Source organism: Homalodisca vitripennis, chromosome 1 (genome assembly GCF_021130785.1).
Source record: "Homalodisca vitripennis isolate AUS2020 chromosome 1, UT_GWSS_2.1, whole genome shotgun sequence".
NCBI lineage: Eukaryota > Metazoa > Arthropoda > Insecta > Hemiptera > Cicadellidae > Homalodisca > Homalodisca vitripennis.
In genome coordinates this window covers 203,264,789-203,408,967 of record NC_060207.1, presented here as the reverse complement: position 1 = coordinate 203,408,967, position 144,179 = coordinate 203,264,789, and positions in this window count along the sequence as shown.

The following is a 144,179-nucleotide window of genomic DNA, read 5'->3' as shown; positions in this document are numbered from 1 at the left end:
TGAAATTAATGAGACTACCATTTTTCCTTTTTTAGTTGTCTTTGATGTCGAAAAGTTTTAAAACGCTTCGTTTTGAACTTCTTCATCGCCGACTTTCATTGGATCTCTTCGTTCGAATATGACTCCAGATTCCACGAGTCAAGTCTGAGACAGCGTCAGATAGCAGATGCTGCCATAAAAGGAAGGGGAACTGAAGCTAAACTCTCAAAATTAAATTGAATCAACCCTTCCTACCATATCTATGTTATGTGTAAAAATACTATATTAAACATAGAATAAAAAATTGTTTTCATGATTATTATAAAAACATAGGTGCATAAAAATTCGTATAAACATTGCATAGGTAGTAGGCTTGGTAAAACATATTTGTAAGTTTATACAAAATAAATCCAGATTAAATTATATAAGTATATATAAAAGATACAATCAAATATATAAAGAATCCTAATAAATAATATAATTAATTGAAAAAATAGTTAAAAACAATATAATTTTTAGTAAAAATACAGGTACATGCATACTTGAACTGAACGCCTATTACAGTAAAAAAAGCGGCAACGTCCAGCGCTTGTATTCCACCTCGGGTATAAATGTATAAAGTGAAAAATCCTAATTTCCGCCCTGTTTCTTACTCTTCAATAAAGCTCTTATTATTAAACCCCTTCGCTGTTCGTAAAAATGGGTTTGTGATCATGTGTGGAGAAATCTATGCAGACATATAAACAAACACACAATGACATTATCTTTCCAAACCGTCCCGATTACTTATAACATTTACGATTAGTGTAACTTACAAAATTAAATACAACTTTGCACACTCAGTTCACTGCCTCTGTACCCTCTGTATTCGTTTCCAGAATAAAGTATATGTAAAACTGATGCTACATAATATTATCTTACTTCATTATCCCTGCTCAATATATCATACTATTTCGTTGGTTCAGTTTAAGAATTATACCAATATTTGTATACCTAATATGTATCGTAACCCCCTAAAGGTCGAAAAATGGGTGCAAACTCCCATTTAAACTTTTCTACCACACAAATTGAATTAAGTGTTTTGGTGTATTACTTTTTGCGATTCCACTTGTTATGGTCACAGACTTGTTTGATTTATAACATTTTACTCACGGAGCGATACGTTTAAAAGATTTAAATGATTTGAATAAAGAGAGCTATAAACAAGTAGAGAAGAATAATACAAATTAACCCTTTAGACACGCTGTAAATTAGTTTCTGAAACTAAATATACCGATTGTGAAGAATATGAGTAAATATTAAATTAAAGTGATTTACTAGGAAAATTTTACGAAAAGACACGGTTTGCATTTATATAAACAGTAAGTAAATAGTAATTAATATTCTACATAATAAATATAATCTTATTAGTAAAATAAAATTGTGTTAATATAACAAATTTTTAAAATATAATTTGTACTGTATTAAAAATATGATTATTCTGCCATTTTCCTATGCAATCGTGGTTACCCTTAGGAATCAATATAAAGGTATTTCATATTAATTTGATAAATAAAGAATTATTATTATTATTTCGCGTCAAACGAGAAACTAAAAACTAGTACTTTAAATATGTACGATACCGTATGTGGTGTAGATATTTTACATATAGGAGAATAGAGAGCTACCTGGTAAGAGAAGGTTTACCAACTTTTGATTGACTATGAATAATGTATTATATACAGCATACCCTATACTAATTCACTAATGATAAAATAATAATAGATATAATTGCGGAACAACCGGTTCTTTCTCTGCTATTTCTCAACACTGTTTAATCCGCTATATTAAAATAGGGAACATGTAATAATTGTGAAATATAATAAATAAAAAATGGTAAGGAAGTATTTGCTTAGTCAATACTTGCTAAGAGTATGAAATAAATGCAATTATGTAATGGATTATTCTATTGTGTGCTTATTTGATACGTCGTCAATTGACCACAATAAGCAAAAAAGTCTTGACTGCATTGATGGACAATTTGTTATATCTCTGTTGTGGGTACAATGTGTGGGTATTGCGAACCGATATACCGACGAATTTAATATTATAAGCTTATCATACGTGGCGTTGGTTACAATATTAAGGCATACGATTATTTTTGCGGGTTTTTTACTGCCTAAAATTAATAATACAAATTAAATATCCAAAAACGCTGGATAAAAATTATATTTTATAATATTAAAAACTTTAAAACTTATTTTTTCATATAATAAATATCCATGTAAATGTATAATTACCATTCATAGAAAGCTTTAAACTTTTAGAAAATATTTAATTGAGTGAATTACTGTAAATTACAGAAAGTATATATTTTAAAATTTGCTTATTTTATCACACATGAGGTGTTCCACTTAAAGCAAAAAGGTTTTCATATAAAATTTGTACAGGTGAAACACAGTTAGTCATAAAAGGTCTTAGAAACGTAACAAATCAACGCCGGCGATAACTGTGCTGCCACCTCAGCGAGACTGTCTTAAATGCTGATTGAGTTTTGGTTGTCAATAATTGCAGCTTTTCAAGTCTCTGACAAATAGCGCGTTGGTATTTAGTAAATTTTATCGCGTACATTCAAATCTACTATATGAGGTAAGCCTTCTATGACGTAACTAAGTAGATTTATATTATTTAATTTAAATGGTTTTATGTACCTTGATATCAGGGAATATAGCAGTTAAACACAATACATTAGTTCTTATTTTCACGAGAACATCACTGCATGGACGAGTAAGTTCATTTTGCCGCAAAATACTCTATGGACACGAACAAATAATAATGTAATATTAAATACTCAAGAACTACATAGCAAACTTTGTTTGTTGTCCATATAATTAGTTAGAATACAAGGAAAGTTTTCATTAGCCCAATACAATATGACTACTCTTACGGATTTATAGTAATTTAATATGTATATACACTACTGACGTAGATTTACGACTATAAGTTAATTATTCATGAAAATTCCCTGCATATATGAATGCTTCAATGTGGTACAGTAATATGTTTTATTTTTAGTTGATAGCAAGTGGCTAATTATTTAAGCAATACAGCATTGTTATTATTAGAAATCTAATTCAAAGTTTCTGTGTAATACTAAACTATAGTGAACACTGCGAAAACATGTCTTTCATAGCGATGAAGCAATGCAAAATGTATATACAGCTTTCAAATTTTAGGTGCTATGTTTCTGAAAAGATTGGATTTTTAGTTTCACTTGAATTGTGACTAGTAGACTGTAAGTGACTTCCTGCTAATTGAATTAATAGCAGCCATTAATAGTAGTAATCCTACCAATGTATCCATGATTGAGAATAGAACCAAAACATATGTCATTGCGTTTACTTCCTTTCATCTCTGTTATACTCATATATTAACTTAGAAGATGTATCACCTACTATCACATTATACTGATAAAGTACATTATTCACATATTACTACAAGGAATTACTCACATAAAAAGTAGTAAGTATATTGAAATACTTTATTCTCCATATAACGCGAACTAGGGCAAAATTTAGAGTAGTTAGGCAGTTCAACAGGTTTTTAAACAATTTTTTTACCAGAAAATACTAAACCTAACCTTTCTCAACATTTAAAGAAGAAGTTCTTAATTTTCTTGCGTTGACTAATCATAATTATCCGTGGTTTGATTTAGCAATAGCAATAATGTTTTTATAATAATCGTGTTAAAACAGCTTGGTGATCAATATTTTCAGCGATGGATCAACAGTACCAGTTTGAGTGATTAAGGCTAGATATTTTACCTGTAATGTATTTAATTAACATAAGTTTATTAGTGGCTGAAATATATATTTTAGCCACATATCGTGGGGATGTGCAGAAGTACTATCTCTAAAGGAATCAAAGGATTAACATCTCTCATTTAACATTTAATTTTAAATATTTTTTCAACGATACACATTTGTTTTTAGTGCTTTACACTCGTTGGGTTCTCTAAAACAAGAATCTGTTATTCTGTAATACTAAGGACGTCGAGGTAGTTGTTGAACAGCAACATTTTGAGAGAAATATGACTAAAGCTGTTTATAGACATGGTACTATAAGGCAAGACCGAGTGACACAGTCAATTTATATGCTTACAATAATATACTATAACTAGTGTTACATCTCTTTTGACAATATAAAACTAAATATGTCTTAGATCAAATGTTACGTTTTACCTCGCACTAATTATATTGCTTTTGATTAAATATTTCACCATCTTGTATTTTATATGATGTTACAGCCATTTTATGGGGTTACCAATGTGCCTATGGTATTATATTATAATATTACTATTTTAATAAAAATATAAAACCATTACGGACGAAATACTTAATCTTATTTCAATTTAATGATTATAACAAGTCCTGTTTTATGTAAAAAATGATTGAATTTGAAAATTTTTACAACTTGTTTAAATCTTCTATTAAATGTTAAGAACAGTTAAGGATATAAGTGGTGATGAGATGGTTTCATTTTCGGTTAATATAGCTTTAACCATGTAAATAACAAGACTTCATTATGATCCGAAGTGCAATGATATCTAAAACAGACATAATTGATATCATCACAAAATTTTCAGTCAACCACTTAGTTAATACTGCACAGTATACTTTTATAACGTAACTAAATAAGTCCACTTAGTACGTTTAACAACTTCCATAGTTAAAAACACAAACGAACCGCCATCATCGGCCTCGTATTGGCTCAGTAGTTAATTACTACTCTTGCTATAACTACACCTAGCACTATATGGGCTAAGCCCCTACTGTTACCCTCTGATTACACTATAAACTCCTGTCCAATAGGTGGCATGATGTTGTGATGGTGTATTATTGGTGTACTATTATTGATGTATTAATTTGTTAATAAATTAGGGCCTATAATTCAATAGTTAATTACTGCTCTTGCTATAACTACCACAAGCACTATATGGGTTAAGCTCCAACTGTCACCCTCTGATTACATATAAGCTCCTGTCCAGTTGGTGGCATGATGTTGCGATAGTGTATTATTGATTAATGTATCAATATGGTGATAAATTAGGGCTTATAATTCAATAGTTAATTACTGCTCTTGCTGTAAACCAACTAGCACTATATGAGCAGTATGACTTTCACCCTCTGATTACAATAAAATTACCTGTCCAATAAGGTTGCATGATGGTTTTAATTGTATATTATTGATTGGTATATTAATACGGTGATAAATTAAGGCTTATAACTTAATAGTTAATTACTGCTCTTGCTGTAAAACAACTAGCACTATATGAGCAGTATGACTTTCACCCTCTGATTACAATAAAATTACCTGTCCAATAAGGTTGCATGATGGTTTAATTGTATATTATTGATTGGTATATTAATACGGTGATAAATTAAGGCTTATAACTAACAATTAATTACTGCTCTTGCTATAACTACACCTGGCATTATATGAGCTAAGCCTCTACTGTCACCCTCTGATTACATATAAGCTCCTGTCCAGTTGGTGGCATGATGTTGCGATAGTGTATTATTGATTAATGTATCAATATGGTGATAAATTAGGGCTTATAATTCAATAGTTAATTACTGCTCTTGCTGTAAAACCAACTAGCACTATATGAGCAGTATGACTTTCACCCTCTGATTACAATAAAATTACCTGTCCAATAAGGTTTGCATGATGGTTTAATTGTATATTATTGATTGGTATATTAATACGGTGATAAATTAAGGCTTATAACTTAATAGTTAATTACTGCTCTTGCTGTAAAACAACTAGCACTATATGAGCAGTATGACTTTCACCCTCTGATTACAATAAAATTACCTGTCCAATAAGGTTGCATGATGGTTTAATTGTATATTATTGATTGGTATATTAATACGGTGATAAATTAGGGCTTATAATTTCAATAGTTAATTACTGCTCTTGCTGTAAACCAACTAGCACTATATGAGCAGTATGACTTTCACCCTCTGATTACAATAAAATTACCTGTCCAATAAGGTTGCATGATGGTTTAATTGTATATTATTGATTGGTATATTAATACGGTGATAAATTAAGGCTTATAACTTAATAGTTAATTACTGCTCTTGCTGTAAAACAACTAGCACTATATGAGTAGTACGACTTTCACCCTCTGATTACAATACAATTACCTGTCCAATAAGGTTGCATGATGGTTTAATTGTATATTATTGATTGGTATATTAATACGGTGATAAATTAAGGCTTATAACTAACAATTAATTACTGCTCTTGCTATAACTACACCTGGCATTATATGAGCTAAGCCTCTACTGTCACCCTCTGATTACATATAAGCTCCTGTCCAGTTGGTGGCATGATGTTGCGATAGTGTATTATTGATTAATGTATCAATATGGTGATAAATTAGGGCTTATAATTCAATAGTTAATTACTGCTCTTGCTGTAAACCAACTAGCACTATATGAGCAGTATGACTTTCACCCTCTGATTACAATTAAAATTACCTGTCCAATAAGGTTGCATGATGGTTTAATTGTATATTATTGATTGGTATATTAATACGGTGATAAATTAAGGCTTATAACTTAATAGTTAATTACTGCTCTTGCTGTAAAACAACTAGCACTATATGAGCAGTATGACTTTCACCCTCTGATTACAATAAAATTACCTGTCCAATAAGGTTGCATGATGGTTTAATTGTATATTATTGATTGGTATATTAATACGGTGATAAATTAGGGCTTATAATTCAATAGTTAATTACTGCTCTTGCTGTAAACCAACTAGCACTATATGAGCAGTATGACTTTCACCCTCTGATTACAATAAAATTACCTGTCCAATAAGGTTGCATGATGGTTTAATTGTATATTATTGATTGGTATATTAATACGGTGATAAATTAAGGCTTATAACTTAATAGTTAATTACTGCTCTTGCTGTAAAACAACTAGCACTATATGAGTAGTACGACTTTCACCCTCTGATTACAATAAAATTACCTGTCCAATAAGGTTGCATGATGGTTTAATTGTATATTATTGATTGGTATATTAATATGATGATAAATTAAGGCTTATCACTAACAATTAATTACTGCTCTTGCTATAACTACACCTGGCACTATATGAGCTAAGCCTCTACTGTCACCCGCTGAATACATAAAAGCTCCTTGTCCAATAGTTGGTATGATGTTGTAATGGTGTATTATTGATTTTATTCATTAATATGGTGATAACATAAGTCATTTTTAGCTTGAATTAAATTTATATAAAACCTTTTCTAAAAAAAGAACATTTTTACGGCATAAACCTGATGGCTCGAGATGACAACCTTGTCGGAAAACTAGAGCCTTTTTTAATGCAAACGAAGTATGAAAGTGATATACCTATAAAGTATTATTATACGATATTCCAAATAAAAATACTTATATGTGGAGAAAGTATTTAGCCGACTATCTGAAATTCATTACTTTTCTACCACAATAGTTACTATTTTATTTTTATTACACGCTTATTAATAAAATGTAATTAATATAAATTTCATTAATATATAATAGCTTATATATTTAGTTAACCTACGTTTGTACTATTTCTAAATATGTATTTTGGATACAAGGCGGAACTTCGTGTAATACCTCCATGTGATAGAAAGCTCTTTTTTAAAATACAATAATGCAAAAGAAAAATAATATTGAAGGGGTAATTTCAGATTATTGAGCTAATATTTTATAGCTATTTACTTATGAATTGTACATTTACTGTCGTTTTCTATATTTGATATCTTAAACTGTTTTGTGTTCAAAATTTATTTTTAAACTCAATATATTCTTTTTGTGAAAAATTTTTAACCCATGGAAGAAGAAACATGACCACTTAAAAAGTACAATATAATTTTATACAGTGATTAATCAACCGAAATTGGAAATATGAATTTCGCCATCTTTTTAAAACACCTAATATAAATTATTTTTAAGTGCCATAGTTGAATGTGTCATCATTGTCCCGTACAGAGCACCCGTCTCTAAACTCTGTTATATTTATTTACTACTCGACCTAAATTACTCATAAAATGCCTAAAACGTTTATTTACATGATATTTTATGTTAAGTTTGATCAAATTAATGATCTCTGACACTGTCCTATTACGGTTCACATAATCCTGTTAAAAAGTGTTATGGATATATTAGTTCCAGAATAAGAAAGTATATTTATGTACAAACTGGGATGGAAACCATTACAAATAGGGTGCACTCGACGTGACTGTTTGTACAAAGTACGTGCTTGTGTGTAAATTTCACAGCGGACTACATAAAACACAAACATTCCCTGAGATAATATTATCGTTCTTCAGTTGTTATCCAAAGTTTTCAAGATATAATGCACTTTTAGAATTTTTTATCAATAATGATTAACTGCTGTACACAACTTTGCATTCTGATCTCCTTGAAAGCACCATGAATTTTTTAATTGCTTAATTGCTGCACATTTTAAATTACAATTTCATTGTCCTTAGATCATAAATCATGAATATCCTGTCAAAGTTTCATATCGTTTGCTATATTATTTTTTCATTTTTGAAATCGGAGTGAACTGTTTTTTATAGAAATATTAATAAAACAAGAATTTTACTGCTAAGCAATATCTCACATTTTAATAGTTTATTTCACAAGTTAAAGGCCAAAGATACGGTGTAAAATAAGGAAAGAAGCAATTGACCTGCGAATAATTGCAATACAATATCGAGACGTATGCAAAGTATCTTGAAGAGTTTGGTTGAGAATTTTCTTATGTTTTAGCCAAATTTCTATTGAGAATGTTACAACGACCAGCTGTACTCAGCCCCATATTTGGTACTACGAAACTCGCTACACTTTATGCTCACTAGAATAAGTAGGATAAATACCTCTGACAGGAAATATTCCACAAAGTTCATTGCAATAACTCATGAAAACTTGTAAAAATACGATTATATAAAACCCAGAGTATGATACCAGTGTAGATGTAAAAGGATAGAAGTGCGTATTGTGGTTCAAAGATACCCTAAGTTATAATTTCCATCTACAGCGCTCAATATTGACAAGTTCTAGTGTCAAGAATTATCGTGTACCTGGAACTGTCGAGGAAAAAACTGTTACAGGTCTAGACATAAATTACTGGGGAGGAAAATTTTTATCTGTCCTGGTATATGTACACCAATACCTTGTAACATGAGACCGTAGGAATATAGAGGTTATGTTATCCCAGCATTTATTTACTACCAGTGTCTCTTAGAGCTGAATTGGTTTGGGAGGTGTAGGTTCCAAAAGGTCTACTAAGACGAGGATCTACAATTAAAACAAATATTCGAAAGGATTTTGTGTGTAGTTTGGAAAACACTTCTCTCCCATCTGCTTCCAATTACAGCTAGGTTATACTTTAGATAATTCTTTTCAGTGACAATGAGTACTGAAGCAAAATAATATGTTAAGTAAACATTGGCCTAATAAGGGAAGCAAAGACTAAAACAAAGGGAGAAATTACACACTTAAATGTTAAAAACGAACAAACAAGGAAATAAACGCAAGAATTAATCGGCAAAGTTAGATAGGAAGTCACTAATAAACGTTTAAGTTAAAGAAACAACTTTGCTCTTTGGGTACATTTTAGTGATAAGCTTCCACATTGTTCACTAGGAGAGATCCAAGTTTGTCGAAGAGTTTCGTGACATTCTGAAAATCTCGGTATACTTTCAATAAAAACTAAATAAGAAAAATATAAATTTGCTGCTAAGTATAAACTAATTAAAAACATAATCCACTAACCGAGATTGAAACTCTTTACACAAAACAAAGAGTTTCCTTGTACTCTGTCATCCAGTTACAAACAATGATTTGAATTCTTATAACAATTAACTTTAAACTGGTTACATTTCACTGCATTTAAATGATAAAATGGTTGCTAAATTTGTTCTCTTTTAATTACTGAAGACAACTAATATATTATAGTAATTTTATGGTATTAAAGTTACACATGGAGTGATAATGTTAGTTTTATGCAAAGAATATTAATCTAATCTGTTGAAAAAGTCTTCGTACGATATAGGTAGGGAGAAAGAGATACACAAATAAAAATAATAATCCCTGTTAACCAGATTTATCTCAAATTTATACCTTGCTGAATATAATAAATGTTTTGCTTTTAAAAAGAGACTATAATTGAGTTAAATTTGTTTGCATAGTCTAAATTACGTAAATTACTACAAGATCCAGGTTTACTACTAATTATACAAATCTTGATTCTAATAACAATTAATTATAGAAAAATTTTGTCTCCTAGCTTTATAAATCATCCAGATGGCACAAAGCTAAGTTCAGCTCACTAGTGTCACTATGATTGGGGGCTTATTGTATTGTTTGTTAAACTTGCAAATTAACATTTTAGCCTGTAAAAAAGAGTCACAATTAAAGCTAGAATAGAACACAAATCGTTCGACTTATGTTACAACAGGAATTATTTTACGGGGTTTATAATCTTTTATAAAATTATATGTAATGATAATCCAAACTTTATCTATATCCATAAGAAAATTTTATATACGATGTAATGGCTCAGTTTGGATTATTTTAAATTTTACTGTTAGAAATCTAGATAATTGTACGTGCTTTATTAAATATAAATCATGAGACTTTATTTAAATTCTTTATTTGTACAAAAACATAGTAGTGAAATTTTCATTAATATCAAACAATACCAAAATTAAAATGTTATAGCAATCCATAACATAGTCCCAGATAGTAGCCATTTTCCATTAAATACTATAAATATATTTTTTGCTATCTTAGCTAAATAAACTCACGAATAGTTTCCTAACTAATAAAACAAAATAAATAATGAGAATTTGAAATCTCTCATACCAGTAACTATGCGATTAGTGTGAACTTGCAGGATTTTTAATCGACATTATTTTGTTCCTAAGAAAATTTTTGAAAATATTATTTTTAGTTGCAGAATAGCTTATACTATATTTTATTTTTGTGCTGTTTATCACATTTCCAATAATAGAAGACAACTGAAATCATGGCGAAAAATAATTTAGAAGAAAAAAACTATTGTATGTAGTATAGGTTATTGTGGATGCCACGGTAATCACTAGCCATGATACTGCAAGCAAGCTAGATTAATATCAAAACTCATGATGAACCCCGAGCATTGAGATATCAAGATACAGCTTAAATTGAACATGTAAGAGGGAAAGGAGATCTATGTTATTTTCCGAGGACTTTTGAGACAAAACAGTCACACAAGGTTATCTCTGCATGTTATCTTTGAATGTGGTGACCTCTCTACAATGTGTGCAAACTAAACAAAGCATGCACGCCTATCACCACTTTATTATAAATGAATTATCTCATTTCGATGTCCAGACTTTGCAAACCACACTTTTATCAGTGTGTAACAGATTCTCTGTCACTGTCTGAGAGTCGTTCAGTAATACCGGATTTAACTTATTGATCCGATTATCTTCAACCTTGATTTTTATCAATTTTTAATCACATGAGCTGCATTCCCAACACGTGGCAAACAATAACATTAATCGAATAGAAAATTTATTGAATAGGTCTTATTTAAAGTAAATAAAAGAACATTGATTGTGTTTCTGATTGAAGAGCATTCGTGAATTTAGACAGAATTAACTCCCGTCATTTAAGTGTTCCAGCCCTTATTGCCGTACGTAATTTTGAAAGAATTGTATATGTTTTGGAATTATCAGTAGCATACGAGTTTCGGTAGTTTGTATTTATTAATAGTATTGTATTAAAAGTGAGATCCGCTCATTCTGGATTTCCTTAAGGTTCAAACTTTAGATCCATCATCTTTGCTGTTGGCCATTAACGACAACTGTCCTACATTGTGATATACGACATCATCTATTGTTTAAGACTTGCATAGTATAAAATCGGTATAGTAAAGTACTTCTCTTTACAAAGATACTTTGATTATACCATGATGATAACTTACACCTTCCGAGTAAGGGTACTTCTAGCCTAAACGGGAAGAACACAGCTGGTTTTGAAATAAATTGTTCTTTGATATTACTGTCTGTGCATTGAAAATAAATAAGGAGAAATGTTATTTCTCCAGTAAATAAAGGTTTATTTGGGCTAAACTCTGGATTTAGGAATTATCCGTTCTCCAATGTTAATCGAATCGGGCCAGTAAACATTTCCAGTTCTAAGAAATACAATCAAACTTTAAACAAATGTTAAGATTAAACAATTGAGTAATTAAGGCAAAGTAATAGTCAATATGTGATTTTCGTTACCATGAACTAAAGAAGAAAATTTGGTTAAACAGATTTAACGTATTAAGAATGATAGTTACACCAATAGGTCAAAATAGTGAGTTCCAAACAAATAACCAGGGACTGCCTCTGGGACTGGAACATCTCTCACGTATAAATGGAAATTTTGAAAATCTGAGATTTTATATTTGTTTTTGCTTTTTGTTGTTTTACTTCATTTTACTTGATAAAAATTCATAGAATAAAAATTAGGCTTTAATACGGTGATATAAAATAGAAGAAAGATAAACACAACCAGTTCGGAAAACTTCTTAGCTATGCACGAAGTGATTTCTCCCGCAAAACCTATTGTTTTCTGTCCATAGATAGCAATTCTTAAAACCCTTTTTTATATTATCACAGCAGAAAAGCATAAACATATGTAATTTTTTTTTACATGACAAGACCGAGTAGTCAAAAAAGGTCCACAAACATAACAACTCAACACCGGTGGTTACAGTTCTGCCACCACTGCGTGTCTGAAATGCGAATTGAGTTTTTGTTGTCAATAATTGCAGCTTTTCAAATCTGCGACAAAGAGTGCGTTTATATTGATTAAATGTAATCACGTACATTCGCGTCCGTTGTGAGAGGTAAGTCTTTTATGCCATAAATCATTTGAGTTACGTTATCAAAATTTATATATTATTAAGTACTTTGATATCAGAGAATATAAATATTTACACAAATTTTATGCATAATTTATGCATTATTACCATAGAAGCATAATCCTAGGTATTAATTAAATACGTAGACTATGTTATTTTTCCGTTGTAAACCGAATATATTCATTAAATAATAACGTAATAGCAAACACGCATAATATCCTAATTAATATTATAAATCCGAAAGTGACTTTGATTGTTCTTTGTGTTTGTTTTTAAGCGTAAACTATTCAACCAATTATTAAGTGAGCATTCATTGGGTCCGTGGTATAAATATAGGCCTATTTTTATTTCAAACATTCCTTACGGCTACGCCCCGCTGTTATATGAAGAAGCTAAAAATTGAATATTGATTACTAAATTTACAAAATATAAATTGAAAGACCATGTTAAATGTAATCTAATATAATGTGTAAACATTTGTTTGATAAAAACATAACCGTTTAATTAATGTTTAATTAATTTAACTACTATTTCATTGATAATATTTATGTTCCATAATCCGAATTTAACTTGAACTATACAGCTGTTGACATTTTAAAACTTTCTTTGATGTTTCAAATGATGGCACGACAAAAAAGGCTGAAAAATGTGTTTACATATTTATTTTGTAACATAAGTACTTGATTATTAATGTAATGCAGATTTCAAAGATAAAGTTACCTTATAAATTTCATGCCAGATTGAACCATTGATGAATTAAAAAATCCAAGCATTGGAAATTATTGGTTTAAAGTTTATTTTTGGAAATCCTATAAAAAAACTTTTTGTAAGTCCCACAAAATGAGTAAGACTGCTAATATGTTTGTTCAAAAATGTCTAGATACCCAAGACTAGTTGGATTTCTTGACGTTGTGATGTGGCAATTCCACATTAACATGTTCAACAAGCCATTCTTTCTCAGACTACAGCCCGATTAACAAGACATCTACAGCTAAAAACCTATCTTGCATGATAATTTTAATGTTGCATAAACTTTCTAAAGTTTCCCCCTGATACCGAAATTAGACATTTTTGTGTAAGTACGTGTATATACTACATTAAATATACTATATAAATATTCTTGATCTAGTCAATGAAGCAAACTCAGCTGTGGCACAGTAAATACGTTAAACTAGAATTAAATTTAAAAGCCCGGAAGTGGAGACTTTTTGACCAAATTAGGCTTCCCAGCCCTAATTAGGTAAATATACTTCCTTCATCGGGACGAGGCGACTCTCATATTACACTGCAAAATATGGCTACGGAAATACCTAAATAACATAGACGAAAATCTTGTACAAGAGCTGGAAATAAGTGGTTTACTAACCAAAGTAAGTGTTTCATGATCGGGAAAAACTAGGTAAAATTAATTGTGGCATCGACAATATAATTTATTTAAACCAGAAATGTTGATATCCATTGTAAAACTCCAACTTCAGAGCACAAAAACATGACTTTAAAGTCCAATCCATTAAAAAAGGATGTAGATCCGCCATACATTTGTTTTCAATGAGAATCAGGTGCAAAACTGGGAATAGTTGCTAGCTACATATATGCTTTACCTTTTCTTTCATTGTTAAGAATATTGAAAGAATTAAGTAGTACTGACTTGTTTGCAATCTTGGTTGATAAAAATACAACATGAGTTATTTTCAATGGAAGTTTAATATCATCTAAAACGGACTTAACTGGTATCATCACAGAAAATTATGCACCTAGCACTTGATTAATCCTGTAAAATAAAGTTTAATTACATATCTCATTAAAGCTACTAAATTTCTTTAAAAAACTTCCATCATTACGAACACAATAAATGAACCATCATCGGCCACGTATTGGCACAGTAGTTAATTACTGATCTTACTATAACTACACCTACCACTATATGAGCTAAGCCCTACTGTCACCCTCTGATTACACTATAAGCTCCTGTCCAATAGGCGGCATGATGCTGTGATAGATTATTATTGATTGATGTATTAATACTATGTTAAGGCTTGTAATTGCCAACTATTATTAATGACGTATTCAATTATCAGTGAATATGAATACAGAATATACATGATGGCTCGAGGTGGCAACCCTGTTGGCAACCCCGAAATATTTTGAATATCAGTGAATTACATGACTATAGAGAATTAAAATATGTTACTTTATTTGTGGATTAGGCTAATTACTCAACATCCATTAGTATGCTATAGTTATAGCGTTGTGATTTTACTATGTGGCACTCGTATTAATAAAAATACAGTTAAAATAAAAAGTTTTTAGAAAGTAAAAGCATATATGTTTTGTTTCCCTAAATATTTATGAAAATATTGTTAATACTATTATTTTTATTTGGTTTCTTTTAAATTATTATTATTGCTATGTTATTATTTTAGTTATTTTGGTACTGTAATCATCACTTTTTCAACTGCTTTGCTGTTTGTTATTCTAATCTGCTTTTTTATCAATTTTTGTAATCTTTGTACTGGTTTTACTGTGAATATGTACGGAAGAAGAAAAGATTGCACTTTAACGAGGCCTTATAATTTAAACAGTGTTTATTCAGGAAACGTGAACAAGATATTAATATTTTCAGAGTGCAGGAACACCTGATATAAATGTTTGAAAAGGGTCATAGTTGAATGTGACGTCACATTACGTCATCGTCAAGTGCAGAACTGTACTTCTGTTTGTGACACGTGTCGCCATTTTGACTCAAAACAACCTGTTCTAAAAAGTCAGTGTTAAATTAGTGCTATGTACAAAATTGTGCTACAAATATGAAGTTCTACCCAGAAAGCCACTAATAAGTTGTGTTATATGTTTTATACCTGGTATTAAAGCTGTGATATAGAATTAAAATTTTTTTCACAAAAAACACATGCATGTTGTTGTTGTTTCATGTTGTTTTTTTCTCCAACATTTAAAAAGGGAACCCTTGTAACAAAATAATATGATAACTGAGTGGAATTGATATGTTTAATTAGAAAATACTTGAACCATTTCCTTAAAATTATACCTTAAAATAATTGACTATGTTTCTGTAAAATTGTTACATAAGAAATTTTTTATCCGACGTGTTTCATTATTAAACATTTTTCCCTTTTATTAAATCTGGTTTATACATTGAATTTGTATAAATGTTAATATTTCATCATTTCCAAAGATTTTATATGATCTCCTCCGCAATAGTGTTATTACAATAATTTTAAAATTACTTGAAAGGAAAGTCGTTAAAAAACTGCAATACGAATATTAAGTTTCAGCCAATAAATTTCTCTTTTGTATAAAAACTAAGAGAATATAGAATACCATGTCTTCGCAAAGCTGTGACTGTGCTCGTGATTGATTTATTGGAACATTAATATGTTTCTGATGCCCTATAAATTGGCAATTTTGAACATTATGGCCACAAAATCGTATGTTTCTGAGCAATTATATAACAAATAACATCTACATAACAAAATCTACTAGTTGCTAAAGGTGCAATTGTATTTTACTATATTAATTATACATTTTGATTGATATTATTAAAAAAAATTTAAACTGGGGACTGGCAAATTTGTAGTTGATTTAATAACATACAATTCGAAAACAGCTGATTAAGAAACTATAAACTGGTATCCCAGATATTATTGTATTAAACATGATAGTATTAATATAGAAAAATCGAAAACGAACTTGAACAATTCATAAATAGTTATTTCCAATTATTTTTCTAATATACTTACAGAGTGTCTTAAACTATTATAATCATCCGAATAATATATGTATAAAATTAACACATTTTCTGAGTTGAAACTTTCTGTATAATGCAGACATAAATTTCTAAATAGGTTATTTTTAAGTAATAGGATCAACTCTCAGTTTGAAGGTTATTTTTTACGATGGAAGGATTGTGAAGGAAAGAGGATTTTTCCAGACATTTGCCATATTTTTCCAACATTTGATTTCTTGTTTCACTGAACGATGGTAAATGTCCTGTTTCCTTCATTACCTCTCAAAGATGTAAAACTGTATATAGTATAGTACTTTACCTAGAATGAATGTATTAGGTGGGAAGAGTTAATTCAATTTGAATGTTGAGTGTCCAAGGTCTAGCCCTAACACGGTCTTGTCTCCTACAATATGGAGTCAGAAAAATCTCTGGATAACAGAGAACGTCAGTGACGGTGATGTTTAAAATTATATGCATCGTTTCAAAATTAGAAACACCTAGACCACAAGATAAAATGAAATCTATGTAAAGAGGTGTTCTCCATGTCCCATCAAATGGTCAGTTCAGGGCACTACGATACGATAAAAAAAACTTCGGAACACCGCAGTACTCTACCAATAACGCGGCTGTAGTGAGAATGATTTATTCATGTTAAATATTGATTTTAGTTCCAATTCACCTTTGACCTATATCAGCACCGTCTGAAGGGTAATGCTGTCACAGACTTGACTCCTGGAATTTGGAGTCTTGTACCTCTGAAGAAATCCAAAAAAATTGGATTGTCTATTATCTCATCAGATGCAGATGAAATTTAGATCTAGTGCAATGAGAAGTGTTATTAATTGTATATATTCAATTATAACAGTTAATAGAATTGTTCTGCTTATTAGTAAACATTTTGACAGTAACAAAAATAAACGCTCTATTTGTTAATATTTTCACAGACATTTTATATAAATGAGAAGATAATACTGTATTATTGATTAATATAAGAATATAGGAGTAATATAAGAAATATTAGGAAAAAACTCACGTGTGCATTGAAAATTTTCTCGGAACAAGAACTGTTTGATTTAAAATATATGAAACCAGCCTCAAGGTCTGGATATCGATCACGTTCTTGGACTGAGATACGTTATTGAATATTTATTCATTCCCGTGTCTCGGAGTATACAATCACATTGTGTATTTACATTTGTATGCGCTCAGCTCTATAGACCACTACTCTTACGTATATCTTCCATTAACTGTTGAAATCCCTTCTAGTTCTTCAAATGGGGAAATATATTAGCCCGATGTAATGTACCTTATAGAATAGAATGTTTTGTAGGAGACACTAAATATAACTTGATATAAATGAAATAACAATTTTAAATTCATCCGGAAGAATACGCCACATCACAAAAATTCATCAATAGACGATATCAGTCATATATCCTCCGGATAAAAAGATACAGAAGAGAAATATGCCATTCTTATGATTAGTGGTTTAAAACATTCAGCCAAATTCCTGGAAAGACATGTACACCACCATCAAACTCAATTTTGTCTAAGTTTCATTAAATATTCATGCACAATTAAAAGTCAACAGATGATATCGTTCTCGAAATATGTTGTGCAACTTACGGAAGTTACGCTATCGCAGAGGTAAATCTTACAGAGTAATTCGCTAATTACTCTGTAATCAAATTTAATGTTGCCTATATTGAAATGAAGTTTCATGTAAAATTGCAAGGTTAGTTTCATGCGCAGATACAGACAAAAGTTTGCTAGCTCCCTCATTTATAGGCTTTTCAAACGCTCATTTAATTAATGCAATACATGAAAGATGATTAAATCTGGTCTATATTTAAGTTCACTAAATAAGTATAACATTGTGGTAAAGTTTCATTAAAAGTTATCGATAGTACACGGATATAATTAAATCAGAATAGCGTTTACCTTATCGTGTTGGTTAGGGAAGGAACAGAACTGAGCCTGAGGGAATTTAAAACCTATCGGGTAAATTGGGATCACCGTGAGTGCTCTCCCTGGCCGGCTGTCGGATACTATTTTATAGATAAGTGTCTTAAATGAATCAAGAAATACTCCTTTATTGAGGCGAAAATTTGAAACTTATAAGTTGTCCATTCTTACATTTAACTTCACAATGTAAAATACAGTATAGCAAAAGTTATTTTAGAAAATATATCTGTTAGCCACACTAAAACTTTAAAAATCCTTATAAAAAATAATGGCTTTTTCTATTTATCACTGAACTTAACTTTAGTTACATTATCCAGTGATAAAAAGGAAATATTTACATGTTTTATAGGAATATATACAAAAAATTACAATTTTACTTATATATTGCAATACATAAAAATAAAATGAAGTATACACATACGTACACACACACACACACACACACACACATCACTCAAAATCACGATTGTCGCCCCCCTAGCACCTCCTCCCACGGTCATCCCTTCTAGTCAATGCTTTTTAATCGTTATCTCAATATCTTAACGACTCTATTGGGTTAATGGAATCAGGAAGGAAATTCCAGGTTCGATAAGCTGTGACAGTACAAGATTTGTTGATAACCGTCGTTCTATTATGAGGAATTCATAGAGTAGAATAGCCAGAGAGAGTATTTCTTGAGGATCTAACAGTTACATATTTAAAGTCACGTGCAAGGTACGGAGGTAAACATTTCAATATATCCTACGTTAAAGTGATGTAATTGGCATCTGTTTTTGGTGTGATAGTTTTCTAGTTAGTTATGTATAGTAAGGGGACACGTGTATGTCCCACCGTACAGAAATATTAAACGTATGCAATAGTTCTGTTTTCTTTGTAATTTGCTACTTGGTGGTACAGTCAAGTCATTGATTACAGCGCTAAAATAGTTAAAATGTGGAAATATAAGTGAATTAGTTAGTAAAATTATTAGTGACACGGGAAACACAATACATCGACATCGTGACTGAAAGTGAGCCCTTCACATACGCACAAACACTAGGAATAACATTCAATATAGAACTCGTTAATATTATAAATAAAATATCTTTAAAAATACAATCTAAAGGAACTCAAAACAAAATACACTTGCCGACTATCTTATACGTTCATATATATAGTCGGAATAGAATATATATATATATATATATATATATATATATATATATATTCTAACATATATATTTTTACACATATACATACATACGAATATACATATGAATACACATTCTCACACGCATACTTGAAAAAATAAATTATGCTGGTATAATATCACTGATAAATAAATATTAGAAAGTTTGTATTTATTTACCATTGATGGTAAAACATTTTTCCAGTGCTCCAAGATTCTTCATGCGGGTATATAATAATGTCGGGTATTACACTAATTCAGGTATTACGTTGATTTAAAATTATGTAATACTTTTTTTAGTATTCCAAAACAAGTAAGGTAGACATTTTTCCATAAACCACCATTATTATTTCTTCAATAACTTGTGAAAAAACCATTTTGTAAAAGAAAATAACGTACAAAATACTATAATATTTTTATTTTTTATTCTTATTTTCTTAATTTATATCTGTTTATGTCAATAAACCGTTTTACATTATAAGTGGTGGGATATATAATTAAAATGTTCTTAAAAGTGATTGAACATTGAAATTAAAATGATATTATAGCAGATCACTTCAAAGTAATAAAAAATAATCTAATTAACAATAACGATGTATACAATCGAACCAGTCTTTCTTGTAAAGCAGCAGTACATATAAATATTTTAAAGCAAAATGTAATACTAGAAGTAAATATTGAAACTAAGGAGTATACAATATAAATATATATACATATTTATTTATTTTTGACCGTCTGTGCCGATCCACATGACCCTGCCGTCAACTGTCCACGTGCTTCTCGGACCAAAGACTGACTTCACACGTTGAAGCGCCTCTTCACTAGCTACGGTCAGGTACTCCCTGATGGTAATTTTAGTTCCCTTAAACTTTTTTTCTCATTAATGACATTTATGTGATCCCTGTAGCTTTCAAAACACAATCATATGTTGGTGTCTCAGGGAGATATCAGGCTGAGGCCGCCTCTGTGAGATGGCTGATGGCAATAACCGGCATCTTGACACAAAACTTACTACGAAAGACTACGAAGTAGCGTCTCGCACAATTCTTTTTTATTGACCTGATAGCTTGTTGATAATTTACTCAAATACACTATTCTTCGATAGGACACTGTTGACGCAATCCTCGATTATCTTGTTGTCAGTCTTTTCAGCCAGCAGGCATCGCGGGCTTATCGAAAAGTCCAGAGGTCAGTGACTGGGAACGTTCGACCTTCTTATATGCAAGCTCAGCTCTGGTCCTGTATGCAGGTAGTTAACGGAACATTAAATATTATCAGTCGCACACACTTTATCCGATGTAAAAACTATTATTAATAATAAAAATACATCTCCGGCTTGTTAAATGAAACAGTTCAACATAAAATATTTTCGGGTCTTTTTCGTTTAAGGGCCAGCACCTTACAAACATACTATACCTTACTGACAGTGCATTTAATCGTTTTTTTGGTGTTATTAGTTCGTAGGGCAGTAGTCCAGGTACTACTTCTAGTATAAACTCGTCTTATATTATCAGTGATAAACGCGCGCCGCTTATCTTTTGCCTGTAATGAAGCCTGCGTGAGTTATACTTAGTTTTTCTTGTTCAATAAAGCGTGGTGAGTTGATCTGGGCTTGGACTTTGCAAGCTCGAGTTAATTTTTTTTCTAAAAGAGCATCGCGTGATCTGAGTTTTGAATAGGCAGCAAGCTAGGTTCTTTTATGCTGGCCCTTAAACGAAAAAGTCCCATTATTGATTTAATACGGAGCCATGTGCACTCACTCTGATATCATATCCTGATAGTATTTGAATTTATTTATACCTAAATAATTTATAAATAAACAATAATCCAGAGTTAAAAAATCATTTTTATTTCAATGCTCATAATAATAATTTGAATGCTGTTTAAATAAAAACGTGTTGACGCGGATCAAGAACATGTCCTAATGACGTCTCTGTTGAGGTCACCTGCTTCTTTCTCTTATAATTTGAGATGTCATAAAATATAATGATTTTTGTACTAATGACTATTATCCTCTACATAATATTAATATTATCTATTTTTAGGGGCCACATGCTTTCTTGCCGTTCTACAAGGACAGGATGCGATGTAGGGATAGGTGGTGCATGCATCTCTAATCATCTATTAAGGTGTGATTTAATGGATGTGTTTTCATGCGAGTTTTAAGTTTAGTTCCATTTTATCCTCCACTTAGTGCAGCGTCCCTAAGATTCAATTCAGTGAGTATCAGATCTTAGAAGATGCACCAAGCGGAGGGTGAAGTGGAACTGAAGTCAATATTCGCATTAATTCGCACGATATCAGCTTTTCCTCGCAAGAGCTGTGTTATTGGTATAAAACCCATATGTGTCTAAAATACAGTAATCTACTCAATTGTGCACCTGATGAGAGATAATGAGAACACTTATTCATTTTGATTACACAGGATTTCTACTAGGTAAGTCTTACAGAACTCATTGATAGCTTGGGTATCTGTGATATCAAACGATACTGAAACAGAAAGATAACACAGAAGACCTCGTGTTTCCGACAGTACATTTTGAGTACACACAGAAATTACTGCAAGTACTAAGTAGTATTGCTAAGGTACTGTGCTGTTTCGGTTTTGCTGGATCCATTCAGAGGGAAATGCATACCAGATTTATGAGTTAAGTTTTGACATTGTCAGATCTCAAATCCTGCACTGAACGGAAGATGAAACAAAGATTAAACAATCGTATAGAATTAATCCTTTCTCACCACACCTGTGTTATGTGTACAGTGTGTTTTAATGATACACAGTTATTGGTGGTTAATTACCATCACTGATTCCAAATTGACCCATTCGTGATATTTAACTTTTGATTTTAGTATTTCGGATGAAGTATATTCTTAACACACAATATTTTCAAATAATTTGGCAATTTAAAATAATGAGGCTATGGGTTTCTTAAAACTAACTTGATCAACTCCCGATGCTGAAAATTGAGTTGGTCATACCACTGTGTTGTTCCTTTTAAAAATGTGTAGGAAATTTTAATTAGTTCTTTATGGCACCCTTTCTGAGCCATTTGAATTTGTTTTAGAACCTGTGGAATCAGTAAGAGACGAAGATTAGGATTGTTCGAAAGTACGATTACCTAATTTGGTGACCCTAGAGGACCTAGAGGCGTGTAACAGGTTTAGAAGTAAAAACCGTTGTGAATCAATCAGACAGACTATTTTGGATTTACATCATACCTTTAAAGGAAAACAGTATTTATAATTTTGGAGATAACTTTTCATGTCCCTTACAGGATCCATTTGAAAATCGAACTCATAGTACGTTCAGAATAAAATACGTGTTTGATATCAATGAGAAATTTAAACAACAATATCCTTTCCTTGGATTACGGGATCTCAATTTTGATAATTTTTGACCAGACAGCGTGAGAATTATACATTTTAACAATAAATTATAGACTCCAGAATCCATTATAGTAACCATCTTCGTAATTACAAAAAGACAACATGGACCGTTACAAAGAGAATGTATTAATTTCATAAATAACATCTTCCATGTTTCATCAAGTTAGATTACTTTTCCTGATATATCTCTTTTATAATGAGAGAATTATTATTCTCTCATTCATCGCGTTGTTACAAAAGAATGTTTTATAAAGCACTTGAGAGCATTAAAATTTATATTTTCCCCAATCATCTGATTAGTTTAAAGTAATATAAAGTATACAATATTTAAATGTTTAATAAAATAGATTTCATCATGTACGAGTATGTAATAAAGAGTTTATTTTAATACGTAGTATCCAATTAAAACTAAATATAATTTGCAGCAATACGTTTAATTCTCTAAATTTGACACATTTATTTGAATAATGTAAATTTTAGACCATTACACTTCATTATTTACTAGAGAGAAGTGAAGATAATTTTTATTTTACTATTATATGATTTATACTTTTAAGGATTCAATTTTGTAGATTCATAAAAACCAAATACTTTTACAACATATACTTAGGTACTTTGTTAAAAGAATCGTTTCCAGTACCGATGCAAGGTCAAAAATAAGTTCCACTTATTTGGTATTGCTAATAATCTTGTAACTATTTATTATTTTAAATTAATAAGTTTGAATACCAAATCCAACTTATGAAACAATATTTTTAAATCGGAAATAAGGCAGGTAATTGAACTAAGAAATAATTTTTCATTATTTAATTTTATAGTGTTTGTAAAATTTACTGGGAGGTTAATACAATTAAAACACAAATATGTGACATGATTTGAATTTTATACAACATAATTAAGGTTATTATAACTTGTTCATTCCATAAATACTATATTCTTTCAATTTATCTATTTGCCGTTCTTTAATAAAACTAGTCATAAGGTATAATTGATTTTACTTTCTTAAATCATCGTATATGAATAAATTTCATATTAATATATTTATACAGAATAATAATTACATATAATTTTCCAAAATACTTCTAATTTTTCCTGGTACAACAGATTATTTTAGACTTCATTGGTTATATGTCATTTATTTAAATATATGCATTTGTTTTGTCTATTAAGCGTATCATACATAAAAAATATAAACACGGGATTGAGATTTTATTGTTAATGAATTTATAACATTATTGCGATTGCTAAATTGACAAAGGATAATTTGAAGGGATAGTAAGATTTCGCATATTTGGAATGTCGGAAGTCCCACTATCCTTTTATATGATAATGTATTATGAATGTAAGGGATCCATACCCAAACAAAACACTTCTGTATTTGGTGAACATTTTCTTGTAACAGGAACTGTTTGATTTAAAATATATGAAACGTAGCCTCAAGGTTGGGACCTCAATCACGTTCCCGGACTGAGGTACGTTCTTGAATATTTATTCATTCCCGTGTCTCGGAATATACAATCACATGCGTATTTACATTTGTATGCGCTCCGCTCTATACCCCCACTACCTTTATGTACATGTTCCATTAACTGTTCAAGTTCTTGTTATTCTTTAATAAGACAGGTTTCTCAGCCAGCTGCAGCGTTCGTTGTTGAATTAATATTAATGATATGTTTCGTATAAGAAATAATGCTAAACATGTTCTAGTGCCACACACAATGCACTGGTGTGAGAGTTCTGTAAAGATTCTTATTGTCGCCCTCTTTCGGCAGCCCCAAGCTTCGGGATCACCAAGGTGGGACACAAAGAGCGTTTATTGAATCATTTTAAGTAAAATATCCACATTGTGTATCACGTGCAACACAGTTGTGAAGAACGTAATCAATAAATACATTAAACCAGGGCGTTTATTAAATCCTTTGAAGTAAAATATCCACATTGTGTATCACGTGCTACTCAATTGTGTAGGAAGTAATCAATAAATACATTAAACCAGGGCGTTTATTGAATCCTTTGAAGTTTAATATCCACATTTTGTATCACGTGCAACACAGTTGTGAAGAACGTAATCAATAAATACATTAAACCAGGGCGTTTATTGAATCCTTTGGAGTTAAATACCCATATTTTGTATCACGTGCAACACAATTGTCAAGAAAGTACTCAGTAAATACATTACTACGTTAAAAGGCGTTTATTGAATCCTTTGAAGTTAAATATCAACATTGTGTATTACGTGCTACACAATTGTCAAGAAAGTAATCATTTTTAAAGTTAACTTTGTTAACAGAAAATATACAGAATTTATAAATAAATATAATATAGAATGATAAATAGAAATTTGTTAATCACAATATAAACACGAACAAACAATGTGAAACATCTCATGAAAATAATCTCGTGTTGAGGATTCAGCTCTACATTTAAAGAGCTTAAAACGAACAGGCGCTGCCTTTTAACGTTGAATTACTTATGCTGACGAAATTCTGTCGTCACGGTAACTAGGTGACGTAGTTTCAAGTAATGTAATTTTATCTGTTGAAAACATGTGTCTGGAAGCTGTAAATCAGGTCAGCTGACCTTTAGTAGGTTTTATTACGTACTTAAGTACGTTCACTTGCCCTGTTAATAGTTGAGTACTGGAAGCTGATATATATATCAGGAAATGTAGTGACCGTAATACATTTTTATATTATATGTACAATCTATGAGGGTAACAAAAAAAATCTTTGTAATTCAGGTACTATATTTTTAAACCTCAGAATTAATTTTGTACTCCTAATATTGTACAGATTTTTATATTATATTTTATAGTATTTTATATATATATAATATATATATATACATAAATTATATATGTATATATTTATTACAACTGGAAATTTATGTGATTATATTTTTGTATATATTTTATATGAACAATCTATATGGGTAACACAAAATAATCTTTGTAATTCAGCTACTATATTTTTAAACCTCAGAATAAATCTTGTACTCCTAATATCGTAAACACTTTTCAGACATACTTTATTGTTATGCAGTCTAGTCAATCTAGACAATATTAGAGAACAAATTATTATAAAGCTAATTTATTCCCCAATACCTATAAATCCTCATCATTTCCACTCTGGTTTTAACCGTCAATAACCATACCGGCACTTGCAAGTTCAGTTATATATAAATTTCTACGTACTCTTTTACATCCCACGTATTTCACACTTGCCCTGTCAATAGTTCAAAACGGGAGTACTCGTAATTAAGTAGTAAAACCGAGTAAAGTATATTTATTTATAAAACCATACTGGAACTTGCAAGTTGAGTTTGAAATTTTTCAATTTACAGTACATATTCATTGGAGATTATATATTGGAGTATAATTTCAAGATTTTATGTGATTAGCACTTTTTATTCTGTAAAATTTGAAATTTTGATGAATATTACTATACTTTGATGCAGTGTTGAGTTTAAAAATCGGCTTGAGAATAAATATAGTAGGTGCTGGGCCAAGGCAGCCTCACACCCCTCCCCTGATAAAACTTTCCATATCCTAGGAAGTCAATTGTTGCAGTAAATAAATTTATTCAACTCCTAATACTAAGAATTATATTATTAAAATTAAATAATTTGTATATCGTAAATAAGTGGCGATATTTACATAACATTATTAATTATTATAACATACAGTGTCGGATTTCAGACGCTGTAGTATGCACTAGGCACAAGATGAAATGGAGGTGACCCCAATGTTTCATATAAATCTATAATCTTATTTTGGTATCCTGTTTTATTTTAAATTAATGGTTTAGAACCACCAAAAAACTTTAATCCTCTCAGGTTAAAACAACAAACGATTTATACAGCTTGTAGCACTGGTTGCTCTCTATGAAATACGACTTTAAGTCACCGAACTTCATGAATTACTTAGTTTTTTGGAAATTAAGAAAACTATTTTCATATCAAGACGAGTACTAGAACTGACAACAATAATATTATAAATTGCGTAATTCTATTACATCTGCAAGGTTTTAATTTATGGCATTTTAAATAATAAACTTAGCCAGAAAAAAATATTTTTAATTTGCAGGTAAACCTCTTACAGCAAAACTGATCAGAAGAATATACTAATGTAAGGCATTAAAACGAAGAGGCGCTGCCATTGAACGTTGCCTTGCTTATGCTGAGGAAATGCTTGTATACTTGTACAACAGCAAACATTTAACTACAGTAATGGAACTTCACTTCGGTTATCCACACAATTATTTTAATTTTAATCCCAGACCCACTTACCTCTGTCGTTAAAGTTGTTACTTCCCTAGTGCTTATGATAACACTACTGTAGTTCCGAAAACGTGTACAACCACATTCCAATGTGCTCTCTAATTATTTTTAATTTATCCACCTAAACTTACTTTTCTACCTTGCCCTAACTTGATTCTCATTAATTTATTGCCATTTGATTTTGAGTCCCATCTACCTCATTAGTTAGATTAGTTTATATCGCGGCCTATAAAAACAACTACTATAAAAAAGGTCCAAACTTGAAACTTGGTAATAAATTTATCCCATAAGTATCTCTGCTAATTTAGTTATACAGCTTGTTACGCAATTTAGTTTCAATACGCGGCTGTATAAACTTTAAAAATTCCAAACTCCGTTATTTATAAAAGCAGAGAAAAATAGTGCGTTCTGAATTACTTATGAGATTTAACAAAATGTTTGTATTTAACAAAATTTTGGTATCCCGAACGGTTTTGGGATATTGTTTTTTCTTTGCTTTATTGCATATTCTTAATGAATATTAAGTGTGTCAGTACATAATTTATACAAGTAAATTATCGTATGTTAGCTGTTAGTACCTTCTTTAAGGTATTCGTTGAGGGTGTAAAGAGTTTGTTCAGTCTCTCAACCGCTGTCCAAACCGTTGTAGTTCTGTTTCTGCACCTCTTCTGGGAGGGCATTCTACAGTTTTGCTCCTGTATATGCCGGCTTCCTCTCTGAAGATGAACGATGAGTTATTGGAAGACAGCAGTTCAGAGCGTGTGACGTGTGTTGTAGTTGTGATAGCGGTCACCTGTTGGGATTGGCTCAGGGAATTTGAGATGTACATGCTTCACAGTTTCCGGTATGTAGAGGTAGGCAATGGTGAGAATCTTTAGTTCCCGAAAGGCCTTCCTGTATGATTATCTTGTTTGGCAGTTTACATTTGCAGGTAGTTTACCTTACATATAACTATAAATCTGCTCTATTATACTTAAAAAATTTTAAAAACTTGTTTATATCTCAAACTGTTTTCGGTTTTGAGTACATGTAAACCCCATGAGAATAAATAAATTATTTTCAGTCGTTTTACACATGTTGAATCCTTTCGTGATCTCAACTTATACATAAATAATATTTATGGTTTAGAAATACCATGTTTTGCCATTTACATATTTATTTGTGGAAAACCTCCCCCATTTTTATTGCAGCTAGTATAATCATGGTATATTGGCACAGTGTCACTGACTGAAACATGCCCAATATAACGCGCCAGTGTCGGACTGCTAGGGGGTGAGTGATGGGACAGTTTATCCCACCTGTGACTGTCGAATATCACGCAATTTGTCCAGTTAATCCCCATCGAATGTTGCTCTGTGATAACCACGTTTTGGTGTTTCGTAAAGACTTATCGCTTTTCATATACTATTGTTGAGCTCTTATCTTGTAATACCAAATTAAAATTTATACTTTTTAAATTAATGCAAATTGAATATAAAATTTTACGTAAAAGATGATTTCATTGATTTGCAATTTGCCTAAGGGTTGTAGTAGTCACATTATTTTATCTAAAAGTATTGAATTTTGATTTTAGCTCAAGTTCACAGTCATTTTATTGCTGCGTCTGGTATCTGGCGCTGGCTCAGACTTAACTCCTGGAATCGACTGCACTTCAGATGTAGATTACATCGTAGTGCACTCAATTGTGTAATTAATGAGAAAATGAGACTACCATTTTTCCTTTTTTAGTTGTCTCTGATGTCGTAAAGTTTTAAACGCTTCGTTTTGAACTTCATAGTCACCGACTTTCTTTGGATCTCTTCGTTCAAATATGACTCCAGATTCCAGGAGTCAAGTCTGAGACAGCGTGAGATAGCAAATGCTGCAATAAAAGGAAGTTGAACTAAAGCTAATCTCTCAAAATTCAATTGAAGAACCCTTCCTACCATATCTATGTTATGTGTAAAAATATTATATTAAACATCGAATAAAAATAGTTTTCATGATTATTATAAAAACATAGGTGCATACAGGTTCGTATAAACATTGCATAGGTAGTAGGCTTGGTTAAACATATTTATAAGTTTATACAAAATAAATCTAGATTGATTTATATAAGTATATATAAACGATACAATTAAATATATACAGATTCCTAATAAATAATATAAATAATTGAAAAACAAGTTAAAAAATATAACTTTTAGGAAAAATACAGGTACATAAATACTTTGGACTGAAAGCCTACTACAGTAAAAAAGCGGCAACTTCCTGCGCTTGTATTCCACCTCGGGTATAAATGTATAGAGTGAAAAATCCTAATTTCCGCCCTGTGTCTTACTCTTCAATAAAGCTACGTTATTGTTAAACCCTTCCCTGTTCATAAAAATGGGTTTGAGATCATGTGTGGAGAAATCTATGCGGACATATAAACAAACACACAATGACATGATCTTTCCCAACTGTCCCGATTACTTATAACATTTACGATTAGTGTAACTCCCAAAAGTAAATACAACTTTGCACACCCAGCTCACTGCCTCTGTACCCTCTGTATTCGTTTCTAGAAGGCATCAATATCAATTATATGTGAAACTGATTCAGTACATAATATTATCTTACTTCCTTATCCCTGCTCAATATATCATACTATTTCGTTGGTTCAGTCTAAGAATTATACCAATATTTATATACTTAATATGTATCGTAACCCCCTAAAGGTCGAAAAATGGGTGCAAACTCCCATTTAAACTTTTCTGCCACACAAATTGAATTAAGTGTTTTAGTGTATTACTTTTTGCGATTCCACTTGTTATGGTCACAGACTTGTTTGATTTATAACATTTTACTCACGGAGCGATACGTTTAAAAGATTTAAATGATTTGAATAAAGAGAGCTATAAACAAGTAGAGAAGAATAATACAAATTAACACTTTAGACAAGCTGTAAATTAGTTTCTGAAACTAAATATACCGATTGTGAAGAATGTGAGTAAATATTAAATTAAAGTGATTTACTAGGAAAATTTTACGAAAAGACACGGCTTGCATTTATATAAACAGTAAGTAAATAGTAATTAATATTCTACATAATAAATATAATCTTATTAGTAAAATTAAAATTGTGTTAATATAACAAATTTTAAAATATAATTTGTACTGTATTAAAAATATGATTATTCTGCCATTTTCCTATTGCAATCGTGGTTACCCTTAGGAATCAATATAAAGGTATTTCATATTAATTTGATAAATAAAGAATTATTATTATTATTTCGCGTCAAACGAGAAACTAAAAACTAGTACTCTAAATATGTACGATACCGTATGTGGTGTAGATATTTTACATATAGGAGAATACAGAGCTACCTGGTAAGAGAAGGTTGACCAACTTTTGATTGACTATGAATAATGTATTTTATACAGCATACCCTATACTATACCTTATACAGATAAAATAATAATAGATATAATTGCGGATCAACCGGATCTTTCTCTGCTATTTCTCAACACTGTTTTATCCGCTAAATTAAAATAGGGAGTATTTAATAATTGTGAAATATAATAAATAAAAAATGGTGAGGAAATATTTGCTTAGTCAATACTTGCTAAGAGTATGAATTAAATGCAATTATGTAATGGATTATTCTGTTGTGTGCTTTTTTGATACGTCGTCAATTGACCACAATAAGCAAAAAAGTCTTGACTGCATTGATGGACAATTTGTTATATCTCTGTTGTGGGTAGAATGTGTGGGTATTGCGAACCGATATAGCGACGAATTTAATATCATAAGCTTATCATACGCGGCGTTGGTCACAATATTAAGGCTTACGATTATTTTTGCGGGTTTTTTACTGCCTAAAATTAATAATACAAATTAAATATCCAAAAACGCTGGATAAAAATTATATTTTATAATATTAAAAACTTTAAAACTTATTTTTTAATATAATAAATATCCATGTAAATGTATAATTACCATTCATAGAAAGCTTTAAACTTTTAGAAAATATTTAATTGAGTGAATTACTGTAAATTACAGAAAGTATATATTTTAAAATTTGCTTATGTTATCACACATGAGGTGTTCCACTTAAAACAAAAAGGTTTTCATATAAAATTTGTACAGGTGAAAGACAGTTAGTCATAAAAGGTCTTAGAAACGTAACAAATCAACGCCGGCGATAACTGTGCTGCCACCTCAGCGAGACTCAGTCTTAAATGCTGATTGAGTTTTGGTTGTCAATAATTGCAGCTTTTCAAGTCTCTGACAAATAGCGCGTTGGTATTTAGTAAATTTTATCGCGTACATTCATATCTACTACTATATGAGGTAAGCCTTCTATGACGTAACTAAGTAGATTTATGTTATTTAATTTTAAATGGTTTTATGTACCTTGATATCAGGGAATATAGCAGTTAACACAATAAATTAGTTCTTATTTTCACAAGAACATCACTGCATGGACGAGTAAGCTCATTTTGCCGTAAAATACTCAATGGACACGCACAAATAATAATGTAATATTAAATACTCAAGAACTACATAGCAAACTTTGTTTGTTGTCCATATAATTAGTTAGAATACAAGGAAAGTTTTCATTAGCCCAATACAATATGACTACTCTTAGGGATTTATAGTAATTTAATATGTATATACACTACTGACGTAGATTTACGACTATAAGTTAATTATTCATGAAAATTCCCTGCATATATGAATGCTTCAATGTGGTACAGTAATATGTTTTATTTTTAGTTGATAGCAAGTGGTTGATTATTTAAGCAATACAGCATTGTTATTATTAGAACTCCCAATCTAATTCAAAGTTTCTGTGTAATACTAAACTATAGTGAACACTGTGAAAACATGTCTTTCATAGCGATGAAGCAATGCAAATGTATATACAACTTTCAAATTTTAGGTGCTATGTTTCTGAAAAGGTTGAGTTTTTAGTTTCACTTGAATTGTGAATAGTAGACTGTAAGTGACTTCCTACTAATTTAATTAATAGCAGCCATTAATAGTAGTAATCCTACCAATGTATCCATGATTGAGAATAGAACCAAGACATATGTCATTGCGTTTACTTCCTTTCATCTCCGTTATACTCATATATTAACTTAGAAGATGTATCACCTACTATCACATTATACTGATAAAGTACATTATTCACATATTACTACAAGGAATTACTCACATAAAAAGTAGTAAGTATATTGAAATACTTTATTCTCCACATAACGCGAACTAGGGCAAAATTTAGAGTAGTTAGGCAGTTCAACAGGTTTTTAAACAATTTTTTTACCAGAAAATACTAAACCTAACCTTTCTCAACATTTAAAGAAGAAGTTCTTAATTTTCTTGCGTTGACTAATCATAATTATCCGTGGTTTGATTTAGCAATAGCAATAATTTTTTTATAATAATCGTGTTAAAACAGCTTGGTGATCAATATTTTCAGCGATGGATCAACAGTACCAGTTTGAGTGATTAAGGCTAGATTTTTACCTGTAATGTATTTAATTAACATAAGTTTATTAGTGGCTGAAATATATATTTTAGCCACATATCGTGGGGATGTGCAGAAGTACTATCTCTAAAGGAATCAAAGGATTAACATCTCTCATTTAACATTTAATTTTAAATATTTTTTCAACGATACACATTTGTTTTTAGTGCTTTACACTCGTTGGGTTCTCTAAAACAAGAATCTGTTATTCTGTAATACTAAGGACGTCGAGGTAGTTGTTGAACAGCAACATTCTGAGAGAAATATGACTAAAGCTGTTTATAGACATGGTACTATAAGGCAAGACTGAGTGACACAGTCAATTTATATGCTTACAATAATATACTATAACTAGTGTTACATCTCTTTTGACAATATAAAACTAAGTATTTCTTAGATCAAATGTTACGTTTTACCTCGCACTAATTATATTGCTTTTGATTAAATATTTCACCATCTTGTATTTTATATGATGTTACCGCCATTTTATGGGGTTACCAATGTGCCTATGGTATTATATTATAATATTACTATTTTAATAAAAACATAAAACCATTACGGACAAAATACTTAATCTTATTTCAATTTAATGATTATAACAAGTCCTGTTTTATGTAAAAATGATTGAATTGGAGGAATGTGAAATTTTACAACTTGGTTTAAATCTTCTATTAAATGTTAAGAACAGTTAAGGATATAAGTGGTGATGAGATGGTTTCATTTTCGGTTAATATTGCTTTAACCATGTAACTAACAAGACTTCATTATGATCCGAAGTGCAATGATATCTAAAACGGACATAATTGATATCATCACAAAATTATCAGTCAACCACTTAGTTAATACTGCACAGTATACTTTTATAACGTAACTAAATAAGTGCACTTAGTACGTTTAACAACTTCCATAGTTAAAAACACAAACGAACCGCCATCATCGGCCTCGTATTGGCTCAGTAGTTAATTACTGCTCTTGCTATAACTACACCTAGCACTATATGGGCTAAGCCCCTACTGTTACCCTCTGATTACACTATAAGCTCCTGTCCAATAGGTGGCATGATGTTGTGATGGTGTATTATTGATTGATGTATCAATATGGTGATAAATTAAGGCCTATAATTCCATAGTTAATTACTACTGCTCTTGCTATAACCTACACCTAGCACTATATGAGCTAAGCCTCTACTGTCACCCTCTGATTACACTGTAAGCTCCTGTCCAATAGGTGGCTGATGTTGCGATAGTGTATTATTGATTGATGTATTAATATGTTAATAAATTAGGGCCTATAATTCAATAGTTAATTACTGCTCTTGCTATAACTACACCTAGCACTATATGGGCTAAGCCCCTACTGTGACCCTCTGATTACACTGTAAGCTCCTGTCCAATAGGTGGCATGATGTTGTGATGGTGTATTATTGGTGTACTATTATTGATGTATTAATATGTTAATAAATTAGGGCCTATAATTCAATAGTTAATTACTGCTCTTGCTATAACTACACCTAGCACTATATGAGCTAAGCCCCTACTGTGACCCTCTGATTACACTGTAAGCTCCTGTCCAATAGGTGGCATGATGTTGTGATGGTGTATTATTGGTGTACTATTATTGATGTATTAATATGTTAATAAATTAGGGCCTATAATTCAATAGTTAATTACTGCTCTTGCTATAACTACCACTAGCACTATATGGGCTAAGCTCCAACTGTGACCCTCTGATTACACTGTAAGCTCCTGTCCAATAGGTGGCTTGATGTTGCGATAGTGTATTATTGATTGATGTATCAATATGGTGATAAATTAAGGCTTATAATTCCATAGTTAATTACTGCTCTTACTGTAAAACAACTAGCACTATATGAGTAGTATGACTTTCACCCTCTGATTACAATACAATTACCTGTCCAATAAGGTTGCATGATGGTTTAATTGTATATTATTGATTGGTATATTAATATGATGATAAATTAAGGCTTATAACTAACAATTAATTACTGCTCTTGCTATAACTACACCTGGCACTATAAATGAGCTAAGGTTCTACTGTCACCCTCTGAATACATATAAGCTCCTTGTCCAATAGTTGGTATGATATTGTAATGGTGCATTATTGATTTTATTTATTAATATGGTGATAAGATAAGTCATTTTATTAATTAACTTTATATAAAACCTTTTTTAAAAAAGAACATTTTTACGGCATAAACCTGATGGCTCGAGATGACAACCTTGTCGGAAAACTAGAGCCTTTTTTTAATACAAACGAAGTATGAAAGTGATATACCTATAAAGTATTATTATACGATATACCAAATAAAAATACTTATATGTGGAGAAAACATTTAGCCGACTATCTGAAATTCATATCTTTTCTACCACAATAGTTACTATTTTATTTTTACTACTCGCTTATAATAAAATGTAATTAATATAAATTTCATTAATAATTAAAAGCTTATATATTTAGTTAATCTACGTTTGTACTATTTCTAAATATGTATTTTGGATACAAGGCGGAACTTCGTGTAATACCTCCATGTAATAGAAAGCTCTTCTTTAAAATACAATAATGCAAAAGAAAATAATATTGAAGGGGTAATTTCAGATTATTGAGCTAATATTTTATAGCTATTTACTTATGAATTGTACATTTACTGCCGTTTTCTATATTTTATATCTTAACTGTTTGTGTTCAAAATTTATTTTTAACTCAATATATTCTTTTTGTGAAAAATTTTTAACCCATGGAAGAAGAAACATGACCACTTAAAAAGTACAATATAATTTTATACAGTGATTAATCAAACGACATTTGAAATATGAATTTCGCCATATTTTCAAAACACCTAATATAAATTATTTTTAAGTGTCATAGTTGAATGTGTCATCATTGTCCCGTACAGAGCACCCGTCTCTAAACTCTGTTATATTTATTTACTACTCGACCTAAATTACTCATAAAATACCTAAAACTTTTATTTACATGATATTTTATGTTAAGTTTGATCAAATTAACGATCTCTGACACTGTCCTATTACGGTTCACATCATCCTGTTAAAAGTGTTATGGATATATTAGTTCCAGAATAAGAAAGTATATTTATGTACAAACTGGGATGGAAACCATTACAAATAGGGTGCACTCGACGTGACTGTTTGTACAAAGTACGTGCTTGTGTGTAAATTTCACAGCGGACTACATAAACACAAACATTCCCTGAGATAATATTATCGTTCTTCAGTTGTTATCCAAAGTTTTCAAGATATAATGCACTTTTAGAATTTTTTATCAATAATGACTAACTGCTGTACACAACTTTGCATTCTGACCTCCTTGAAAGCACCATGAATTTTTTAATTGCTTAATTGCTGCACATTTTAAATTACAATTTCATTGTCCTTAGATCATAAATCATGAATATCCTGTCAAAGTTTCATATCGTTTGCTATATTATTTTTTTATTTTTGAAATCGGAGTGAACTGTTTTTTATAGAAATATTAATAAAACTAGAATTTCACTGCTAAACAATATCTCAGATTTTAATAGTTTATTTCACAAGTTAAAGGCCAAAGATACGGTGTAAAATAAGGAAAGAAGCAATTGACCTGCGAATAATTGTAATACAATACGGAGACGTATGCAAAGTATCTTGAAGAGTTTGGTTGGGAATTTTCTTATGTTTTAGCCAAATTTCTATTGAGAATGTTACAACGACCAGCTTTACTCAGCCCCATATTTGGTACTACGAAACTGTTTTTTTTTATGTTTGCTGCCATAGAATTAGGGATAGCAGCTTCAATATGTTCGCTACACTTAATGCTCACTAGAATAATTAGGATAAATACCTCTGACGGGAAATATTCCACAAATTTCATTGCAGTAACTCATGAAAACTTGTAAAAATACGATTATATAAAACCCAGTGTATGATACCTACCGTTATTTCATCTTTCTATGAAACCACGTCAGTGCGACCTTTTGTAAGAGGATATAAGTGCGTATTGTGGTTCAAAGATACCCTAAGTTATAACTTCCATCTACAGCGCTCAATATTGACAAGTTCTAGTGTCAAGAGTTATCGTGTACCTGAAACCGGCGAGGAAAAACTGTTAAAGGTCTAGACATAAATTACTGGGGAGGAAATTTTTATCTGTCCTGGTAGATGTACACCAATACCTTGTAGCATGAGACCGTAGGAATATAGAGGTTATGTTATCCAAGCATTTATTTACTACCAGTGTCTCTTAGAGCTGAATTGGTTTGGGAGGTGTAGGTTCCAAAAGGTCTACTAAGACGAGGATCTACAATTAAAACAAATAATATTCGAAAGGATTTTGTGTGTAGTTTGGAAAACACTTCTCTCCCATCTGCTTCCAATTACAGCTAGGTTATACTTTAGATAATTCTTTTCAGTGACAATGAGTACTGAAGCAAAATAATATGTTAAGTAAACATTGGCCTAATAAGGGAAGCAAAGACTAAAACAAAGGGAGAAATTACACACTTAAATGTTAAAAACGAACAAACAAGGAAATAAACGCAAGAATTAATCGGCAAAGTTAGATAGGAAGTCACTAATAAACGTTTAAGTTAAAGAAACAACTTTGCTCTTTGGATATATTTTAGTGATAAGCTTCCACATTGTTCACTAGGGCAAATCCAAGTTTGTCGAAGAGTTTCGTGACATTCTGAAAATGTCGGTATACTTTCAATAAAAACTAAATAAGAAAAATATAAATTTGCTGCTAAGTATAAACTAATTAAAACATAATCCACTAACCGAGATTGAACCTCTTAACACAGAACAAAGAGTTTCCTTGTACTCTGTCATCCAGTTACAAACAATGATTTGAATACTTATAACAATTAACTTTAAACTGGTTATTAAATTTCACTGCATTTAAATGATAAAATGGTTGCTAAATTTGTTCTCTATTATTTACTGAAGAAAACTAATACATTATAGTAATTTTATGGTATTAAAGTTACACATGGAGTGATAATGTTAGTTTTATGCAAAGAATATTAATCTAATCTGTTATAAAAGTCTTCGTACGATATAGGTAGGGACAAAGAGAGAGAGAGTGATACATCAAAAAGAATAATCCCTGTTAACCAGATTTATCTCAAATTTATACCTTGTTGAATATAATAAATGTTTTGCTTTTAAAAAGAGACTATAATTGAGTTAAATTTGTTTGTATAGTCTAAATTACGTAAATTACTACAAGATCCAGGTTTACTACTAATTACAAATCTTGATTCTAATAACAATTAATTATAGAAAAATTTTGGCTCCTAGCTTTATAAATAATCCAGATGGCACAAAGCTAAGTACAGCTCACTAGTGTCACTATGATTGGGGGCTTATTGTATTGTTTGTTAAACTGGCAAATTAACATTTTAGCCTGTAAAAAAGAGTCACAATTAAAGCTACAATAGAACACAAATCGTTCGACTTATGTTACAACAGGAATTATTTTACGGGGTTTTATAATCTTTATAAAATTATATGTAATGATAATCCTAACTTTATGTATATCCATAAGAAAATTTAATATACGATGTAATGGCTAAGTTTGGATTATTTTAAATTTTACTGTTAGAAATCTAGATAATTGTACGTGCTTTATTAAATATAAATCATGAGACTTTATTTAAATTCTTTATTTGTACAAAAACATAGTAGTGAAATTTTCAGTAATATCAAATAATACCAGAATTAAAATGTTATTACAATCCATAACATAGTCCCAGATAGTAGCAATTTTCCATTGTTATACAAATATATCTGATGCTGTCTTAACTAAATAAACTCATGAATAGTTTCCTAAGTAATAAAATAAAATTAATAATGAGAATTTGAGATCTCTCATACCAGTAATTATGCGATTAGTGTGAACTTGCAGGAACTTTTCGACATTATTTTATTCATAAGAAACTTTTTGATCATATTATTTTTAGTTGCATAATAGCTTACACTATAATTTATTTTTGTGCTGTTTATCACATTCTAAATCATTACGAAAAATAATTTAGAATAAAAAACAATTTTATGTAGTATAGGTTATTGTGGATGCCACGGTAATCACTAGTCAGGATACTGCAAGCAAGCTAGATTAATATAAAACTCACAATGAACCCCGAGCATTGAGATATCAAGATACAGCTTAAATTGAACATGTAAGAGGGAAAGGAGATCTATGTTATTTTCCGAGGACTTTTGAGACAAAACAGCCACACAAGGTTATCTCTGCATGTTATCTTTGCATGTGGTGACCTCTCTACGTTGTGTGCAAACTAAACAAAGCATGCACGCCTATCACCACTTCATTATGAATGAAATATCCCATTTCGATGTCTAGACTTTGCAAACAACACTTTTATCAGTTTGTAACAGATCCTCTGCCACTGTCCGGGAATCGTTCAGTAATACCGGATTTACCTTATCGCATCCGATTATCTTCAACCTTTATTTTTTATCAATTTTTAATCACATGAGCTGCACTCCCAACACGTGGCAAACAATAACATTAATCGAATAGAATAGTACTTTAATAGGTCTTTTTAAAGTAAATGAAAGAATATTGTTTGTGTTTCTGATTAAAGAGCATTTGGACTCATCTTTTCTTGAATTTAGAGAGAATTAACTCATGCCATTCAAGTGTTCCAGCCCTTATCGCTGTACGTAATATTGAAGGAATTGCATATGTTTTGGAATGATCAGTAGCGTACGAGTTCCAGTAATTCGTATTTTAAAAGTGAGAACCGCTCTCTCTGGATTTCCTTAAGGTTAAAAGTTTAGATCCATCATCTTTGTTGTTGGCCATTAAAGACAACTGTCCTACAGTCCTCCTCCGTAGACTAATGATTATAGTCTCGACTCTCTAACCGAGAGATCACGGGATTGTCTACAAATGTTATAATAACAATAACCAGTGCACTGCGAAGCCGGCATAGCTGACATTGAGGCTTAAATGAAATGTAAAAAAATAAAATAAAATAATAAAAAAACTATCCTACAGTGTTATATACGACATCATTCTGTTGTTGAAAACTTGCATAGGTTAAAATCGGTATAGCAAAATTCTTGTTGTTACAAAGATACGTTGATTATACCATAATGAAAATTTACACCTTCCGAGTAAGGGTAATTCTAACCTACGGGAAGAATACAGCAGGTTTTGAAATAACATTTTTTTATATGCATTGAAAGTAAATAAGGAGAAATGTTATTTTTCCTGTAAATAATGGTTTATTTGGGCTAAACTCTGGATTTAGGAATTAGCCATTCTTCAATGTTAATCAAATTGGACCAGTAAACATTTCCAGTTCTAAGAACTACAATCAAACTTTAATCAAATATGTTAAAATTAAGCAATTGAGTAATTAAGGCAAAGTAATAGTCAATATGTGGTTTCGTTAATATAAACTCGTGAAGAAAATTTTTTTGAACAGATTTAACTTATTAAGGGTGATAGTTACACCAATACGTCAAACTAGTGAGTTCAAAACAAATAACCAGAAACTGCCTCTGGGACTGGAACACCTCTCACGTATAAATATAAATTTTGAAAATACCAAAATAAATATAAAAATACCATATTAACTTATTAATAATTAAATTAATCAATTCATAATAATAATTAATTAATTATTATTAATTCATTATTAACAATTATTACTAATGATTAATCATTATTTTTATTAATTTTATTTCAAATTTATATTTGCTGCTTATAATTGTCTTTTTTTTGTTGTTTTACTTTTAAAAAAGTCATAGAATAAAAGTGCAGTTTTAATACTGCAGATATAAAATAGGAAGAAGATAAACACAACCAGTTCAGAAAACTCCTTAGCAATGCACGAAGTGATTTCTCCTGCATAACCTACTGTTTTCTGTCCATAGATAGAAATTCTTAAAACTCTTTTTTATATTATCACAGCAGAATTAAAAGATAAACATATCATGTAATGTTTTTACAGGAGAAGACCAAGTAGTCAAAAAAGGTTCACAAACGTAACAACTCAACACCGGTGGTTACAGTTCTGCCACCACTGCGTGTCTGAAATGCGAATTGAGTTTTTGTTGTCAATAATTGTAGCTTTTCAAATCTGTGCGACAAAGAGTGCGTTTATGTTGATTAAATTTAATCACGTACATTCACGTCCGTTGTCAGAGGTAAGCCTTTTATGCCGTAAATAATTTGAGTTACGTTATCAAACTTTATATGTTTTTAAGTACTCTTATATCAGAGAATGTAAAATTTTACACAATGTTAGCTTTTTTTTCTCTTAAATGTGTATGAGTAATGTATACATTTATTACCATAGAAGCATAATCCTAGGTATTAATTAAATACTTAGACTATGTTATTTTTTCCGTTGTAAACGGAGTATATTCATTAAATAACAACGTAATAGCAAACACACAAAATATCCTAATTAATTTTGTAAATCCGAAAGTGACTTTAATTGCTCGTTTTGTTTGTTTTCAAGCGTGAACTATTCAACCAATTATTAAGTGAACATTCATTGGGTCCCTGATATAAATATAAGCCTATTTTTATTTCAAAAATTTCTTATGGATACGCCCCGCTGTTCTATGAAGAAGCTAAAAATCTCATATTGATTACTAAATTGACAAAATATAAATTAAAAGACCATGTTAAATTTAACCTAATATAATGTGTAAAAACTTTTTTAGTAAAACACAACCGTTTAATTAATGTTTAATAAATTTAACTACTATTTAATTGGTAATATTTATGTTTTATAATCCAAATTTAACTTGAGCTATACAGCTGTTGACACTTTTGAACTTTCTGTGATGTTTCAAATGAAGGAACGTCAAAAAGGCTGAAAAATGTGTTTACATATTTATTTGTAATATAATTACTTGATTATTAATGTAATGCAGATTTCAAAGATAAAGTTACGTTATACATTTCATGCCAGATTGAACCATTGACGAATTAAAAAAATCCAATCATTGGAAATACTTGATTTATAGTTTATATTTAAAAACACTTTTTTAAGACTCAAAAAATGAGTAAGACAGTTGATTTGTTTGTTCAAAAATGTCTAGATACCCAAGACTAGTTGGATTCCTTGTCGTTGTAATGTGCCATTTCCACACTAACATGTTCAACAAGCCATTCTTTCTCAGACCACAGCCCGATAAACAAGAATTCTACAGCTAAAAACCGATCATAAATTATAATTTTAATGTTGCATAAACTTTCTAAAGTTTCCCCTTAATAACGAAATTAGACATTTTTGTGTAAGTACGTGTATATACTTACACGAAATATATTATATAAATATTCTTGATCTAGTCAACGAAGCAAACTCATATGTGGCACAGTAAATACGTTAAATTAGAATTAAATTTAAAAGCCCGGAAGTGGAGACTTTTTGACTAAATTAGGCATCCCAGCCCTAATTAGGTAAATATATTTCCTTCATCGGGATGAGGCGAAATCTCATATTACACTGCCAAATATGGCTACGGAAATACGTAAATCACATAGACGAAAATCTCGTACAAGAGCTGGAAATAAGTGGTTTACTAACCAAAGTAAGTGTTTCATGACTATGTATATATTTTCATGATCGGGAAAACTAGGTAAAATTAATTGTGGCATCGACAATATAATTTATTTAAACCAGAAATGTTAATATCCATTGTAAAACTCCAACTTCAGAGCACAAAAACATGACTTAAAGTCCAATCCATTAAAAAAGGATGTGGATCCGCCATACATTTGTTTTCAATGAGAATCAGTTGCAAAACTGGGAATAGCTGCTAGCTACATATATGCTTTACCTTTTCTTTCTTTGTTAAGAATAATGAAAGAATTAAGTAGTACTGACTTGTTTGCAATCTTGGTTGATAAAAATACAGCAAGAGCTATTTTCAATAGAAGTGAAATGTCATCTAAAAGGACTTAACTAGTATCACTAAATAAAATTATGCACCTAGCACTTGATTAATGCTGTAAAATAGAGTTTAATTACATAGCTCATTAAAGCTACTAAATTTCTTTAAACAACTTCCATCATTACGAACACAATTAATAAACCATCATCGGCCACGTATTGGCACAGTAGTTAATTATTGCTCTTGCTATAACTACACCTACCACTATATGAGCTAAGCTCTACTGTCACCCTCTGATTACACTATAAGCTCCTGTCCAATAGGTGGCATGATGTTGTGATAGATTATTATTGATTGATGTATTAATACTATGAGTTAAGGCTTGTAATTGCCAACTATTATTAATGACGTATTCAATTATAAGTGAATATGAATACAGAATATACATGATGGCTCGAGGTGGCGACCCTGTTGGCAATCGTGAAATATTTTTAATGTCAGCGAATTACATGACTATAGAGTATTAAAATATATTACCCATTTTTGGATTAGGCTAATTACCCAACATTCATTAGTATGCTACAGTTTTATAACGCTGTGATTTTTACTATGTGGCACTCGTATTAATAAAAATACGGTTAAAATAAAAAGTTTTTAGAATGTAAAAGCATATATGTTTTTTTCCCTAAATATTTATGAAAATATTATTAATACTATTATTTTTATTTGGTTTCTTTTAAATAATTATTATTGCTATGTTATTATTTAAGTTATTTTGGTACTATAATCATCACTTTTTCAACTGCTTTGCTATTTGTTATTCTAATCTGCTTTTTTATCAAATTTTTGTAATCTTTGTACTGGTTTACTGTGAATATGTACGGAAGAAGAAAAGATTGCACTTTAACGAGGCCTTATAATTTAAACAGTGTTTATTCAGGAAACATGAACAAGATATTAATATTGTCAGAGTGCAGGAACACCTGATATAAATGTTTGAAAAGGGTCATAGTTGAATGTGACGTCACATTACGTCATCGTCACGTGCAGAACTGTACTTCTGTTTGTGACAGGTGTCGCCATTTTCATTTTAACTCAAAACAACCTGTTCTAAAAAGTCAGTGTTAAATTAGTGCTATGTACAAAATTGTGCTACAAATATGAAGTTCTACCCAGAAAGCCACTAATAAGTTGTGTTATGTTTTATACCTGGTATTAAAGCTGTGATATAGAATTAAAATTTTTTCACAAAACACACATGCATGTTGTTGTTGTTCATGTTGTTTTTTTCTCCAACATTTAAAAAGGGAACCCTTGTAACAAAATAATATGATAACTGAGTGGAATTGATATGTTTAATTAGAAAATACTTGAACCATTTCCTTAAAATTATACCTTAAAATAATTGGCTATGTTCCTGGAAAATTGTTACATAAGAAATTTTTATCCGACGTGTTTCATTATTAAACATTGTTTCCCTTTTATTAAATCTGGTTTATACATTGAATTTGTATAAAAGTTAATATTTCATAATTTCCAAAGATTTTATATGATCTCCTCCGCAAGCACCACAAAGATCCTTTTATGACTAAGTGCAATGTGAATACTAATCATATTCTTGTCCCAAATTAACAAAAGATCCATACTTTAAAACGTGGAAGTGAGATTTCGATAGATTTCACTATACCTGTTATAATTAAAGTTTGACACAACCAAAAAGTAGAGAGATCATTATCAAAGTAATATTAAACTGCAGCTGGTCCATTAAAGTTAAGTAAGATGGGGATATTTACCTACTGAACTGTCTCACAGTCACTATAATATCGCATTCAGCGAAAATTAAATGCAAAATAAGAAAATTAAAAATGTATACATTCATAAAATATTATCATTTTCTCATTTAATCACACATGTAGCATTCTTTAATTAGTACTTAAGTTGGTCAGATTATTAATTTTACCATAAACGGAATAAAAAGGGCAAAATTATTTCAAACGAACAAGAAAGTCATTAATATTAATTAAATTATATTCGTAGGTCTGATTCAGTTATATTCAAGAAATTCGTAAACTAAGCACATTTAAACCTCATGGTCTCTTACGCCCCTTGCAGCGTTGGTAATCACTTTGACTCTCCAACATGTCTACACGGCTGTTTTACTTGTGAATCACCCATCCCGGGGACCTTATTAAATTTCTGGACACCAATGACAGATAGAACTCTGTTTTACAGATTATTTACAGAGTTTAAAATGAAGCTTGTCCACCATTGGATAAGTTTGTTACAAGGAGTGTGTATATTCTGTCATGGTAGGCAAGCCTGTAAGACATAAAGATAGGAGAATTAAACTATCAAAATTTAAATCGTTTAAAGTGACTAAATATCAGGAAAAAAGAACTCTAATGTTCATATATAATGAACATGTTCATTATACATTATAATGTTCATATGATGCACATGAATTAAGGCGGACGTATATATGTTCATTATTTCTTAACATGCTGAGTCGATACATAAAAATAATAATGTAATAGGAAACAAGAAAAAAAACTAGATTTATTTGTTGTTAAAAATGTTGTAGAATACAGCGCAATGTTTCATTAGCCAAATACAATATAACTACTCTTATTATGCGAGTAATTGTTATTTATATAATGGCATAAACCAACTTGAACACTGAATCATTAGCTTGAACATAAACTCATTAGCTTGGAAATCCTAACCATGTTTGTCATTGATATTTATTTATGGTAACAGGAAAGTCAGTTCTACATATTTAATCATAATTAAACAACGGCCATATCATCTCTTTTACTTTTTGAACTACCACATATTATGTGGTCTATCCCATGTTTATTTAGATGTCCAAGACAAAAGTCTTGTATATATATATATATATATATATATATATATATATATATATATATATATATATATATATATATATCTACAATTTCAGTTCTCTAAATCACACCAAACAACACAAACGGTACCTATAAATATAATGCTTACGTTACACAAGCATAAGAACGTTTTCTAGCACAAAACACTACCAATTAGATTTATAATACCACAAATCCTCTGTTTTAAAAGCTCATGAAAACTACATCTGCTACTGTTTGAGATACATTTTAAATTCATTATTACATCTTATAAAAGAGAATTTAAACTCAGCTTGAGAGCGCAATTTTCGACTGATTATATTCTAATACACTTTTCTGATATTTTTGCTGTAAAAATATTTTGTGCTATGTAGTGTAGTTTTTATTTAATTTGCAGCCTAACTAACGTGACTTTTAATGTAGCCCGTTGTTGCATTTTACGTTTTTACTCACTCGATCTGACAGAAGTCGCTTATTATAGATTATTATTACCTTGAACTATTTTTCATTCTTATAATTTAGTTTTACCAGATATTTTTTAACTTTTGGGTTTGCAGACACTAACCATATTTGAATTTTTGACTAGGATCGGTAGGAAATATCTGGGAGTAAACACATTCAATCTAAAGAAAAACTATCCTTTAAAAAATAAAATAGAAGTTATAGTAAAACAGTACCACAAATAACAAACATCTTTAGTTTTATATTAACTAAATAAGTCAGCAATCCCTTCTATTTTTTATCTTATACCTAAAATTTTAATAACAATGAAAATGTAGGTAATAAAAGATAATGTACATACAAATTTAAATGGAAAATATTAAAGAAGGTAAAAGTCGAAAATGAACTGTGTATATGATGACCCCTTGAAAGATAAACAGATTATTTAGATTAAATATTAATAAATTACAGAAACTCTAAGTAAACTCCTAAGGACGAAAGGAACGCTTTAACACGTTAAGTCTTCAGAGAGTTAATATCTTTTTTAATAGATTTCTCACATTTATTAATTTTATAATTACAATGTATTCATTTAGTGCGATATGATAGTGAATATTATATTTGTAAATTTTATAAAAAGATAGAAAACAAACTATTACATATGCCTTTCTTAATCACAGATATATGTATGACTAACATTGCAATTTAATAAAGTACGTTATAATACTGTCGTCAATATACATTTACAGGACGCTCACTACCTTACGCTCACGAATACGCATACTTGACTCTTCACAGCAATACAACACTTTCTTCCATGATTGGAAAAAGTAAAAAGATTACTAAGTATTATGATAAGGAAATAACATTAAACAGAACTTACATTGTCCGAGGTTTGATACTCATTGGGTAGCATATCGTGTATCACACATTCGCCTTCCCTATGGTTTCTAGTCTACAATGTTAAGAAGCGTATAGGACCGGAAATGTTCTAGTTCTAAAATATGGAGGACGGTTATTTATATAATGCAAGGTAGAAGTACGTGTCATAACAAGCTTTGGTGAGGTTTCATGCACAATTTCAAACCTGTTACTCATTTCATTCTCAAAAGATATCCTGCGGGCAGACAAAAAAAGAAGTGAACACAAAAATTAGGCATCATAGAACACGTAATTTTAGAAATGACATTTTATAAAAAATTTTAAGTCATATGCAACATGATACATTCAAAATTTCTATTCTTTACATTGGATTTCATATCAGTGTTGAAATGATAAAATATACATACCGACTATAAAATGAGGCTATATAAGTCGGGATAGTAAGGCTACACGTTTTAATATGTCAAATTTTAAAAGTTTGTATGGGTGTTTTCAAATTTATATATATATTATATATATATATATATTATATATATATATATATATATATCAAGTTAGTAAAAGATAAAGTCGTATGTGTTGAGGTACATTGGCTAAGTTTGTGAATATTTCACATGTTAAAATATAGTGTGCTTAGATTAACTTTATTTAAAAATGTATTTATTCTATTGTTTCTTGTTCTTTTCATTGTTCAATTACAACAATGCAAAAATATTCGCTAAGCCAAACCCCATGGAGTGACACCATCACCCCACTTAGTCTTCTTTATATATTTAGAACTGATTTGTTGTTATTAAGTTTGGGGCTAATCAAGGTGACAAGAATATTGCTTCAGTGAATGATATTTTCTTTATTTTGATCATTTTTTATTCTACGTATATTGTAACGTACAGTTTGCTTCTGTATATCTTATCACTCAGCGTTTTCATCAATTGTTGTCAGGCGTATTTGTACTTCTATTGGTCCTTTCATTTCTTTCCGGTCATCGACAATGTCAAATTACTAGATTTGTAAAAGAAACCCACAAGTCTTGCACATCATTAGTATACTAGTTGTCTATTAACTCTACTTAAAGGGTTTGGACGCTTAAACTGATCTCTCTCTCTATATATATGCACGTCACAATCAATATAAGGATAAACAAAGTGGACAAACATTTTACTATGCGAGTGTCTCAATAGTCGCTCGGGTTGTGTGTTTGTTTCTGTCCCTCATGTGTATCGACAGCTGGTTATTTCAATCCTCCTTGGAAACATGTTTCTCTACTTTTCATGTGATATTTATTTGATATTTTGTCTTGTGATCTATAACATTTTGACATGGCGCAATATTTATGTTACTATCATATAAGAATGAAGCATATCAGATTACCAAACTAGTTTTAAGAGATAAAAAACAAATTAAATTATATTCCTGTTATAGTCTGAAAAACTTGTGAGTCAACTTGAGACTTGCGCCCATATCATCAACAGCGCATCCTAGTAGGTAAGGTGGAAATAGCCTGATAAATAAGTCTTACAGTGTCGAGCGCGCCTGTTTCTTGGATGAGTAACCGCTAAGCGACGATCTACCTGACGGACCATTGGTGGTAGTTCGGAAGTCAACTTTAAGCCGTTTGGTCCTTAAGTTCAATGTCAGAGATGACTTCTTGTCCGTAACCCTGCCTGGTTAAATAAAACTTACTTTTCCTTTATCTTTATGTCGGGAAATTTATTGTTTCTATGGGAGAATTTCAGACCTGTTGATATATTTTCTATATTTTTTTATTATTTGTACACCATTGTCAGTTCACCATGGAAGGTCAGACTCTCGTAAAGTAACACGGCAGATCAATGAATGAGCTGTGAGTATTATTGCGTTCTCTTGTCGGATTAATGGATTCCATAACTGAAGACTTATCTGCACGATTGATGTCGTTACGAGAGATTGATGCGTCTGACCGTCAGTTACCACAATGTTGGGGAATAAATTTTAGCTTGTCGATGGTGGTTTCATCACATCACCGTTATACTACCAATGTGTCTTTTCGGATTTCTACGCTATCGCTTTGGTTATGTGGACTGATATGGGGATGCAGTTTATTTACCCTGCAATGTGCTTAAATTCAGTTTTATTTATATTTATTTAAATGTTGCATAACCGAGTTCATTTAAATTTTTATACGAAGTCAAAGTAAAAACACATTTCTTAACTGTTTCTTAACAGGAATTACATTTTCAATGATTTAAGGTAATATTTATAATGAAATTGTATTTAAGAAATAACGTTAATCTTAATATTATTGAAGTCATTGTAGTATGGATAGTGGATGGTTAATATGCAAGATAACCAACATAAATTATTTCAAGATCAATCATTTACCATTTTATGGGACCTTCAGGGTTTTGCTTCACTCTTAGTAGAAAAATCGTAGACTTCTGTCCGTTGTATCGGTTTTTTTATCCTTTGTGTCCTAATTCACAGGCTATAAAACTAAAGATTTCAGTGAATACAAAAAGCAAATCAATTTTAAGGTATTTCACGTAGCTAAGATAATATACAGAAGCGAGTATCTATAGCAGCATGTGTGTTACGTCACAGTGTTTGATGGAGAAGGCTGATGGAGGCTTCCTGTTACCTAATTTCCTACGCTAATGGTATCCAACCCAATCCAGATCCTTGTGAATATTCAGGAGCCTTACATAAGTGCTTATCAGAACCAGTACTATCCGAAGAGCTTATTACATTGTATCTAGTTTATTAATAACAATTGGCTTCTTGCAAATGTTGTACGTTAAATTCATTACCCGCTTATAAATCTTTATTTACTTATTCTTAATATAACTCTACTCTGTGTAATAAAGTCCTTACTTGCAGGCCTTACCAAACGTATGCAGTTTATCTAAACCAGTTTATTGTGCTGTTTCTAAAGTTCTAACGTCCAAGCAAAAATGTTTCTAATCTCAGACGAACCTCTAAATTTATTTAGGTGGCTGACAGTACTTAGTATCACTTAATACAAAATGCTCTTCAGTGTCGCCTGAAGTTAATCGTTAAAGAAGAGGAGAGGTTTTTATGATGCAAAGAAATCCGCTACTTATTAACCTGAGGTTTAAAATGGTTGCTCATAGCCACATTCTTCCACCGTTACGCAAAACAGAATTTATTTAAATATTGGCTACACTTTTATCTCACATATGCCTGGAATTTAATTGCTTGTGTATTGTTCCTTATCCAAATTTAACTCTTAAGAAACATTTAAAATTTGATTTGGCTTTAAAATACTTTATCTAAATACTTTGATATTTCTTAATTTTAAACACTAGAAAATAAATAATATCTAATATGGATTACGTTGTGGATAAAGTAGTAATAAAAAACAAAAAAATATTATTTTAATGGTTTTGCTAAATATACTAATATTTACTTATTTTATTTCTTTCCAATTTCATCTTAAATAATGAATACCTAATATTGATTATCTGCAAGAGTACAAATTTTAGAACATAGTTATGTGTTGCTGCAGGGAGAATCTTTGTAGTAGGCCCTCCGTAAATTGCAGATTAAGATATTGGAAAACAAAATAGCTGATAAATTGTAAGGCTCTACTAAAATGCAACAAAACCTGAACTTAAAGAGAAAGAAAATGTACTAAATAAGACGCAATTGTAGTTTTTAACTTTTAGCGAAAAGTTATTTTGGTTTACATTCTAATTACACATTTCTCCCAAACCAATTGCACTATCAATGTGAAAGTTTTCTGTATGGTGCTTATTATTATATTAAACATTGTTAACATATTATAAAAATACATATTTCCTGTAAATTTAGTATAGATGGCATTATTTCATTTCAATAATTTTCCCTTTTAAATTAGGTTAAACTCATTTCAGTTGGTTACAGCAAAGTATAATTATTTAGGAAAAAATCCATTGTGACTTTAAGAACTTTTATAAATGTCTAAGCATGCTAAATTTAATATGCCCAACATGGCGGCTACAAGGTTATCTAAAGAGAGTTTAAAAAAGTTGTACTTAATGAAATAATCCAATGAAGCGAAAGCATGCAGTAGGTTAAGAGGTGGTACATAAGTAATAACGACTGTACCAAGACTAAATCTGACTGCAGCATCGGGGACATCGGTTTATTTTTGAATTTGTCCCTCGAGGGGTAGGTGTCATTTATCAGATATGCTTCGCTCTCTCTCATGCCAAAAGATAAACATAAGGCAGCACTTATCAGTATGACCTACTACTTAACATCCATTAAAAATGACCAGAGAAAACCTTTATATAACCATTATAACCAATATATATATATATATATATATATATATATATATATATATATATATATATATATATATATATTGAATATTTCACAACTAATAATCTTAACATCCAGTATGAGATGTATGTTCTTTTATAAAATATACATAACGAAAATTCAATATAAAAACTATACTCATCTTAAAAATTACTAAGATTGAAAGTACGCTAATTTACGAATATTTTAATGAATACAATAAACATGAATATAAAGTTAACCTTCTTTAGCAATATTTATTAGTGGCACAACACGTACAGTATTAGACACAGTTAGTTATTATCATGGAATGAGTTGCACTTTTTCTAAAATTCTCACAGTGCAAAAGGTGAGAAAACAATTTAAAATATACTATGGACCTAAATAGGATGAAAACTGTAGGGTAGAATTCGAAATTCTGCCATTTTATTGTATGAGGATAAGGCCACCATGATTTGTCACAAATTTGAATTTTTCTGCTAAGTACTCATATATATATTTGTTTTGCAAACAATATAAAAAATCTTACTTGGAAAAAAATGGTATTTTAAAATACATAAAACACAAGTAGAACATAATATTAATTTCTCCAGAATTCAAGATACTTCAAGTGAGAGAGTAGCTTGTATATTAAGAGATTATACTATTATCTGGAATTTCGTTGAATTTTATTCAATTCAATGCGTTAGAAAATTTATAGATTTCCTCCTGATAAACGTGGTCTTATAAACATCTAAAGCCATGTCGTTTAACCTAAGCGGCCAGTATTAAACTGGCGTTTCAAATAAGTGTTATATTGGAAATTATTCAAATAATTTATGAATGTATTGGTAATATTTATTGAACTATTAAATCAATATGTATGAAAAAAATAAATAAAAAGCGAAAATAATAAAAACTCCAAGAACTAATTTTGGTAGCTATAGATATTAAAACGCATGTACCGACGTGATATTAGGCTTGTGCTTGTTTAACTTTAAACGCGATATTCTTATATTTTGTTCGGCCGTACGTATTTATATCTTAACATGGAACTAATAAGCTTTAAAATAGAAAAATTTAAATAAATTGAAAGACCAAACAAGGGGAAACTAAGACCAACAAAGCAAACAAGGGTAACAGGAGCCAGCCTGCATATTTACTCTCTGGTAGACGACTGTACACTTTATGGTGGACTGGGGCGGTCAACAAACCCTTCTTTGTTTATTATTGCTCCCGTAGTTAATCAGGAGTTGATCCAATACACAATAACTTTCCAAAACTAACCCATACGTCATTTTAAGGTCAGCAGGTTTCATAGACAACAGACCATACTTGATAGGTATGTTTATGCTCTTAGAGAAAGTGGTAGGAAGAAAGGATGTCTGCACTAGAAAACCTTTTTACCTCTGATAGCATTACAATGTATTAGAAATATGCGATTGGCTAGCAATTGTAAGATTCAAAATAATATAGTTAATATTTAAGGGAGGTAATCACAGGTATTACTAATTAAGCTCTAATTTTTAACAGCATCCTTAATTAGTGCACCTCTATCTAATCAATATGATCCGAGAGATGGTCCAAAAATTTACGTGAGTCAGAGGTTGGTTATGTTAAAACTCTTGTAATGAATGATTCACGTACTAAAAGGTTTTAGGATTTGTTTAGTTCAGGTTTCATTTCGTCCAGGCTCCTATTATTCTGCATATATATAATTATTTTATTAAGGATTGTTTCATTTAATTAAGGTTAAAAATATGAATCAAGTGAAATCTGAACAAAACGAAGCCCAGTTGAGATCCAAGAAATAATAATTTAACATTACGTTAATAACGTACCTTGTTCCGCGTATCACAGTAAATTTTCTCGGATTTTACACAATACAATACTTACTTCAAATATTCCTTCAAATATACCTTCATTTAGAGCAATATTGTATTTAAATAAATACAGTCATAATCATCTGTAAAACGGGAGTGCGGTAATTTATTTGTTTTTATATTGAGTTCTGGATAAAATATATGGCATACTACAAAAAAAAATCACTTTGGTTACCAAGTGGCTTAGTGTCTGGTACGAGTGTAATCATAATACACCCTTCAGTAGCGAATTTGTATTACCAATACTACTCTAGAGCATCTAGTACCAGAATAGTCCGAATGACATTGGAGGCGGTGTTGCCAGATCGCAGCTGATCATCAGCTGTTTAATTCATTAAATAGCTATGGTCACCGCCTTTTATTATTCTACTGTAGTTACAAGATTCTTAGTAAAATCAAAATAAATACTGTCAGTTACATTTTATTGTAAATACATATTAATGACATCAACATAATTTAAATACTTAATTCATATTTCTTTAGATTAACATCTCATGATGATTGCTTATTGCACCATATATATCAAGGTGAATTTTTCATAAACATAATACTGGTAGAAATCGTAGGTACAGGGTTTAGAAGAGGGATTAAAGTGTAGAAGCCATCTCGAACTGATTTTGTGCGTGCTGCTCTAGCTATAGTAAAACAGGAACACAATAGAAAATAATACTAATTATTTTACGATGTGCTCTTTTTAGACATATCTTATTTTAAAGTACTGCCTTGTTAAAGAACAATATACTGTCCTAATGGTTATATTTTAGTACTATAATACGAATAATTTGGAAAAAAGTAGTTTATTGCCGTTACTGAACACCAGTAACCAACTAAAGAGTTGCCATGTCTGTGACTCTAACGTTATGAGTTACTGGTCACTTAAATACATTTCTTACTGATTTATATTATTTAATTTCCAAAAATCATAGTTGGAGGTAGAATACACTTCTATATAAGTCCCATCATGTGTAACAGCTTCCCAGAATGTTATAAGATTACGTAAAAAATGAATGCAATGTTGCTAAAGATTATTTTGTTTTCTTAATTATGGTATCCGTTATACATATTTAGACCTGGAGGAGTTCTGTAAACCAGAAAAAATCTAAGAAACAATCACAGTAAAGGTAATTTACATTTTTAGGTATACTACCATGAGAGCTACGGAGGATATATAAGGTTATATGAAATGAACAGATAAGTACTGTGGGCAAGAACGCTATAATTTGATAATTATATTATTGCTCACCCTTATTTCCCTTAAAGTTTAAGGCAATGTAAAAGATCCTCTCTCTAATTGCGTCATACAACAAACACAAACCTCACTACTCGATGAGAGTGATTGTAGTAAAATGTTGTAACAAACCATTCACAAGGCCGGTCTCCGATGACACAACAACATGATACGTTATCATCAATCACGTAGTCCCATAGCACTCAACACATCTGAAATATGGAACTGGCACAGCTACGTCACATTTCGACACCTCATTATTCACCTACTTTTTGCTGGAACTTTTCCCTCTCATCGGATTCCGAATCGTCTTTTAAATTTGAGTATCTTTACCATATAAGATGTTTTGTATTGAAAGTGTTCTATGTAAAGATAAATCTCATATAGGTGATAAATATGCTACACTTTATTATTAATAATATTTTTTTATACATGATGGTATATAATTTAGTAAGGGGTACATTAAATTAATGCTAGACATAATAAACAGTTTTGTTTTATAATAGTGTACTCGTATTTTAAGTAAACATGTAAACTTTATTATATTAAACATTCCAATTTGTATTAGTTTTCGGATATTTGTCTCGAATTTTTATGTAAATAAAATTAATCTCTAGAATAATTTCCATAAATTTACATTGAAAAATCATCGGAAGTAACTTTTTAAATGAATCGCCATCAAATAATTGGTGGGGAAAAAACTGGTAATTGCAATATTTCGTGTTGAAATACGATACCGAGATAATAAACACGGTAATTAGTAAGTTCGATTAGTTTATACAAAGAATATATGTTTACCATATTGTTTGAATTTAAACTCAGATGTGCAGCGTTTTAGAATGTTTTTTCCTTCCAAGGATCTAATCCGTGTCTTTGGAGTCATAGATCGAAATACTAATAATCCCACCCGGAACGATAACTATCGATGCAAGCAGTATATGTACTACTATGATACAATACAGTCGTGGTAGCCGAGTGGTTAGCATCTCAGCCTCTCACTCAAGGGGCAAGGGGCCCGGGTTCAAATCCCCACTTGTACATGACATTTTTGTACGCTAACAGTCAATCATCTGTCAATCTTGCATTAACGTGAAAGTTTTCATTCGCGTTTTCAATTATTCACAAATAACTTGACAAAGAAAGAGAAATCCAATAGTTTCGAATGCAAGATCGGTTGTGCAGGAACGACCCAAGTGGTCAGTTCTGGACACAAGAGGGTTGAGTGGAGGACGTGAGAGGACTGTGGAACCAATCAGCAAATAACAAGCCCATTGTATACCAGTAGTAGTCTACTCAATAAATCACCGATTTGAGAGCCTACCTTAGCACTCTTACCCGACATCGGCAATGAGTTGGCGTGTTAGGAAAAGTGGACCACCTGAGCACAATCGACTCCATTAAACTACTCGAATGAATTCAGAATGATATAAAAGCATTAATTGGCTGTGTTAACATGTGTAATAGTGATATCGTACACAATTTTAAGCGTTATTTTATTCTTAATAAAGACCTCATTATTGTAATTATTGGGTTGGGCAATAAAACTAGAAAGCACTCAATAGAATACACTTTAAAAGATCTTGTATGAATATTCCTAGAAAAGTGTTTGTTTTTAAATAAACTCTTTGATACGTAATTATCGATATACTTAGAATATTGCCCGTAACAGTGTGTAATATATATATATATATATATATATATATATATATATATATATATATATAAAATACGTAAAAAAGTTTATAATTATGGACATTGTAATTGACTTTGTCTTAGTATGTTTTTGTTCCATACTTGATTTTGCCTTGTTTCCCGATCAAGAAAATATATGACACAGATCAGAGAAGTCTACTTTTGTCAAAAGAGAACTAAGATGAGTTTGATATCGTTCTGTAAATTTGTAATAAAAGTTTTTGTATTAATTTAGAACATTTAGACCTGGAATTGGTACGTTCCTTCAAAATAACAGTCCTGCGAAATTAAATCTAGCATAGTTCTTGTCTACTGTTTCAAAGGGAGTCTTCGGAGTCAAATTCTGACCTTTTCTTATGTTTTAGGACATTTTATACGGTAGATTAGTACTTACCTAATTGATGAACTCTAAAACAGTGTTAAAATTATTGTTACTAAATATAAATTAATGTATTCACTATAAATGTAAACAAATGGAAATTCATTAACAATGTTTACACAGAACAGTTGATGAGTATAGGCTTCATCGATTTCGATGATGGAACATGTTCCTCCAGGGGACTTACCAGGGTATTAGCAAGGTCTCACTTTACACAAGATACCTCAACATCGGTTGAGCTACAAGCTTGATATTTTGCATATGCTTGTGTCTGCATTTCTATCTTTCTGTCTGTTTATTTCCCATGGGATATCTTGAGAACGGAATGATCTATTGACCTGAAATGTAGAATGAAGCATCAATTCTACATAGGCAAAGCTTGGACTCATTATATTGAATACCTGTCCATGGAATTTGCCTAAACGTTAATGAAACTTAACTCTCTACAGAGTTCTTCGAGCACGGATTGAGTTTTGCGTGAGATTTTCTTCCATATAGGCAAGATCAAGTTCAATTATGGTGCATATGGTGTTTGGCTGAGCGTCAGTTAAGGCTATACTCAGGGTATATCCCGATGTAAAATTAATCCAATCCATATTTATAGCTATGTTAAAAACTTTTATAAAAACTAGTTTTTAGACAAGCAAAATCAAATTTTATAATGTTTCATGTCTCTTCATGCTATTCATGCTTTAAGCTTGAGCGTGAGGAAATTTTTATCACTAAGAGGAAATTTATCGTGAACTAATTAATCTAAATACTTGAAGTTTGATTGAAAATCATTTCTAAATAGGCATATCGATGTTCCTTCAATGGATGTTCCTCATCTGGACATAAAATAGTCAGTCAAGGAAACGCTTGAAACAACGGAGAGGCTCGAGCGATAGAGGTCTTCTTGGAAGGATTACAGATAAATTTCAGTATTTTAACGCGTTAGTTAGCAATCTGTCTGCTCGGCCAAAAAGATAGATTCGCTAGTTACCTTTAATCCGTTGGTCTCCACTTTAAGTGTGAGAGAAGGCTTATTATTCATAACTTCGTCTGGTGAAATAAGACATTTTTAATTAGTAAACGAATCGATAACTTCAAGATGTGGGAGTGTAAAGACTGTTATGGGATTTTTATAAATGCACACAAATCAAAGTAACGTCATTTCCTAAGCAATCATTTCGGGTGTCACAGATCTGTTAAAACTGTCAAAAACCACTGCACGATTAGTCAGTAAATCGATAACTTCTTGGTGTGTGTGTGTGTGTGTGTGTGTGTGTGTGTGTGTGTGTGTGTGTGTGTGTGTGTGTGTGTGAGGACTGTTTTGGAATTTTTTATAAATGCAATTTCGGGCGTCACGGATGCCACAAAAACTGTCTAAAGCCACTGCAGTCATTTGTGTAGTTGACAGTGGTCTCACGTAATACAGTGTAATTATCTAAGCCAAGCTTAAGTATCGCGTCTTGCATTTAGTAGAGCCACCCAGGGTATTACATTCTACCTCAAGGAAAACGTACTATGTGCCTTCAGAAATTAAATGGTATTATTAATATTGAGAAGAAGCTGTAAATGTGCGGTATTTTATTGAGCTGGGAGACTAAGGGCCTTCAGAAAAAAAAGTTGTAGTAGCGACATTGACCACGAGGTAGACATGTACGTCATTTCGCTGGCTGGTAGTCAAAGATGCCTTCTTAAAAATAAAGGATAGTGTCGACATTGAAACACAAGCTACACATGTCAGGTATTTCTACTGCAGTTAGTCCAAGGTTTCAATACTTTTAAGTGTGAAATATTAGAAATATGGTTTGAATGCTAGTATAATTACCTACATAAAACTAAAAGTAAGAAATTCCATAAGGTTCAAAGATATTTTTTGTTACAAACTGTGTTTCCCACCAAATCACTAAATGCTATGTCTGTCCATAAATATTCTTAAAAAATCATCAAAATTTAAATCATAAAAGTACTATACTTTTTAACAATATTTTTATTAATATGTGATCTATTGTCCATTACGTAATAGACTATTAACTTTGGAACTGTGTTAAACCCGTGAGTCAGTCTTAAAAATATTATTTTATCACAAAAATCATAATTTAGGGTGAAATAATTCAAGGAGTATCCATTATAACATTAATAAATCTTTTTCATTTCAAAATGCGTTTTTAAATTTCTTTTTGAACTAAATTTAACTTATACGCCACTTATAACTTAGTAATGCCATTGCTATATACTTAAATACAGTTACAACCGAACTATTGCCATAGTATCATAATGAATATGCTTATGTTATTATCAGGAGGAAAGAATATTTGTTAAACGTTAAAATAATGTTAAGAAAACGTTGATTATAATTAGGTAAATATACTAGTACTTTAAAATTCTGTATTTAAACACTTTATACAATTTATTTTATCAATAAATCCTATTTTTAAAATATTTTATCTTGTTCATTTTTTGTTTTTTTTTGTCTTGTTTTTTTGTCTAAAACGAACCAAAGATAATTACGGATATTCTTAAAATTGGCTAAAAACAACCAACTTCACTTCCATGGGTATAAGTTGCCAGAATATTCCCATTAGAAACGCAGGTGCTAAGCGGAGTAAAGTAATTTTTGTTGATTATTTCTGTGATTAGTAAATAATATTATGAAAGGTACACTTAAAAAGTTTTGTGGATATGAGAGATTTGTGTACTGAGATCTTTTAATGCTCTGAAATAAGTATAAAAATTGAGAATAAAGTTTCTGAAGCTAGTTAATGATATTTCTGACAGTAGACTCGTACATAAGTATTATTATTATAAATCCAGCATGGCTTTAAATATTTAGCTGTTCAGATATGAATGTCCGCATAAATAATTTAAGGAACATTCTATTATAATGCTTTACGGGTGTTAGAAACTTGACATATATTCCAAAATACATATCTGATCTTGAGTATCAAGCGATAGAGAGACGGGAATTGGTGTATCGTTCTGTGAAACGCAACAATTTCAAATGACGTACAACTTTCTCGAAAATAGGCTATGTACTCAATTTGGCGCAACAAATAACTCAATTAAGTGAGGATCAGATAAATCTGACATTTTGTGCTGTTGGATTAGTAATTGCTTTCCACATATCAGCATCCGTTTCAATCGATGTTAATGTACGATAAATCCTAGGTATTGACAGGTTGTCAAATAATATTGGTAGTGTTGGCAGATTACCCGTAATGATGGACTGATGATAAACCCATATTCAATAAAGTTCTATTACATGTGATGTAGAAGATATATGTAATATCTGAGTAATTTCATATAGAACCAACTGCGGTATTTGTTATCTGCAAATTGACTGTATTGCTGTTCTGATCAACTGTGTTATTACTTCATACCTTTGATTTTACTACTACAATACATCTTTCTTACTAAATGAAATTAGGTAAGTATAATAGTAGGAAAGGAGCATTAGGACTAGTACCCAGGGTAATAATTAATGTTTAATTCTCTTAAAATCCAGAAGCTCTTTAGGAAATTGTATTTGAACTTATGCCCTTAGAGGTTATGTTAGAATAATTGTAGCCCACAATAATTGACAACATCCATATTTATCCTTAGTATTTTTCCTACTATTGTTCCTACAGTTTTTGGAATATTCTTTACTGCTATCTTTATTGCTCATGGTTAATTATCGGCTCACAATACTGTGGGACATTTTATGAATTGGCTCACTGCATAAGAAAGGTTAGATTTTCTTAGTCTGGCCTGTAATTTGGAAGTCAGAAAAAAGTTGAACAATAAAATGATTGTTAGTTATTTAATAATGAAAATAAATTAAAATTTATTGCTGTATGTACACTGATGTCTTTATTTTCAAGATATAACCTTTATTTATACACTTTTCTTCATAATAAGGCGAAAACCATAGGTGGTCGTGCACAATTATCGATCTATATTGCCCATATTAAAAAACACTTGTTCAAAGAAGTATTGAAAGCCAGATTTAATGTAACGAAATGTTGACTAATCAATTCACCAAATATCACTTGTTATTTTGCCAAGTGAATAAGCTTTGTTTATTTAAAAATGTGTTTATTCTATGATTTTCTCGTTGCCATCATTTGTTGGCCGTAAGAATAATGTAAAAATGTTCGGTAACGGTCAGCAAAATCTCATGTAGTGATTCACTACCATCTAACTCTATGTCCCTTGTATAGAAATACCTTGTGGAAAATTTCAAATCTACAGGTCTCATTGTTTTCGACATATCCTGCTCACAGGCAGACAGAAATTAAATGTTCCAGCCCCTCGAGTAATATGCTTAGCAAACGCTCAGCCAATAACAATCATGTGGCCCTCTATATAAAAAATTCTTTGCTATTTGTCTTTCAGAGGGACTCCTCTGTCCTAAAATATAAGAAATCCCACAAAGTGACATTTAGTTATCCTCTGGTTAGAGACGAAATAATTAAACGATCTATTTCTAGAGTAATACATTTAAATGAAATTTTTGAAAAAATTATATTACTGTACTCCACTGAAAATGAGATATATATATATAAATTAAAAGACATTAGATTTTTAACCTTTTTTCCTATCCTATTACTACTTGTCAATTGTTGGACAGATTTCAGACGTAGAGATTGATTGAGATGGATGAGATTGATGTTTAAAAACTCAACTTTCGTTAAAGATTTTTTAAACTTGATGTACAGCCTAATCTACTTACATGACAGGTTTTTACCGAACATATTATCACACCAAGTTCACTTTTGATGAAAACTAGGGAATTTCATAAAAATATGTTTGTATGAAAAAGTTTTACGAAGAAAATGTATTATTGCCCTTGAGTTATTATTGTACATTTTCATGTAGCCTACAAAATTTTGTTGTAACAAAAGGAAGTTTATTCTAATCTTAGAAGATTACTTGAAGACCCGACTACAAGTGTGTTAATTTAACAAACGTACTTGAGTAATTGACCCTTGAGTTAAAATAACCAACTCAAGAAACATCTCTGGCAGTGACAACGACTGTTTCGTCATATTTGAATTGTTTTCGTTAGCCCCACCACGTCTAATTTTCGAAAACATAGTAAAATTGTTTAAATTAAGCTGTCGTAAGTTGCAGTGTTATATTATAATTTTTTAAACTTTTTACCGTACAAAGAATGATTCGATAATAAAACTATGGAATAAAATATAGTTTTTTTTTCTACTTCTTAAAACTAAAAATTGTTTATTATCTTGGATGACGCTTTAAATTAAACTGATTTTAATATTCCTTCTGATTTTTAATTCCATTACTTGATAATTCCATGATAATATTTTTGATCTGTGCTCATAAATGTCCCATCTCTGTTGATAACTGCAATTCTTAGTCTAAAATAAAAATTTGGAAGGTATTTGTTTTATCAACATCGATTCCTTTTATTTGTATATACAAATTTTATTTGAGAAATAGTCTTTCTTTTTTTGATATTTTCAATAGTTATTCAGATAAAACGTAATCAATTTTGTATGTCATCCCTTAAATATTGAAAAAGTTTAGCATACAATTTACAAGATATAAGAAAAGTTTTTGTATGTGTAGCAACCATATTTTTAGAACGAAACATACCCCTACGAATATAGGATCAAAATTAAGGGCAAATAATTGGTATTTTTCTTATGGAAACAATATACAGTTGATACAGTGAATCAAGGTTGATTACCTATAGGTGTACCTTAAGGTGAAAGACTGATTGATAAAATATGAATTGTGAGTATAGTAATACAAGCAAGATAACTAGTATTTGCTGCCAATTTCCGTTGATTATAAAGTAGACTTTGCTGGTGATTGTTTTTTGTATGTTTGGGTGGATTAACAGACAAACCGGTTTTGGTTAAAGGAAATTTGGTAACGAAAGCAAACTCATTCACGATCAAAGGCGTGCATAGCTACACAATTAGCTCAGTAAACAGCAATCAGACCCTCTAATGGTTATCAGCTCTGCGTGATCTGATACTGATTTAGAACACAACCCTAAGATAGTTTCAGGAACTGTTCGTGTAGTTAACATTGAATACAATTAATTTGGTACTTACATTGATTATTGTGATGGACCTATATTTTATCTTCGTTGTTGGCAAAGTTTCACTTCTGTCATACTCTTTAAACTCTCTTGTTTTATTCTTGTTAATATTTATTTTATTGTATTACTATGTTGTATATAAGTCAACAACGTTGCTTAAATTTTCATTATAGTATAATGCAAATAAGTCAGCGATGTTCTAAACTTTAGTTACAGTGAATGAATAATATTTATAACACAAATATATTTTAATATGAAAAAGTATAATTTTAACATAATAATGTATCGTACGGTAAAGATAATTAAAATAAAGAGATTTTTTTAACAATCCTTTTATTTTTATTCTAATTTCTAGTTTGTGCGACATAAAATCATTCGTTGGAATATATTTAGTGTTAATATAAAGAGAATAGGTAAATACTGCCTTTCATAATAACCCATCTAATTGTTTAATAAAGATTTCTGTACATTACTTCAATTATATTGAGTAGATTTTTATAATTTTTACAATAAATTTAAATTTTTATACCTATATTGGTTGTAACGAAGTAAAACAGAATAGTAAACAAAATATGAACTAGCCATTACAATTTCTAAAACACAATTACCGGCTAATTTTTATTAGGTAAAAGATTTTATATTTAATATTATAGGAAGCCATTGGATACGAGTATATTCATAACAATAAAACAGATACTAGAATGTTAGTATTGTAGATTAAAGGAACAATCAGTAACGATAATAGCAGTGTAATCTGAAATTTTATCTACAGCTATTATCAGTGATATATCAGTATATGACCTACTGAACTAGTTCCTTCACATACGCTGTTACTGTTTCCCTCGTGCCTTGTACATAACACTAACACGTCTACTACAATGTTAGTAGTGTGGATTAAAAGAAACTTCAGTACTGGTCGCAGTGGTGTAATCAATTATAAATTAATTAGGATTTTATTTAATACAAATTAAAAACTTTCCACTGTACGATTATTTATTTGAAGAATAATAATTGTATCATGGTATATTAATTCCTTATATTTGCTATCAAATTACTATACAGATGATCTCACTGAGAATAGTATTGAACTAGGAAATTATCTCTCGTATGAAAACATGTTTCTAACCAAGTAGTTAAACACCTTATTGTATAGTAAATTGTATTTATTTTAAGCAATCTTATAACCTACCAATCACGGTTTGTACCATGTATAGTATACAAAGTTCCATCACATGACTATAAACAAGATACAAAACATGTTAGGGGATGGAGGCTAAGCCCAATAACAAGAAGGCTATATCGGTAAACAACTCCACGTATGATTTTGTTCCCAATAATTGGCAATTTAATCACTCATCGTGTGTTTTTCTCGATCCTGTTTTCTGCCATGAGATCTACAATATCTTTCAAACTCTGAAACAAATGTTTCATTAAATATACACTATTAAAACAACGCATCTAAACTGTATCTTTTCAATACTGAAACAATGAAGTACTCAGAAACTGTTTGACTTTTATTTGGATTGGCAACAAAAAAGAGTTTGGATACTTATTAATCGTATTTTAAAAACAAGATTCATATATGTTAGATACTTCTACAATCCTACAACTGAAAATAGGGACGTAATTGGGTTTTAAGTTTGCATTTCTTTTATGTGTATAGTAGGAAAATGCTTGGCTGTACAGTTTACTCTAATAAATTTGCATTGTCATTGTTTGTTTGAATTATTTAGGACTTCTAAAATATTTCAATTTACATTACGTGAATATTTATTCACTACCTTCTTATGTTTTGTTCCGTATTATAATTATTATTATTTATTATTTTCCCTATGTATATCTCTTATATATAATTAGAAAAATGTTTAAGTTCCTAAATAATTTAAAGAAACAATGACATTGCAAATGTATTAGAGCAAATTGTACAGCCAAATATACAAATATAACGAAAAATATATCGAAACACCATTCTATACATATATGTTGCTTCGAAAGTTTATCTTTATTGATTTTAACAATATTCCAAAGTTTTCGTACTTCTTAAACTCGCCCTTACTAGATTCATTGTGTTTACTAGTTAAACAAGTGTTCAATTTAATGTGCCAAATCATACACAGGTAACAAATAATTAACTATACAAAATTATCAACATCTTAGTTGTGTAATATAATACAACCGAGGACTTTAGTCTCATGTGAATAGAAGATGTATAGAACATTTCCCAATGTGATGACTAACCCCGGCTATATTTTACCCGATGTAATTACTCCATTCAGGAACAAAGGTGCTGCCTGTAATCAGTTGTTATTTGAGTTGCACTTTGTGGAATTAGTGTTAAATCTGCTGTCCCAGAGATTGGAATTACAATTTAACTACATAAACTGTACGTTTGCTAAATCAGTGGTTTATTTGCGTTTTCTCTGATATTACGAATATCGTATTGTATTTCAAATAGAAGTTTTATATATATATATATATATATATATATATATATATATATATATATACATGTAATTAAAATTAATATATATTTTTGAATTGCAATAACCAAAATTAATTTTAAATTTTAATATTGTTGTATTGTACTTTAATATTTTGAAACATTTATTGAATAACAATTAATTCGATTAACCCGGCAAGTGAGAGATCCGGGTTCGAGTCCGGCGGAGCAAGTACTTTTTGTGATTCAATGTTAGTTGAAAATAAATAAACACACACACACACACACACACACACACACACATATATATATATATATATATATATATATATATATATATATTATTGTGTTTTATATATATATATACATTTTAGATAAATTCAGTAGTTTTAAAACTAGTATAAAAAAAAATTAGGTAACAGTTGCCAGATTTTTAATTATTCAGGAGGTTAAAAAAAACAGAGCTATAATAAAAATTAATATACTAAAAGAAAATAAAAATGGCGTAGGATAGGTCATATATAAATTAAAAATACAAAAAATTAATTTCTAACTTAGATTACTTTAAACAATTTAAGTTTCTAGATCGAACGTTAGAACTTAATTTTGGCATGTAGTATGTTTTTAGTATTTTTACATTTAGAAAAGTGCGGGTGCATTGTTGAGAATTGGTTAAAGTTAAGTTCTCAGTCTGTCTTACTAGATAACTCAGCAGGAAAAATAATTGGAAATATGAAGATTCTAAATTTGCATTGGAACTTTTAGTAATATATCCATATTCTGTAAGTAACTGGATATAATAGATCGTCGGGTTAATGTACGCAGCAGTAAAAGTTAAATGTGGTTATATTAAACAATTCGGATTGATTAAGTTTTTTATTCGAGTAGGTTTCAACATGAAGGCTTAGGAATAAGATGGATCTATCTAACACTATACACTTTAACCTACTGAAAAGTGTAAATAATCGCTACACAATTATTGATTGATTCCAATGCACTATAATGCTCAATTAATAATCCAGAAGGAACGACCATATTTAATTTCTTTCCCGGTTTCTTATTCTATTTAATTTGGAAACATTAATTTTAATAATTTTACCAGTATATTCTGTGAATTTAAAATTTACATTAAATTAAGGCAACGCTCTAACGCATTACCCAACTAAGATGTCCAGGACCACTATACTTTATAATAATACTTTTTATATTTATGTCTTAATCTTATCAAGATGTGTCATAGTAGAAGATCAAACTGCAGTTATTCTCTATCAAGGATAGTACTTGTAACTGTTGGAATAAACGCTAACCTATTAATTATAATTAATTCATCCATTTTTATTTACCTTAACTGTAATGAATTATGGAGTTGATGATAATCATATTCTTTTAATTTTTTGTTGTTTCCAGATTTATTTTTAATCAAGTTCCAGTTTTAAACTATATACAAAGTTTACATAAAGTATAACAAAAAAAGGCTTCGAACAGCCTAGCAAAGCGTTTTGTATTGTATTTTTCAATATTTTCTGAAATTACACAGAAAAATATTAAACAATGTAAAAGTCCATCGAGATAAACAAACATTCACAAATTACAAATAAATAAACAGCAACCAAATACAAATAACAAACTACAACAAAACTGTACTCTATTTTTTATTGAGTTTGTTAACAAATGTAAGGCGTTTAATTTTTATCACGTTATTGCTAGTAATTATATCCGAGAAAAAACATGTCAAGAATCTGGCAATAATGACGTGGGTGCTGTGCTAATTAAAGACAATAATCAAATCCCCTGGAATCCTCATAATTGTCCAAGAGATCTAATCCCTATCAAGCCACTTTCTACCCCTTTATGAATAGCATCAGTAAATTTAGAGCCATATCTTTTACTTAAACGGAATCCAAAAGGAGCAAAATTAAATGTGTTTATATATGATGGAGTAGTCATCGCTGATTTCAAACTAATATCCTGAATTTCTGTAATTTTTTCTTAAACACACATATGTTGGTGTTAATTTATTTAATATTAGTGAGTCAATTATTGAAAAATGTTATGATACGTTTGAACTCAAATATAAACTTTATTAATTTATTAAATATTGATTATTTAGGATGCTATTAAAACACAAAGAATCACATCCCACGACCTATATGAATCTATATTAATCAAACTGTTACATAAAAATATTCCCTTGGGATGAGGTAAGACCATGTAAAAGACATTTTTAATTAATAAATTACTAGTTTCAGCCCCAATGCTCTTCTTACATTTTTAACTTTAATGTAGATTATACATCCCTACATTACCTTATAAGATTCAGTATTTACTGAAAGTGAATGGTAGTGATAATTTAATCTCATATAAAGCAGAATATTGTGCCTTGAAAAACGCTGTTACTGTAAAAGTGAAAAAGAATGCTTTGTATTATTTAAACAACATAGCATCCTACTCTGAAAAAGGAAATTGGACTGAATGACAGCAAATCTGAAACGGTTTCGCTAGACGGGAAGTGTCATTTAAGACATTTAACTTCGACTCGAAACATAGGGAAGGAAACGGTAATACCATTGCAGCCTTCTTCCTCACACTAGCACTAAGGACTTATGGTGGATTGAGTTGTATAATCCTGTTAAGAATTGCCGCAAATAGTATTCTTCCAATGTCTTAGAAATATGGTTTACGTGTTATGAAAGGTGGCGTTGTTACTTGTTTTCAGGAGAAACTTCGATACTGATAATTTTTTTGTATTTAATCTATACAACCAAAGAACAAAAATTTCAAATTTATGATGAGCTATGTTTTCAAAAATTTTACAATTAGCCAATATCTATCTTAGGCAAACAGTATATTAATAATTTATTATTATTATTGATTAAACATTATAATGTTAATGGCGGGTATGATTCGAATTGTAATTCTTTTAACAACTAGTGTTATTTAATTGCTTTCGTCATTACTTGAAGTTAGAAAGAGAAGTACGGTAGAAAGGTATTTAAAGAGCTACATTTGTCACGTTACAAAGTATTCGACTCCCAGCCAATTTTGCAAGAGATGACTTCAAGGGCCATTGTTGGTGATATTACATTTTCTCAGAAAGGAAGGCCCACTTCAAGCTTGTATTTTTAAGGATAAATATTACTTGAATATAGAACATGAAAGATTTATTATGCAAGGCAAGTTCTATACACTACAGATGTTGCATTTCTAAGTGGGTACTAGAAACATTATTCTAATTCCTACTGTACAATATTACTTCAAAATTTTATAGTGAATTCTGCTAGCGTGCAAATATTACTCAAACTATTCAAATATATGTCTCTAACTCTGGTGCTCTATTAATATAGTGAGGATTAACAAAGTCAATCATGTGTGGAGGAGGAAATATCTTACTCCTGTTTGTCTGGTTGTCCAGTCCGCGCCACATCCCGAGAACAAGCTGACCTATAGATTTGTGTTGTTGGTACGGAACATCCATTTCTTTATAGATAAGAATGAGTTCTGCATTGATGTATATCTGGCCTTAGGATTTGGCTGTGGGTCATTGAGGTTAAGTCAGCTAGGATATTTCTGTTTTTTCTACAGTGACGGGGGGAGGGGTATAAATATTTCATCTCCATGTCTATCAGTTTGTCTGTATATGGTAAATTTTAATAATGAAATGTTACTGATTTGCATATAACCTAAATATGTGTTTACATTATTTACCATGCGTTGTTTCTTAAATGACAATAATTGCATATATATTGCGTCTATTATAAATTATATAATACATCATATAGTAGAAAATTTAAAAATAAATGTAATTTATATAACAGAACAACTGTTGAATTAAAACTGTATGAACGAAACTTATTTTTAGAACCAAAATTATTTATAAAAAAATTCGTACGCTTTGTTATAAAATAATTAATTACTAGAAATTCCAGATAAGCTTTTAAATTATATCATGTGATTTTTTACATCGTGATAAAAATATTGTTCAATATTCGTTTCGTTAGTTATACTGCGGGACTCAATAGCATTCTCTCGCTCGGATTTGACTCACATGTAAATGCAACCTCGCCCTGCAAATAGGTCGCTCTCGAGACTATTAATAAAACGTACTTTGTACTCTGGTGAGTTGTCAAATATTTAATATATTTATAGCAATAGAAACAATAAACCTCGTAAATCGTGTTTCAATAAGACTGGGGAGGACTAATGTCTTGTTACTGTTCCCACGAGTAACAAGAGGCAATAACAAGTGACTGTGGGTGAGTAATGGTTCCTGAGTTATTACTTGCCGTAAAACTCCTACCGGGTATATTCGATAATGTTCTGAATAGAATATATATATATATATATATATATATATATATATTCTATAAAACATATATTAAACTTGCGATAGATACTTTAGATTTCAATAATTTGTATTTGTTACCCTAATATGAAGTTTAGAAAAATTATAAATTTCAAGCACGTACATTTCATCCTTTAAACACTTTTAATTGGCTGATCATTATCAAATCCTACCACTTAATGGGTCGAAAATTCACCATTTCTGTCTTTCCGTTTGCTGTCCACACGATATTACTAGAAAGAACTGACTAGTAGACTTTAAAGTGTGCACAAAGTTCCATTTCTATATACGTAACATCGAAGTCGATAATGCGATTTGGCTGAACGTTAGAGAAACCTTTTACATTGGTCTTATGAATAAACATAGTGGCAACATGAATATTACTCTTGCAACCCGGTGAAGAAGAGTTTATATCTTCTACTTCATTCTACCTGATTTTACCCCAAATGGGGTAATTATCCCCAACACTGGGTGTAAAGCACCGAGCGCGGCGCGAGGGACTGGCATGACTCATGCATGCTCTGTCGCCGCCATCTTTATTCGGTTCGGTCTGCCGTCAACGTTTGGTTTCACTTACTGTCGCACTTCCCTGTCTATGTTATTCCGTAGTCGCTGCTAGTGGTGATACTGTTGTACAATGCGCAGAGTACTCAAAGAAAACAATGTTCAGCTCTATCAGCAGTTCTTGTTCTAACTTAAATGATTTCGAACTATGCTGTTGTACAAATGGTTAAAGTTTGCTAGGACGAGTTGTTACACCGTTAGTGCAAGTTGTACCATTAGTTAGTTATTCATGCCTAATAACGGCCTTAGTGGCATTAATTAATCAGACACTAGCTACAAAATAATTCAGATTTGAAACGATGGTAGATTATACTATTTAACTACCATGGAGAGGAACTAATATTTTCAATTGTTTCTTAGTGACGTAAAAACTGGCATTCTGTATAAAATAAACCAAGCTTTTTAGGCATGAGAAGTTGGCAATAGATATTTTATAAAGAGCAATATTTTTAACAATTACTTGATGGTTTTCACTTATGAAACCAACGACGATTTTAAAATGACAGTAGGGACTATCCAGTAAGTCCCTTACGGGCTTCTGAGATATATACCGGAATTCATTTGTATAAGTTCAGGCCTGAGCTGTATGTCTTGCGCCTTTCTGGGATTGATATTTTCGAACCGCTAAGGGTTAGTTAGGCTTCCTCCCTCAGTTGTCCAAAGACAGCCAAGCCATACTAGTATTAATAAATCATTTTCAAATATGAATTAACTAAATGATTCCCTTTATAGAATTTGAGAAACTTACGTTATTAAGAACGCATATTAGATGCTAGTTTATTCAATAAAATATTATTTTAAAATCTTCTTGCGTGAACACCACAGCGCTTATAATTATTGCATTCTTTAACGAAAATTGTAATTTATAAAAAAATAATGTTTTAATTTTAAAAATGCGCCTAAATGTTATTAAGCTGGATATTGTCATGCATTACCTTATAAGGATAAAACTGACATAAATTAAAAGCTTCGCCACCAAAACGTCAGCGTTTTACTTGGTAATCCACCGGTAAGCGGTAACGACAGCGGCTGTATTAAACTCTGCTCAGTTTAGTGCCTAAACTCTGATGACGTGTGTTTGTAGGTTATAAATTTCCACTTAATTTCTGAGGGTTATTTTTGAAAAAATAATTATAAAAGTTGACTTCATTAGTTAAGTATTGTGAGCTACATAACATTTAACTAAATAAATAGATACGAGTACAACCATTGTCGGAAAGCCTCTATACCCTAAAAATAAAAAAATCTCACAGAATACTTTTTTATTCTCAGAATCCTAATTTTAATTTCATTTAACTTTGTTATGTATTTTTAAAAACAGTGTAAATGAAATACGCGCACTGAGATTTCAGTGTAAATTCTGAGTTGTTCGGGCTTCTCATGCCGATACAAGATGGCGGACGTGGCTTCTAGTCTCACAATGTATGGGTGCATGCAACGCCCTCTCTATGTTATTCTGTGATCGCTGAGCACTAGTTGTGTTGGCTAATATGATTGATCACGAATTAATTCTCATTTAATACGATTATAATTTGTATCAATCAAGGCTAGTAGGGTGTAGTATACAGCAATCAAAAAGTTGATGGTGCAGGGTGCGGACACTGTAGTCAACTAGTTATACAACGATTTTTAGTTGGGCAACCGATCCTCCACGGCTAACAGCCCCTATTTGATTCAATAAGCGCAACATCTCCTCCAACCAGTGGTAAAACGTGTTGTATCACTCATTGTCCACGGCTAGTAGCGGCGTAAGTTTATTAACTTACGGATCTGACGGATAAGCCAGTAATTATAATTGATAAATTTATCAGTTATATTAATAGAACAATATTGCAAGTCAGTATGTAATTAGCAAAAGGCATTTGTAACTGGTACTTGTAAAAGTGTTATAGGCTATGCTTCTAGTTATTAAAACAAAGTATAAAACAGAGTACAAATTAAAACTATTATTTACTAGTCAGAAATAAATTTAAAAATACAATATAGAATAGAATATTACTTATTTATTTCTGCATAAGAATGTATTTGTATATTATAGACTATATAACAGTTTAACTTGTGTATTATTCTAAAAATATTGAATTAAACCTAAGACTAGTAGTCTCAGGAAACAATATTTAGATATTGTGGTGCTAGCGAGAGTCCTGCGGTTGTCCTGCGGTGCCAAGTGTGATTATACAACAGACACTGGTGTGATGAAATGTTTGGATTGATTATACAAATATATCCATCCATTCCCTTTGTAGTGGTCAACAGGGATATGCTGCAATCAAAACGTTTCATAATCCACCGTAGTATATAGGGTGGAATTAAGCCATATGCGTATGATGAGAACTGATTATTTTACTTTTAATTCAACTGGAACTTTAATTGAAAAGGTAACTACTGAAGAAGAAAACAAATTTGAATTTCAATTTGAGTTCTTCTGTGTGACAAAGTTTTTCAATATAATCGATAATGTCAAAATAAAGTACTCCTTTAACTTGAAGAAGTTTGAGGATTTATTATACATAATTTAGAAGGTTTTTAATATTGCATTACAAATTACTTATTTTTTAAAGTATTAGTATGTTTAAAACCATTGCGTTAGATAGCTTTTGCACTCTTTCCTATAAATTAAACTATACATCTGAATGATGATAAAGATGACATCTTTATAATTTTTTTTGGTTATCACCTCCGAACTCGAATTAACAACCAGTACTAAATAAAATAATTAGGGTAACTCACAAAATTGGTTACAATAAATTATCAATATTTCCGTATTGTTTTACTAATTCCTTTATATACAAATGAGTAATATAGTTTGACATGTTATGACAGAAAATGCGAATATTTTAGTTAAAATTAAGGTTGAAATTACAACTTAAGTGAGCTGCTATTCTAAATGTACCAGGCAATGTAAAAGGCAACGTCATTTATCGAATCCTTAATTTTCGCAAATGCTAAAATGTCTGAATTTTGATACAAATTTGTCTCTATTTTATTGAAATTAATACGGGTTTTAAAATATATTTTATCAATTAGTTGAGCTCTTTGGGTCATTTTCATTTTCAACATGCTGTAAATCTTCCTTTATATGTTTTTATTACATACAAGTCTATAATTTTATTTTTGTTTACATATGAAACTAATGTAATATGAATTATAGGAATATGCTTTTCAATTTTAGTTTTTTTATTATTTGACATAATTATATTTAATGGTTGGAATTTTCTCTAAAATCCACATTTCTTATTTTGTATGCTACTAATCAATATTTAATTCAGTGTCATAAATGTCCAATATTCACATAATTACATGCAAAGATTCATCAAAACTATAAATATTTTTTAATATCAGACATCTTTCTACAAATACTTTTTCATTTGTAGTGAATAATGATAATCTAATTTTCTGAAAATCTCTCTGAAATTAAATTATACGGCATTTACCTCTTTCTGAATGGGATTTTGGTATTTATAAAGCACATATAAATAAAACAGTAATCATCTTTTTTTAATTAACTCAAGCTTTTTTATCTTGAATCTATTTTGGTAATTTTATATATGATCCAGCATTTAATCATCATCATTAATAATATATTGAGATTTCAATTGAAAATACCTTAAAAGTTTGAGGTAAAATATAAAAAAAATTTCATTTTCACATTCTAAATATATTTTTTTTAATGAACTGCCCTGTTGTCAATTTGTTTTATTTGTATGTCTTTGGGATTCTAAATATACAGAAATATTAACAATATTTTCGTCTAAATAAGGTGGAATTAATGCTGTAAAACTTCTTGTCATAGACGATTCTTTATATACGTCTATAACATTTTATATTTAATTTAGAAATATTTCAAAAATTTAAAGTAATTTTATAATTTATTAATCAATATATTTTGAGAGTATCTAGTAATTACCAAGTCATTTACAAGTACGAAATCTGGACGACTATATCTAGTATTAATTAAACTATGACGCTTCGGATGTTTTAGAACATTTTTAATATGTTCTATAAAAGCTTCTAGTGAAAAACCATAAATTGTTCTATAGTTTTGGTCTCGTTTTGCCAAATTCAATATTTTATATCGAAATGTTCCTTACAGCTGAGTTACCAGTTATAATGTTTCATTAAAATATATTAATTGCATTAATGTCAATTAAAATCTTATTTAATAATTATAACCTGTAAAAGTGAGTTGTTTGGTAAAATATATTGTAATTAAGACTTGTTTTCCAGATCTTTTTCAGAATTTGTAATCTTTTAAAAGTAATTTTAGGAATTTTTCAATGAGTTTTTGAAAATTTACTTTAAGAATTTTGTTACGTTTTATTACTATTGAGTATATTGTTCATTCTTAATAATTTTACTAAACAAATATCGTAATATAGTAGTACATGATTTTTCTTTCACATTAAATTATATATTGATTTTTTAATGGTTCCAAAACTTTCATTACTTAATTTTTAGGATTCATTTTTGAAAACTTATAACCAATTTCCTTTAATTTTTTATGGCCTTTAGTAAGTGTAAAATCATGTACTATAGATTTTATAAATCTGTTTATGGTATTTTATACAGTATTTATATTTCAATTTTGAATACCTCAAAAAGTGTTGTCGGAATCTCAATTTATAATCTAGTCATGTTGACAGATATAGATTATTCATACTTTAAACAGAAAAAGTAGCACACACTTACGTTGAAGTTCTCTCCCTATGTCACTGGAACTTGTAATTGTTTAAACACTGATATGAAACCTAACTCAATAAAATCTGATTGCATCGTGTAAAATATATAGAGATAAATATCATATGTATCCTTTAGATTGTATATGATTCTTAATTTCTACATAAAGATGAATAAATTTGATGGTTTGCATATCCAAACATGGAATGTGGCTGAGCATCATTGAAGCACCTAGTAGGATGGCACAAATTATATTTGTCTGCCGATAGGATGTAAAAAGTTCATTTCTACATGATTTTTTCTGTCTATATGTCCATAAAAGTAGATTAAGAAAAGGTAATGAGCTATAGGTTTGAAATTTTGCATGAAAACCTTATATAGCCTACTACGCGAAACGTGGTTTGGTCTTAAATATTCGTATTTAAATTTATATTAGTAATCAAAATAATTCACTCGTATATCTGTATCGATTGATGGCAATCGACTGTTTAAAACTGTTAATCTGTAGCTCTGATAGACTTAAAATTTAGGACGTTACACTATTACATTTAAAAAAATCTCTTTTACATACAATCGTAATATCACATAACACTGTAATCCAATTTCAGTAATAGAATAGTGTTATTTGTTTACTATTCGCCAAGCCTGTTCGTCAATACTGAATGTTGTATTTTCTTGTGTTGCGTGTCGTTTTGTTTACTTTCAATTCATAATATCAGTTATTGGTATTTGTCACTGGTACAAATTAAACATTATTTATATTTATTTATATATTCAATTATTATTTTCGTGACTGAGAGTAAATAGGTTTTAGTTATTACTAAAATTGTAATAACTATATTATAGAATGTAGTGCTTATGTTAATTATTAACATAAAATACGTAATATACAATAGTATGAATGTTTTTAACAGTATTGCTATATTGATATTTTATCGGAGAGTATGATTAAGCTCTGCGATGGAAATTTTTTAATTAAAATGGTAAATTTAACAAATATATTTCTTTCTGAATTATCTTTTACAATTACGTTGATTGGTGAAATTCAATTAAGTTTAAGTGAATATACCTATCTTTACTTTATAAAGTTTTAATTATTAGAATTAGTTCTGTACACTATATACAGTGATTTAATCTTCATTTTTTGTTGTGTTAATTGATTTACACTTAGGAGTCGAAGACCTTTAAAATAACTTGCCTGAAGATAGGAAAATAGGCAAAAAGTTCTAATCATAAATTTGGAGTTATCCTTGATATTGGAAGAATTATCCATACCTTGGAGTATTTTATGTGGGTATTTGGCCTAATCGGTTCCATTTTATTATTGGGGAGTATCTTTAAAGATAACTATGTGAATTTCTTTACATTAAATAGTTGTTCGACTTGGTTTACAGGAAAAAGAAATGGTATAGTTTTAAAATAAATTATTGTTTACATAAATTAATTATGCTTATCTCTGAAACAAGTTACACCCTCAGTTACCCTAAATATACATTAGTAAAATAATTATATCATTATATTTCCAGGTATTTCTGAAGTGGATTTATATTTACCCTTACGGATTACTTTACGACCTTTAGTATTAATTTGTGAACTCTTCATAAACTATGACTAAGCATATACTAATATAGCATATATAAATAGCATAAAATAATTATGCTTATCAAAGAAGTATAGGTGTCATAATCGCGGCTTCGCTCGCACTTTGTACGCTATGCACGTGTACGAGCACTAGTGGTTTTAAGTAAATTATATTTCCGAAGCCAATAATGAGTTTGCATTGTTGCAACGACCAATAAAATATGTCAACAAGTAAACAACATACCAATTAATTACTAGTTAATTTAATTCCATATTTCATTTTTCCATGTTTCCCAATTAAGAGAATATATATATACATACACAGGTCTGAGAAGCCTGTTTCTGTCATAAGACAAGTAAGATGGATTGTATAACAGTTCATAAATTTATAATAAAATTTAGATAGTAATTTTGCCTTTTATATCTGCATTAAAGCACTGACCAAGCACTGCATACTTAATATTTACAATGAATTACTGATGTAATTATTTTTTTACTAAAATTTTTATTTTTCTTATGGATATTTTCTTTGTTTGTGCTCAACAGTGCACGGTTTCAGAAAAAGGATGAAAAAAAGTCTTGCTGTCATGCTTACTCTAGCCCATCGAACTATAAATTAAATTAAATTAAACTTGTTGGTTCAAATTAAGTTCAAATATGGTTCTGCTGACCAAAGCAATGTTTATTCAGAACATTAGATTAAATGTAACAGGTTCCTTTCAATTAATAATTTTTGTTTGCTATCATACAACATTAGAGACAAGTCGAGCGTAGCCCGTAGGAATTTTTGACATAAGAATAGGCCTATATGTTAAACAGAGACCATAATAATATCCAAGTAATGCTTCAGTAAAATCGGTTTATACCGTAGCCAACAAACTCACTATCGCATTTATAATATTAGTTCGGATTACGACAAGTCCTATTCATATGAGAATATAATAATTTTTTGTGAGGTGTACAATATAAATTAGCAATAAACGTCACTGTCACTTACAGTTTAGTAAACAAACAATGATGTAGCCAGACGGCTGAGGGCCCCTTCAGTTCACAGTGGAGGACTGCGGCGCTGACGTAGTGCTGAGTCGAGTCTACGAGTCGGGGTTGGTAGAGAATGCGATTGTATCTACTCCATTCTTATTCACTAAGTCTTAAAGTAGTCCGTTTTGCATACAGTAACTCTCAACAGTCCCTATATGTTATAACTTGTCTAAAATATTGCTTACTTAATAGAATTGCAAGATGAATACGTCAGAACATATTTTCTTCAATATTGTTTGAAGGTGCATGAGGACGATATTGAGGAGGTCGATCCTTTAGGTGATGACGGTTGTCCAATCACACAACAACAGCAACAACAACAACAGCAGCAACAACAACAACAACAAACAGTGAACTCCTTGTCACTGGAGACGATGGCTGTGTTTCCTCCCAAGATAAATAAAATAAATATTTCCTGTAAACTATATTCACGCTGAACAACAATGTTATATTGGTTGCTTGGAATTTTCAAATACCGTTCAACAACTTCCAGATTTAATCCGCACACAATTCCAACAACGTTTCGTAACATTCAAATAGGTATGATTTCAGAATGCAAAACAAAATATACCATAAGTGAAGAAAACGATGTCGTTTTTATATTATTAGGTTGGATTTCTAGTGTGTAAGCATTTATATGATCTCTTCAGGTATTATTGCGATTGTATTTCTGGGAAAATACAAATTTCTGAGTATTACAGTATGTTACTGTAACCTATAAAATAATCTAATAGTAATCCTGTAAAAATTGGGTTTAATCCCGTTCATACAAATTCAGTAGAAAAACAGTGAAGTTGAAACACAAAAATTTATGTTTTCTCTCATAACTATTTGCAATAGATGTAGGGTCATGTCTGTTTCTAGGATTACGTGACATTTTGCACAAAATTTACATGTGCTCTCTATGGAACAAATATAGTACAATCACGTAAGTGTTTAGAAGTTGTAACGCCAAGATCAAAATTATAAGCTCTGGGGCAAAGTACCTTTTAGTGTACCAAAAACTATTACTTTAGCATTGATTATTCAACTAAATTTGCGTCAAGAGTGTAACACCTAGCTATATCAGCGTTTTCACGCAGCTTTCGTATCTTCCTCTAATTGTATTCATAATGAAATGAATATGTTAATTACGAAAACATTACTAATATTTACTTTTACTGTCAAAGAAACTAAAAATCAGAATCGTTTTCTTTATAACTAAATGGTCACCTTCAGGACAAATGTCATATAATTTGACACGCATTATTATAATATAGAATACTGTAGATTATATATTTATTGGATAAATAAGGAAGAGTTCCAGAGTTAGAAGGTTTTGCGCATATTTACATTATAAGGGTTATTAGTGCACAAGATATTCAACTAATCCTATGAAAATTTAGTATGGCCATATAATTTATAATATGCTATTTAAGAGAATCTTACTGAACTCTATTGGAAGTGGGTAGGCTGAGGGTACAAAATGTATCACATATCAATGCTAGATTCAACATTTGTATAGAACATTACTGAAAGTGAAATTTACTGTATGTTAATAAAGAAAACGTTAATGAAAATAGTTTAATAAATAGATTTACATACAAGGATGAAGAGCCTTACAATATTTTCTTTTAGTAAATAATTATTGTTCTGTTAAGTAATTAAATTCCATTAAAAGGTTTCTTAAGTACCTCCGTTCTCAATTTAATAAGTCTGTTACTAACCTAAATACTACTAATTAAATTTATACTAGTTATTCTTACATAAGGCCATAGTGACGGGGTCTTGTATAACTTCTCCACATGTCACAATTAAGCTGCCCTTGACCCAGATTAGTCATTGACGATTTAGGTAATACCGCATTATATTAATGTTTTGTGTGTTAGAGTGGTCTTTCTGACGGTCTGTCGTTAACATAACTTGTATTAGTATCTTATTCCTGTTGACGAAACTTACATTCCTCCAGACATTTTATTGACAAGACACTAGGCCTACTACATTTGTTAAATTATCACTAAATAAGTAGTTTCTGTTCCTTACAATTCTGTGAAACTAATTTTTTCAATGAAAGTTTCTATTTGGGTAACAAAATTATTCAATGAATGTTCATCAGTCTCATAATTTTATCAGGGATTGGTGAGACCAACATTAACGGGCCACTAGATAGCTGATTTAAAACAGGACTTCTTTATCTACACAAACGCTGGCACACTCAATATCTTTGAAGTGAATATATCTCATATATAGAATATCTCAATTATTGCTCGACCTACACAGTACACAATACACCCAGCGCCAAAAATAATATAAAAAAACAAAATAAAAAAATATTTGTGTGATAACACTAGTAAATGAGGTTTCATTGATAACTTTGAAATTAAAGCACGGTATTCTATAAAATTTAATTGAGATCCTTTTGATGTATATTTATTTAAACTTTGACCGTGTTTTCATGCGTGACTAGCTATGAGGATATTAGTCTACTTTATGAAACATGTTATTTGTATAGTGCTGGACAAATTTTCCTTATATGATTAAACTGATTAGAGAGCTATAATAAAACATAAAATGCAATGATATGCAATTTTCTTCCTAAATAAATCATTGGAATGAAAATTTAGTATGCATTACAGTTGAAAACATTAACATTAGAAGTATGTTTCTATGTTTTTATTTAGAATTATGTAATTATTTCTGTACACCATCCTTTTTAGCGTGTATTGCATTATTTTTAATGTTTATTACGTTAAGTATGGTCGAGTTTACATAGCACACAGTGTAGTAATTCGTGTTTGAACTACATTAATTTACGTTTTATAAAACTGAACTTTTATAAAATGATTTTTTTATTTCTTATTACTACATAGTATTAGGTATATTTTTCCTAGAAATAAAATCAACATAATACCTGAAGTGTGAATAATTGAGATAAGGTAATTGCACACTTTAGTAATCCAATCTAATACATAATCTTTTCCCTTTAAACTATGTTTTATTTCGTTTCTGCAATAACAACATCTACCCTTATTACGAAACGAAAGTTAGAATTGTGTCCGGATTGAACTTAGAAGATAAAGCAACATTTGACAATTCCACGCAACCGAATATAACATCGAATTTAGGACGCATAAAGTTTTCAGCAAATATTCATTGTAGTTATCAAACAATATTGAAAAAAATATGTTCTACCTTTATACTACCTGCAATTTTATTAGTGTTTATTACAATAGTTCTAAGCCTATAAGAAAGTGATCTCACACTTGTCTTATTATATTAGAAAACATTCTCATATGTTGTGATTAAATTAATTTGAATGTATTTGTTTTATGATTAAAATGTGATTTTAAATACAACAAAATATTTCCTAACCCTAAATTAATGAAGTTTATACAAACGTAGAACTAGTTTCAAGATTAAACACGAGACAGCGTGCGGGAGGGTTGCATAGCTGATAAGCCCAGGAATTAGTTTCCTTCCCTTAGACCACAAAATAATGTTATAATGAGACTGAAGAGAGTATTTCTCAAGCAGCTTTATGTGCTTATCGTGTACCAAGCATTAATTTGCACACGTTTGGTGTACATAAACATTTGGAAATAGATTTAATTTATATATTTCACGATTGTCCAGGCTTACTTAAACCACACATAGTAGACTTTCCATCTTGCCCCCTACACATGTCAGGACTATTTAAGGAAAAAATATGGTTCTTATTTTTACTTGCAATATCATTAATTTATATAAAAGTAGTCTCACGTTAACTTTCTTTAACATACCACAATTTCAGTCGTTATCTTAAATGATTGTTTTTCTCTTTTAAGACAATGTGTGAAACAGCGATAGTAATAGCAGTTCTCAGAGATGGCGATTGTTATCAATATCCAGTCATCACTAAACCACTGGGATGTTTGGGGATATTTTGCTGTTCATACTGACATTACGACTAATGTTGCAGTTGGAGGTGAAGAGAACTTCTGTCTAGAACATAGGCATTTAAAAACTTTGATATCATACGGAATAATTCGAAGCATATTTTCGTTTCTTGGAAATATCTTATACACTGCTTTACAACAATATATAGGCTAGTATTAGCTTATTCCACTAAAATTATATCAAATCTATTGTTGCCTTTTTAAAAACACATTAAAAAAATACAAAATTAATAAGATCATATCGTTATGCTTGATTATCTTTAGCTAAGTCTTATTTATAAAAAAATTAAAAACATTTTAGAAAACTGAACTGTTAAAAATTAAATAAATAATATAATATGAAAAATAATAGGTAACTGATTAATCACATGTATTTTTTGTATCAAACAACAAAACATTTACATCCAAGAAGTATATCCTAATCTTTATAATATTATAAACGTCATAGTGTTTTTTTCGTGTTACGCTTTCACGTTTAAACTAAAGAACCGATTGAACTAAAATGTTATATGGACATTCTTAGCTCCCTAGTTAAGATATAGGTTATCACAAATCGATAATTCCTACGAGCTAACCCCCGACGTCTCTAAACTTGCCAACACCCCATCTTGGTTTCTACATATGCATTAAATAAAAGTATTATTAATTGAAAGAACCTGTTAAATAGAATCAACTGTTCTGTGTGAAAATGGTTTTATTATAACACAACCACATTTTTAATGTATTTAAGCTCTATTTTCTATTTGTTTACATTTATAGTGTGAAAGCATAGAGTAAGCTTGACAGTAAAAACATTTCTTGTTCACCCTTTTGTGCTGCCGCGTGTTATTGAGCACAGAGTAAGAAAATATCCATCTAAGAAAAGATTTTTAGTAAAAAAAAACTTTTATCTGTACTTTTTAGAAAATATTAAGTAGTGCTTAGTCAGTACAGTAATGCAGATATAAACAACAAAGTTGCTACATAAATATTACTATAAGTTTAAATACTCTTATAAAACCCATCTTGGTTCCCTCAGACGTGAGTAGGTATGTAAACTTTTCTTAATCGATAAATAAGGCAAAACCAATTTTGAAACAAAAATTACGTAGATCGGAGTAAATTAAAATGGCCACAAATTTACATTTTTGGGAGATTATCTTGATCGTGGGAACAAAGCGATCACAACATCGCGTCGCAAATATATTTAATTTAAACCCAAATACTCATACACGTGCAAAGCCTACGAAAGTGCGTACAAAGCAACGGGTAACTGTTAAATAAATACTTGACCACAGCATATTACACATAAATAATTGGTGATTATTTTACTGAAGTTAAAACATAAAAAAATATTTTTTTTAGTTCAATTTAAGCTGTTGAGGTAAGCATAAATAGATTAAATTAAATTATTTAAAGTATATAAATATAAACAAAACAACATAGTGCAATCATGGGATTTATTTTTCATGTTGGGATCAGAAAGTGAATACTTTAACTTTATTAAACAGCAAGATTAAACCAAAACCACCAACTTCCACCGTTGCTGTTCTAACCATTATAAATTACCACAGCACTTCTTACTCCGATGAAAACAAATGGGGTTACATAATACGCGTGTTTATCGTGGGCTCTATTTACGCAAACAAAGATCTCTTCAACATTTTTCCTGTTGAAATTCGAAACATTAATTGCTTCACTAAAGCTCAGCCTATCACTGGAGAGGCTAAAACATTTCGTTATGTCTGTCTCTCTATATGTCTGCCTTACCTCCCATCTGAATTTTTAGTTTTCATGGAGCCCAAACGTTGTGACGTCCTGTATTGAAAGTGATGATGAAACTAGACGTTAAGATTTATGCCATGTACGTAATTTTAGTCATTCCTCTTAGCTTTCCTTTTCAGTAATCAAAAACTCTCAAACATAATCTACGTAGCAAAACCATACTATCTTCTGTGGCGTTTATATTGTTCAAATCAAGCACGCTATCCCGTAATTATACCATAGAAATTACCGCCCAAAAAGAATGAAGGCATAATTCAACCAGTTCTATTATTTACCAAGACTTTATTTACTTAACTATTTTAACTGTTATAGCTATAGCCACTTTAGTGAAAGTCTGCGAGTCTTCGTCAAAATACTTTATAATGTTGCTTTGATAGTAACTCTCTCCAACAAAAAAGAAGAGGATGTCAAAGAGATTAGACTGAAGGACATCGCTAAAGCACATAATAATTAAAAATCCTGCCCTTGAAAATTTACCAGTAGCTTAAAAAATAATATTGAATATTCTCTTGCATGAGCAAAAATGTTAATTACTTTTTTATATTCCTTTGATATTCCATTTAATTTGTATTGAAGATACAATATTTCCTTCTAAATTTGTTTGGTTATAAAAAAACAATATTGAAATATAAAATAATACTTTCTTGCACATGATATATTTAAAGCTTTTAAAATGATAATAACGGGAAGTAAAATCATAAAAGATACATAACAAAATGTTGTAAGTTGATATAAAAGTAAAATTTTTAAATGTTTATATCTAATATAAAAATTTTTTTTAACTAGGAACTTATTTCAAAGTTTTTTTCGTATATAAACATGAATATTTTATTTATTGTAAAAAGTCTTTAAGCCAACTCAAAAGTTTTGCTCTTCTTGATTAATATAAATAACTGCAACATTTCTACTCCGATGACAAAATGAGTTTGCATCACATGCTCCTAGTGTATGTTGAAGCGATCCTAGATCAGGCCAAGATTAATGTCATATGTCCCAGCTGTTGGGTGGCAGAGTGGACTGCAGTGACCTCATGCATCATGCTTATGTTAGGAGTGTCAAATGGAATCGACACTGGAATAGTGGAATAGTGTGACACACCTGACAATGAACAATATACAATAATTAGGGCCAGAATTAAACATATGAATTTTAAAATTCCGAAATTGTTAGTCCTTACTTAAAAAATTAAGAAAAATAGTTCTAAGTAATATATATAATTATATGTTATATAAGTAATACATATATATATATTATATATAAATAAAAGTAATATATATATATATATATAATATATATATATATATATATATATATATAATCACGGCGGAGCAAGTACTTTTTGTGATTCAATGTTTATTGAAATTATATAAGGCTATTTACCATTGATACAAATGTAATGTAAATAAAAAAGTCGTTTGACAGGTATTTGGTCTTCCGATCATATGCTAGTTTGGTTATTTAAAAGCATATGTGACAGATACGGCCAAATATAAAATAATTGAATCGTAAAAAGTAAGGGCTCTGTGGTGTAATGGTAGCACATTCACCCGGCAAGTGAGAGATCCGGGTTCGAGTCCCGGTGAAGCAAGTACTTTTTGTGATTCAATGTTTATTGAAATGATATATACATATATATATATTTGTGTGTGTGTGTGTGTGTGTGTGTGTGTGTGTGTGTGTGTGTGTGTGTGTGTGTGTGTGTGTGTGTGTGTGTGTGTGTGTGTGTGTGTGTGTTACTGTGACGTGGGTTATTTTTACCTACAAAATTTCCGCTAAAGGTTTGCATTCTGCAGCTGAACACTATCTATTTTTACCGTCCGATTCGTTAGAAAAAGTAAAAAAATCCGATAAAATTATTGCATCTGAAAAACTGTTGATGAAAGTTTACTCGAACTTTCGAAATTTTTACCTTAGATCAGTTTTATAGAAACGACTGACAATATATAAAAAAGAGAAAGATATCGATATGTTAGAAATATAATGTATATAACTGTTTAAATTTCTCTAGTGAGTGTTAAGATAGGCCTCGGTTACACCACAATGATTAACGTCACGTGTCCCAGCTGTTTGGTGATGGACTGAACTGCAGTGACCGCCTCATGATCATGATGCATTGAAAATGATATGGCAGATCTGTTTGTGCCAAAATATGTTGGCAAACCTACACGGCTCTAGTTTAATTGTTAATTTGTATTAGAAGAGATTTCACGGGTTTATCGTGTAGAACGTAAGGCTGGAGGAATCCATTATCACTATTTATATTTAACATTGTTGTGAAAATTAATCACAGTACGTATTACCGGACTTTACTAGACCTCGGGGCTATTTTTTCTCGTGTCTCGTTACATAACATGCCTATTTAAGATAGGAAAGTGGATGTTGAGTTTAGCTTTATTTTACCTCTCGCTTAGTGTACAGTTTGAAATTCGATACTGTCACAAACTTTACTCTCAGAAGTCCACTTCTATATAAAGAGATCAAGCAAGACCGAAACTTTGTCGGGGTAATACTGCTTGGTACTTCTCTTAATTTAAGTATCTTTGAATACACTAGCATTACCGGGGTTTTAAGATACAAGGCCAATCAATGATTGACAACCAGCCTTGTCAATTGTTGATAATGGTGTTGAAAGACTATTATCGGCAACACAATGAGCTTTATGTTGTTTTGCTGTCCATTATTTCAATAAAATTCGATATCAAAGATACCCAGGGTTTAAAAGAGCTCTGTCTCATTCTCCTAGTAGCTATCCAGTGTGATCTAGATGAAGATGAAGAAGTGTTCCCAGTGTCTCATCAGATGCACAGTGCTTTACACTAAGATGTTTTAGACTTAACCCCAAAGCACGGCAGAGAAACCGTTTCTATTACTTGTTAGAATGATTAGATATGCGGTCAAACAAATCTATAGTGTTGATATATAGCGAATATTTATTGAAGTCAGTCATAAAATAAAGTTTTTAATTTAAATTTACTACACATCTAGTTTTGAACTTCATAAAAATTACCTATAAAATTCCAATTGTAGATGCAAGATTTTGAGCTTCTTGTCTTTTTAAAACATGATTAACAAAGGTTGAATGGAAATGTGAGAATAAAATATACGTAGATCTAGATTTGCCTCAGTAACAGTCTTTACTGTTTATTAAACCGATAGACTCATAATGTACAAAGCGAACTGGTTTTATTATGAAGAAAGGGATTGTTTAACCTTACAATTTCACTATCTACTGACGAAGGTCATTCGGAGAAGGACAAGAATTAGAAAAAGAGTGTCAACTTATTAAGATATATACTAAAGAACGCGTTAGAATGTTCGTAAGGTAAACAGTCTAAATTGTTTGTCTAAATGTTTCAACTAATTTTGTAGGTAGAGTATGAAGTAACCTTGCCTTTATATTCCGGGATCATTTTATTGTTTTAAAGATATAATATTTTGAATTTCTCTTTGAATATCCATAGTGTAATGGCAGCAAGTAAGCCATAGTTTTGTGGGCGTTATTTGCTGAACCTAATATCTGTAATGTAGTCTACCTTAGTAGTGTATCATCTCGTTAATGTATCTGAACATATTATATCCAGCTCACGTACACTGTTACCTGCTACTTCCTTTCACCATCAAGTCATCTCGTCTTCTACATGTAATACCTCATGTTCGCGTAGTATGCATATTCGGTAAACAAATATCGTACCCATCTACACGGAATAATATATTTAAACAGTGTTAAATAATGAAAGAATCAATATAACGTTTTCTCTCAAGATAGTAATGTAATAAATATATATTGTATTTGTATGCATTCGCTATTGTTCCTACCTAGTACAACAGTTGTGAGCAATCTAAGTTCGAAAGATGTATTTAAAGGAAAGAGTAAGAACTTGAACATTTACTAAAGATCGGGTTAATAATCATGTTATAGTAAAATTTTATATAGTTCATTAAAAATAATATAGTCATTTATCCCTATGAGCTTAATCAATTGCTTTGCAAATGGGTCCATAACTGCTGGATATAATACTAATCTGAAAACATATACTTTAACAATGATAGTTGTGGTTGAGTTATAAGGGAGTATAAAAAAGTAGTTATATAAAAGAGTAAAATATTCTAATGTTAAATATCGTAGTTTGTGGCTCATTCATATTTTTGTATCAGCGACTGATGGAGAATAGTTTACGGACGGTTACTGTATTTTTTATTTAACTATATAAAACACATATCAGTCAGTTTTAAGCATAGTACTAAGATAAACAAATAAAATCCAGCTGGTGGTGGGTAGAAACAAATTTCAACAACATTACGATGCATTCTAGCGTATAGCCTAGTTTCCTTTTATGTACAAATATAAATGTAGAGGGTTTTCTGAAAAACTTTTATCCTGGAATTATTATATATTAGTCAGCATTACTCACAGTGACCAATAAAACCTTTAAAAGTTCCCCAAGGAATAGCTTTGGACCCTTTGTTGTGTATTTTAAACCGGCTAGATACGATTTTCCACTACATCTAAATTAACTATGATGTATATAATTATTTCTATTCATTCATTAAACATTTACATAATATCCTTTTACATAATTGTTATTTGAGAATTTTATGCTATAAAAAATGACAATGATTTAAACGACAATACAGCTTGCAATATTTTCTAAGACAGTACAATAAATCCAGACACATTGGACAGCATTTCTGCGAAAAGTACTTTACTCACTTACCATAACAAAGTTAAGAACCTTGGAACTGCACTCAATAACACTTTAAATTGGAATGACAAAGCATTGTTACCTGTAATGTAGTCTTTGGAGCATTCACTTACTGCAGAAGTTTGTGCATTTTTTTCCTCTAGTCACTTAACTGTGTCAAGTCAAAACTGTTGATATTTTCTCTCTTTTATTATTGTAATGCATTGACCAACATACTTTAAAATTGACAGTGATGTATAGAGGTAAATATTGCATTGTTTAATACGGTTCTTAATAACAATAATAAATAAAAAATAATTAATGTATGTTTTTTTGTGAATTATTCAAGATTTTAAAATTTAACACTGTAAACCATATGAAATCTAGTGTTATAAAGGCTACATACAATAGATGTATTAAACTCTAAATGATGTTGCATACAATGATATCTTCAATCATTGTATTCAACATCAATATCAGAATTACGTTTTCAAGGTTTTCCAACCAAAGCATACTGAATATATGCATTGCTCATTACCGTTTTGTATATACTAATCTTATCGTTTACGGTAAACTATTTATAGTTTATACCTTACCTATTATGAAACTCACTTTTCTTTTTTATTAAGGCCATTAACGCCTGTGCTAGGTATAAGGACATATTAAAGATATATATCTACGAGATAGTTTCGCGAAAGGTCTGCATATAGCTTCAAGAAATGATATGGACACAAACAAACCAAAAGGTTATTATTTATGAACATATGTTCTTTTTTGCTTTATTTCATATCTGTTTATCCATTTGTGTTTAAGTACAAATAGATAAACATGACGTCATTGAAATGTGGCTATTGCAATCGGCCTTATGGCGGATATCAGGAATATTAATAAGGATGCAAACTTTACATATGTTAGGCAATTATACAAACTGCACTTGTATAATTGCAATGTAGCCTATAACACTTTCCTTCATATTTTTGGTATATGTTCAAATTTGAAGATGGTATATCAGTTATTTTGCGCAAAATTTTTAGAATTTTCAGTTAATTTGCAATGTTTGTTCTTAAACATTCATTTATAAATCGTAAGATTTCAAGATAGATAGCGTACAAAATCTTATTAGTTTAAAACATTTTGGGAATAATTCTGAACACGACACCTTCCGTAGTTTTAATATATTTTGGTGTTATATATTGCTGTATTCTGTTGTATATTTTATATTTTCTGTTGTGGTACAGAGGCAATATATTTATATACGACTTTAATGAGCTATTTAGGCAGTTTTAACAACAACAAAAAACATTCCGAGTTTACGACAGTTAGAAATAAAGAAATTTAAATTGATTAATTATCAAAATAGACTCAAAATAAAACGTATTTCAAATAGATTTTAACCAAATAAAAATCATCAAAATTCACACTATTATTAAAATTAAAAAAATTTCAAGCAACAAGTATTCTGATGCTTTTTGCGATTCTTAACGTTTCTCTATGGTGACAGTTTATATTTAAAGAAGTATGCAATTAAACTGTTATAATTAAATATATTTACAAACATAAGATATGTTATGTATAATATTACGCTCACGAATACGCATACTTGACTCTTCACAGCAATACAACACTTTCTTCCATTAATGGAAAAAGTAAAAAGGTTACTAAGTATTATGATAAGGAAATAACATTAAACAGAACTTACATCGTCCGAGGTTTAATACTCATTGGGTAGCATATCGTGTATCACACATTTGCCTTCGCTATGGTTCCTAGTCTACAATGTTAAGACGCGTATAGGACCGGAAATGTTCTAGTTCCAAAATATGGAGGACGGTTATTTATATAACGCAAGGTAGAAGTACGCGTCATAACAAGCTTTGGTGAGGTTTCATGCACAATTTCAAACCTGTTACTCATTTCATTCTCAAAAGATATCCTGCGGGCAGACAAAAAAAAGAAGTGAACACAAAAATTAGGCATCATAGAACACGTAATTTTAGAAATGACATTTTATAAAAAATTTTAAGTTATATACAACATGATACATTCAAAATTTCTATTCTTTACATTGGATTTCATATCAGTGTTGAAATGATAAAATATACATACCGACTATAAAATGAGGCTATATAACTCGGGATAGTAAGGCTACACGTTTTAATATGTCACATTTTAAAAGTTTGTATGGGTGTTTTCAAATTTATATATATATATATATATATATATATATATATATAATATATATATATATAATTCCGATCATATGTTAGTTTGCTTATTTAAACACATATGTAAACAGATACGGCCAAATACAAAATAATTCAATCGGAAAAAATAGCGCTCTGTGGTGTAATGGTAGCACATTCACCCGGCAAGTGAGAGATCCCGGCGGAGCAAGTACTTTTTTGTGATTCAATGTTTATTGAAATTATATATATATATATATATATATATATATATATATATACAGGGTGATTCGGTTCTATATATATAAATATATATATTTATTTCTATATATATTCTCTGATTGTACTATAAAAAATAAAGAAAAAAGTTCATATAAACATGGGTCCGGAAATGCTTCCTTACTGGGTTATGGCCAATTGAAGATTTCACCAAAAATTGTGTGCAGGAGGTCAAATGATGATTTGCCGCGTATTTATGAAGAGATATTTATAGGCGAATGCAACTTTTTCTAACGGATTTTTAGATGAGAAATTGAATAAAGTTCATCTCATAGCTGTATCTCATTTAGTTTTTTTTGCTATACTACAAAAAACAGAAATAAAATAATTTTGAAAACACTTTTTTAAGGTTTAACGGACAATTATTTTGTTAAATAGGCATTGAAGACCCACATTTTTACAAAGAAACTTGCAGAAAATTTAATTCTGAATAAAATTATGTGCCACACGGCTATTAACAGCGAAGTATTAGTTTCTGGAATTTAATTTTACAACAAACATTCTACCAAGCAAGAAATACGTATTTAGTAAATAAACACCGTAATGTAATGATATAAGGTACACAAATAATTGATTAGCATACAATTGTAAATACGATTTTAATAAATTAATGCTCAACTAAAAAACAATAATACTATTACTTTTTAGGACTATCCAAATGGTTACATCATGTACCTACATATCTTTGTCACGTTAGCTTTACAGAAGGTAAATTATGTTTTTATAAGTTGGTATCACAAATCAGCTGTTCAACAATACACTGCAATTTATTGAGGAATCCAAATTATTTGTTACCAATTCTGTACTAGTTTAATGAGTGCAATTTAATACAATTAATTTACTACTCGTTTGTTAGTGAAGTGTATTTTAAAGTAACTTACTATCACAATTGCAATGCCTTCTGCCAATTCTAATTGATCGAGTTATCCTCCGCAACGCTGCACGATTGTTTTTGATTTGTGCGGCGGCATCTTCAATTCGATTTATTAACTCTTCACGTGTATTTACTTTTTCCTGGTACACCAGGTTCTTCATCCAACCCCATATACAGAAATCTAATGGAGTTAGATCTGGTGATCTTGGTGGCCAAGTGTGTGGTCCACCGCGACCAATCCATCGCCCGGGAAACTGCTCGTTTAAGTGCATTGTTACATTATGGGAAAAGTGGGCAGGGGCACCATCATGTTGATAAATAATATTGCACCTTGCTGCTAATGGAACATCTTCTAATAATAGTGGTAGTTGTTCTATAAGGAATTCTAGGTACATGCGGGAATTTAGATGTCCTCGGAGAATGAATGGTCCTATTAATCGATTATATAATTATATTGTATTACTGATACAGTCTGAAAAACTTGTGAGTCACCTTGTGACTTGCGCCCATATCATCAACAGCGCATCCTAGTAGGTAAGGTGGAAATAGCCTGATAAATAAGTCTTACAGTGTCGAGCGCGCCTGTTTCTTGGATGAGTAACCGCAAAGCGACGATCTACCTAACGGACCATTGGTGGTAGTTCGGAAGTCAACTTTAAGCCGTTTGGTCCTTAAGTTCAATGTCAGAGATGACTTCTTGTCCGTAACCCTGCCTGGTTAAATAAAATTTACTTTTCCTTTATCTTTATGTCGGGAAATTTATTGTTTATATGGGAGTATTTCAGACCTGTTGATATATTTTATATATTCTTTTATTATTTGTACACCATTGTCAGTTCACCATGGAAGGTCAGACTCTCGTAAAGTAACACGGCAGATCAATGAATGAGCTGTGAGTATTATTGCGTTCTCTTGTCGGATTAATGGATTCCATAACTGAAGACTTATCTGCACGATTGATGTCGTTACGAGAGATTGATGCGTCAACAAAGTGAATAAAACATTTTACTATGCAAGTGTTTCGATATTCGCTTGGACTGTGTGTTTGTTTCTGTTCGCCATGTTATCGTCAGCTGGTTATTTGAATCCTTCTTGATAACACGTTTTTCCACTTTTTATGTGATATTTATTTGATATTTGGTCTTGGATTTTATAAAAATTTGGACATGGTTCGATATTTACGTTACTATCAAATAAGAATAAAGAAATTTAACAACCTATATTTTTTAGAGATATAAAATTAATTACATACATTACATTCTTGTTACAGTCTAAAAAAATTGTGGGTCAACTTTTGACTTGCGCCTATATCATCATTAACGCATTCTAGTGGGTACGGCGGATATATCCTGATAAAGAAGTCAACCAATGTCGAACGTGCTTGCTTCTTGGATAAGTGACCGCTGAGCGACGGTCTATCTGACTAATCATTGATGGTAGTTGGGAAGTCATCTTTAAGCCGTTTGATCTCTAACTTATACGTCAGAGATGGCTTCTTATCCACAACTCTGCCTGATTTTGACATTTTTAATTTTTCATTATGTTTATGATGGGACATTTATTGTTTCCATGGGAGGATTTCAGACCTGTTGATATATTTTCTATATTTTTTTTATTATTTGTACACCATTGTCAGTTCACCATGGAAGGTCAGACTCTCGTAAAGTAACACGGCAGATCAATGAATGAGCTGTGAGTATTATTGCGTTCTCTTGTCGGATTAATGGATTCCATAACTGAAGACTTATCTGCACGATTGATGTCGTTACGAGAGATTGATGCGTCTGACCATCAGTTACCACAATGTTGGGGGTATACATTTTAGCTTGTCGGTGGTGGTTTCATCACATCACCGTTATACTACCAATGTGTCTTTTCGGATTTCTACGCTATCGCTTTGGTTATGTGGACTGATATGGGGATGCAGTTTATTTACCCTGCAATGTGCTTAAATTCAGTTTTATTTATATTTATTTAAATGTTGCATAACAGAGTTCATTTAAATTTTCATACGAAGTCAAAGTAAAAACACATTTCTTAACTGTTTCCCAGGAATTAAATTTTCAATGATTTAAGGTAATATTTATAATGAAATTGTATTCAAGAAATAACGTTAATCTTAATATTATTGAAGTCATTGTAGTATGGATAGTGGATGGTCAATATGCAAGATAACCAACATAAATTATTTCAAGATCAATCATTTACCATTTTATGGGACCTTCAGGGTTTTGCTTCACTCTTAGTAGAAAAATCGTAGACTTCTGTCCGTTGTATCGGTTTTTTTATCCTTTGTGTCCTAACTCACAGGCTATAAAACTAAAGATTTCAGTGAATACAAAAAGCAAATCGATTTTAAGGTATTTCACGTAGCTAATATAATATACAGAAGCGAGTATCTATATCAGCATGTGTGTTACGTCACAGTGTTTGATGGAGAAGGCTGATGGAGGCTTCCTGTTACATAATTTCCTACGCTAATGGTATCCAACCCAATCCAGATCCTTGTGAATATTCAGGAGCCTTACATAAGTGCTTATCAGAACCAGTACTTTCCGAAGAGCTTATTACATTGTATCTAGTTTATTAATAACAATTGGCTTCTTGCAAATGTTGTACGTTAAATTAATTACCCAATTATACATCTTTATTTACTTATTCTTAATATAACTCTACTCTGTGTAATAAAGTCCTTACTTGCAGGCCTTACCAAACGTATGCAGTTTATCTAAACCAGTTTATTGTGCTCTTTCTAAAGTTCTAACGTCCAAGCAAAAATGTTTCTAATCTTAGACGAACCTCTAAATTTATTTAGGTAGCTGACAGTACTTAGTATCACTTGATACAAAATGCTCTTCAATGTCACCTGAAGTTAATCGTTAAAGAAGAGGAGAGGTTTTTATGATGCAAAGAAATCCGTTACTTATTAACCTGAGGTTTAAAATGGTTGCTCATAGCCACATTCTTCCACCGTTACGCAAAACAGAATTTATTTAAATATTGGCTACACTTTTATCTCACATATGCCTGCAATTTAATTCCTTATCCAAATTTAACTCTTAAGAAACATTTAAAATTTGATTTGGCTATTAAGTACTTTATCTAAATACTTTGATATTTCTTAATTTTAAACACTAGAAAATAAATAATATCTAATATGGATTACGTTGTGGATAAAGTAGTAATAAAAAAACAAAAAATATTATTTTAATGATTTTGCTAAATATACTAATATTTAATTATTTTATTTCTTTCCAATCTCATCTTAAATAATGAATACCTAATATTGATTATCTGCAAGAGTAAAAATTTTAGAACATAGTTATGTGTTGCTGCAGGGAGAATCTTTGTAGTAGGCCCTCCGTAAATTGCAGATTAAGATATTGGAAAACAAAATAGCTGATGAATTGTAAGGCTCTACTAAATTGCAACAAAACCTGAACTTAAAGAGAAAGAAAATGTACTAAATAAGACGCAATTGTAGTTTTTAACTTTTAGAGAAAAGTTATTTTGGTTTGCATTCTAATTACACATTTCTGCCAAACCAATTGCACTATCAATGTGAAAGTTTTCTGTATGGTACTTATTATTATATTAAACATTGTTAATATATTATAAAAATACACATTTCCTGTAAATTTAGTATAAATGGCATTATTTCATTTCAATAATTTTCCCTTTTAAATTAGGTTAAACTCATTTCAGTTCGTTACAGCAAAGTATAATTATTAAGAAAAAATCCATTGTGACTTTAAGAACTTTTATAAAATGTCTAAGCATGCTACATTTAATATGTTCAACATGGAGGCTACAAGGTTATCTAAAGAGAGTTTAAAAAAGTTGTACTTAATGAAATAATCCAATGAAGCGAAAGCATGCAGTAGGTTAAGAGGTGGTACATAAGTAATAACGACTGTACCAAGACTAAATATGACTGCAGTGTCGGGGGACGTCAGATATGCTTCGCTCTCTCTCATGCCAAAATATAAACTTAAGGCAGCACTTTTCAGTATGACCTACTACTTAACATCCATTAAAAATGACCAGAGAAAACCTTTATATCTTCATAACCAATTTATATATATATATATATATATATATATATATATATATATATATATATATATATATATTGAATATTTCACAACTAATAATCTTAACATCCAGTATGAGATGTGTGTTCTTTTATAAAATATACATAACGAAAATTCAATATAAAAACTATACTCATCTTAAAAATTACTAAGATTGAAAGTACGCTAATTTACGAATATTTTAATGAATACAATAAACATGAATATAAAGTTAACCTTCTTTAGCAATATTTATTAGTAGCACAACACGTACAGTATTAGACACAGTTAGTTATTATCATGGAATGAGTTGCACTTTTTCGAAAATTCTCGCAGTGCAAAAGGTGAGAAAACAATTAAAAATACACTATGGACCTAAATAGGATGAAACATATAGGGTAGAATTCGAAATTCTGCCATTTTATTGTATGAGGATAAGGCCACCATGATTTGTTACAAATTTGAATTTTTCTGCTAAATACTCATATATATTTGTTTTTGCAAACAATGGTAAAAAATCTTACTTGGAAAAAATGGTACTTTAAAATACATAAAACACAAGTAGAACATAATATTAATTTCTCCAGAATTCAAGATAATTCAAGTGAGAGCAGCTTAAAAGATTATATTAGTATAAAAGTAGTATATTAAAAGATTATAGTATTATCTGGAATTTCGTTGAATTTTATTCAATTCAATGCGTTGCAATTTATAGATTTCCTCCTGATAAACGTGGTCTTATAAACATCTAAAGCCATGTCGTTTAACCTAAGCGGCCAGTATTAAACTGGAGTTTCAAATAAGTGTTATGAATAATTTAAGAATGTATTGATAATATTTATTGAACTATTAAATCAATATGTATGAAAAAAAATAAATAAAAAGCGAAAATAATAAAAACTCCAAGAACAAACCTTGGTAGGCTAAACCTCTATAGGCTAACCTTGGTAGCTATAGATATTAAAACGCATGTACCGACGTGATATTAGGCTTGTGCTTGTTTAACTTTAAAACGCGATATTCTTATATTTTGTTCGGCCGTACGTATTTTATATCTTAACATGGAACTAATAAGCTTTAAAATAGAAAATAAAAATAAATTGAAAGACCAAACAAGGGGAAACTAAGACCAACAAAGCAAACAAGGGTAACAGGAGCCAGCCTGCATATTTGCTCTCTGGTAGACGACTGTACACTTTATGGTGGACTGGGGCGGTCAACAAACCCTTCTTTGTTTATTATTGCTCCCGTAGTTAATCAGGAGTTGTTCCAATACACAATAACTTTCCAAAACTAACCCATACGTCATTTTAAGGTCAGCAGGTTTCATAGACAACAGACCATACTTGATAGGTATGTTTATGCTCTTAGAGAAAGTGGTAGGAAGAAAGGATGTCTGCACTAGAAAACCTTTTTACCTCTGATAGCATTACAATGTATTAGAAATATTACGATACGCTAGCAATTGTAATAGTCAAAATAATATAGTTCATATTTAAGGGAGGTAATCACAGGTATTACTAATTAAGCTCTAATTGTTTACAGCATCCTTAATTAGTGCACCTTTAACCAATATGATCCGAGAGATGGTCCAAAAATGTACGTGAGTCAGAGATTGGAATGTTAAAACTCTTGTAATGATTCACGTACTGAAAAGTTTTAGGATTTCGGTTTCATTTCGTCCAGGCCCCTATTATTCTAAATATATATAATTATTTTATTAAGGATTGTTTTATTCAATTTGGGGTTAAAGATATGAATTAAGTAAAATCCCAACAAAATGAAGCCCAGTTGAGATCCAAGAAATAATAATTTAACATTACGTTAATAACGTACCTTGTTCCGCGTATCACAGTAAATTTTCTCGGATTTTACACAATACAATACTTACTTCAAATATTCCTTCAAATATACCTTCATTTAGAGCAATATTGTATTTAAATAAATACAGTCATAATCATCTGTAAAACGGGAGTGCGGTAATTTATTTGTTTTTATATTGAGTTCTGGATAAAATATATGGCATACTACAAAAAAAAATCACTTTGGTTACCAAGTGGCTTAGTGTCTGGTACGTGTGTAATCATAATACACACCCTTCAGTAGCGAATTTGTATTACCAATACTACTCTAGAGCATCTAGTACCAGAATAGTCCGATGACATTGGAGGCGGTGTTGCCAGATCGCAGCTGATCATCAGCTGTTTCCACCATTAAATATCTATGGTCACCGCCTTTGTTTATTCTACTGTAGTTACAGGATTCTTAGTAAAATCAAAATAAATACTGTCTGATGGATTTTATCATAAATACATATCAATGACATTAACATAAGTATATTTATTTAGGTTAACATCTCTCGATGATTGCTTATTGCACCATATATATCAAGGTGAATTTTTCATAAACATAATACTGGTAGAAATCGATACAGGGTTTAGAAGAGGTATTAAAGTGTAGAAGCCACCAAGGTTTTTTTTGTGCGGGATGCTCTAACTACAGTACAACAGGAAACATAATAGAAAATAATATTAATTATTTTACGATGTGCTCTTTTTAGACATAGCTTATTTTAAATTACTACAATATAATTCCTTTTTAAAGAACAAAATACTATCCTAATGCAAATATTTTTAGTAATTTAATAGGAATAATTTGGAAAAAGTTATTTATTGCCGTTACTGAACACCAGTAACCAACTAAAGAGTTGCCATGTCTGTCACTCTAACGTTATGAGTTACTGGTCACTAAATACATTTCTCACTGATTTATATTATTTAATTTCCAAAATCATAGTTGGAGGTAGAATACACTTCTATATAAGTCCCATCATGTGTAACAGCTTCCCAGAATGTTGTAAGATTACGTAAAAAATGAATGTAATGTTGCTAAAGATTATTTTGTTTTCTTAATTATGGTATCCGTTATACATATTTAGACCTGGAGGAGTTCTATAAACCAGAAAAAATCTAAGAAACAATCACAGTAAAGGTAATTTACATTTTTAGGTATACTACCATGAGAGCTACGGAGGATATATAAGGTTATATGAAATGAACAGATAAGTACTGTGGGCAAGAACGCTATAATTTGATAGTTATATTATTGCTCACCCTTATTTCCCTTAAAGTTTATGGCAATGTAAAAATAGTCTTTATAAATATTTCATACAACAAACACAAACCTCACTACTCGATGAGAGTGATTGTAGTAAAATGTTTGTAACAAACCATTCACAAGGCCGGTCTCCGATGACACAACAACATGATACGTTATCATCAATCACGTAGTCCCATAGCACTCAACACATCTGAAATATGGAACTGGCACAGCCACGTCACATTTCGACACCTCATTATTCACCTAATTTTTGCTGGAACTTTTCCCTCTCATCGGATTCCGAATAGTCTTTTAAATTTGAGTATCTTTACCATATAAGATTTTTTGTATTGAAAGTGTTCTATGTAAAGATACATCTCATATAGGTGATAAATATGCTACACTTTATTATTAATAATATTATTTTATACATGATGGTGTATAATTTAGTAAGGTGTACATTAAAGTAATGCTAGAGATAATAAACAGTTGTGGTTAATAATAGTGTACTCGTATCCTAAGTAAACATGTAAACTTTATTATATTAAACATTCCAATTTATATTAGTTTTCGGATATTTGTCTCGAATTTTTATGTAAATAAAATTAATCTCTAGAATAAGTTCCATAAATTTTTTATTCAACAATCATCGGAAGTAACTTTTTAAATGAATAGCCAACAAATAATTGGTGGGAAAAAAAACTGGTAAATGCAATATTTCATGTTGAAATACGATACCGAGACAATAAACACGGTAAGTAGTAAGTTCGATTAGTTTATACAAAGAATAAATGTTTACCATATTCTTTGTTTGAAGGTTATTTTTGACGATGGAAGGATTGTGAAGGAAACAGGATTTTTTCCGGACATTTGCCATCGTTCAGTGAAACAATAAATCAGTTTATATAGTTAGTGAAGTTGACAACATGTAGGTTGTGATTCCTGACTTAGGCGTGCCACAACGCTTTGGTAAGATTTGTTTATTTTAACCTAGTTTGTAATATTATGTATTAGGTTAGTTCTTTACCTGAAGAAGAGATCAGATTGCAGATCTCGAAACGTAGTGTTACTGATTTATTGTTTCACTGAACGATGGCAAATGTCCGGAAAAATCCTGTTTCCTTTACCATATTGTTTGAATTTAAACTCAGATGTGCAGCGTTTTAGAATGTTTTTTTTCCTTCCAAGGATCCACGTCTTTGGAGTCATAGATCGAAATACTAATAATCCCACCCGGAACGATAAATATCAATGCACGCAGTATATGTACTACTGTGATACATACAGTCGTGGTAGCCGGGTGGATAGCATCTTAGCCTCTTACTCAAGGGGCAAGGGGCCCGGGTTCAAATCCCCACTTGTACATGAAATTTTTATACGCTAACAGTCAATCATCTGTCAATCTTGCAATAACGTGGTAAGGTATCATTCGATTTTTCAATTATTCACAAATAACTTGACAAAGAAAGAGAAATCCAATAGTTTCGAATGCAAAATCGGTTGTGCAGGAACGACCCAAGTGGTCAGTTCTGGACACAAGAGGGTTTGAGTGGAGGACGTGAGAGGACTGTGGAACCAATCAGCAAATAACAAGCCCATTGTATACAACTAGTAGCTTACTCAATAAATCACCGATTTGAGAGCCTACCTTAGCACTCTTACACAACATCGGCAATGCGCTGGCGTGTTAGGAAAAGTGGACCACCTGAGCACAATCGACTTCAATCGACTACTCGAATGAATTCAGAATGATATAAAAGCATTAATTGGCTGTGTTAACATGTGTAATAGTGATATCGTACACAATTTTAAGCGTTATTTTATTTTTAATAAAGACCTCATTATTGTAATTATTGGGTTGGGCAATACAACTAGAAAGCACTCAATAGAATACACTTAAAATGATCTTGTATGAATATTCCTAGAAAAGTGTTTGTTTTTATAAACTGTTTGATACGTAATTATCGATATATTTATAATATTGCCCGAAACAGTGTGTAATTATATATATATATATATATATATATATATATATATATATATATATAAATACGTAAAAGAGTTTATAATTATGGACATTGTAATTGACTTTGTCTTAGTATGTTTTTGTTCCATACTTGATTTTGCCTTGTTTTCCGGTCAAGAAAATATATTACACAGATCTGAGAACTCTACTTCTGTCAAAAGATAATTAAGATGAGTTTGATATCGTTCTGTAAATTTGAAATAATAGTTTTTGTATTAATTTAGAACATTTAGACCTGGAATTGGTACATTCGTTCAAAATAAAAGTCATGCGAAATTACATCTAGCATAGTTCTTGACTACTGTTTCAAAGAGAGACTTCGGAGTCAAATTCTGACCTTTTCGTATGTTTTAGGCCATTTTATTCGGTAGATTAGTACTTACCTAATTGACGAACTCTAAAACAGTGTTAAAATTATTGTTACTTAATAGAAAATGTATTCACTATAAATGTAAACAAATGGAAATACATTACCAATGTTTACACAGAACGGTTCATGAGTATAGGCGTCATCGATTTCGATGATGAAACATGTTCCTCCAGGGGACTTACCAGAGTATTAGCAAGGTCTCACTTTACACAAGATACCTCAACATCGGTTGAGCTACAAGTTTGATATTTTGCAAATGCTTGTATCTGCATTTCTATCTTTCTGTCTGTTTATTTCCCAAGGGACATCTTGAGAACGGAATGATCTTTTGACCTGAAATCTAGAATGAAGCATCAATTCTACATAGGCAAAGCTTGGACTCATTATATTGAATACCTGTCAATGGAATTTGCCTTAACGTTAATTATACTTAACTCTCTACAGAGTTCTTCGAGCACGGATTGAGTTTTGCGTGAGATTTTCTTCCACATAGGCAAAACAATTATGGTGCATATGGTGTTTTGGCTGAGCGTCAGTTAAGGCTATACTCAGGGTATATCCCGATGTAAAATTAATCCATCCATATTTGTAGCTATGTTAAAAACTTTTATAAAAATTAGCTTTTAGACAAGCAAAATCAAATTTTATAATGTTTCCTGTCTCTTCATGCTATTCATGCTTCAAGTTGAGCGTGAGTAATTTTTATCACTAAGAGTCACTAAGAGGAATTTATCGTGAAGTAATTAATCTAAATACTTGAAGTTTGATTGAAAATCATTTCTAAATATGCATATCGATGTTCCTTCAATGGATGTTTCTCATCTGGACATAAAATAGTCAGTCAAGGAAACGCTTGAAACAACGGAGAGGCTCGAGCAATAGAGTTCTTTTTGGAAGGATTACAGATAAATTTCAGTATTTTAAGGCGTTAGTTGCCGTTGGTGTCCACTTTAAGTGCCAGAGAAGGCAATTTATTATTCATAACTTAGTCTGGTGAAATAAGACATTTTTAATTAGTAAACGAATCGATAACTTCAAGATGTGGGAGTGTAAAGACTGTTATGGGATTTTTATAAATTCACACAAATCAAAGTAACGTCATTTCTTAAGCAATTTCGGGCGTCACAGATGCCGTAAAAACTGTCAAAAGCCACTGCAGTCATTTGTATAGCTGAAAGTGGTCTCACGTAATACAGTGTAATTATCTAAGCCAAGCTTAAGTATCGCGTCTTGCATTTAGTAGAGCCACCCAGGGTATTACATTCTACCTCAAGGAAAACGTACTATGTGCCTTCAGAAATTAAATGGTATTATTAATATTGAGAAGAAGCTGTAAATGTGCGGTATTTTATTGAGCTGGGAGACTAAGGGCCTTCAGAAAAAAAGTTGTAGTAGCGACATTGACCACGAGGTAGACATGTACGTCATTTCGCTGGCTGGTAGTCAAAGATGCCTTCTTAAAAATAAATGATAGTATCAACATTGAACAAGCTACACATGTCAGGTATTTCTACTGCAGTTAGTCCAAGGTTTCAATACTTTTAAGTGTGAAATATTAGAAATATGGTTTGAATGCTAGTATAATTACCTACATAAAACTAAAAGTAAGAAATTCTATAAGGTTCAAAGATATTTTTTGTTACAAACTGTTTTTCCCCACCAAATTATTAAATGCTATGTCTGTCCATAAATCTTCTGACAAAATCATGAAAATTTAAATAAAGAATTTCCATACTTTTTAACAATATTACTAATGTGAAAACTATTTCCCATAAGGTAATAGACTAAAATTTGGAACTATGTTAAGCCCATGAAGCCAAGTCTTAAAACATTATTTTATCACAGAAATCTCCATTAGGGTGAAATTATTAAAGTAGTATCCATTAAAAAATTAATAAATCTTTTTCATTTCAAAATGCGTTTTTTAAATTTCTTTTTGAACTAAATTTAACTTATACGCCACTTATAACTTAGTAATGCCATTGCTATATACTTAAATACAGTTACAACCGAACTATTCCATAGTATCATAATGAATATGCTTATGTTATTATCAGGAGAAAGAATATTTGTTAAACGTTAAAATAATTTTAAGAAAGCCTTGATTATAATTATTTAAATATACCAGTACTTTCAAATTCTTTATTTAAACACTTTATACAATTTATTTTATCAATAAATCCTATTTTTAAAATATTTTATCTTGGTCATTTTTTGTTTTTTTTTTGTCTTGTTTTTTTGTCTAAAACGAACCAAAGATAATTACGGATATTCTTAAAATTGGCTAAAAACAACCAACTTCACTTCCATGGGTATAAGTTGCCAGAATATTCCCATTAGAAACGCAGGTGCTAAGCGGAGTAAAGTAATTTTTGTTGATTATTTCTGTGATTAGTAAATAATATTATGAAAGGTACACTTAAAAAGTTTTGTTGATATGAGAGATTGGTGTACTGAGATCTTTTAATGCTCTGAAATAAGTATAAAAATTGAGAATAAAGTTTCTAAAGCTAGTTAATGATATTTCTGACAGTAGACTCGTACATAAGTATTATTATTATAAATCCAGCATGGCTTTAAATATTTAGCTGTTCAGATATGAATGTCAGCATAAATAATTTAAGGAACATTCTATTATAATGCTTTACGGGTGTTATAAACTTGACATATATTCCAAAATACATATCTGATCTTGAGTATCAAGCGATAGAGAGACGGGAATTGGTGTATCGTTCTGTGAAACGCAACAATTTCAAATGACTCGAAAATAGGCTATGTACTCAATTTGGCGCAACAAATAACTCAATTAAGTGAGGATCAGATAAATCTGACATTTTGTGCTGTTTGATTAGTAATTGCTTTCCACATATCAGCATCCGTTTCAATCGATGTTAATGTACGATAAATCCTAGGTATTGACAGGTTGTCAAATAATATTGGTAGTGTTGGCAGATTACCCGTAATGATGGACTGATGATAAACCCATATTCAATAAAGTTCTATTACATGTGATGTAGAAGATATATGTAATATCTGAGTAATTTCACATAGAACCAACTGCGGTATTTGTTATCTGCAAATTGACTGTATTGCTGTTCTGATCAACTGTGTTATTACTTCATACCTTTGATTTTACTACTACAATACATCTTTCTTACTAAATGAAATTAGGTAAGTATAATAGTAGGAAAGGAGCATTAGGACTAGTACCCAGGGTAATAATTAATGTTTAATTCTCTTAAAATCCAGAAGCTCTTTAGGAAATTGTATTTGAACTTATGCCCTTAGAGGTTATGTTAGAATAATTGTAGCCCACAATAATTGACAACATCCATATTTATCCTTAGTAGTTTTCCTATCATTGTTCCTACAGTTTTTTGGAATATTCTTTACTGCTATCTTTATTACTCATGGTTAATTATCGGCTCACAATACTGTGGGACATTTTATGAATTGGCTCACTGCATAAGAAAGGTTAGATTTTCTTAGTCTGGCCTGTAATTTGGAAGTCAGAAAAAATTTGAACAATAAAATGATCGTTAGTTATTTAATAATGAAAATAAATTAAAATTTATTGCTGTATGTACACTGATGTCTTTATTTTCAAGATATAACCTTTATTTATACACTTTCCTTCTTAATAAGTCGAAAACCATAGGTGGTCGTGCACAATTATCGATCTATATTGCCCATATTAAAAAAACACTTGTTCAAAGAAGTATTGAAAGCCAGATTTAATGTAACGAAATGTTGACTAATCAATTCACCAAATATCACTTGTTATTTTGCCAAGTGAATAAGCTTTGTTTATTTAAAAATGTGTTTATTCTATGGTATTCTCGTTGCCATCATTTGTTGGCCGTAAGAATAATGTAAAAATGTTCGGTAACGGTCAGCAAAATCTCATGTAGTGATTCACTACCATCTAACTCTATGTCCCTTGTATAGAAATACTTTGTGGAAAATTTCAAATCTACAGGTCTCATTGTTTTCGACATATCCTGCTCACAGGCAGACAGAAATTAAATGTTCCAGCCCCTCGAGTAATATGCTTAGCAAACGCTCAGCCAATAACAATCATGTGGCCCTCTATATAAAAAATTCTTTGCTATTTGTCTTTCAGAGGGACTCCTCTGCCCTAAAATATAAGAAATCCCACAAAGTGACATTTAGTTATCCTCTGGTTAGAGACGAAATAATTAAACGATCTATTTCTAGAGTAATACATTTAAATGAAATTTTAGAAAAATTATATTACTGTACTCCACTGAAAATGAGATATATATATATATATATATATATATATATATATATATATATATATATATATAAATTAAAAGACATTAGATTTTTAACCTTCTTTCCTATCCTATTACTACTTGTCAATTGTTGGACAGATTTCAGACGTAGAGATTGATTGAGATGGATGAGATTGATGTTTAAAAACTCAACTTTCGTTAAAGATTTTTTAAACTTGATGTACAGCCTAATCTACTTACATGATAGGTGTTTTACCGAACATATTATCACACCAAGTTCACTTTTGATAAAAACTAGGGAATTTCATAAAAATATGTTTGTATGAAAAAGTTTTATGAAGAAAATGTATTATTGCCCTTGAGTTATTATTGTACATTTTCATGTAGCCTACAAAATTTTGATGTAACAAAAGGAAGTTTATTCTAATCTTAGAAGATTACTTGAAGACCCGACTACAAGTGTGTTAATTTAACAAACGTACTTGAGTAATTGACCCTTGAGTTAAAATAACCAACTCAAGAAACATCTCTGGCAGTTACAACGACTGTTTCGTCATATTTGAATTGTTTTCGTTAGCCCCACCACGTCTAATTTTCGAAAACATAGTAAAATTGTTTAAATTAAGCTGTCGCAAGTTGCAGTGTTATATTATAATTTTTTAAACTTTTTACCGTACAAAGAATGATTCAATAATAAAACTATGGAATAAAATATAGTTTTTTTTTCTACTTCTTAAAACTAAAAATTGTTTATTATCTTGGATGACGCTTTAAATTAAACTTATTTTAATATTCCTTCTGATTTTTAATTCCATTACTTGATAATTTCATGATAATATTTTTGATCTGTGCTCATAAATGTCCCATCTCTGTTCATAACTGCAATTCTTAGTCTAAAATAAAAATTTTGAAGGTATTTGTTTTATCAACATCGATTCCTTTTATTTGTATATACAAATTTTATTTGAGAAATAGTCTTTCTTTTTTTGATATTTTCAATAGTTATTCAGATAAAACGTAATCAATTTTGTATGTCATCCCTTAAATATTGAAAAAGTTTAGCATACAACTTATTTACAAGATATAAGAAAAGTTTTTGTATGTGTAGCAACCATATTTTTAGAACGAAACATACCCCTACGAATATAGGATCAAAATTAAGGGCAAATAATTGGTATTTTTCTTATGGAAACAATATACAGTTGATACAGTGAATCAAGGTTGATTACCTATAGGTGTACCTTAAGGTGAAAGACTGATCGATAAAATATGAATTGTGAGTATAGTAATACAAGCAAGATAACTAGTATTCGCTGTCAATTTCCGTCGATTATAAAGTAGACTTTGCTGGTGATTGTTTTGTTTTATGTTTGGGTGGATTAACAGACAAACCGGTTTTGGTTAAAGGATATTTGGTAACGAAAGCAAACTCATTCACGATCAAAGGCGTGCATAGCTACACAATTAGCTCAGTAAACAGCAATCAGACCCTCTAATGGTTATCAGCTCTGCGTGATCTGATACTGATTTAGAACACAACCCTAAGATAGTTTCAGTAACTGTTCGTATAGTTAACATTGAATACAATTAATCTGGTAGTTACATTGATTATTGTGATGGACCTATATTTTATCTTCGTTGTTTGCAAAGTTTCACTTCTGTCATACTCTTTAAACTGTCTTGTTTTATTCTTGTTAATATTTATTTTATTGTATTACTATGTTGTATATAAGTCAACAACGTTGCTTAAATTTTCATTATAGTATAATGCAAATAAGTCAGGGATGTTCTAAACTTTAGTTACAGTGATTGAATAATATTTATAACACAAATATATTTTAATATGAAAAGTACAATTTTAACATAATAATGTATCGCACTGTAAAGATAATTACAATAAAGAGAATTTGTTAACAATCCTTTTATTTTTATTCTAATTTCTAGTTTGTGCGACATAACATCATTCGTTACAAAATATTTAGTGTTGATATAAAGAGAATAGGTAAATACTACCTTTCATAATAACCTATCTAATTGTTTAATTAAGATTTCTGTACATTACTTCAATTATATTGAGTAGATTTTTATAATTTTTACAATAAATTTAAATTTTTATATCTATATTGGTTTGTAACGAAGTAAAACAGAATAGTAAACAAAATATGAACTAGCCATTACAATTTCTAAAACACAATTACCGGCTAATTTTTATTAGGTAAAAGATTTTATATTTAATATTATAGGAAGCCATTGGATACGAGTATATTCATAACAATAAAACAGATACTAGAATGTTAGTATTGTAGATTAAAGGAACAACCAGTAACGATAATAGCAGTGTAATCTGAAATTTTATCTACAGCTATTATCATTGATATATCAGTATATGACCTACTGAACTAGTTCCTTCACATACGCTGTTACTGTTTCCCTCTTGCCTTGTACATAACACTAACACGTCTACTACAATGTTATTAGTGTGGATTAAAATAAACTTCAGTACTGGTCGCAGTGGTGTAATCAATTATAAATTAATTAGGATTTTATTTAATACAAATTAAAAACTTTCCACTGTACGATTATTTAATTGAAGAATAATAATTGTTTAATTAAATATTTAATTCATTATATTTGCTAACAAATTGCTATACAGATGATCTCACTGAGAATAGTATTGAACTAGGAAATTATCTCTCGTATGAAAACATGTTTCTAACCAAGTAGTTAAACACCTTACTGTATAGTAAATTGTATTTATTTTAAACAATCTTATAACCTACCAATCACGGTTTGTACCAGGTATAGTATACAAAGTTCCATCACATGACTATAAACAAGATACAAAACATGTTAGGGGATGGAGGCTAAGACCAATGACAAGAAGTCTATATCGGTAAACAACTCCACGTATGATTTTGTTCCCAATAATTGGCAATTTAATCACTTATCGTGTGTTTTTCTCGATCCTGTTTTCTCCCATGAGATCTACAATATCTTTCATACTCTGAAACAAATGTTTCATTAAATATACACTTTTAAAACAACGCAACTAAACTTTATCTCTTCAATACTGAAACAATGAAGTACTCGGAAACTGTTTGACTTTTATTTGGATTAGCAACAAAAAAGAGTTTGGATACTTATTAATCGTATTTTAAAAACAAGATTCATATATGTTAGATAATTCTACAATCCTAAAACTAAAAATAGGGACGTAATTGGGTTTTAAGTTTGCATTTCTTTTATGTGTATAGTAGGAAAATGCTTGGCTGTACAGTTTACTCTAATAAATTTGCATTGTCATTGTTTGTTTGAATTATTTAGGACTTCTAAAATATTTCAATTAAATTACGTGAATATTTATTCACTACCTTCTTATATTTTGTTCCGTATTATAATTATTATTATTTATTATTTTCCCCATGTATATCTCTTATATATAAGTAGAAATATGTTTAAGTTCCTAAATAATTTAAAGAAACAATGACATTGCAAATGTATTAGAGCAAATTGTACAGCCAAATATACAAATATAACGAAAAATATATCGAAACACCATTCTATACATATATGGTGCTTCGAATAGTTTATCTTTATTGATTTTAACAATATTCCAAAGTTTTTCGTACTTAAACTCGCCCTTACTAGGTTCATTGTGTTTACTAGTTAAACAAGTGTTCAATTTAATGTTCCAAATCATACACAGGTAAAAAATAATTAACTATACAAAATGATCAACATCTTAGTTGTGTAATATAATACAACCGAGGACTTAAGTCTCATGTGAATAGAAGATGTATACAACATTTCCCAATGTAATGATTAACCCCGGTACTTTACTCGATGTAATTACTCCATTCAGAAACTAAGGTGCTGCCTGTAATCAGTTGTTATTTGAGTTGCTCTTTGTGGAATTAGTGTTAAATCTGCTGTCCCAGATTATTGGAATTACAGTTTAACTACATAAACTATACGTTTGCTAAATCGGTGGTTTATTTGCGTTTTCTCCGATTTTACGAACATCGTATTGTATTTCAAATAGAAGTTATATATATATATATATATATATATATATATATATATATATATATATACACACATTTAATTCAAATTAATATATATTTATGAATTGCAATAACCGAGATTAATTTTAAATTTTAATATTCTTGTATTTTAATATTTAGAAACATTTATTGAATAACAGTTAATTCAATTAACCTGGAAAGTGAGAGATCCGGGCTCGAGTCCGGCGGAGCAAGTACTTTTTGTGATTCAATGTTAGTTGAAAATAAATAAATACACACACACACACACACACACACACACACACACACACACACACACACACACACACACACACACACACACACATATATATATATATATATATATTATTGTGTTTTATATATATACATTTCAGATAAATTCAGTAGTTTTAACCATTCACTAGTATAAAAAAATTAGGTAACAGTTGCCAGATTTTTAATTATTCAGGAGGTTAAAAAACAGAGCTACAATAAAAATTAAATATACTAAAAGAAAATAAAAATGGCGTAGGATAGGTCATATATAAATTAAAAATATAAAAATTAATTTCTAACTTAGATTACTTTAAACAATTTAAGTTTCTAGATCGAACGTTAGAACTTAATTTTGGCATGTAGTATGTTTTTAGTTTTTTTACATTTAGAAAAGTGCGGGTGCATTGTTGAGAATTGGTTAAAGTTAAGTTCTCAGTCTGTCTTACTAAGATAACTCAGCAGGAAAATAATTGGAAATATGAAGATTCTAAATTTGCATTGGTACTTTTAGTAATATATCCATATTCTGTAAGTAACTGGATATAATAGATCGTCGGGTTAATGTACGCAGCAGTACAAGTTAAATGTGGTTATATTAAACAATTCGGATTGATTAAGTTTTTTATTCGAGTAGGTTTCAACATGAAGGCTTAGGAATAAGATGGATGTATCTAACACTATACACTTTAACCTACTGAAAAGTTTAAATAATCGCTACACAATTATTGATTGATTCCAATGCACTATAATTCTCAATTAATAATCCATAAGGAACGACCATATTTAATTTCTTTCCCGGTTTCTTATTCTATTTAAGTTGGAAACATTAATTTTAATAATTTTACCAGTATATTCAGTGAATTTAAAATTTACATTAAATTAAGGCAACGCTCTAACGCATTACCCAACTAAGATGTCGAGGACCACTATACTTTATAATAATACTTTTTATATTTATGTCTTAATCTTATCAAGATGTGTCATAGTAGAAGATCAAACTGCAGTTATTCTCTATCAAGGATAGTACTTGTAACTGTTGGACTAAACGCTAACCTATTAATTATAATTAATTCATCCATTTATTTACCTTAAGGGCACCCCAAACGCCAAAGAATTTTTTAAAATACATTTTCTGATTATTATTGATTATTATTCTCTAGAAATTCCTCTTTCCAGTGATATATAAACACTTCATATATATAAAGCTCTAAATTAGATAGAACATTATTTGAATGTATGCTTGCAACGTAATTAATTTTTAATTAATTTGCAACAACATTTGTGTTTAGCATCATTTTACTTTTTATAGTGCTACTAGTTATTTTTTTCAGTTGCTACGTTTTATAGTGTATAGGGCATATTCAAAAAAGAATGGGAACTCGATTGCTTACACTGAAACAGAAATCAAAGAACACAAAGCTTGCTGATGGTAAGCCGCTTTCGGGAAAAAATCGACTTAGCTTTCGATTTAGCTGTTCAAAAGCTTCAGATTTTTTATGGCCTAGCTATAAGAAGGAATTAACACAGCCTGAATAATATGAAAAAAGCAGTCTGGGCCACTTACTTTCATGTCATGTCAAGTAAAAAATGAGCCACGTCATGAACTGTGTCCTAAAGAACCTGATATGAGGTGTAAGTACAACATTGCAGTTATCGAGGGCAAAGAATATGACCACGACAAGCACTTTCACCTTCCTGAAATCATAATGTCAGAAGTAAAGCCAATATTTAGAGATTTCTCTAACCCTGAATTGTTAAAAAAATTCTTAGCTGGTAAAACACAAATCAAAACGAGGCCTTGAATAATCTTATTTGGACCCGTGTGACTAAAAGGACCTTCGTAGGCCTACCATTATTAAAATTTGGTGCCCAAGATGATGTATTGTCTTTCAATGATGGCTATTCAAGCAAATGTAAAGTAATTGAGCACCTAGGGCTACAATTAGGTAGGCACTTCATTGAGGCTATGCATCGCCTAGACAAATACCGAATACATAAAAGTGAAAAGGCCGCAGAAGAATTGGAAAAAAGATCAGACAGAGCAGGACCTTGCTTAAAAGGAGACTTGAGGACCAGTACCAATATGCAGAAGACCCAGACAACCCAGCATATGCTGCTGGAGGGCACTAAATGTGAGTAAATAGCAAAAATATGATTTTATTTTAGTTTTTGTTGATTTTTCGAAAGTTACATTTTTAATATTTGGAAGACACATAAGTAAAAAAGTTTGAAAGGTAGACCGATGAAACTTTCAGGACATCATTATATGGGCTTAAGCTAGTTCCCTGTGAGAGCATATGTGAATTGAGTCACTAACTTTTGAGATATTGATTTTTTTATTAAATAAAATTTTGTAAAAATAAAGCATACTTAAATAAAATTAAAATAATATTATTATTTGTTGTTTTCAAAAATTCTCTCACCACGACCTAGCAAAAGGTGTCCTCTAAGTACTGTAAACGTTTCATCTAGATATCTCTTTTAGTCTTTGAGTAATGTGTCCCACAGTTAACATTATGTTTAAATGGCGTTCGGGCTCCCCTTAACTGTAATGAATTATGGAGTTGATGATAATCATATTCTTTTAATTTTTTGTTGTTTCCAGATTTATTTTTAATCAAGTTCCAGTTTTAAACTATATACAAAGTTTACATAAAGTATAACAAAAAAAGCTTCGAACAGCCTAGCAAAGCGTTTTGTTGTATTTTTCAATATTTTCTGAAATTACACAGAAAAATATTAAACAATGTAAAAGTCCATCGAGATAAACAAACATTCAAAATTACAAATAAATAAACAGCAACCAAATATAAATAACAAACTACAACAAAACTGTACTCTATTTTTTATTGAGTTTGTTAACAAATGTAAGGCGTTTAATTTTTATCACGTTATTGCTAGTAATTATATCCGAGAAAAACATGTCAAGAATCTGGCAATAATGACGTGGGTGCTGTGCTAATTAAAGACAATAATCAAATCCCCTGGAATCCTCACAATTGTCCAAGAGATCTAATCCCTATCAAGCCACTTTCTACCCCTTTATGAATAGCATCAGTAAATTTAGAGCCATATCTTTTACTTAAACGGAATCCAAAAGGAGCAAAATTAAATGTGTTTATATATGATGGAGTAGTCATCGCTGATTTCAAACTAATATCCTGAATTTCTGTAATTTTTTCTTAAACACACATATGTTGGTGTTAATTTATTTAATATTAGTGAGTCAATTATTGAAAAATGTTATGATACGTTTGAACTCAAATATAAACTTTATCAATTTATTAAATATTGATTATAGGATGCTATTAAAACACAAAGAATCACATCCCACGACCTATATGAATCTATATTAATCAAACTGTTACATAAAAATATTCCCTTGGGATGAGGTAAGACCATGTAAAAGACATTTTTAATTAATAAATTACTAGTTTCAGCCCCAATGCTCTTCTTACATTTTTAACTTTAATGTAGATTATACATCCCTACATTACCTTATAAGATTCAGTATTTACTGAAAGTGAATGGTAGTGATAATTTAATCTCATATAAAGCAGAATATTGTGCCTTGAAAAACGCTGTTACTGTAAAAGTGAAAAAGAATGCTTTGTATTATTTAAAAAACATAGCATCCTACTCTGAAAAAGGAAATTGGACTGAATGACAGCAAATCTGAAACGGTTTCGCTAGACGGGAAGTGTCATTTAAGACATTTAACTTCGACTCGAAACATAGGGAAGGAAACGGTAATACCATTGCAGCCTTCTTCCTCACACTAGCACTAAGGACTTATGGTGGATTGAGTTGTATAATCCTGTTAAGAATTGCCGCAAATAGTATTCTTCCAATGTCTTAGAAATATGGTTTACGTGTTATGAAAGGTGGCGTTGTTACTTGTTTTCAGGAGAAACTTCGATACTGATAATTTTTTTGTATTTAATCTATACAGTCAAAGAACAAAAAATTTAAATTTATGATGAGCTATGTTTTCAAAAATTTTACAATTAGCCAATATCTATCTTAGGCAAACAGTATATTAATAATTTATTATTATTATTGATTAAACATTATAATGTTAATGGCGGGTATGATTCGAATTGTAATTCTTTTAATAACTAGTGTTATTTAATTGCTTTCGTCATTACTTGAAGTTAGAAAGAGAAGTACGGTAGAAAGGTATTTAAAGAGCTACATTTGTCACGTTACAAAGTATTCGACTCCCAGCCAATTTTGCAAGAGATGACTTCAAGGGCCATTGTTGGTGATATTACATTTTCTCAGAAAGGAAAGCCCACTTCAAGCTTGTATTTTTAAGGATAAATATTACTTGAATATAGAACATGAAAGATTTATTATGCAAGGCAAGTCTTATACACTACAGATGTTGCATTTCTAAGTGGGTACTAGAAACATTATTCTAATTCCTACTGTACAATATTACTTCAAAATTTTATAGTGAATTCTGCTAGCGTGCAAATATTACTCAAACTATTCAAATATATGTCTCTAACTCTGGTGCTCTATTAATATAGTGAGGATTAACAAAGTCAATCATGTGTGGAGGAGGAAATATCTTACTCCTGTTTGTATGGTTGTCCAGTCCGCGCTACATCCCGAGAACAAGCTGACCTATAGATTTGTGTTGTTGGTACGGAACACCATTTCTTTATAGATAAGAATGAGTTCTGCATTGTTGTATATCTGGCTTTAGGATTTGGCTGTGGGTCATTGAGGTTAAGTCAGCTAGGATATTTCTGTTTTTTCTTCAGTGACGGGGGGGGGGAGTAATAAATATTTTCTCTCCATGTTTGTCAGTTTGTCTGTATATGGGAAATTTTAAGAATGAAATTATTAGTGATTTGCTTACTATTTGCTTGCTGAGACCTATATATTTGTTTACTTTATTTACCATGCGTTTTTCTTGAATGACAATAATTGCATATATATATATATATATATATATATATATATATTGCGTCTAGTATAAATTGTATAATACATCATATAGTAGAAAATTGAAAAATAAATGTAATCTACATCACATAACAACTGTTGAATTAAAACTGTATGAACGAAACTTATTTTATGAACCAAAATTATTTATACAGTATTCGTACGCTTTGTTATAAAAAAGTAATTACTAGAGTTTTTTAGATCAGCTTTAAAATAATATCATGTGATGTTTTACATCGTGATAAAAATATTGTTCAATATTCGTTTCGTTAGTTATACAGCGGGACTCAATAGCATTCCCTTGTTCGAATTTGTGTCACACGTAAATGCAACCTCGCCCTCCAAATAGGTTGCTTTCGAGACTATTAATAAGATTTACTTTGTAATTGTGCTGAGTTGTCAAATATTTAATATATTTATAGCAATAGAAACAATAAAAACCTTCGTAAATCGTGTTTCAATAAGACTGGGGAGGACTAATTTCTTGTTACTGTTCCCCCGAGTAACATGAGGCAATAACAAGTGACTGTGGGTGAGTAATGGTTCCTGAGTTATTACTTGCCGTAAAACTCCTACCGGGTATATTCGATAATGTTCTGAATAGAATATATATATATATATATATTCACTTCGAGTGTATAAAAGCAGAATTGCTCTGTTATATCAATTATTAAACTTCTTGATACAAAGTTCCTTTAAATTTCGGCTTTTTGCCGTTTTCAAAAAGGTATAATACAAAATAACAATACAAATAAATACAATTTATTTACTTTTATATATATATATATATATATATATATATATTTTTATATATATATATATATATAAAACTATAGATTTCAATAATTTGTATTTGTTACCCTAATATGAAGTTTAGAAAAATTATAAATTTCAAGCATGTACATTTCATCCTTAAAACATTTTCAATTGGCTGATCATTATCAAATCCTACCACTTAATGGGTCGAAAATTCACCATTTCTGTCTTTCCGTTTGCTGACCACACGATATTACTAGAAAGAACTGACTAGTAGACTTTAAAGTGTGCACAAAGTTCCATTTCTATATACGTAACATCAAAGTCGATAATGCGATTTGGCTGAACGTTAGATAAACCTTTTACATGGTCTTATGAATAAACATAGTGGCAACATGAATATTACTCTTGCTACCCGGTGAAGAAGAGTTTATATCTTCTACTTCATTCTACCTGATTTTACCCCAAATGGGGCAATTATCCCCAACACTGGGTGTAAAGCACCGAGCGCGGCGCGAGGGACTGGCATGACTCATGCATGCTCTGTCGCCGCCATCTTTGTTCGGTCTGCCGTCAACGTTTGGTTTCACTTACTGTCGCACTTCACTGTCTATGTTATTCCGTAGTCGCTGCTAGTGGTGATACTGTTGTACAATGCGCAGAGTACTCAAAGAAAACAATGTTCAGCTCTATCAGCAGTTCTTGTTCTAACTTAAGGGGATTCACCACTGAAAACATACTTTTTTTTAAATACACAATAAAAATACTTAACCATTTTTTTTTCTAAGTGTGTAGTAGGCTAACAAAAAATACAAAATATAAAACTTCCAAACAGTTGTCACATACAGCCTACAGCGAATAAAAACGGGGGTTTTTTCGCGTTTTTCAGACCATATTTCAAATTGATATATCTAAGAAAACTATCCAACATATTGCACTACTCATGGTCTAATTTTGAAGATATGGATCTAATCTAAATATTTAGGTAGATTTATCATGGTAGCATTAGTCGTTTTAATAAAATAATTTAGTAAACTTTAGACTTTAAAAAAAAAAACATGCATATATAAAATTATGTTTCTGTTCATAATATATACCTAAAAATCTAATTCTACCTAAATATTTAGAAAAAGATCTACTTAATATGTGGTAAAAATATGAACTTACTATCTCAATTATTTCCCAAGATATATCGATTTTTGTCTGAAAATGTATAGAAATTCAAACTTTCGGAAAACAGCGATAGAAAGTAAACGTAGGTTCAACACTAATATATCACGTATATTTTTTTAGTTTATGGTTTTGAAATAAATTTACACAGTATATTAGGTCAAAAGGTTGTATTATACATCAATATTAGGTCATAATAATGTAAGTGTTCAATAAAATATACATATATATATATATATATATATATATATATATATACATTGTAAAATAAAACACAGAGTTTCGGTCGGTGACGTTCAAAAAGTCACCGGCACCATATGTTTTCCCCTCCGCTTGTATTTTCCTGGTTTCTTCCTCAAGCTGTGCATGTCTCAATTTCCTTCTGTACTCTGTGAATTTCATCTTTTTGCGCTTCTGTGCCAGTGCTAGTCTTTTATTGTCGAAGCGCTTGGCATCTTGGCAGCGTTTTTTTCCAGGGCTAAGACCAATTGTCATTTGAAAATCAGATATTGCTTGCCTATAGCCTGTATTATACTGGCATACTGCTTCAAACACCTGCATCTCTAGTTTTCTTCGAGATGCGAAGGTATTTTTTGGGCATTTTGTCCAAATTATGCCATGCAAAAGCCTCGTTGGCGTTTTGTGTTTTTTCCGTACACGCACCTGGTGAGTAACGCGTCACTAGCAAGACGCTGGTATAGTGGTAGAATTTTTGCAACCACTCTCAGTCAACGGGGTTTTCACATTATCCTTGTGAAGGCCAGGTACTTCAATTTTGGCAATTGCCCGGTTGTAAAAACACCAGGATTCATTTCCCACCGGGCACTTTTGGTGATTCGGTTTTATCGTCAGTTGAGAGCAATGGGACAGAGTTGCAAGACAGCATTTTTCATTTTTTTTACATAGCCTAAATTGGTTTGAATGGCATTTCTGTAGTAGGTAGTCAGTTTGTTTATAGTTGTTAATTTCAAACTACCATATGATTTCCCTCCCAAGGTTTTGCCCTTTCCGGTGTTTTCCGAAACAATTTTTTCGGAGGCCCGGTTCCAAGGCGCTTGGCTATATGGTTCAAACATTCTTCCTTTTCAATTGGAGTTTCATAAAGATTTTAGACTTGTAAGGTGGCTAAACGTTTTAGAGTCACCATCTGACACTAATGTTTGTATAACGGAATCCGTGTTTCTCCCGATCTTTTCCATATACGCTCCGCAGCCTCAGTCTCCATAGACGGCGAAGACCCATCAAAGTTTTTTTGGCAATTAGGATTGTGCCTTTCAAACCAAGCTTGAAATCCATCTGTTCCTGAACCCAGCTTCTTTTTAATTTTATCACAAACCCTGCAGTATTTTTGATAAAACTTCATAGTCCACTACTAGACCAGTTACCACATCGATACAACAACCGACACCATTTTTTGAGGTGAACCCTCGCTTCTGCCAGCTCCCATCGAAACTAACGGAAATATTTATTGGGCCATGGTCATCTAAATTAGTATTTTTTATGATAGAATAAGCTTTTCTTACTTCTGTCCTTGCTTTTTCCAAGGATTCGTTTGCCGTCTTGATGTATTGTTTTTCAATTTTGTCTCATATGTTGATAATATGCATTACAGCTCATAGGCTTCATATTCATTGACATACTGAATGCCTCTAATCCCCTATGACCTTTTCCTAAGCTACTGAAGGTTTGTACAACCCTTCGGTTTACATCGTACGACAAGCGTGAAGTCGTGCCCTCATGTTCAACTGTTTTGTTAGAAGTTTCAAAATTATTTTTTTGTAATTGCATTCTTGACACCATATGTTGAAAACATGTGCATATCCCTTTGAAGGCATTTGAAGGAACTTGAAGGTTCCCTGCACACTCAGGACAAGGAAATTTTTCCATAAAATGTGATAGTTTGTTTCCATCTACAAAAATATAGCTAGGCGTATTGTCGTCAAATGTGACTTCTGGTTTTATAGCTATTGTAAAGCGCGAAGGCCAGTAGGTTTATCAGGAACTTCATTATCATTATTAGAACATGAGGTTAACTGGTTCAGATGTACTTGGTACAGTAACATCATCATTAGGTAGTAACATAACCCCACTTTCATCATGGATACCTGTGTCTGTATCAATACTCACAAGACTTGCAGGTTACACCTCATACCGCTTTTGCAATATTGTCCTTATTTCTTCTAGCAACATTGTTTTTTGTATTCTTGACTCTTCCCATATTTTTATAGCATAAAACTGAACTAAACTTCACTCAAAACAAACAGCCTGAAACTCACAGTAGAATGACAGATGACAGAACACAAATTGTTTTTATTCTATTACTACTTCTTCTTCTTCTTCTTCTTCTTCTTCAGCATAGAGCAGGGGTTCTCAACCGGTGGGGTCGCGACCCCCAGGGGGGTCGCGGGACTGGTCTGGGGGGTCGCCAGATAGGTGATAAATGAAAAAAAAAAACTAATAAAACTCAGGCCATATATACCATATGAGCGGCGAATATCAAATGAAGCGACCATGTACTTATTTAGAAACTGAGTTGAGTCCGCTTGTTAAATACAATACGTATATTTAATCAATTTACAATAAAATTAATCAATACTATTTAAAATACAACTATAATTAACAAAAAGGAACAAATGGAGCTCTAAATGACTCAACATTGCTGCTAAAAAATGATGGTGCCTGCCGCGCCGCTTGTATCGTAACGTAGGCCTATTGTTGTGAGACAAAATTTGTTTATTCTAAAAAAGGCACACTACACAAAATACATTGCAAAAAATACATTTTTTAAAAGTCCAGCAGAATGACTTAATGAGAAACTTGAACTTGCTTTGAATTAACTAACTGTAGAATGTGGGGGTTGATTTTTGTCAAACACAAAATAATATCATTTTTCCAGTGCCAAACGATTTCTTGAGTTGGGTTTTAAATTCACCATTGTGGAAAATCCTTTTTCACAATTGTAAGAAGTAGAAAAAGGTATCAAAATCTTCAATGCTACTTTGGTCCAATTCTGGGTGTTCCTTCTTTATATTTAGCCAAAACTTGTCGGGGACAAACATCGTCAAAAGTTTGTTTCAATGACTGATCACTTTATATATCTATCAGTTCATCGTGGAGGCCAGCATTCAATTCTGCTTTTTGAACAGCTTTTTCGGAAAAATGGTTTTGTTATCCACACAGATCCACTTGTATCTTTAACAGGAATATAATCATTCAACTGCTTTATCAAGGCTTCAAGGTGTGATGATATGAGTAATGTAAGAGATGATGTGTCAATGGATGTGTCACCAATACTTGAGGCATACTCCCTTGAATTCTTGTGTAAGTTGGACATTTTCAAAGTCTTCATCTTTTATTCTTGTATTCCAAAGAGTAAGTTTTCTTACAAATTGCATTTACTCGGTCTTGAGCATACAAAATAGCTGTTTCTGGTTCTTGTAGGGATGATTTCAAAATGTTGAGATGAGAAAAAATATCAGCTAAGTAAGCAAGCTTATTAACCATTTTTCATCGCTGAAAAAATGGGAAAGTTTCATGTTTAGTGTCCATTAAAAAAAAAGCAACATTTCTGATCTCAATGAAAAACAGCGCTACTCAACACGTTGCCCCGGACAGCCATCTCACTTCGGTGTGGAATAGCAAATGTTTGTTGAAGGGCTCCTACCTCTTCACACAAGTTTTCAAGTAATATACTCTGCAATGGTCGACTCTTGACGTAAGTTAACAACTTTGATAGCCTCAGCCAAAACTTGACGCAAGTCATCCTTTAGCTGCTAAAGCTTGTCTATGTAAAAACAATGCACCCAGTTTCCATTTGGCATTGACGTTTTCAACATGGCAATCAATCCGCTGTTTTTTACCCGAAAGGGCTCTTGCACCATCACTACAAACACATTTGTTCCAATCAATTTCAAATGGTTCAGTTGCCTCAATGAACACTTTAAAAAGACTTTCACCTGTGGCATGGTCTGGCAAATATTTGCAAAAAAAATACATTTTCCTTAATAGAGTGACCGCAATCATACCTAATAAAACACTAAAAAAGCTGAGCACAGTTAGCAATGTCAGTTGATTCGTCGCATTGAATCGAAAAAAAAAACGTACTTTCTTTTATTTGCATCTTTAGCTGGTTCTGAACATCTTTCACCATGTCTGATAGTCGTCGTGACACAGAGTCATTTGATAGTGGGATTTTTTTTAGCTTGTCAGCTTCTTGAGGATTAATCATATTTGAAACCATATCGATTGTGGCAGGAAGAATTAATTCCTCAGCAATGGTATGTGGCTTCCCCACTTTAGCAATCTTTAGCGCTACCTCGTACGAAGCTTTGAGGGCATTTTTGCTATCATCAGTATGACTTTTAATATTTACATGTTGCTGCGAAGGACAGCAGTTTTCTCTGGAAAAACTCGACTGGTTTGTTTTTCAGCGCAGAATGCTTAGTTTCAAGATGACGCTTCATTTTTGAAGGTTTCATGCTTTCAACTGATAAAACTTCACTACAAATAACACACTGAGGTTTGTTTTCAAGTTCAGTAAAACCAAACTGTAAATATGTATTATTATACTTTCGGCATTTTGCTTTTGAGACTTCGGAACTACTTTTGCTACATGGAGCTTCTCTTTTTAAAAACTTATCCATTATTAATACTAAAACTTGAGTTGTTCAATTTGAAGATCAAAGTACGCACTATTTCTCAAGACGACAGGCAGTCGACTGGCAACACTGGCACAGTGGCTTGTCGGAGGACGAATTGCGCCGTGCGATGGCTGCGCGCGCAGCTCCATGTCAGGCTGTCTCCGCGGCTTTAAATACACCACGCGTCAGTTCTGTAAATACACTGCGCACAGTCTTTGCCTGCTTTGATATTGAAGAATTGAAAATGATTAAAATTACTTTCGTTACATTTATTACCGGGATCGTTTATTAATTATTAAGAAATTAGTGCTCACTAACGTTTTTACATAGTTTTGAATAGTGTTTTTATTATGTTTTTTAAAACTAATTATTGCTGTCTTTTTGCATACAAAGGCTCGCTTTACGATGTGACAAGAAGTGGGTCGCCAAAATTTCTCAACCTAAAAAGGGGTCGCAGCGTTGAAAAGGTTGAGAACCATTGGCATAGAGTAATGAAAATAAAACAGTACAATGATTGATATGCGTATTAAACTAGATTTCAATATCTGGTTATAATGAAATATATAAAAGAAATTATGTTTTTAGTAAAAAAATAAGGTATCTAGTAAAAATGTGAAATTTTGGGACATTGACGCGCTTGCAAAAACGTTTTTTTTCATACTTAGGGTTAAAATATAGGTCTTAGGATACTACGTTTTTGTTCAGTAGGTTCCAAATGACAAAATATGAAAAAAAACTTTTTTTTTAAATTTCATAATTTTTCATTATTTTCAGTGGTGAATCCCCTTAAATGATTTCGAACCATGCTGTTGTACAAATGGTTAAAGTTTGCTAGGACGAGTTGTTACACCGTTAGTGCAAGTTGTACCATTAGTTAGTTATTCATGCCTAATAACGGCCTTAGTGGCATTATTTAATCAGAAACTAGCTACAAAATAATTCTGATTTGAAACGATGGTAGATTATACTATTTAACTACCATGGAGAGGAACTAATATTTTCAATTGTTTCTTAGTGACGTAAAAACTGGCATTCTGTATAAAATAAACCAAGCTTTTTAGGCATGAGAAGTTGGCAATAGATATTTTATAAAGAGCAATATTTTAAACAATTACTTGATGGTTTTCACTTATGAAACCAACGATGATTTTAAAATGATAGTAGGGACTATCCAGTAAGCCCCTTACGGGCTTCTGAGATATATACCGGAACTCATTTGTATAAGTTCAGGCCTGAGCTGTATGTCTTGCGCCTTTCTGGGATTGATATTTTCGAACCGCTAAGGGTTAGTTAAGCTTCCTCCCTCAGTTGTCCAAAGACAGCCAAGCCATACTAGTATTAATAAATCATTTTCAAATATGAATTAACTAAATGATTCCCTTTATAGAATTTGACAAACTTACGTTATTAAGAACGCATATTAGATGCTAGTTTATTCAATAAAATATTATTTTAAAATCTTCTTGCGTGAACACCACAGCGCTTATAATTATTGCATTCCTTAACGAAAATTGTAATTTATAAAAAAATAATGTTTTAATTCTAAAAATGCGCCTAAATGTTATTAAGCTGGATATTGTCATGCATTACCTTATAAGGATAAAACTGACATAAATTAAAAGCTTCGCCATAAAAACGTCAGCGTTTTACTTGGTAATCCACCGGTAAGCGGTAACGACAGCGGCTGTATTAAACTCTGCTCAGTTTAGTGCCTAAACTCTGATGACGTGTGTTTGTAGGTTATAAATTTCCACTGCATTTCTGAGGGTTATTTTTGAAAAAATAATTATAAAAGTTGACTTCATTAGTTAAGTATTGTGAGCTACATAACATTTAACTAAATAAATAGATACGAGTACAACCACTGTCGGAAAGCCTCTATACCCTAAAAATAAAAAATCTCACAGAATACTTTTTTTATTCCCAGAATCCTAATTTTAATTTCATTTAACTTTGTTATGTATTTTTAAAAACAGTGTAAATGAAATACGCGCACTGAGATTTCAGTGTAAATTCTGAGTTGTTCGGGCTTCTCATGCCGATACAAGATGGCGGACGTGGCTTCTAGTCTCACAATGTATGGGTGCATGCAACGCCCTCTCTATGTTATTCTGTGATCGCTGAGCACTAGTTGTGTTGGCTAATATGATTGATCACGAATTAATTCTCATTTAATACGATTATAATTTGTATCAATCAAGGCTAGTAGGGTGTAGTATACAGCAATCAAAAAGTTGATGGTGCAGGGTGCGGACACTGTAGTCAACTAGTTATACAACGATTTTTAGTTGGGCAACCGATCCTCCACGGCTAACAGCCCCTATTTGATTCAATAAGCGCAACATCTCCTCCAACCAGTGGTAAAACGTGTTGTATCACTCATTGTCCACGGCTAGTAGCGGCGTAAGTTTATTAACTTACGGATCTGACGGATAAGCTCGTAATTATAATTGATAAATTTATCAGTTATATTAATAGAACAATATTGCAAGTCAGTATGTAATTAGCAAAAGTCATTTGTAATTGGTACTTGTAAAAGTGTTATAGGCTATGCTTCTAGTTATTAAAACAAAGTATAAAACAGAGTACAAATTAAAACTATTATTTACTAGTCAGAAATAAATTTAAAAATACAATATAGAATAGAATATTACTTATTTATTTCTGCATAAGAATGTATTTGTATATTATAGACTATATAACAGTTTAACTTGTGTATTATTCTAAAAATATTGAATTAAACCTAAGACTAGTAGTCTCAGGAAACAATATTTAGATATTGTGGTGCTAGCGAGAGTCCTGCGGTTGTCCTGCGGTGCCAAGTGTGATTATACAACAGACACTGGTGTGATGAAATGTTTGGATTGATTATACAAATATATCCATTCCCTTTGTAGTGGTCAACAGGGATATGCTGCAATCAAAACGTTTCATAATCCACCGTAGTATATAGGGTGGAATTAAGCCATATGCGTATGATGAGAACTGATTATTTTACTTTTAATTCAACTAGAACTTTAATTGAAAAGGTAACTACTGAAGAAGAAAACAAATTTGAATTTCAATTTGAGTTCTTCTGTGTGACAAAGTTTTTCAATATAATCGATAATGTCAAAATAAAGTACTCCTTTAACTTGAAGAAGTTTGAGGATTTATTATACATAGTTTAGAAGGTTTTTAATATTGCATTACAAATTACTTATTTTTTAAAGTATTAGTATGTTTAAAACCATTGCGTTAGATAGCTTTTGCACTCTTTCCTATAAATTAAACTATACATCTGAATGATGATAAAGATGACATCTTCATAATTTTTTTTGGTTATCACCTCCGAACTTGAATTAACAACCAGTACTAAATAAAATAATTAGGGTAACTCACAAAATTGGTTACAATTATTATCAATATTTCCGTATTGTTTTACTAATTCCTTTATATACAAATGAGTAATATAGTTTGACATATTATGACAGAAAATGCGAATATTTTAGTTAAAATTAAGGTTGAAATTACAACTTAAGTGAGCTGCTAATATAAATGTACCAGTTAAAAGGCAATGTAAATTATCGAACCCTTAATTTTCGCAAATGTTAAAATGTCTGAATTTTTATGTAAATTTGTCTCTATTTTATTGGAATTAATACGGTTTTTTAAATATATTTTACCAATTAGTTGAGCTCTTTGGGTCATTTTCATTTTCAGCATGCTGTAAATCTTCCTTTATATTTTTTTATTACATACAAGTCTAAAATATTATTTTTTTACATTTGAAACTAAATGTAATATGAACTATAGAAATATGCTTTTCAATTTTAGTTTTTATATTATTTTTAATTGTATTTATCAGTTGAAATTTTCTCTAAAAATCCACATTTCTTATTTTGTATTGCAACTAATCAATGTTTAATCCAGTGTCATAAATGTCCAATATTCACATAATTACATCGGAAAAACATGCAAAGGTTCATCAAAACTGTAAATATTTTTAATATCAGACATCTTTCTCCAAATACTTTTTCATTTGTAGTGAAAAATGACAATCTAAATTTCTGAAAATATCTCTGCAATTAACTTATACAGCATTTACCTATTTCTGAATGGGATTTTGGTATTTATTTTAAAATTAACTCAAGCTTTTTTATCTTGAATCTATTACGGTTATTTTATATATGATCCAGCATTTAATCATCATCATTAAGAATATCTTGAGATTTCAATTGAAAATACCTTACCATTTTGAGGTAAAATATTAAAACATTTCATTTTCACATTCTAAATATATTTTATTTTTTTTATAATGAACTGACCTGTTGTCAATTTGTTGTTTTATTTTTATGTCTTTGGAATTCTAAATATGCAGAAATATCAACTATTTTTTTCGTTTAAATAGGATGTGATTAATTTTATTAAATTTTTGTCATAGACGATTCTTTATATTCTTCTATAACATTTTATATTTAATTTTAAAAAATTTCAAAATTTAATGTAATTTTATAATTTATCAACCAATATATTTTGAGAGTATCAAGTAGTAAGTACTAAGCCATTTAAAAGTACTAAATCTCGACTACTATATCTAGTATTAATTAAACTATGACGCTTCGGATGATTTAGAACATTTTTAATATGTTCTATAAAAGCTTCTAGTGAAAAACAGTAAATTGTGCTATAGATTTGGTCTCGTTTTGCCAAATCCAATATTTTATATCAAAATGTTCCTTTCAGCTGAGTTACCAGTTATAATTTTTCATTAAAATAATATTAGTTGCATTAATATCAATTAAAATCTTATTTAATAATTATAACCTGTAAAAGTTAGTTGTTTGGTAAAATATATTTTAATAAGGACTTGTTTTCCTCATACGATATTCATTTGTACCTTTTTCAGAATTTGTAATCTTTTTAAAGTAATTTTAAGAATTTTTTGATGAGTTTTTGAAAATTTACTTTATGAATTTCGTTACGTTTATTACTATTGAGTACATTGTTCATTCTTATATTTTTACTAAACAAATATCCTAATATACTAATACATGATTTTTCATTCACATTAAATTATATATTGATTTTTAATGGTTCCAAAACTTTCACTACTTAATTTTTAGGATTCATTTTTGAAAACTTATTACCTATTTTTCATTAATTTTTTATAGTCTTTAGTAATTGTAAAATCATGTACTATAGATTATGGTATAGATATGGATTATGTTTATGGTATTTTATACAGTATTTATATTTCAATTTTTGAATACCTCCAAAAGTTTTGTCGGAATCTCAATTTATAATGTAGTCATTTTCAGATATAGATTATTCATACTTTAAACAGAAAAAGTAGCACACACTTACGTTGAAGTTCTCTCCCTATTCACTAGAACTTTTAATTATTTAAACACTGATATGAAACCTAACTCAATAAAATCTGATTGCATCGTGTAAAATTATATAGAGATAAATATCATATGCATTCTTTAGATTGTATATGATTCCTAATTTCTACATAAACATGAATAAATTTGATGGTTTTCATATCAAAATATGGAATGTAGCTGAGCATCATTGAAGCACTTAGTAGGATGGCACAAATTCTATTTGTCTGCCGATAGGATGTAAAATGTTCATTTCTACATGATTTTTTCTGTCTATATGTCCATAAAAGTAGATTAAGAGAACGTAATGAGTTATAGGTTTGAAATTTTGCATGAAAACCTTATATAGCCTATTACGCGACACGTGGTGTGGTCTTAAATATTCGTAGTTAAATTGATATTAGTAATAAAAATAATTAACTCGAATGTCTGTATCGATTGATGGCAATCGACTGTTTAAAACTGTTTAGTAGGGTGGCTCGAAAAAAACCTTTTTTGGAGTAATCAAATTCTAATGGCGCAAAAAACTTGCGCATAGACGTCATTGTTAAGGAAAAAAAAATATAAATTAAAAATCATTTTCAAAATTTGAAATCGCGCAGAGGGCTTAAAGTTACGAAAAAAAAATAAAACTTTTGGCAATTTTCGAAATCGCAAAAAAAAATCTAATTTTTAATTTTTTTGTTTTTTAATAGTTAAAAAGGGTCTTATAGAATAGCCTCAATGAATATAAATAAAATTTAGACTAATTCCGTTTAAACTGAAATCGCGCAAAATGCCTATAGATGCGGGGGGGGTTTCGTAAAAAATCGATCTTCCATGATTATGATATTTTTGTGATTTTCAATATTTAACGTGTGTTTACATAACATATTATATTTAGGTTTGTATTAAGACTCTTGCAAGTGATAATCAAATAAATTTATTATGGCCAATCACATCATATTACATCATATTATACATTATGCATGTTATTGTGATAGGCAAAAGGTTATTTAGATGGAAACTCCTTTGAATTGTGACTTGAAATCAAATGTGGGCATCAGCTGTCTTGATTTTAAGGTAGCTCTAATATATCCATCTCGATTTTCTTTCCCGCACACTTTTTCTGCTGGGTGTGGCATGGGAACTTGAGGTAGTTAAACTCCGGTAAGGCCTTTTCTTTCAATAAAGAAGCAATATGTTCAGTTGACATCTTAGACAGAAGTGGCGGTGGTGTTAACTTACAGGTAGACCAAATCAATTAGTTCGGTATAGTTGTTTGCACTAAAATTGATTGAAGGTATGATAAAGTCTCTAACGAATCCTTCGGCTAATGGCTCATTTCTGGATTTTAGGATCCTCCTGTATCCGAGTTCTCTAATGTTTGGGTTCTTATCCATTTATCATAGCCAAACATGATATTTTCAGCGTGACAGAAGAATGCGTTCCTTTGAATCACTGGATCAATGATATTCTTGATACTTTCTGGCAGATATCTGGTTGATTTGACTACCTTCAATATATGCTTCGGTCCATCTTTCACAGTCCAGTTTTTCTTTATATCAAACCACACAGGCGCATATGTCTTCACTATGTAATTTGCAAGAGTCTGTAACTCAATTGTTGGACTAGTTTAGGAGACATACAATCTTAAAACCCGGTTAGCACAGGTAAGCCAACGAGAGTGATGACTGATGGGTCCAGGATCCTTAGCAGCCAAGTTGGGATTACAGATTCCTGTGTTGACTGCTCTTACAATGTCTAAGAGGTACTGCTGATCTTTATCTCAGATTGGATTTAGTAATATCAATTACTTCTGATTGTATCGGCTCAAAATCTACAACAGGAAGTTTCTCTCAGCCAGGGAGTTGTTTTCCGATTGGACCACTGAATGAAGCTGGCCCTGTTGTAGTTCCATCAAGTGTTCAAATAAATGCCTATATGGCAACTCATTAAAATGTAGCAAACATATAAACCATTGCAACAAACGGCGACACTTAAGTTCTATTTTGTGTATAACACCATTTCTCCATCCAGTGTTTGTGGCTGTTCCATCACATCGACGGCCTCCACTGCACTCATATCAAATCCCTTACTTTCTAAGTGTTCCCAAAATACTGTCTGCAATTCCATTCCCGGTCCCGTTTTTTGGTGTTACATGGCCTAACTCACACCACCAGGCTCACTTATCACACTGACATGTTCCTCTTTTATAGTCCTCCGGTACATTTTCGATCCAAATCTTTCTCCTGAGTTATAGTTTTGTCTTTTCTTCCGTCAAAATAGATTGCGTTTACTTCTTTCATCTGGTTGTCTTCTTCCGTAATTACTTTTCGAATCTTCTCTTTCTCTCTTCTTATTTTATTTCTGTCTATTACTTTTGCCATGTTTTCATCACATATTATTTCCCAAATCGTGCAAGACACCAGTAGCTATTGCTGCGGTGGCTCTGTCCGACACCCCGAACCTGTCACTCATCAAGGATGTTGTTGTCAACGTTGAACGCATTTTGTGTAGACGAAGAAGGCAACAAAACCCCTACATCACACTCAACATCTGGTAAATGTTTCTTAATTTTCTTTTTTTCATTACTGCAACCACTTATAGCACCTTTGCTTGTACTGGGAGTACTAGGCTCAAAAGTAGTTTGCGATTCTTGAGACAAAACAATTGTGCTCTTCTCTCTTTCTTAATTTAGTTGTTTCTTGTACATCTAAACTACCAATAGCCATTAATTCTGGTTGTTCTTTGATCATACATAAATTTCAAACTCAATGTCTAGAATTCTTCTAGTTTTATAACATTTACAGGCTACACTCAAAGGGACAGTTGCCCTTACAGATGACAGTACCACATGTGCAATTCAAAGTTATTTTTCATTTACACGCAGCAATATCAAAAAGTTTGCTTTTTGCATTCTGTATGAAAGCCTCAATTTTTTGTTGTTGTAAAAATCTTTTTCACAGTCTCGGTTATAAGATTTTTTTTAATGCAATATAAGAGTTGTAATATGATTGGATCAATTGGACCACACGAGTTCATCACATCACTGTTTGATTGCACTAACAAACGTAAGCACTAGCAGTAACGCGGATGATTGCAACTGAATCGCCCCGCGTGTCCCGTAGCCTGGGCGAGTCTATCCGTCCAAGCGGAAGGGGAGTATGTTTTTGAGGAGAGCTAAACTAGTACCTTACTTTCGGCCTTTTGCGCGAATACAGTTTTAGGATTATCTGTTCGGAAAGTATGTTTTCCGTGTTGGGAGAAAAATTTTGAATGGTTTTCAGTCTATTAAAATATTAACTTACTAATTTTTAGATTGAGGCATATATTTAAAAAATCGTTAAAAATCATGGAAAGATCGTTTTTTTACAAAAACGCCTCAACTTCAGGCCTTTTTGCGCGGTTTCAGTTTAAAAGGAATGAGTCTAAATTTTATTTATATTTATTAAGGCCACTCTTTTTAAACCCTTTTTTAACTATTAGACCCCAAAAAAAAATTAAAATTTGAATTTTTTGCGTGTTTTCGAAAATTGCCAAAATTTTTATTTTTTTCGTAACTTTAAGCCCTCTGCGCGATTTCAAATTTTGAAAATGATTTTATTTTATATTTTTTCCTTAATAATGACGTCCATTGCGCAAGTTATTTGCGCTATTAGAAATTGATTACTCCAAAAAAGGGTTTTCGAGCAAACCCTACGTTTAGTATGTAGCTCTGATAGACTTAAAATTTAGGACGTTACAGCCAAATTATTTGTCTAGAAAATTATTTTGTATACAATTGCACAACACTGGAATACTCCCTCACAATATTACAAAGTATTGGTACCTGAAAAATTAACAAACCTGACAGTAAAACACGTATGTTCTAAAAACATACGAGTAGAATAATTTGATATTCTATTAATACACGCGGTTCTAAGACCACTTTAATTTGTTTAAAATACTTATGTAGTACTTCTGACAAATTATTATTAATTAATACGATTATGCATACTATAAATTAAAAAAGTGAAGTGTTGGTTTTGGATTAAAATATTTGGTTTTTATCCAAAAACAATTTTTTTCAAAAGCTTAGCAATATGTAAGCAATAATATTCGAAAAATATACTTTTCATTTTAGGTTTGAGCAATTATATTATAGATATACACTATTACATGTTAAAATTCTCTTTTACATTAAATCGTAATATCACATAACACCGTAATCCAATTTCAGTAATTGAGAAGTGTTATTTGTAAATAATAGTGTTATTTGTTTACTATTCGCCAAGCCCGTTCGTCAATACTGAATGTTGTATTTTTTCTTGTGTTGCGTAGCGTTTTGTTTACTTTCAATTCATAATATCAGTTATTGATATTTGTCAATCTTACAAATGAAAAATTTGATTAATATATTCATTTATTATTTTCATAACTGAGAGTAAATAGGCTTTATTACATCATCGTAATAACGATATTATAGAATGTAATGTTTATGTTAATTATTTACATAAAATACGTAACATACAATAGTATGAATTTTTTTAACAGTTTTGCTATATTTATATTTTATCGAAGAGTATGATTAAGCTACATTTTTAAATAAATTTGGTAAATTTAACAAATATATTTCTTTCTGAATTATCAATTACGTTGATTAGTGAAATCCAAATAAGTTGAAGCGAATATACCTATCTTTACTTTATAAATTTTTAATTATTATAATCAGTTCTGTACACTATATATAGTGATTTAATCTTCCTTTTTTGATGTGTTAATTGATTTACACTTATGAGTAGAAGACCTTTAAAATAGCTTGCCTAAAGATAGGCAAAAAGTTCTAATCATAAATTTGGAGTTATCAATACTGGAAAAATTATCCATACCTTCGAGTATTTTATGTGGCTATTTGCCCTAATCGGTTTCATTTTATTATTGGGAAGCATCTTTAAAGATAACTATGTGCTTTCTTTATATTAAATAGTTGTTCGACTTGGTTTACAGGAAAAAGAAATGGTATAGTTTTAAAATAAATTAATACTTACATAAATTAATTAAGTTATACCCTCAGTTACCCTAAATATACATTAGTAAAATAATTATATTTCCCGGTATTTCTGAAGTGGATTTATATTTGCCCTTGCTTATTACTTTACGACCTTTAGTATTAATTTGTGAACTCTTCGTAAACTATGACTAAGCGTGTATGATAAAATAATAATGCTTATCAAAGAAGTATAGGTGTCATAATCGCAGCTTCGCTCGCAATTTTGTACGCTCTGCACCTGTACGAGCGCCCGTGGTTTTAAGTAAATTGTATTTACGAAGCCAATCATGGGTTTGCATTGTTGCAACGATGAATAAAATCTTTTAACAAGTAAACAACATATTTATAGCTATTTTACGTTACTACGGTTTTAATTTAATTCCATGTTTAACGTTGGCATGTTTCCCAATTAAGGGAATATACCGGGTGTCACAAAAGTCTCCCCACCCTTCTAACTTTTGAACGGAATGAAACAAACAAATATCCTTTGCGGGGTAGTTATATAATGACAAATTATGATTGTTGCACTACATAATAACCTAACCCCTCAAACCAAAATGGGAGGTTTAGGGGGTTAAGACAAAATCTTTAAATGCAAACCCTACAAAAATATATTTGTATCCGCTACAGTTATAATTTCCGAAACCAAACAAAATATTAGTTCAATCTCTAGTTATTAATATGATGTAGATATTTTATACTTCCACATAGTTGTGAGCGATACATATACCCTGTAAATTAGAGAGTTATATTTCGCAATAGTTGCCTTTTTTTAATAAAACAATATCGCAGGTTAATTATTTCAAATGTATTTAGGAAATATTGAATATTATTGCATTTTATGTTTTAATATAGCTCTCTAATCAGTTTAACCATATAAGGAAAATGTGTCCAGCACTATTCAAATGACGTGTTTCATAACTTAGATCAATATCCTAAGAGCTAGACACGCATAAAACACGGTCAAAGTTTAAATAAATATACATCAAAAGGATCTAAATTAAATTTTATAGAATCCCGTGCTTTAATTTCAAAGTTATCAATGAAACCTCCTTTGCTGGTGTTATTAAACAAATATATTTGTCTTTTTTTTCTTATTGGTGCTAGGTGCATTGTGTAGGTCGAACTATAATGTTCTTCAAAAATATTGAGTTTGCCAGCGTTTGTTTAGATAAAGAAGTTCTGCTTTAAATTAGCTATCTAGTGGCACGTTAAGGTTTGTCTCACCCATCCTTGATAAAATTATGAGACTGATGAACATTCATTGAATAATGTTTTTACCCAAATAGAAAACTTCATTGAAAACATTAGTTTCACAGAATTGTAAGGAATAATCAATGCTAAATTAATAGTTTTTGGTACACTTTTGCCCCCAGAGCTTATAATTTTGATCTTGGCGTCACAACTCCTAAACACTCACGTGATTGTATCATCATATAGATTCCATCATCGGAATCTATAGGTCTCCCAATAGCAATGAGGAAAATTTTTTTACACATTTTGAAGCCCTACTGATGGTTTTGACGAGCCTTCAACAGGATTATGTCCTAATGGGTGATTTCAACATTAATGCAATGGACACTAATCATCCTTCCACCAAACGATTTGTCGACTTGTTAAGGTCATTTGACCTAGAATTGTTAGTCAAAACGCCAACGCGTGTGACACATTCAACACAGTCGACAATTGACAACATCATCTCCAATCTACCAAGTGTCGCAGTGTCCGTGGTCAATACAGCTATCTCGGACCACTATGGCCAAGAGGCTATAATTAGTGGAATAAAAATCGAGAGGGAGCCCAAAATCACAAAAACAATAAGAGACTTAAGGCAAGGAAACATCGCTCTCCTCAACACTTCCCTTTCTAAAGAAAATTGGAAATACCAAGAATCAATTCATTCAGTAGAAGAGCGTTTTGAAAGGTTTAGTGATACACTCAACTTTCATCTCGACATGTACTGTCCTCTCAAAACTATACAAGTTTGTCCCAAAAGGGTAAACAAAAAATGGATAACTAAAGGAATTTTAGTTTCTAGAGAAAAACTAAAGTTTTTCTCAGAAATCCAGAAAACGACGTAAAATGAAGAATTCAAGCGGTTTTTTTTTCGAAATTACAAACTAATTTACAGAAAAGTTATCCAAGCTGCAAAGGCATATGATGTTTCCAAAGCAATTATATCTTCCAAAAATATTTCTAAAACTGCATGGGACATCATCAACAAAAAAAACAAATCATGCAACAAACAAATCAAATTAAAAAGTGGTGATAGACTTGTGGAGGACGCGGTGCAGGTTGCAAATAGGCTTAACAGATTCTTCGGATCTGTTGCTTGTGAGCAAGGCCCTTGCCCATCGCCCCCACAAGGAATCCCAAGACGAAGGCAGAGTCCAGTAGCCTCCCTGGCACTAGCACCTGTCGTTGAGGACGAGCTTGAAAAAATAATTCAGCAGCTCCCAGCCAAAAAAACAAATGATTTAAATTCAATGTCAACGTGGCTCATGAAAAAATGTTCCAAGCATACTGTGAGACCATTAACCCAATTAGTAAATTTCTCTTTTGAACAAGCAGGTTTTCCCTCACTCCTCAAAACCGCTAAAGTAACCCCTATTTTCAAGAAAGACGATCCCCAATCCCCACAAAATTACCGGCCTGTCTCAATTTTGCCAGTTATGAGCAAAATATTCGAAAAGCTTTTCTTGACACGAATGCTTCAATGTTTGTATAAGCACAACCAGCTATCTGAAGACCAGTTTGGCTTCAGGAAGGGCAAGTCGACAATAGACGCTGTTGTAAATCTTGTCGACATGGTTGTAGAGGGACTAGAACGTCGGGATCACACATTGAGTGTGTTCCTGGACTTATCGAAAGCATCCGACTGTGTTGACCATGTTACAATGCTTGACAAACTTGAATCCCATGGCATACGAGGCGTGCCTCTCCAATGGCTCAGATCATTTCTAAGCCACAAAACTCAAATTGTCCAGATCTCAAACAAATTATCTGAACCAATTCACCTGAGTTATGGTGTCCCACAGGGCTCAATTCTCAGTCCAATCCTCTTCCTGATCTATGTCAATGATGTAGGTTCATCACTTCTGCACGGAAGACTAGTGCAGTATGCTGATGACACGACTCTCTGTTTCACTAGCAAATCAAAATTTATTCTGGAACATCAGAGTTTTTTTGAAATTAACAACTGCGTCCAAAACTTTTAACAGCCTCAATCTTAAAACAAATTCTGCAAAATCCAATTTTATAAATTTTGCTTTACGACCAGTAGATAGTCATGATGAGCCAGCTGTTATGTTGGCTGACACTATGCTGGAAGAAGTATATTGTTCGAAATTCCTGGGAATATACCTAGATCGAGGGTTCACTTGGAACGATCACATCGACCACGTTTGCTCTAAATTGGCCTCAGGCATTTATGTTTTGAGGTCTCTAGCCAAATACTGCCCGAGTCAGGTTCTGATGATGGCGTATTATGGCTTGATTTACCCCCACCTCACTTACAGGTTGGTGTTGTAGGGAGCTTGTGCAAACAATCAATTCCTGAGAGTGTTCAAGCTGCAAAAACAAGCAATCCGCATTATCGCTAAGCTGAAATTTAGAGAGTCGTGCAAGGAAGCCTTCAAAAATTTGCAACTGTTGACGCTACCGAGTCTCTAAATCTTGGAAACAACGCTGTTTTGTGTGTCTAAATGTGCCATGACGAATGGCTGAGACATACATGTGTATGAGACCAGAGGCAGAGATAACTACCAAACTGGTAGACACAGAACGGTGGTTTTTGAACGCTTGCCTTCACAGGCATGTGTTCATTTCGTCAATAAGTTACCAGATTCAATTAAAAACACTCCAACGCTCAAAGTGTTAAAAACTCGTTTGAAATGCTTTTTAGTGTCACAAACATATTATAATGTTGACGAGTTTTTTTGCTTATGATTGGGAGACCACCAATTAAAAAGACTGACAAAATTCGTCGCTGGAAGTGGGAATAATTGGTGAATGAATGGATGTAGGTACGTTTGCAGAATTGTATGTTTGAATGGAATTTATTGTGGTGTGTTTGACAAAAATTTTAGCAAGTAAAAAGCAAAAATGTGACATTCGCCATGCGTTGTATAATGTTCCGGCAATAAAAATCTGATTTGATTTGATTTGTACTATATTTTTTCCATAGAGAGCACATGTAAATTTTGTGCAAAATGTCACGTAATCCTAGAAATAGACATGACCCTACATCTTTTGTAAATAGTTGTGAGAGAAAACATACATTTTTGTTTTTCAACTTTACTGTTTTCTACTGCATTGTATGAACGGGATTAAACCAAATTTGTACAGAATTATTATTAGATAATTTGATAGGTTACAGTAACATAATACTCAGAAATTTGTATTTACCTAGAAATACAATCGCAATAATACCTGAAGAGTGAGTAATCGAGATCATATAAATGCATACACACTTTATAAATCCAACATAATAATATAAAAACGATATAATTTTCATCACTTATGGTATATTTTGTTCTGCATTCAGAAATCTACTTGAATGTTACGAAACGGTGTTGGAATTGTGTGCGTGTGTGAAATTATATCTGGAAGTTCTTGAACGGTATTTGAAAATTCCAAGCAACCAATATAACATTGTTGTTCAGCATGAATAGAGTTTAAAGGAAATATTTATTTTATTTATCCAACAATATTGAAGAAAATATGTTCTTCTTGCAATACTATTTAGTAAGCAATATTTTAGACAAGTTAAATCATATAGGGACTGTTGTGAGTTACAGTGTGTAAAACGCACTACTTTAAGACTTTGTGAATAAGAATGGAGTATATACAATCGCATTCTCGACCACCCCGACTCGTAGACCCGACTCAGCACTACGTCAGCGCCGCAGTCCTCCACTGTGAACTGAAGGGGTCCTAAGCCGTCTGGCTACATCATTGTTTGTTTACTAGTCAGAGTGACGTGCAAGGCTTATATTATACACCTCACAAAAAAATCCTTATATTCTCATATGTCTAGGACTAGTCGTAATTCAAAATAATAATGTAATGCGATAGCGAATTTTTTTGCTACGCTACAAACCGATTTTACTCAAGCATTACATGGATATTCTTAAGGTCTATGGTTAACATATATGCCTATTCTTATGTCACATATTACTCCGGGCTACGCTCAAATTGTCTCTAATATTGTATGATAGCAAAAAAATATTATTAATTGAAAGAACCTGGTAAATGTAATCTAATATTCTGAATAAACATTGCTTTAGTCAGCTCAACCGTATTTGAACTTAATTTAACCAATAAGTTTAAGTTACTTTCATTTATAGTTCGATAGGCTAGAGTAAGATTGACAGCAAGACTTTTTTGACAGAAATGTTAAAGTGTTTATTTTATAAGAATAAAACAGTAACAGAAAACCATTTAGTATGCATTACAGTTGAAAACATTAACGTTAGAAATATTTTTTCTATGATTTTATTTATAATTATGTAATCATTTCTGTACAACATTCTTCTTAGCGTGTATAATTATTTTTAATGTTTAATACGTTTAGTATGGTCAAGTGTATATCGCACACAGTGTACTAATTCGTGTTTGAACTAGATTAATTTACGTTTTATAAAACTGAACTTTTATAAAATGATTTTTTTTATTTCTTCATAGTATTAGGTATATTTTTCCTAGAAATAAAATCAACATAATACCTGAAGTGTGAATAATTGATTTAAGGTAATTGCACACTTTAGTAATCCAATCTAATACATAATCTTTTCCCTTTTAACTAGGTTTTATTTCGTTTCTGCAATAACAACATCTACCCTTATTCCAAAAAGAAAGTTAAAATTCTGTCCAGATTGAACTTGGAAGATAAACAACATTTGACAATTCCACGCAACTAATATAACATCGAATATAGGACGCATATAGTTTTCAGCAAATATTCATTGTAGTTATCAAACAATATTGAAAAAAATATGTTCTACCTTTATACTACCTGCAATTTTATTAGTGTTTATTACAATAGTTCTAATCCTATAAGAAAGTAATCTCACACTTGCCTTATTATATTAGAAAACATTCTCATATGTTGTGATTAAATTAATTTGAATGTATTTGTTTTATGATTAAAATGTGATTTTAAATACAACAAAATATTTCCTAACCCTAAATTAATGAAGTTTATACAAAGGTAGAACTAGTTTCAAGATTAAACACGAGACAGCGTGCGGGAGGGTTGCATAGCTGATAAGCCCAGGAATTAGTTTCCTTCCCTTAGACCACAAAATAATGTTATAATGAGACTGAAGAGAGTATTTCTCAAGCAGCTTTATGTGCTTATCGTGTACCAAGCATTAATTTGCACACGATTGGTGTACATAAACATTTGGAAATAGATTTAATTTATATATTTCACGATTGTCCAGGCTTACTTAAACCACACATAGTAGACTTTCCATCTTGCCCCCTACACATGTCAGGACTATTTAAGGAAAAAATATGGTTCTTATTTTTACTTGCAATATCATTAATTTATATAAAAGTAGTCTCACGTTAACTTTCTTTAACATACCAAAATTTAATTCGTTATCTTAAATTATTGTTTTTCTCTTTTAAGACAATGTGTGAAACAGCGATAGTATAAGCAGTTTCTCAGAGATGGCGATTGTTATCAATATCCAGTCATCACTAAACCACTGGGATGTTTGGGGATATTTTGCTGATCATACTAACATTACGACTAATGTTGCAGTTGGAGGTGAAGAGAACTTCTGTCTAGAACATAGGCAATTAAAAACTTTGATATAATACAGAGTAATTCGATGCATATTTTTCGTTTCTTGGAAATATCTTGTACACTGCTTTACAACAATAGATAGGCTAGTATTAGTTTATTCCACTAAAATTATATCAAATCTATCGTTGCCTTTTTAAAAAAAAATTTAAAAAATACAAAACTAATAATGTGACTCAAGTCAGTACGGCAAGACACTGATGGTATTGAAAACAAAAAACAATGATAATACTAGTGTAAACAACAGATAATTTGGGACAAAGTTCATAACTAGTGGAATGTAGTCCTCCTGCAGTTAGGAATTCCCAATATTTCTTTAAACTTTTGTTATTTTTCTAGGTTTGATATTTAAACCCATACTTCGTTTTGAGATTGTTTTGCCTTTTAATACCTAACAAAATGAGAAATCAACTGAGTGGTGCTTAAAAGTGACAGTTTTTAGCTGCCCCAAAAGTTACTTATTCCTATGTTGTAAGTAGTTTATTCTGGCTTATACAATTTTCAATTGGCAGTCATATTTTACTGGTTAAGATAGAGACCTCTAGTTTACGTTGTTTGTTTTCTTTTATCAGGGGCTTGAAAATGACAGGTCAATTGATGGGGCTTTACATTTAAAATTTTTGAGCTGCCCCTAAAATCCCCCCATTTTTGGGTTTGTGAATGAAGCAGTAATTATGTTAAAAAAGTACCTCATAATATAACATAAAATGTGTGGCGATTTTAGGTTTTCTCGTGTGAGCCGTTACAATATTAGTCGGGGGTCTCCAGACTTTTTATTAACCCTGTATAAATATAAACAAAACAACATAGTTCAATCATGGGATTTATTTTTCTTTATTAAACAGTAAGATTAAACCAAAACCACCAACTTCCACCGTTGCTGTTCTAACCATTATAAATTACCACAACACTCCTTACTCCGATGAAAACAAATGGGTTTACATAATACGCGTGTTTATCGTGGGCTCTATTTACGCAAACAAAAATCTCTTCAAAATTGTTTCCTTGTTGAAATTCGAAACGTCAATTGTTTCACTGAAGCTCAGCCTATCACTGTAGAGGCTAAAACATTTTGTTATGACTGTCTCTCTATATGTATGCCTGTATATCTTGTCTGCACGATTACTAAAAAAAACTATCTGAGTTTATATACTTGACATTTTTAATGTGTTATATTGCACTACTTATTTACTTGAATGCATATTGAGTGTTATTCCACTTACATTTTACGTGTACATTGTATAATCATGTATTTCACTGGTTACATCTTGTTTTTAACTCTTTTTTTATTCACTGTGTTTAATACATATGTGATATCATTTGTTCTTTACATCTCATCTTTCTTATTTTATTAGTTATCTATGGATGATAAAAAGATTTGACATTTGAATTTTTAAATTTTTAACCTTCATTTATATGTGCCAACATTCCGACATTGAACTCTGGCAATTTTATTTTCTAAGCTTCATCAATCTGTATTTTTTATAATGCAATGTACTCTTTTTCACATCCCGCCTATTTGCATCTGATAGATTACTCAATTAATGTATTCAATATTTTGTACTTCGGGCTAGATGATGATGAAATAGGACGTTAAGGTATTTGTTTTATTGTGTTACATTCTTACTTACCGAATCTCCTTTACTCCCATCTGAATTTTTAGTTGTCATGGCGCCCAAAAGTTGTGACGTCCTGTATTGAAAGTCATGAGAAACTAGACGTTAAGATTTATGCGATTTATGTGATTTTAGTCATTTATCTTAGCTTTTCTTTCCCGTAATCGAAAACGCTCAAATATAATATCCGTAGCAAAACCATACTATCTTCTGTGCCGTTGATAATGTTCAAACCATACAGGTTGTCTCGTCATTATGCTATAGAAATTACAGCGCAAAAAGATTTACCAAGATTTCACTTCCTTAACTATTTTAACTGTTATAGCTATAGCCACTTTAGTGAAAGTCTACGAGTCTCCGTCAAAATACTTTATAATGTTGCTTTGATTGATAGTAACTCTCTCCAACAAAATAGAAGATGATATCAAAGAGATTAGACTGAAGGACATCGGTAAAACACATAATAATTAAAAATCCTGCCCTTGAAAATTTACCAGTACTATAAAAAATAATATTGAATATTCTCTTGCATGAGCAATAATGTTAATTATTTTCTTATCTGCCTTTTAATATGTCATTGAATTTGTAATGAAGGTACAATATATTTCCTTCTAATTTTTTTTTATAAAAAACAATATTGAAATATAAAATAATACTTAGTTACACATGATACATTTAAATATGTTAACATGATAATAACAGGGAGTAAAATCCTAAAAAAGCTACATAACAAAATTTTGTAAGTTGATAAAAGTAAAAGTTTTAAATGTTTATATATCTAATATATACATTTTAGAGACCTAGGAACTTATTTCAAAGTTTTTGATGGTATATAACGTTTTTTATTTTATTTTAAAAAGACTTTAAGCGGACTCAGAAGTTTTTGTTCTTTTTGATTAATATAAATAACTGCTACATTTAAACTCCGATGACAAAATGAGTTTGTATCACATGCTCCTAGTGTATGTTGAAGAGTTCCTAGATCAGGCCAAGATTAATGTCATATGTCCCAGCTGTTTAGTTGCACAGAGGACTGCAGTGACCCCATGCATCATGCTTATGTTTAGGAGTGTCAAATGGAATCGAGACAGTGTGACACACCTGACAATGAACATTATACAATAATTAGGGCCCGAATAGAAAATTTAAATTTCATAATTTTGTGATTGTTAGTCCATAACTTAAATAAATACCAATTTTTTACACTTACTCTAGTGAAAATAGTTTCTAACTAATATACAGGGTGATTCAAAACTAAACGGCAATCTCTCGGAGCTTATTCTATAGCTAAAAACAAGTAAAAAAAGTTCATATAACCATATGCCCGGAAACGCTTCGTTAGCGAGTTACGCCTAGCGAAAGATTTCGCCCGGATTTCAGAACCCTTGGTGAAGTCAGGCCGTATAAAAATGGTAAAGGTAGTTACAAAGATACAAATACGATTGTTTTTTATGTTTTTATATCTGACAAATTTATTAAAATTCGTCCCAGAGCTGTAAATGCAATACTTTCAGAGATATCTTACGTAAAACACAAGAATTGGTGCAAAGAAATAACACATTTTTTGTGTTTAACGTAAGATTACTTCCATAAATGTTAAATAAAGGTCAATTTTTTCTTAAAACAGATTTGTAGAACATTTAATTCTGAAAAGATTCATGTGAATTACTTAGGAAAAAAATTAATAATAGGTATTTAAATTTAGCTTTATTTAAAAATAAAACAGACGCACAAAAATGCATATTCTTATCTGCATAAAATATTAACTAATGTTTAGGTTGTGAGTAACAGCTGATCATTTATTTTAGACTGAACATTAACATAAAATGTATTTACCTTTATAAAACTGTAATAATCACCTATAATAGTTTCTCAAAGTGTCCTCCGTTGTTAGCAATGCACGTTTTCGCACGACGAATCCACTCTTTTCTAGCGCGTTTCATAACGTTTGGAGCATTCTTGATAGTTTCTTCTGCCGCGTCTGTAATGCGATTACGTAACTCCTCTATGGTGTTAATCCGTTTTGAATAAACAATTGACTTCATCCAACCCCATAAGAAAAGGAATCCCATAAGTGTTTCAACAATATCAAAAACTATTGAGCGTTTTGAAATGACAGGGAGTGTACGTAATCGGCCAAAGTCGGGTAGGATACAATCTGCTTGAAAATAAATTGTTTATTTTATTTTAATTGAACATTTAAAAAATGCTAAAAAATTAGTGTAACACATTTTGTGGCAAGAAACCATGTTAAAATTACATTGTTGAACATCAGTAAATTTTTCAATACTAAAAATGCTCTATTTTTCTGATAGAATAATTCCTTTGAGATGCGGTTTGTGGCATTCAATTCAGTAAGCTATTACCTTTAAAATTATGTATCACAAGGTATAGGCTTCCATTAAGAATATTCACGATACCCTCCGGCAGGACGTCCCCCGTTGGTGTGACATAACAAAACATTGTTCCAAAAAGTAGATGCCCAAATCTCTATCACGATTGTAAGAGGTTTCAAATTTATATTTAAATTATTAAAGGATATATTTGGGTGTTTCCAGACATAAATATACACCCTGTATATATATGTATAAATATATATATACATGCAATCACGGTACTTTTTATGAATCAATGTTTATTGAAATTATATAAGGCTATTGCCATTGATACAAATGTAATGTAAATAAAAAAAGTCGTTTGACAGGTATTTGGTCTTCCGATCATATGCTAGTTTGGTTATTTAAACGCATATATGGCAGATACAGCCAAATTCAAAATAATTTTAATCGTAAAAAGTAAGCGCTCTGGGTGTAATGGTAGCACATTCACCCGGCCGGCAAGTGAGAGATCCGGGTTCGAGTCCCGGCGAAGCAAGCACTTTTTGTGATTCAATGTTTATTGAAATTATATATATATATATATATATATATATATATATATATATATATATTACTGTGAAGTGGGTTATTGTTACCTACAAAATTTCCGCTAAAGCTTTGCATTCTGCAGCTGAATACCATCTATTTTTACCGTCCGATTCGTTAGAAAAATGTAAAAAAATCCGATAAAATTCCTTCCAAATAATTTTACTCCAACTTTCGAAATTTTTACCTTAAACCAGTTTTATAGAAACGATTGACAATATATAAAGAAGAGAAAGATATCGGTATGTTAGAAATATAATTTATATAACTGTTTAAATTCCTCTAGTGAGTGTTGAGATAGGCCTCGGTTACACCGCAATGAGTAATGTGATGTGTTCCAGCTGTTTAGTGACGGAGTGAACTGCAATGACCGCCTCATGCTCATGATGTATTGAAAATGATATGGCAGATCTGTTTGTGCCAAAATATGTTGGCATACCTACACGGCTCTAGTTTAATTGTTAATTTGTACTAGAAGAGATTTCACGGGTTTTATCGCGTAAAACGTAAGGCTGGAGTAATCCATTATCACTATTTATATTTAACATTGTTGTGATAATTAATCACAGCACGTATTACCGGACTTTACTAGACCTCGGGGCTATTTTTTTCTCCTGTCTCGTTACATAACATGCCTATTTAAGATAGGAAAGTGGATGTTGAGTTTAGCTTTATTTTACCTCTCGCTTAGTGCACAGTTTTTAATTCGATACTGTCACAAACTTTACTATCAGAAGTCCATTTCTATATAAAGAGATCAAGCAAGACCGAAACTTTGTCGGGTTACCCCTTGGTACTTCCCTTAATTTAAGTATCTTTGAATACACTAGCATTACCGGGGTTTTAAGATACAAGGCCAATCAATGATTGACAACCAGCCTTGTTAATTGTTGGTAATGGTGTTGAAAGACTATTATAGGCAACACAATAAGCTTTATGTTGTGTTGCTGTCCAGTATTTCGATAAAATTCGATATCAAAGATACCCAGGCTTTAAAAGAGCTCTGTCTCATTCTCCTAGCAGCCATCCAGTGTGATCTAGATGAAGATGAAGAAGTGTTCCCAGTGTCTCATCAGATGCACAGTGCTTTACACTAAGATTTTTTAGACATAATCCCAGATCACGGCAGAGAAACCGTTTCTATTACTGGTTATAATGATTAGATATGCGGTCAAACAAATCTATAGTATTGATATATAGCGAATATTTATTCAATTCAGTCATGAAATAAAGTTTTTAATTTAAAATTACTACACATTAAAGAGTTTGAACTTCATAAAAATTACCTATAAAATTCGTATTCTAGATGCAAAATTTTGCGCTTCTTGTCTTTTTAAAACATGATTAAAAAAGGTTGAATGGAAATGTTAGAATAAAATATATGTAGATCTAGGTTTGTCTCAGTAACAGTCTTTACTGTTTATTAAACGAATAGACTCATAAATGTACAAAGCGAACTGGTTTTATTATGAAGAAAGGGATTGTTTAACCTTACAATTTCACTATCCACTGACGAAGGTCATTCGGAGAAGGACAAGAATTAGAAAAAGAGTGTCAACTTATTAAGATATACTAAAGAACGCGTTAGAATGTTAGTTAGTTTAAACAGTCTAAATTGTTTGTCTAAGTGTTTCAACTAATTTTGTAGGTTGAGTATGAAGTAACCTTGCCTTTATATTCCGGGATCATTTTATTGTTTTAAAGATATAATATTTAGAATTTCTCTTTGAATATCCATAGTGTAATGGCAGCAAGTAAGCCATAGTTTTGTGGGCGTTATTTGCTGAACCTAATATCTGTAATGCAGTCTACCTTAGTAGTGTATCATCTCGTTAATGTATCTGAACATATTATATCCAGCTCACGTACACTGTTACCTGCTACTTCCTTTCACC